At 40.3% G+C, this 118,838-nt stretch overlaps 4 protein-coding genes, 3 non-coding genes and 1 pseudogene across 11 annotated transcripts; 5 read left to right on the forward strand and 3 right to left on the reverse strand.

The window, feature by feature from the left end:
• Window positions 1-161: 161 nt before the first annotated feature.
• On the reverse strand, window positions 162-26,673 carry TEX49 (testis expressed 49). Its single transcript, XM_044915204.1, has 3 exons — window positions 26,595-26,673; window positions 2,605-2,727; window positions 162-325 (listed from the first exon to the last, which is right to left on the reverse strand). The coding sequence occupies exons 1-3, from the start codon at window positions 26,671-26,673 to the stop codon at window positions 162-164; spliced, it is 366 nt and encodes a 121-aa protein (XP_044771139.1).
• A 6,557-nt stretch (window positions 26,674-33,230) lies between these two features.
• CCNT1 (cyclin T1) lies at window positions 33,231-65,700 on the forward strand. 3 transcript variants are annotated; one of them, XM_021704837.2, is made up of 9 exons: window positions 33,231-33,500; window positions 35,420-35,501; window positions 43,081-43,209; window positions 46,326-46,386; window positions 47,882-47,944; window positions 49,147-49,192; window positions 50,836-50,999; window positions 51,162-51,232; window positions 63,799-65,495. In XM_021704837.2, the coding sequence occupies exons 1-9, from the start codon at window positions 33,340-33,342 to the stop codon at window positions 65,200-65,202; spliced, it is 2,181 nt and encodes a 726-aa protein (XP_021560512.1). In that variant the 5' UTR covers window positions 33,231-33,339; the 3' UTR covers window positions 65,203-65,495. The 3 variants fall into 3 exon arrangements, with proteins under 3 accessions (XP_021560512.1, XP_044770799.1, XP_044770798.1); XM_044914863.1 differs by lacking the exon at window positions 33,231-33,500 and adding an exon at window positions 35,104-35,156 and having other exon boundaries at window positions 35,360-35,501; window positions 63,799-65,700; XM_044914864.1 differs by lacking the exon at window positions 51,162-51,232 and having other exon boundaries at window positions 33,270-33,500; window positions 50,836-50,887; window positions 63,799-65,202.
• An 8,520-nt stretch (window positions 65,701-74,220) lies between these two features.
• Window positions 74,221-92,609, forward strand: KANSL2 (KAT8 regulatory NSL complex subunit 2). 3 transcript variants are annotated; one of them, XM_021704766.2, is made up of 10 exons: window positions 74,221-74,276; window positions 74,819-75,077; window positions 75,866-76,044; window positions 76,570-76,684; window positions 80,335-80,498; window positions 80,720-80,886; window positions 81,597-81,693; window positions 85,198-85,451; window positions 91,076-91,195; window positions 91,859-92,609. In XM_021704766.2, the coding sequence occupies exons 2-10, from the start codon at window positions 74,827-74,829 to the stop codon at window positions 91,988-91,990; spliced, it is 1,479 nt and encodes a 492-aa protein (XP_021560441.1). In that variant the 5' UTR covers window positions 74,221-74,276; window positions 74,819-74,826; the 3' UTR covers window positions 91,991-92,609. The 3 variants fall into 3 exon arrangements, with proteins under 3 accessions (XP_021560441.1, XP_044770800.1, XP_021560442.1); XM_044914865.1 differs by lacking the exon at window positions 74,221-74,276 and having other exon boundaries at window positions 74,795-75,077; window positions 80,335-80,502; window positions 80,724-80,886; XM_021704767.2 differs by lacking the exon at window positions 74,221-74,276 and having other exon boundaries at window positions 74,795-75,077; window positions 85,198-85,349.
• Window positions 81,785-81,921, forward strand: LOC123325017. The gene has a single exon (XR_006540185.1). It is a non-coding gene; the product is annotated as a small nucleolar RNA SNORA2/SNORA34 family (small nucleolar RNA).
• LOC123325019 lies at window positions 89,408-89,522 on the forward strand. Its single transcript, XR_006540187.1, has one exon. It is a non-coding gene; the product is annotated as a small nucleolar RNA SNORA2/SNORA34 family (small nucleolar RNA).
• LOC123325018 lies at window positions 91,523-91,655 on the forward strand. The gene has a single exon (XR_006540186.1). It is a non-coding gene; the product is annotated as a small nucleolar RNA SNORA2/SNORA34 family (small nucleolar RNA).
• Window positions 92,610-108,025: 15,416 nt separating the features above from the next.
• Window positions 108,026-110,541, reverse strand: LOC110593521 (lysozyme C, milk isozyme-like). Its single transcript, XM_021704796.1, has 4 exons — window positions 110,366-110,541; window positions 109,160-109,321; window positions 108,568-108,646; window positions 108,026-108,213 (listed from the first exon to the last, which is right to left on the reverse strand). Exons 2-4 carry the CDS (start codon window positions 109,311-109,313, stop codon window positions 108,147-108,149), a joined length of 300 nt encoding a protein of 99 aa, XP_021560471.1. The 5' UTR covers window positions 109,314-109,321; window positions 110,366-110,541; the 3' UTR covers window positions 108,026-108,146.
• A 6,656-nt stretch (window positions 110,542-117,197) lies between these two features.
• Window positions 117,198-118,191, reverse strand: LOC110593566 (annotated as a pseudogene).
• Between the last annotated feature and the right edge of the window lie 647 nt (window positions 118,192-118,838).

Consider the following 118,838-nt stretch of genomic DNA (forward strand, 5'->3'; position numbering starts at 1 on the left):
AGTCTTCAGAGAGCATGACTACTCTAGACCCTTCAGCATCATGAGAACCAGTGTGTGTCTTCCCAGACTTGTTACTCTGACACCTGCCATTCATGAGGTCAAGACCCCTTTGGTGGTCTTTTCTGTACCCTAAGGGAGTTCTTCCCTTAGTCTCCTCACCCTCACCCATCCCAGCCTAACCTGGTCATTGGGCTTCTGATGAGGCAGTGGCGGGGGCTTCGGATCCATGGCATGGTTTCCTCTGGGCGCACTCCTGGATCACGGGACCGCCAGAAGCTGAAGTTCTGAGCATCAGTCAAGGGGACTCTGAAGACCTGATTGGGGACTTGAATGGTTGGGGAGGGCAGGTTATCCAGTATCTTCAAGTTCTTTCTCCCTTTTGTGCCTCACGGCAGCACAAGCCCAACCTAGCAACTGGGCCCGACCGTGTACTGAGAAGTCCTGGGAATCTGGCCACCACACCCAGCTTCACTTCCGGATTCCAGCATCTCACACCCTTCATGGTCAGTTGAATCAGTCATGGTTCTTCCTGCTGCTACTAAGCCCATTTCCAAGAGAGCTTTCCCCAAGTGCTAAGATGGTGGAAAAACAGGTGGTCAACCCACTCGGGAAATGTGCAAGCCCCCATCCCCCAGGCTTAATCATCCTCTTTCCCTTCCCCCTTCTCTGAAAAAATTCCTTCTTTTTCTCATTCCAGGTAATTCTCTGAAACTAAGCAATGATACCACCTCATATTTAGATACTGCTAATAGATTCATTTATCAAGTGCCTATCACGTTCTAAATGTATTAGGTGTTCTTAAGATTTTGAAATAGTATCAGACTTACCTAGTTTTTTTGGTGTTTTTATTCTTGATGTGGATAAATCTAATTAAACCATTGTATAAAATTTGTATATTCTTTAAACTTAGATTTATAGCCTAATATTCTGGCTATATAGTCTTTATAATCATTATTTTTAAAAATCTGTAATATACCATTGAGTAGATGGTACATTTTTGACTTAGTTGTTTCCCTATTGATTGATTATAAGCTCTTAAAAAGAATTTGCTATTAGGAATAACTCTTAGATACTCTACCCATGTCTTTTTAAATTTCTGAAAGTACCTTAGTTTTTTTTTTTTTTTTTAAAGATTTTATTTATTTATTTGAGAGAGAGAATGAGAGAGAGAGAGCATGAGAGGGGGGAGGGTCAGAGGGAGAAGCAGACTCCCTGCCGAGCAGGAAGCCTGATGCGGGACTCGATCCCGGGACTCCAGGATCATGACCTGAGCCGAAGGCAGTCGCTTAACCAACTGAGCCACCGAGGCGCCCTACCTTAGTTTTTTAAATTAAACTTTAATTTTGAGATAATTATGGATTCACACATAGTTGTAAGAAATGATTCACATAGATCCTGTGTACGCTTTACCCAATTTCCCCCAATAGGGAAAGGGAGCTGCCCCCCCCCATTTTTAAAAGATTTTATTTATTTATTTGACAGAGCACAAGTAAGGGGAGCGGCAGGCAGGGGGAGAGGGAGAAGCAAGGCTTCCCACTGATTGGGGAGCCCGATGCGGGACTCCATCCCAGGACTCCGGGATAGGGACCTGAGCAGAAGGCAGACTGCTTAACGCACTGAGCCCCCCAGGCGCCCCAGGAGTTGCCCTTTTATAGCCATGCCCTCCTAGCCCCTCATGGTGTTCATTTCTATAATTTTGTCATTTAAGAATGTTATATAAATGGCATCATACAGTATGTGATCTTTTGGGGACTGGCTTTCTTTGCATAGCATAACTCCCTGAAGATTCCTAGAAGTTCTCGCATGTATCAGTAGTGATGCTTTTTTAAATGTACATTTTCTCTAACTTGCACAACAATGTTAGAGTATGATTCCCATTTTCAGGTGGTTCAGAGAGGTTGAGTGGTTAAAGGAACTTGCCCAAGGTCACACAATTTGTTTGGAGTTTAAACTCAGTTCAAATTCCAAAGCCAGTGTTTGGTCTACCACTCCTCACAGGCATAGCACCTAATATACAAAGTACTGTCCTAAATTGTCTCATTTTGTTGTGATCCTCACAATTCTGTAAGGTTGGTAGAGCAGGCATTTTCTTTTCTTTTTCTTAATGAGAAAGCAGATTAATAGAAGATATGTGGCTACCCAAAGTAAGACACTTAAAAGAGGCAGAACTAGGACTCCAATATGGAGCTTCTGCTTCCAAGTCTGATTCAATTTGTTTTATCTTGCTCACTCCACCATTCAAGTCTACTTTCACCCTCCTTTTCTCAGTTTCCCTTCTTGGCTGTTTTTTTCCCCCTGCCCTATAACCATGCCCCATCACAGCCCAACCATTCTTTACAAACTCAGGCATATCTATTCTGTCTCTAGCATGGTGCCCACCCCAGGATACTTTCATGTCTTTTTTTTTTTTTTTTTAAAGATTTTATTTATTTGAGAGAGACCGAGAGAGAGAGCACAAGCAGGGGGAATAGCAGAGGGAGAGGGAGAAGCAGGCTTCCCACTGAGCTGGGAGCCATACCGGGGCTTGATCCCAGGAGCCCCAGATCATGACCTGAGCCAAAGGCAGAAGCTTAACTGACTGAGCCACCCAGACTCAATACTTACATGTCTTTAACAACACCTTCTTTACAGCTTCGTGGTACCTTTTGTGGCTATTCTGGTGCACAGAATAATTCCCATCTTCTGGGATAATAGGGGGAAGCCTAGTGGGCACCAGTTCCTTCTGGTCTGAAACAAGAGCAGACTTGTTATGAGTACTTAGCAAATAGGGCTATTTGACTTTCTGAGTCTCTAGTCTCCATGCCAACCAGGCACACGGCAGGGATCTCTCCTTGCCACTCAAATCTGATCTTAGGATCTCAGATGTCAAATTACAATGCCTGTGTCAGGAGGGAGGGAGGGAGAACCCAGTGATCATGAGACCTCCCTCACCATTCTCTTGCTCCTCTCTGACTCCTGGGTTTTGAGTGGTCTCCTACTGGAATCAGGATATTGACAGATACTTAGGGTTAGTGCAGGTGAAAAAGGTCCTTTATCTGGATGGACACTCATTTCCTGGAATTGGCATATTTGCAGAACTTTAATTGGTCTAATAGGGAAGTTACGTTTGAGCTAAGTCTTGGAGGATAAGGAGGAGTCCATGGGACATAGTGGTATCAGGAAGAGCATTTCAGGCAGCAGGATAGCAAGTGTGTAGAAGATAGCAGCAGTAGAGAGGTTTCAGCTTGCTATTGATTTGGAGCCTGATTAGTGCAAGATAAAGTAGAGAGGGGCAGGGAAGGGGCTGGAAAAGTAGTGTAGAGTAAGGTAAGGTTAGGTAGGGTAGAGTAGGTCAGTGTAGACCTAGCATTCTTTTTTCTTTTTTTTTTTTTTTTAAGATTTTATTTATTTGAGAGAGAGAGAATGGATGGGGCAAGGGGCAGAGGGAAAGGAAGAAGCAGACTCTCCACCCAGTAGGGAGCCCAGTGTGGGGCTCGATCCCAGGACCGAGGGATCATGACCTGAGCTGAAGGCAGACGCTTAACTGACTGAGTCACCCAGGTGCCCCTAGACCTAGCATTCTTATGGGGGTTTGGGAATCCCCTCCAAAGCAAAACTGGAATCTCACTATGGAGGCTCAAAAGACCAGAGCTTCCTTACCCAGGTCTGAATGTTTGTGTTCCCTCTAAATTCGTATGTTGAAAACCCAGTTCCCAAGGTGATAGTATTTGGAGGTGGGGCCTTTAGGGGGTGATTAGGTCATAAGGGTAGAGCCCTTATGAATGGAATTCGTGTCCTAAGAGGCCTCGGAGAGCTCCCTCGCCCCTTCCACCACATGAGGGCACAATGAGAAGTCTGCAACCTTTGGGCCCTCACCGGACCACGCTGACTCACTGATGTCAGACTTCCAGCCTCCAGAACTGTGAGAAGTAAATTTCTGTTGTTTATAAGCCCCCCAGTCTATGGCATTCTGTGACAGCCGTCCAAATGGACCAAGATGCCAGGCTCTCTTGCAGCTAGGGCATGGGCAAAGAGTTTTGGCTATGCCAGACACCTGCTTCAGATTCTGAACCAAAGAGGAAGGTTGCAGCGAAGCAGGGGCTATGTAGTCTTCTTCTAATGGGAAGTGGCAGCAGCAAAGCTGCATCTTACTTCTAGCAGCACATTCGGAGCCTGGGGTCCTTGGTGGCAACAGCACCTGCCACAGTACTGAACACAGCATCTGTGCCCAACCAGGCCTGCAGCGTGATTCAGTTACTGTCCACCAAACTTGCTTCTCTGTTCCTTTTACAGCTTTTATGTACTTCCCAGTATTTTTTTTTTTGTAAAAACGACTTTATTGTAAAATTGGCATACAAGTAGTTGTACGTATTTAATATGTACAACTTAGTGAGTTTGGAGGTAAGTATACACCTGTGAAACCATCACCACAATCTAGGTCATAAACATCCATCCCCTCCAAAAATTTCCTCCCACCCTCTTTATTGTTACTATTTATTTTGTGGTAAGAACATTTAACAGAAGATCCATGCTCTTAGGAAAATTTTAAGTATATAATACAGTATTAACTATAGGTTCTATAATGTACAGTAGATCTCTAGGATTTATTCATCTTATATAACTGTGACTTTGTACTCTTTGACTACTGCCCCTCCATTTCTTCCCGCGCCCCGCCCCCCGCCCCCGAGCCTCTGGCGACCACCAGTCTACTGCTTCTACAAGTTTGATTACTTTAGATTCTTCATATAAATGGTGATACAGTATTTGTCTTTCTTTGTCTGGCTTATTTCACCTAGCATGTCTTCCAGGTTCACCATGTTGTTGCAAATGGCAGGACTTCCTTCTTAATTTTAAGGCTGAATAATATTCCATTGTGTGTGTGTATATATACGACACTTCTTTATCCATTTATGCATTGATGGACATTTATGTTGCTTCCATGTCTTGGCTACCGTGAATTATGCTGCAATGAACATGGAAGTGCAGATATCTCTTTGAGATCATAATTTCAATTCCTTTGGATACATACCCAGAAATAGGATTTACTTTTACTTTTTTTTTTTTTTTTGAAGATTTTATTATTTATTTGACAGAGAGAGACACAGTGAGAGAGGGAACACAAGCAGGGGGAGTGGGAGAGGGAGAAGCAGGCTTCCTGCTGAGCAGGGAGCCCGATGCGGGGCTCGATCCCAGGGACCCTGGGATCATGACCTGAGCCAAAGGCAGACGCTTAACGACTGAGCCACCCAGGCACCCCTATTTTTACTTTTTTGAGGAACTGCCATACTGTTTTCCATAATGGCTGCACCAGTGTATGTTCCTATCAATGGTACACAAAGGTTCCCCCTTTTCACCACATTCTTACCAACATGTTGTCTTTTCTTTTTTTTTTTTTTTGATAGCAGCCATTTTTTGCAGGTGTGAGGTGGTATCTCATTGTGGTTTTAATTTCCCTGAAGATTAGTGATGTTGAGCATCTTTTAATATACCTGTTGGCCATACGTGTGTCTTCTTTGGAGAAATGTCTACTCAGACCTTATGCCAATTTTTAATCATTTTTTTTCTTTTGAATTATAGGAGTTTCTCATGTATTTTGGATATTAGTCCTTTATCAAATATGTGGTTTGCAAGTATTTTCTCCCATTCTGTAGACTGCCTTTTCATTTTGTTGATTGTTTCCTTTGCTGTGCAGAGTTATTTAGTTTGATGTTAACCCACCAATATTCTTTTTATAAATTCATGTTCTGCTTAAATAGGCTAGATTTGGGGCGCCTGGGTGGCTCAGATGGTTAAGCGTCTGCCTTCGGCTCAGGTCATGATCCCAGGGTCCTGGGATCGAGTCCCGCATCGGGCTCTCTGCTTCTTGGGAGCCTGCTTCTCCCTCTGCCTCTCTCTCTCTGTCTCTCATGAATAAATAAATAAAATCTTTAAAAAACAAATATAGGCTAGATTTGACTTGCATCTCAGAATCCTGAGCTTGTCAGGAACTGGATCAAAGTCTGCCATTCTCCGGAAATTGTTGTGATCACAGACTCACCTCTAGTGGAGAACGGGGATGCCACTTCTCTTCTGGAGTATTTCCCCAGCTCCTGCTTTTCCCCTTCATTCTGGCTTGACCCCACTCATTCATTTCTGTCCCTCCTTCCCCACTTTTGCACTCCAGTGGAAATCTCCTTTCACATTCTTTGAGAATGATCCTGCCAGAGAGGAGCACTGTTTGAAACCCTTCCTTTGATAGTTGAAGATTTGGACAGGTGACAGAATATAGAGTTCTGGAAACCTGAACTGAATCAGGGGGCTGATTTGTACTTCATCACAGGTTATAGCAATGAGGGGCCAGTTCCTGGAAGCAGTGTCATTTGACTTTGGGCAAGGTGGGGGTGCCAGAATGTCTGTGGCCAAGTAGATACGTTCTGGGGAGAAAGTAAGAGCACATTCCTAAGTGGGCAATGGGACCTTGACTGCAAGTAATTACTGGTCTGGGTGCAGGTAATTGCACGAGCTTTTTGTCTGGTTCTGAGGCCTCAGACTGATTGTCTGTAAGGGTACATCCAGGTGATGTTCTCTGTTATCTCAGTTTCTAAGTAGTAGGCTCCCAGCTTCCCATATAAATGGTTACTGTGTACTTGGAGATGTGCTGGACAGTATCACCCATTTGGATGCCTTCCTCCTGAATCAAGCACCAGTTGGCATACTGTTTGGATTGATTTTTGGCAAGCTAGAAGATACTTTTGGTAACCCATAATTTCCCCCAGCTGCCAAGTTTTAGAAGCCACTTGGAGTGAAGAGTGGTGAGCTATAGGTAAAAATCATGCCACAGCTACTGTGAATGGGCATGTCCCGGGTAGAGGGAGGCAATGAGCTCTTTATAAGCAAACTACACTGTGGCGAGGTAGATAAACTCACCATTTTGTGGGTAGACAGTGTAACAGAGGTTCTTCATCCACCCAGTTAATACTATGCTCCCTATAGTTTTTGGTAGTAAATAGATACAAAGGGCCCTGACCATTTCTTCTAGAACTGGGCCATAAATTGGGAGTTGCCATAAGACCACATCTAATACTTGGAATGTTCTATGAAGGACATTGGAGTGGTGCAAAAGTACTTGGGTGGATCTTCCACTTACTCAAATTAATGTTGCAGATTTTTCAATACTACGGCTTCCTAGGACCACTGGAGTAGTCACAAAGTCTTCCTTATCCACTACTGTGCCTATTGCCTCTGGTTAGTTGTAAGTGGGACTGACAGGCCACAATGTTTTCAGGTTGAAGAATTTTTAGAATGGGTCTACTTCAATGGCTCCCAGAATTCTGACTTCTAGGTTAGGATACTTGCCTGACTGTTCCAAATGCTTAGTACATAATGGTGATAATATCTAACACACATTACTTGCAAGTTGGTGTTGCTGCAAGCAGAGTAATACCACCCTGACTAGAAATTCACACAAGATCAGTTTGAGAGAAAATGGGGTATTGTACATAAAAAATGACTCCTATCTAGGATTTCCTATTAGATGCTGGGCATTAATCCCTTGAAGTTGGCTGGAGCAATAACATAGAGTGAAATTAGCTGAAGTGTGTTTGGAAGGCTATCTTGCATTTATTGTCTTCTCTGGCACAAGGAAATTGTCAGTGCATTGGGAAGAAGTGGACAGGAGCATGAGCCCAGGGAACTAGGGCACATTTTACATATGGGGGCAGTTCCTTTGCCTCTGTGTCCAAAAATATCTTCCTTAAAGTGGTGCACTTGTTCAGTATTCTGAACACATGGGAAGTAGATGGGGCATGGGATAACAGAGAACTTAGTGTTGGCTGCAGACTGCTGATGTAAAAGGGGCTACATGGATCTTCTAGAGATGATAACGATAAACCAAGCTAATACTTAGTGAATGCACTCAGCACAACTATAAAAGGTAGGCACTATTATTATCGTGTTTTACAAATAGGGAAACAGAGTCCTGGAGAAGTTTATAATTTGCCCAAGTTCACTAAACTAGCATATGACAGAGGCATGAATTTAACTCAGGCAGTTTGGCTCCAGAGCCCATGGTCTTAACTACCACACTAACCTGTTCTTGAAATCATCTAATCATGGCTTCCAGGCAAGACAAAGGACTATGGGAAAACATAAACTGATAGAACTAGCCTCTTGCTGGAATCCCTTGTGTGCAGCTCAATGGGAGTCCTGTCAAAGGTGTCTGCTCACCCTGGAAGCAGCCTGGAGTTCGGTGGGGCATATGATATCCATTACCTTGTTCCAAGGCAGATCCCTGCCTCCTTGAACTCCACTGAAATGTGGAGTATCATTTCCTATGTCCAGCACTGGGGCAACAGAAAGGACTGAACCCGGTGGGCCACTCTGCTGTAGATTGGACCACTCCCAGTGGGGAAAACTAGTGGGGAGAGGCTAAGACTCCATAGAAAAAGTGGCCTATTTGCTGCTCTACAGACGTAGGCACTCATCTTGCAGGTGCCTACTCCTTAGACTTTGGCAGACTGAAGCTACAAGTAGCTTGAGTATCTTTTCTCCTCTAATTTCAGGTGGATAGGGGATGATGGTCTGTAGCAGCTAAAGACATATGGGTTGTTTCCAAGATACATTTCCTTTCCTTTTTTTTTTTTTTTTTTTAAGATGTATTTATTTGACAGAGAGAGAGCACAAGCAGGGGGAGCAGGAGAGGGAGAAGCAGGGAGCCTGGTGCGGGGCTCCATCCCAGGACCCCGGGATCATGACCTGAGCCAAAGGCAGACGCTTAACCGACTAAGCTACCCAGGCGCCCCAAGATACATTTCTATAACTTCAGTAGGTTTATCCATTTGGAAAGGCGGAGGGGCTTAAAGGCTTTGGCCAGTTCATTCTTGGCTGAATTGTGCCATTCATGCTCCTGTTTGAAAAGCCAGAACTATAGTGCCCTCTGCTGGAGCCTAAGAATGGTATCCGCAGCTGTTTCCTAACAGGTGGGTCACCAAACAGGCAGTTCAGAGAGATCAGAAGACCTAGAAGATTGAGCAAAGAACATTCCAGCAGGGTGGGGAAAACCATCTATTATATCTTCTGACAGGATCCAGAAAATGAGAACGCAAGTGAGACATGCTCAACTTTTACCACACTACCATATACTTGAGATTTAGTCTTTCTTTGAAGAGATTCATTTAGAACTGGAAGAACAACTCTGAGGACTCTGAATTTCTCTTGGGAAGAGGAATGATAAAAGCAGCAGTGGAGGAAGATGTGTGGAGCTTGGACGTCATTGTGTCTGTGGCTAGAGGGCAGTTGCTAAAGAGTCTGGCAGGGAAACGTCATTTGTCTCAAGACAAAAACAAGCATAATCTTTTCCTACCACCACCCCCATCAACTTGCCTCTGAGACTCTTATCAGTGGGAAATGTCCTGAGTGTATATTTGTGTTCCGACGAGGTTTAGCCTCACCTAGGGTTTTCATATAACAGGGCAAGGGAATTGTCTCAGCAAAGGGCCAAATAAGAGTTAATTGGGTCTGAAATCAAGACCACGACAATCTGGACTAAGAGGACTGTTTAGGTACGAAGCTTAGACAGGAAAGCAGAGTTCAAAGCAGGTGGTGAGATAGAGTCTGCAAAGGAAAGGACAGATATAGGGCCAAGTTCCCCAGGAGAGGACAGAGAAGAGAAAGCTTAGACATTCAAGAGACCAGGGCATAAGGTGAAAAAACTCTGGAAACTGGACTGAACCTGCAGGGGCCATCAGTATTACAAACAGGAAAGGTGAGTCTGGGAGGGCAGGACTCTATGATTGGTGGACATGTAAGTTCTGGTCACTGGTGAGGGGTGCTCTTCTGTGGATAGCTGTAACTGGATGAAAAATCCTTTGAAGTCAGCCAGTATTTTCTGCTTCTCAAGGAAACTTAATAGTTAAAAATATTGCTTTCCAGGTATCCTATCCTGGCAAGTATGTCTTGAGAAGTGAATAACGATATTTCAGTCGTAGGAAAGGTATATATTCCACATGTATATAGTAACTTATATATTATGATTTATAACTTTTCCTGCAATTATCTTTTGTACAATTTTATGTGCTAGGTCTTAGGTGCATTACATACGTAATTTCATTTAATCTCCACAACAAATCTATAAGGCATTATTATCTCTATTTACAGGCAAGGAAACTGAGGCACTCTGAATTTGCTTAGTGTGAATTAGCCCCCTGAATCTGAACAACTTTGGGTACCTGAGAAGACTGAGTTTATGAAGTCAAGGACAGACCAAAGTCTGCTCTCCACACCCTGTTTTCCTCTTTGGTTTTTCTATTTTGGTTCTTTATCAGAAGGAAAAGAAAGGAAGGAGGCAGAGACTTGCAGAATATTTGGTTACATGTGTTGACTCACCTCTATGACTTTTCATTATGATGATAAGGAAAGCTTGAGTGGGCCCCTTTGAGTAGAATGTTAATATACTCACATCTACTAGGAGGGAAAAAAACCCTATCTTTCTTCAAAGAAAAATTGTGAGTGATTTAAAAATATCATTATAGTAAGAGTGTTAAGAATGAAAAAGTGTTAATATTAATAGGTTCATTTTTATGGTTGCTGTTAAAGCCCTTGCTGAAGGGCAAGGTTAAGATTGTGGCTAATTTGAGCATGGAAAACAGGCTGAAGTGCCTTGAAGCCACCTGAGTGAATGTGTTGAAAGGTGAAATCAGCCAGAGAATCATTCTAAAGACAAGTGTGGATTACAAGTCAGAGTCCTGCAAGATCATTTGGATTATGCAACTAAGGGTGAGCAGAGTCATGAACTGTGGGTTCCTTGAATTAATGGATGTAGCAACTGGGATTAGGAAGACAAGCAAAGTGGATGTGGGCTTGCTAGGAGCCAAATAGAATGCTGTATTTTACTCATACTCTTCCTGGCCCCTCCTTGTTAATTTCCCAAACCAGTTCTACACTTGATCTTAGCCAAAAGGCCAAGAAGCGATTCCCAAACCAGTTCTAAAATAGAAATGTATGAGGCAAGTTCCCCATTATGGTGGTTCACAAGCCCAAACCTCTCCTAGCTAATCATACATTGCAAGCAACCTCAGCAGTAGCAGGAGTCAGAACAATCTGAGCTCTGTTGTACTTTTCTGTTGATCTGCTGAAAAGATGAGAGCTAAGAGCTTAGCGACATGGTAAGTGGATATGAGCATTGGTGACTAGATATAAGTAGTTTCAGTGGAGTGATTGGGGCAAGAGCCTGACTGGCATGAGTTCTGGCAAGAGACTGGGAGGAGAAGAAATGGAGACAACAACCTTGTCTTTTGAAGAATTTTTCTGTATAGGGGGCAGGGAAATAGGAAATGTAGGGCTTTAAGATGAAAGAAATTGTAGCATGCATGTATGCAAATAGGAATGGTCAGAGATGGAAAAATTGATGCAACAGAGTATAAATAATATTGGAGTAGTAGTGTCCTTGAATAGGCAAAAAGATGGGAGCTGATGCACAGGTGTATGTGTTGGTCTTAATAGGTTGTGGACCATTCATTCATTTAATAAGACACGTGGGCACTGATACAGATAGATGGATAGACGTGGTTTGTGAGAGGTTATAGAAATAATCTTTTAGGGCGCCTGGGTGGCTCAGTTGGTTAAGCGACTGCCTTCGGCTCAGGTCGTGATCCTGGAGTCCCTGGATCGAGTCCCGCATCGGGCTCTCTGCTCGGCAGGGAGCCTGCTTCTCCCTCTGACCCTCCCCCCTCTCATGTGCTCTCTCTCTCATTCTCTGTCTCAAATAAATGAATAAAATCTTAAAAAAAAAAAAAGAAATAATCTTTTAAATACTTTTGTTTTCACAGTGAAAACTATGAAGTAGAAAGCAAGTTGGGGCGCCTGGGTGGCTCAGTTGGTTAAGTGTCTGCTTTGGGCTCAAGTCATGATCCCAGAGTCCGGGGATGGAGCCCTGTGTGGCCTGGGGCTCCCTGCTCAGCGAAGAGTGTGCTTCTCCCACTCCCTTTGCCCCTCCCGGTGGTGCTCTCTCTCTGGCTCACTCTCAAATAAAATCTTTAAAAAAATCTTAATAAAATCTTAAAAAAAAAAACCCAAAAAAGCAAGTCATTACCTGGAAGTGAGGATTGAGGACGTTGGAGGTCTAAGGAAAGAGAAGGTATGATGAGGCCTCCAGGAGAGTGAAAGAGTGCATGGAACAAGGAAATGTCTGACTTCTGGGCAGCCATAAGGCCCACCTGAGTTTAATGATCATTAGTGAGGCCTATCAGCCTGGTTGTTTTTCTCTACTTGATGAGTGCAAACTCCTTCTAGAAGTTGTGGTATAATTGGGGTGGGAAGGGGGAGAGAATGGAGAAAGAAATGGGAACAATAGTTTGAAGGTCAAGGGGGTGGGCCTTCCTTCCTTCCTTTTTCCCCCCAGATAGAAAAGGTTGCAGCACATTTGTATAGTGATGGAAGTGATTTAGGAGGAGGAAAAACTGAGGGAGAAGGGTATAATTTCAGGAGCAGAATCCTCGAGTAGGTGAGAAGGGGGCAGCTCCAGCGCACAAATGGTCATTTGACTCACTGTGCCAGAGGGAAGTTATACATGCAGTGGAATGTTAGATGTGATGATGGGAAGCCTCTTCTGATTGCTTCTATTTTCTTAGTGAAATAAGGAGCAAGGAAGTTATTAGCTCAGAGTGAGGACGGGAGAGAGGTTTTAGAGAATCAAGGAGAGATGAGAAATAATTGTGAGGAGTAGGAGAGTGACCAGAGAAACAGAATAGGCTTGTCAGGCAGTCCTGAGTGCCCACCTGAGATTTGTGGTGATGGTACTGATTATTCTCAGAAGACTAAATGTCCTAGGTGGAGAGCCAAATATATGCATCTTTGTCTTGATAGGTTTCTCTGGAGCTCAACACTCCCAACTTCCTGCTCCTAGAGTCAGTCTATGTGCCCCAGACCTTGGCCATGTGGGCCTAGACTTCAGCTCTGGGGCAGCTCAAAAGGCTTCAAGGAAATACTAGAAATAGAATATAATTACTATTGAATGGACTTTGAGGTAGAAGTCTGAATGACATGGTTGAAGCAAACTTGGCAGAGGGCAACCACATTGTCCAAATGTCTTTGTGGAAAGGGTAGTAGTACCAGAAATATTGTTCTAAGTTCCTTTTGTTATGAGGTCATGAACAATGAGCAGAGTGCATAGATACTTCAGGGTGTACATGATTAAAATGGCTTTTCAGAAGTGGAAGATGGCTTGCAGGCTTCTGGCTGGGATGGAGTGAAAGCAGTCTCTGATCAAAGTGGGGGTTGCAGGTGCTTTGCTAGTTTTGGCCTTGAATTGCATCTCAATTTTAAAATTTGCTATGAAGATAAAGCTCTAGCCTCAGCTCTATGCATGGCTGGGTCATTCTCATTCTTTAGGGTGTAGCTCAAACATTACCTCCTGGATTACTCTGTTTTAAGTGGGCCTTTCCTAGTTACTCTCTATTTTGGGATCTGCAAACTCAGTTGCCTGTAAGAGCCAGGCAGATAATGTTTATGAGTAAAGCAAACAGTAAGAAACCTGTCCCATCTAAAGGGGCAGCTGCTGTTTTGCTGTTTGTGATTATGTGGGAATTTAGGGCCAGTGTAACCAGTTCTAACTTTTTTAAGAGGTCAGGCATGTGGGTTTTACATAAAATCTCCTAATTTTTAAATATTGGTCCAAATTTTTAAGAAAAGAACACTGCAGGCTGAGTCTGGCCCTTTGGTCAACAGTTTACAACTTCTGATCTATTGCATTACCCTCCCCTTATTTCCTTCCCAGCACTTGTTATAATCTGTGAATCTTATTTACTTATTTATTGTCTGTTAGTCACTGTTGTATTTCCAGTGCTTAACACAGTACTTGGCACAGTCAGTTCCTTTATTTTTTTTTTTAAGATTTTATTATTTATTTGACAGAGAGAGAGATAGCGAGAGCAGGAACACAAGGAGGGGGAGTGGGAGAGGGAGAAGCAGGCTTCCCGCTGATCAGGGAGCCCTATGCGGGGCTCAATCCCAGGACCCTGGGATCATGACCTGAGCCGAAGGCAGACACTTAATGACTGAGCCACCCAGGCGCCGCTTTCTAGTTTCTAGTGAGATAGTTATACATTATCTTTTAATTTGACGTAGGTATTATGTTTTTTTTTTTTTTTAAGATTTTATTTATTTATTTGAGAGAGAGAGAATGAGAGACAGAGAGCATGAGAGGCAGGAGGGTCAGAGGGAGAAGCAGACTCCCTGCCAAGCAGGGAGCCCGATGCAGGACTCGATCCTGGGACTCCAGGATCATGACCCGAGCCGAAGGCAGTCGCTTAACCAACTGAGCCACCCAGGCGCCCCTTGACGTAGGTATTATGTATTAATCCCTTCCAATATTAAGTCATTGTATTCCTAGAATAAGTCCTACTTGATGGTAGATGATTATCTTTAATATATTCTTGGATTTGATCTGATAGTGGGATTTGTCCATTTATACTTACATTGGTCTATGGGTTCCTCTTTTGTACTGTATTCTATAGTATGTTTTATGTTATTTTATCAGTTTTGTGTTAGTATTACAGAATTATTTTCACTGTTTTTTGTGCTTTTAAAAATGGAATTATGTCTTAACATTATGTCTCAAAATTTTGAAAAAATTCCCTATGAAAATTGCACACACTGGGCAGCTGGGTGGCTCAGTTGGTTGAGCGACTGCCTTCAGCTCAGGTCATGATCCTGGAGTCCTGGGATCAAGTCCCGTATCGGGCTCTCTGGTCAGCAGGGAGTCTGCTTCTCCCTCTGACCCTCCTCCCTCTCATGCTCTCTATCATTCCCTCAATAAATAAATAAAAATCCTTTAAAAATTATTTAAAAAAATGCACACACAGGGGTGCCTGGGTGGCTCAGTCGTTAAGTGTCTGCCTTTGGCTCAGGTCATGATCCCAGGGTCCTGGGATTGAGCCCTGCATCAGGCTCTCTGCTCGGCAGGTGGCCTGCTTCTCCCTCTCCCATTCCCCCTGCTTGTATTCCCTCTTTCGCTCTGTCAAATAAATAAATAAAATCTTAAAAAAAAAAAAAAGAAAGAAACTGCACACACAGCCTTTTTTCCAAGCAACTATTTAGTAAGTTTTTCTCTTGTGATCAGTGATTTAACATGGGCTTATACTTTATTTTTTTTAAAGGTTTATTTTAGAGAGTGGGAGAGGAGAGAGAGAATCTCAAACAGACTCCCTGCTGAGTGCAGAGCCCAATGTGGGGCTTGAGGTGGGGCTTGATCTCATGACTCTGAGATCATGACCTGAGACAAAATTAATAGTCAGGAGCTTAACTGACTGAGCCACCTAGGCACCCCATACTTATTTATTTTAAATGTCTTGTAATCCAAACATTTACCAAAAAAAAAAAAAAAAAACCAAAACCCCAAAACAAAACCCCACAAACTTTTCACTTTCTTGACAGTGTCCTTTGAAGCACAAAGTTTGTAATTTTGATGAAATCCAATTTATCTTTCTGTCACTTAGGCTTTTGGTGTCATATCTTAGAAACCACTGCCTAATCTAAGATTTTTCTTGTAACAGTTTTAAAGTTTTAGCTCTTACATTTATGTCTATGATCCATTTTAAGTTAACTTTTATACATGGTGTGACGTGGGGTCCAATTTCATTCTTTTGCCTGTGAATTTCCAGTTTTTGTAGCACCATTTGTTGAAAAAACAATTCTTTTTCTATTAAATTGTCTTGGCATTCTTTTTTTTTTTTTAATTTATTTATTTGTCGGAGAGAGAGCACAAGCAGGGGGAACGGCAGGAAGAGGGAGAGGGAGAAGCAGGCTCCCCACCGAGCAGGGAGCACAATGCAGGACTCCATCCCAGGACCCTGGGATCATGATCTGAGCCGAAGGCAGATGCTTAACTGACTGAGCCCCCTCCCGGCGTTCCTGTCTTGGCATTCTTGTTGAAAGTCTATTGACCATAAGTGTAAGGGTTTATTTCTAGACTCTCAGTTCTATTCCATTGATCTATCTATATATGTCAATTCTTATGCTAGTACCACACTGTCTTGATTACTGTAGCTTTGTAGAAGATTTGAAATTGGGAAGTGTGTCCTCCAACACTGTTATTTTTCAAGATTGCTTTGATTATTCCAGGTCCTGTGCATTTCCTGAAATTCAGGAAATCTTGTCAATTTTTGCCAGGAACCATTACCTTTGGATGATATGTCAGCACAAAGAATTCTAAGAATCTAAATTGCATCCGGAAAGGGATCTCAAATTTATTCCTTTCCTACATCCTAACTCACATATTGAATTTGGCAAACATTTAGGCATCTCTAACTTGGTCCAGGACAAGGTTATCTAAGTTTCTATTAGTAAGTAATTCTTTAAGATGCTTTAATTTCTTGATGTATTTTAGAACATTAAATGTGAATAGCTCACTATTATAAATAGTAGAAGCTCCACTGAATAGGCTTGCTAGGTTAGTTAATGTTCTTCATTTCCTCTGAAAAACATTAAAAGATGCCTGCAACATTCCAGTTGCAGCTGAGAGCTACTCTTCAGCACATCTGCATACTTCTGCTCTCACAAATTAAACTGCATGGTTACCAAGAGTTGGTAGTGTCGTGTTTTTTTTTCCCCAAACGATTTATGCTAGGTTACTTTGTGATTACAATTTTGCAATTTAAATATTAAACTATTAGATTATGTGTTAAAAGCAGTGATGTGTATAAAAACTAAAGTTGAATGTTTTAGAAAAACTCAAAATGTAACAAATTACTGTAAACCTTGAGTTAAAATAGATTTGAGTTAGAAAATTACCATTTTGCAGCTCTCACAGAAATAATATTACTCAGAACCATCAACAGATACTAAAACTAGTGGGTAAAAATTTGATGAAGAATAGGGTATTTACATTTTTTCAAGTATCTTCCTGGAAGTGATTACAAATTACAAAACAAAAATAATAACTTGACAGTGGAGAAAACTCGCAAACCTACCACCTTAATCAAAAGGCCAATGTCAACATCACCAGTAATGGGACAAGATGACATTATGAGCCTCCTGATGTGACCTACTGAAGATATACTGCTGCTTATTCCTGCCAAAAATATTTATCCCCAAACTAATTATGAGACACATCAGACAAACCCATATTAAAAAAAATTCTATAAAATGTCTTGTATGTACTATTAAAAAAATGTCCATGTCATAAAACACAAAGGAACAGCGTTATTTTTCCAGATTAAAGGAGACTAAAGAGGCATGACAACTAAATGCAATGCTCATCCTTAATCAGATCCTGGAAGGAAAAGTTTTGCTCTAAAGGACATTAATGGGACAACTGGCAAAATTGTAATGTAGACTATAGAGAATTAGATAATAGTATTATTTCACTATTAAAATTTGCTGAGTTTAATACCTATATTGTGGGTTGTTTTCTAAGAAAATGTTCTTATTCTAAAGAAATACAAATTTAAATATTTGGGGGTATAGGGATATAATATGAGCAATTTATTGTCAACTAGCTGAGAAATATATCTATATCTGTTCATATATATACATATATATATACGTATAAATAATATATTTGGAGAGAGAATGAGAGGGAGAGGGAAAGAAAATGTGGCCAAATACAATTGGCTAATTTAGGTAAAACAGTGTAGGGAGTTTCTCTGTACTAATCTTACAACTTTTCTATAACTTTGAAATTATATCACCAAATAAAGTTTTTTTTTTTAAAGATTTATTTATTTATTTATTTGACAGAGAGAGACACAGTGAGAGAGGGAACACAAGCAGGGGGAGTGGGAGAGGGAGAAGCAGGCTTCCTGCGGAGCAGGGAGCCCGATGTGGGGCTCCATCCCAGGACCCTGGGATCATGACCTGAGCTGAAGGCAGACGCTTAACGACTGAGCCACCCAGGCGCCCCACCAAATAAAGTTTTTAAAAAATAATTGACCATATAAATTTCCTTCCTCTCCCAAATTTGCCAAATGCCAAAATAACAACAATGGCATTAACCTTCAAGGGCAAAGAGAGACAGAGAAAGGATACAAGAGCAGATGATACATTTCAGGAGAAATATCTTTTAGAAAATAGAAAGTGGACAGAGGGGTAGTAACTAACCTTTCAGAATGCAAAAAATTCTAACTTAAGTTTCTACAGTAGAGGATAGAACTAGAATTGGGCTAATTCATCTGAGAGGTAAAAACCTTAGAATGTAACAGGTACCATAGAAGGCAGGAGTAAAGAATATGTCTGAGAACAGGAAGGTGGATACTGAAACTGTGTCTACAGAACATGTAGCACAAGCAGATAAACCACTGCCCCAACAAAGATATAAAAGATTTCTCTGTCCAGCAATCCCGCTTCTGGGTATATATCCAAAGGAAATGAAAACAGGATCTTGAAGAGTTATCTTCACTCTCATTTTCATTCCAGCATTATTCACAATAGCCAAGATGTAGAAACTTAAGTGTCTGCCAATGGATTAATGAATAAAGAAGATGTGGTATATACACAGTGAAATATTACTTAGCCACAAGAAAGAAGGAAATCCTGCCATTTGCAACAACACAGATGGATCCTGAAGGTATTACGCTGTCAGGTAAGTTGGACAAAGAAAGACAAATACTGTATGATCTCATATGTGGAATCTAAAAAAGCTGAACTCCTAGGAACAGAGAGTAGAATGGTGGTTACCAAGGACTGTGGGGTGAGGGAAATGAAGAAATGTTGGTCAAAAAGTACAAATTTCCAGTTTAAGATGAATAAGTTCTGGGGATATGTACAGCATAGTGATTATAGTTAATAATACTGTTTTATATATTTGAAAGGTGTTAAGAGAGTAGATCTTAAATGTTCTTACCACAAAAAAGAAAAGGTAATTATGTGATGAGTTGGAGGTGTTAGCTAGCACTATGGTGATAATCATTTTGCAATACATAAGTATATCAAATCAACATGTTGTACACCTTAAATTTACGTTATATGTCAATTACATCTCAATAAAACTGGAAAAAAGTATTTCTTTGGAGAAACTGAATCTAACAGGCACTGCACTCCTAGCAAGGATTCACTGTGAGGGATGGCATATGGTGCAGGACTAAAAATCTGATGATTAAGTGAAAATCGAGATCCTCAAAAGTGTGACTCTCAATACCCCCTTCTCCTGTCCTGGTCCTACTATGCTAGCAGACAAGCATCTAACCAATCCCCAGGGAAACAATGACAGGATCCTTCCCTGGAAAAATTGTAGATATCCAGAGGAAAGCTCCCACTGAAGCCCACAACGGACTTCTGCACATAGGCTTTTAGTTCCTCACTCTTATAGTGGAGAGCCAAGGATCACCAGTTGTTTGACAACAGTCATCGTGAGAAAGAGACCAAAATAAACTCATAGGAAAAAGAGCACAGAGGAGACAGAACTAATGCAAGGAACAGAACTTCAAATAAAGTATAATATCCATGAAGAAAAGAGAGAAGATATGGACAAGAAAAGCCAGAGGACCAAAAATAGCCCTTGGAACTTAAAGTAACCAAAATAAAATGTTCTGATACAAAGGTGTGGTGTTTTTCATATATATCTACAACTTCTTAGATATTTCTTGAAGAAGTAGAGCTTACTTCCCCTTCCCCTTGAATGTGGGCTGCATTTAGTGACTCTCTTAACATACAGATAAGGTGGAAGTGACAGTCACTTCTGAGACTAGGTCATAAAAAGGCATTGCGGCTTCCTTCTCTCTTGGACCATCTGCTCTTAAGTTAGCTGACATGTGAGAACACTGAAGCAGCTTATGGAGAGGCCCATGTGATGTGAAACTGAGGTGTCTTGTCAACAGCCAGAGAGGCCTCCAGCCATCAGATGACTGAAGCTGCTGCTAACATCCGGTTTTCAACCACATGAGAAACCCTGAGCCAGAACTACCTAGCTAAGTTGTTCCTTGGATTCCTGATTCACAGAAACTGTGAGGTAATAAATGTTTATTAAGCCTTTGTGTTAGGATACTTTGTTACACAGCAATAGATAATTAACACAGAAAATATGAAGATAAAGTTGGGCAATCTCCCAAAGAATGCATTTTTAAAAACCCAAAGAAAATAAAGAGAAATATTAGTAAGTTAGAGGATCATCTCAGGTTTTATAGCTGACAAAACAGAAGTTTTTGGGTTTTTTTAAAAAGACTTTATTATTTGCCAGAGAGAGATAGCAACAGAGAGCTCACAAGCAGGGGGAGCGGCAGGCAGAGGGAGAAGCAGGCTACCTGCTGAGGAAGGAGCCTGATGTGGGACTTGATCCCAGGACCCTGGAATCGTGACCTGAGCAGAAGGCAGAGGCTTAACTGACTGAGCCACCCAGGTATCCCTAAAACAGAAGCTCCAAAAAGAGAGGAGAGAAAATAGAGAATAAATTAATACATATTAAAGGAAATTTCTCAGAAATGAAGGGCACAAATTTCCAGATTGAAAAAGTTCATGCAGTATCTACTGCAATGAATGAAAAAAGACCTACAGCAAATTCCATCATTATGAAATTTCAGAACACCAAGGAACAATAACAAAAAATTAGAAGCTTCCAGAGAGAAATAAGTCACATACAAAAAAATCTAACTGGAAGCTAGAGGACAATAAAGACATACCTTCAAAATTCTCAGAAAATGAGAATTTTCAACCTAGAATTTCACATCTGGAAAAACTGACAATCAAGTGTGAACGTAGAATAAAACCATTTTGGCTTCAAAAATATACTTCCTACACATTTTTAGAAAGCTATTCAAGGATATATTCCAGGAAAGGGAGGGAGTAAACCAAGAAAGAAACATGGGACCCAGGAAATAGGGAATAAAACCTTGGAAAGAGGCAAAAGCAAATTCTATAGACAAGAGCTATGCACCAGGCTTAGACAGTGAACAGTCCAGACGGAGTAGGAGAGAGGCAGTTAGGAAAAAAATAGAATGGATTTATTGTTTTGGGTGATTGAAAAAAAATATATTGGGCATTTGACAGAGCTGTTGAAATATTTGAGGAAAAAAGTAATAATAGTTAGCAATTCTTAACTCTAGGGCTAAGGAAAGGTTGAACAAAAGTTATCATTGTAACATTATTTGGCCTAGCAGTGAAGAATTTTTTTGAAGATTTTATTTATTTTAGAGAGAGAGGCAGAGAATCTCAAGCAGACTCCACACTGAATGTAGAGCCTGATGCAGGGCTTGATCTCATGACCCTGAGATCATGACCTGAGCTGAAACCAAGAGTCAGAAACTTTCCTGACTGAGCTACCCAGGTGCCCCATCAGGTAACAATTTTTACATATTTTTAAGACTACAACACTTGACTTAAACTTTTATGTTTTATTGCTGCATCACAAACTTAGTGGCTTAAAACATCATTCTTTTATTACCTCACACTTCTGTAAGTCAGAATTCTGGGCAGGCTTGACTGGGTCTTCTGCTTAATCTCATATGGCTGAAACTAAGGTGTTGTCTGGGTTGGGGTCTTATGTGGAGGCTCTAAAGAAGAATCCATTTTCAGGCTTATTCAGGTTGTTGGCAGAATTCAGTTTCCTGCAGTCATAGGGCTGAGCCCTTGCTGGCTGTCAGCCAGGCCACTCTCAGCTCCTAAATGCCACCCACATTCTTTGGCATGTGGCCCCCTCCATCTTCAAAGCCAGCAATGATGTGTCAAATTCCACTCATGCTTCCAATCTCTGAATTCCTCTTTTGCTGCTGGCTGGAGAAAACACTCTGCTTTTAAAGGGCTTGTGAGATTAGATTAGGCCCACTCAGATAATCTCCCTTTCTCCATATAAAGTAACAATCAAGGAGTGTTATCCATAATATTCAGAGGTTCCACCCACACTCAATAGGGAGGGGATTATACAGAGGCAAAGTTCATTGTGGGTCATTCTTAGAATTTTGCCTACCACAAACCTAAAACTGTGATATAACTATACTGGAAAAATCAGGGTGGGAGAGGAGCAGCACAGGGTGTGGCACAGGAACGCTAAATTCTCAACTGTCAAAAGAGGAAGGCAATATATAATAGCCAAAAATGGATAAATGGATAAATCAATACATATCATATGAGCATTTCTTTAGAAGACTCGTTTTTCATTATAAGCTTTTTAGCACTATTACATTTAATATTATTTTGAAAAAGAATTGCAAAGATTACTCTTTATTAAAGATTTTATTTGTTTATTTTAGAGAGAGAGAAAAAGCATGTGCACATGTCCGGGGAAGAGGCAGAGGGGGAGCGAAAGGGACAAGCAGATTCTGGGCTGAGCGCAAAGCCCAATGTGGGGCTTGATCCCATGACCCTGAGATGACCACCTCAGCCAAAACCAAGAGTCAGACACTTAACCAACTGACCCACCCAGGTGCCCCAAGAATTATAAATAACTTTTAAATACTTCTGATTAGACATGAAGAAGATAACTGAAAGTTTTGAAAAATACAAAAATCATAAAAAAATAAGTTTGCTTTGCAAATGCTTGACTCCACTTTAAATAGACACAAACGGAAATGATACATGATGCACTGTGGGGGCAAAGAGGCCATGGTACTCATCAATAGACACATTTTCAAAGAAATGGAATTGGCACCATATAAAAAAAAACTGGTGAATCTACAGTTACACATATTAAGTGAAACTAAAATGTATAAGGTATGTATCTTTTCTTGATTTCCCAATTTACAATGTAATCTTTGACCAACTATCTAAGAGTCTACTGTACAACAGTCTACTGTACAACAGAGAGATAGAGAGAGAGAGGGAGAAGCAGGCTCCCTGCTGAGTAAGGAGCCCAATGCGGGACTCGATCCCAGGACCCTGGGATCATGACCTGAGCTGAAGGCAGACACTTAACTGACTGAGCCCCCCAGACGTCCCTACATGGAGTTTTTTGATAAATACACTACAACAAAAGAAAATTAAATATTGTAAATGTAATTTCTCTTATGATTTTTTTTAAAAGATTTTATTTGAGAGAGAGAGAGAGAAAGAGAGAGAGAGAGCTTGAATGGGGGGAGGGGCAGAGGGAGAAGGAGAAGCAGGCTCCCCGTTGAGTGGAGAGCCCAACACAGGGCTCAATCCCAGGACCCTGAGATCATGACCTGAGCTGAAGTCAGATGCTTAACTGACTGAGCCACCCAGGTGCCCCCTCTTAATGATTTTCTTAGTAACATGTTCTTTTCTCTACCTTTACTGTAAGAACATATAAAAAATATACAAAATATGTGTTAACTGGACAATTTATGTTCTCGGTAAAACTTCTGGTCAACAGTAGGTTATTAGTAGTTAAGTTTTGGGGAGTCAAAAGTTATATGCAGATTTTTGACTAGGTGGGGGGTCAGTGCCCCTAACCCCTGTGTTGTTCAAGTGTCAACTGTAATTATATTCAATTTGCATGATATAGTACTTATTAACTGATCTGAACTTGCTAGCTTGATATCTATTAGCAGGTTTATACCAGGGATCCATAGTTGGTGGTCAGCAGTTTATGGGTGTTGATTAGGTTAGCCACACTCCAGGGTCAGATGCCTCCTGGAAAGATGGAATCAGTGTAGTAATTGCCTTGTCAAATGGTGGTTTCACTAAATTCTTGTCCCAGAAGTGAAACTTCCTAGTTTTCTATGGAGCAGTAAGATGTGGATAAACTTCTAGCACTGGGTTTCACCAGTAACTCCAGCAAAGTTTGAGTTTTAAGCACAGAAAACATCAAACTATTGTTTTGATATCTGCATATAATAGACCACATAATGACGACTCTGTGATGTGTGTGCATGAGAGAGACAAAAAGAGAGGAGGAACCCACCCAGTTACTTTTTCCCATGCTTGCAGAACACCACTCTGAGGCTGGAAAATTTTAACTTTCTTGGGAAGTTGTCCAGGGGCTATGAGAGAAGGTTACAAGACACTGACTCCATGGAAGAGTTCCCAAGTCAACAATTCTCCCCATTATCTAAGCAAAAAGTTACCATTCAGTTTCAGTGAATGGTGGGCTCTTGGGAATCTTGAGAACCTCCTGTTAGGGAATAGTGAACCCACCTGACATTCAAATTCAGGGTTTAGGCGTTAACAGATTTTCCTAGAAAGGCTGATCATCAATCACTTGTATAGTGGTCTGCTCACAGCAAAAGACCTGTGTCATTTGTCCCCATTACTGTTTGTTTTTTTTTTTTAAGATTTTATTTATTTGACAGAGAGAGAGATAGCGAGAGCAGGAATACAAGCAGGGGGAGTGGGAGAAGGAGAAGCGGGCTTCCCGCCAAGCAGGGAGCCGATGTGGGGCTAGATCCCAGGACCCTGGGATCATGACCTGAGCTGAAGGCAGACGCTTAACAACTGAGCCACCCGGGCGCCCCCCATTACTGTTTAAATGTGAGCACAGGCAGTAATGTGGAGTCAAATTCTGGCTCTATCACTGACCTTGTGTTAACCTGTTTGAGCCTTTTATTGGTAAAAAGGGACTAGTAATACCTACCTCACAGGCATGTTGAGAGGATTAAATGGAATCATGCATGTGGAATGCTCAGCACAATGCCTGGCATATAGTACATACTAAATAGATAGCTTCATATTATTAAGTGCTTGAACCAACAAAATTAGGGATTTTAAATAGAAGTCAGCAAGTAGACCTCCTCTGTCCAAATCTTGAAGTAAGCAGAGGGTATAATTGAGGGGGTAGGGGGAACAGTTTGTAGGGGTGACAAATTTGATGTCCAGTCTTCCTTCTAACCTTACATTTTAGGCCAACAGTTTGGCCAAACCTCCAGCCTCTGATAGTCTGCCACTGGAATGAAAAAAACTGGGCAAGCAGATGATATCAGGATACTTCCCTATTACCCCCATAGTTTTATTATTTTTTTATTTTTTATTAAAGATTTTATTTATTTTGAAGAGAGAGAACAGAGAGAGGGAGCATGCACAAGTGAGCGTAAGGGGCAGAGGGAGAGGCAGAGAATCTCAACCAGACTCTTTGCTGAGCACAGAGCCCGATATGAGGCTTGATCTCACGACCCTGAGATCATGACCTGAGCCGAAATCAAGAGTTGGGCACTCAACTTACTAAGCCACCCAAGTGCCCCTACCCCATACTTTAATAAAGTGAAGTCTTTCTTTCTGCCTAGCCTACAATGAAATTAATTAGAAATGAGACTCAGACCTCTTTGGATTGGTACCAAGTCTTGTTTACTAGAGTTTAAGTAGCTAACTGGGTACGAAAACCCCAGGCTTGGTGCTCAGTTCTCTCATAGTGAGAAGTCCCATCTAGTAGGGGCAGGCAGGGTCAGAGCAGCCAGGAGAGGCCTATTCTTGAAACAAGGAAAATTTATGGAGTAGGTCAAGTGTGTTTCTCTGAGAGGGTGAAGAGCTTCTTATTTGGAGACAATAGCAGCCCCATGGCATAATGCTGGGACAGGTGGGGGCCAACGGGGGAGGTCTGGTGTGGGGCTATTAAGGGATTTCTAGGGTCCACCAGTGGGACCCTTTATACAAACCTTACCTGAAAGCTGGGTATGTAAAACAGAGCTTCTTTGTTGTCATTAGAAAAAGGATAGAAAGTGCCTAATAGAGTCCTATACAATATTAGTCTCTCTCAATCTTAACTTTGTGTTTTATACTTACCAGTTACCCCCTACCTTCACCCCAATAAAACTTTGCTTTAGTACCTGCCTACACTTTATTTCCTTCACATATGTTCTCCATTCTGTCTGAAATACCCTTTCTCCTCTATTTCTGTGCTTTCAAACAATTTATCTTTTAAGACCTTAACCAACTGTCACATCTCCTCCAAAGTCTCCTCTAACTTCCTGTTTTAGTCATTCAAATATCATTTATTAATTTTTTACCTACAAGTATTTATTAAATCTCTATGTATTAGAGCATTAGAGCATTATGTATTAGGCACTGCTAGGCATTGTGGGTATAATACAATCAGATATTTACTCACTGCCTATTAAAAATCCTTCAGTGGCTCCCTATAAAATTAAAATGCTTAGCATGGCTAACAGCATCCTCAATTTTCTGGCCCCTGCCAAGTTTACAAGGCTTACTTCCCAGCACCTGTCTTCTTTACACTTTATCTGTACCCAAGGACTTAAGAGTTCAATGAATATGGCCCTCTCTCAACTCTCTGTTCCTTAGTCTGTGCAATATTCCCTTTTTCTCTACTTGGTGAACTCCCATCATCCTGGCAGCATTGTGTGAAGTCTTTTCTAAAGGATTCTCCTGTGCTCATTCAAATCCAATAGTATCAGGTACTTCCTCTTTTGTGGTCCCACAGTATTCCATATTTAACTTATTCATAGACTATATTGCAAATTTTTTGTTTGTGTATTTATCTTTATCCAATAGCCACTTTATGGCAGAGATCTTATCCCATCCATCCCCAGTCACCAAGAGAAAGCCTGGCACAAAACTGTACTTAGTAAATGTTAACTAAATGAGCAAATGAGTAATAATGAACATTTATTCAGTTGAACAGATTGAATGTCTTAATAAGGATATTGAATGACAGAAGAGGGAAACCTAATGGATAATCTCCCTACTCCATAATTTTTACTGGTGACCGGTGTAATTGTTAATTATGGGCGATAAAGCTCTAACTCAAGGTAGAAAAGGAAATGGCCAAGAAGCTCTTCTAATCCTCTACCCTATATTCCCCTTACTTGTTTCTTCAGTTGTGTCCCTTTTCTTGTTCCGAAAGGAATTCTGATAACCCAACAGGTATAAGTTGAAGAAGGCCATCTCAGCTTCTCCCTGTCCTCTTCTGGAACATTCAGGCTGGAGCACTGGACTCTGTGTTTGGTAACCATGGTAATGCCCTGAAGAATTACTATGACTAACACTCCCTTTGTCTAAGGAGACACAGGATTTATGGGTTCACAGTAGAGCTAGAGTGTGAGTGGGCTAAATAACTTCAGAAAAATGGAGGCATCAAGTACCAGTTACCCTTTTTCTTGCCCCAGTCTTTTTTATACTGTAAGTTTCAGAAGGCAGTGAATAGAAAAAGCACTGACCTGGGCTCAAATATTAGTTTTGCCATATTCTCAGTATCTGAGTTTGAATAGGTTAAGCCTGTTTATTTTTAAAAATGGCAATGGTATCTATTTCAGAGTTATAAGAATTAAATGAGATAACGTACGCAAATTTCCTTAGCATAGTGTTCAGCATATAATGGAAACATAAACAGTATTTAAATGTGAATATGGTACTTCCAATGGGTCTTTATTTCAAGCAGTGGTGTGCTGAATCAGTTCACACTGATTTTTGAGCTGCCTCTTAAATTTTCAGGAATTTTGCAAGCTGGTTGTTAAGCCATTATTTAAAATTATCTAAACTTACAATTGAATAAATATGAAAAGTAAAAGTAGTAAATACTAAAAACTCATCTCTTCCTAATTATTTTACTACATTTTACTATTATCTACGCTCATGAAGTTATATCTATTGTATGTGTATATTCTGCTGTTTTTATTCTTTTTTTTTTTTTTTTTTTTTAAGATTTTATTTATTTATTTGAGAGAGAGAGAATGAGAGACAGAGAGCATGAGAGGGAGGAGGGTCAGAGGGAGAAGCAGACTCCCCGCTGAGCAGGGAGCCCGATGCGGGACTCGATCCCGGGACTCCAGGATCATGACCCGAGCCGAAGGCAGTCGCCTAACCAACTGAGCCACCCAGGCGCCCCTGCTGTTTTTATTCTTTTTTCTCTTTGCTTTTCAGTTTGGGAAGTTTCTATTGATGTATCTTCAAACTCACTGATTCTTTCCTTGGTTGTGTCCAGTGTATTGATAAGCCCATCAAAGGCATTCATTTCCTTCAAAGTGGGTTTTTGTTTTTTTTTTTTTAAAGTAAGCTCTAGGCCCAACCCGGGGCTTGAACTCACGACTCCAAGATCGAGTCGCGTGTTCTACTGACTGAGGCAGCCAGGCACCCGTTACAGGTTTTTTATTTCTAACATTTCCTTTTGATTCTTAGTTTTCATCTCCCTGCTTCATTACTCATCTATTCTTGCATGTTACCCACTTTTTCCATTAGAGTCCTTAGCATATTAATCAGTTAAATTCCCAGTTTGACAATTCAAAAATTTCTGCCATATTATGACTCTGGTTCTGATACTTGCTTTGTCTCCTGAGACTGTATTTTTTGCCTTTTAGCATGCCTTATAATTTTTTTTTGCAGGAAGCTAGACATGATATATTGGGTAAAAGGAATGGATGTTTTACGTTTATCTGTTTGGGAGTTTGGTTGCTGTTTCCTGTTTGCTATGGCTGTAGGTATCAGAGGCTAAAATCTCCTCTGACGTCTTTGTCTCCCCTGTTGTCTTTGGGTTTCCTTACACACTCCTTCTTAAATGGGTCTGGGTTTGTAGTTCTTTCTGTTGTAATCCCCTGTTATTATATAGGAGATCTACTGATGTGTTGGTAAGGGGGGCAGGTGAGGAAAGTGCTTTATAATCATATCAGGTCTCAGTTTTTTTAGTGAGCTTGTGTCCCCTCCAGACTGTGGCCCTCACAAATGCTGGAGTTGGTTATTTTCCTTTTCCTACATTGGTTAGGCTCTGTTAAGTAGCTTCCATTGAGGACAGGCTTTTTTTTTTTTTTAAAAATTTTTTTTTTTTTTTTTTAAAGATTTTTTTTTTTAATTTATTTATTTGACAGAGAGAGACACAGCGAGAGAGGGAACACAAGCAGGGGGAGTGAGAGAGGGAGAAGCAGGCTTCCCGCAGAGCAGGGAGCCCGATGCGGGACTCGATCCCAGGACCCCGGGATCATGACCTGAGCCGAAGGCAGTCGCTTAACCAACTGAGCCACCCAGGCGCCCGAGGACAGGCTTTTGTTAAGGACAACTGAATGCTCTGGGTCTAAGTAGCTCTTTTTTCCCTTTCCCTCCCAGAAGGACAAGGGGATTTTTCTCCAATCTTTATAGTTAAGACCTATGGGGCTCCTGGAAGTAAAACTCATGAAAGTGTGGAGGCCCTCAAAAGGTTTGTTTGTTTTTAGTCTCTCAATCTAGGCCAAGTTCAGTCTCCAGCAATTAGTCAATTGCCCTTTATGTATTCCTATTAGTTGCTGGTTTCAATAGTAGTTTTTGCTCTCAGTAAGCCACGGGTCTCTGTTCTGCCTCTTCTGATTCTGCCTGTCTCTCCAGTTTTTGTGGTAGAGGTTTGCCCTGTCCCCTTAATTCTCTGCTCGATCTAACAAGGGTTGATGATTTTCAGTTTATTCAGGGTTTTTGTTGTTGTTGTTGTTGTTATAAGAACAGGAGCAATGACTTCCAAGCTCTTTACATATCAGACTGGAAACCAGAAGTCCCTGTCTATTGTATCTATATGGAGGAAATACTATGTGATGGTGTGTTCATCTCTTCCCAAGTCCATGCTAGGTGATGTCACGTTGGTAGCTTGAAACTGGCCATAATGGGAGAATTTAGACTACAGAAATGGTAAATGCTGCAAACAAAAGCTTGATTTATTTATTTTGTTGACTAGACTTAAGAAAGTGGTAGTATGTAAATAATGTAGATTAAGTTTAAAAGTATGCCATGTCTATGCCCATTACATTGTCAAGAGCACAAAAAATTGAAAGGTTCTTTCGGTTTTCAAAAACTATTATCCCATCCCAGCAAAGATGTTGCTCAAGTCACTGACAAATAAGTGAAGTTCCAACATAAGTCTCATTGTTTCACTTTTTTTTGGAGGGGGGAGGGGCAGAGGGGGAGGGAGAGACAGAATCTTAAGCAGGCTCCATGCTTGGCCCCTTATTGTTTCACTTTTATCTTACTGATTAATGCAAATGAAAATGTCAACCAACAGTCAAAACTATTCTCATTTGCTGGGGTGCCTGGGTAGCTCAGTCTGTTAAGCATCTGACTCTTGATTTTGGCTCAGGTCATGTATGATCTCAGGGTCTTGAGATCGAGCTCTGCATGGGGCTCCGTGCTCAGTAGGGAGTCTGCTTGGGATTCTCTCCCTCTTTCTCTCCCTCTGCTCCTCTTTTGTATGCTCCTCCTTTGTACGTTCTCCCTCTCTCAAATAAATAAATAAATCTTTGAAAAAAAAAAACTATTCTCATTTGTCAAATGCAATCACAGGTTGGTTATTGAATCAAGAAGTTAGCAAAACTGAGCAAAAGCATTCTATGAGAATCAACTGGCTATAAGAAATTTATAATAAATATTGTATATTTTTTATAAATATGTGCTACACATCCTTTATATCAATAAGTTCATGTTTGAAATTATGTATGTATAAATACACATACAATGATTTTCTGGATAGCTGGTTGTTAATAATTTACCAGTACACCCATACCATGGCCAATTTCAAGCTATCAGTATGACATCAACTGAATGTGGAATTGGGAATAGTTACAAACGGCACACCATCTTTTCAGGCTTTAATTTGGAGACTATATAAATATTGGAAAGAAATTATTTTAACAGTAGTAGATGGTAATGTTCGACATGGCTGAAATATGACATTCATAAGCACAATGCAAAATAAGATCAAATCATGAAATATGGTATAATCCTGTATCCAGAACAAGATTAGTCCAGTGAATAGGAAAAGTAGCCTGATAGGTTTCTTTTATAGGAAACAGAGTCCTATTTAAATTAAAAAAAAGAAGAGAAAAAAAGGAAAATTCCTCTAGTTTAAGATTTTGTCAATTGTTCTTTAAGGGCAATTTATCTGAAGGTTAACATTATTTTGACAATAAACATGTACTGAACACCTACTGTGTGCCAGATGGTTTCCCATCAGGATCCAGAGATGACATTTAAGATCACACAGCTAAGGGCAGCTGGGTGGCTCAGTCAGTTAAGCGTCTGCCTTCAGCTTGGGTCGTGATCTTGGGGGTCCTAAAATCGAGCCCCACGTCTGGCTTCCTGCTCAGCGGAGCGTCTGCTTCTGCCGTTCCCTCTCTACCTGAAGGTGCTCTCTCTCTCTCAAATAAATAAATAAATAAATAAATAAAATATTAAAAAAAAATCACACAGCTAGTTAAAAGAAGAGCTGGGAATTTTAAGGACATTATACTAAGTGAAATAAGGCAGTCACAAACACTGTATGATTCTACTTACATAAGATATCTAAAGCAGTCAAACTCATAGCAACACAAAGTAGATTGGGAGGTGTCAGGGCTGGGAGAGGGGGAAATGAAGCATATGGACATAAAGTTTCAGATCTGCAAAATGAAAAAGTTGTGGAGACCTGTTACATAACAATGTGAATATAGCTGACACTATGGAACTGTACACATAAGGATCGTTGAGGGTTTAAAAAAATAAAAAAGAAGAGCTGGGATGAGTCCAGGCCTGATCCAAAACTCTTGTTTAGCAATTGTTATTACTGCCTCCTACTTTCAAATATTTATCCACTCAGTCAAAGAATATTTCCTTTCTCTGAGTTACACAGGTCCCGGTCTTCTGTATGGCAGGACAGCAAGCCATTGATTACCACCTGCATTGCCTAGAGCTGAACAGATACCAGAATTTTTTCTTGGAAAATTGGTATACTCAGCCAGGAGAGCAAATTCAAAATGGAGCCATCAATCCAAGAGTTTAAGTGGAGGACCAGGGGCGTCTGGGCGGCTTAGTTGGTTAGGCATCTGTCTTTGGCTCAGGTCATGATCCCAGGGTCCTGGGATTGAGCCCCCAGGTCAGGCTCCCCGCTCAGCAGGGAGTCTGCTTCTCCCCCTCCCCCCAGCTCGTTCTCTCTTTCAAACAAATAAATAAATCTTTTTAAAAAATATAATGACTACATAATTGGAAAAAAAATGCTTATTCTATTAAAAGAAACAAGTCTGTGATGTTAGAAGTTTGAAATCATAAATTTTTTACATGTTATAACCTGAAATAAGTCATTTAAATCTTCCTGAACCTCAATTTTTCTGGAGTAAAATGTAGCTAATGCTAATTATAGGTAGCATATGGCAAAGGAGGGCCTGAAATGGAAGGAAATACTTCTGAGAATTAGAATCAAACTGAGTGGGAGCAGCCACGTCTAAAATGAAAAAACTCAAAATATTATAAAAGACAAAGGATTTTAATACTACCCCAATTAGTCAAGGTAAATTGTTTCTGGAAAGCAGGAATACAGTTTGCTAGAATGGAAAGAACAATGGAATTAGACTTGATTTAAAAATCAACACTTAACAGTGTAGTGTAGAGCAAACTACTTAACTTCCCCAAGCCCTGGTTTCTTTATTGTAAGGTGTTGTGAGCATTTATTTGACATTTATCGACTACTAGGGCCAGGACTGTATTAGGTAGGTGCTATGCATACAACTCAAATTTTAATATAACAGAATAAATACTATGATAACATCTACTGAATGTTTTCTATGTTCCTATGTGCTAGGTACTATTATAAAGGCTTTTAATTAATTATATCTTATTTAATCCTCACAATCTAAAACGTAGGTACTGTTGTTATCATTTACATTTATACAAGAGGCACAGAGAGGTTAGGTATCTTGCCCAGGCTCAAACAGGCATCAGGCGTTCAGCTGGGGTACTTCTTGGTGGAGGACAGCAACTTACAAATTCTTATGTGTGCAAGGTGGAGGTGGAAGCTTTCCACAATGAATGAGCAGTTTTAGTTCGCTCGTCCACAGAACGGGAATTGAAACGTTATTACCTCTTGGGGTTCTGCTTTTTAAATGAAATAGTGTATTTAAGAGTCAACAATGTGCCTGGAACATGGTAATCACTAAATTAACACTATTAATTAAATTTCATTCCCTTACGTTGAATCACTGTGGCGAAGCCTAAGAATTCTTTCAAGGCTTTAGATAAACGTTGTGAAGCGGCTTTGCAAAAGGGTAGTTTACACCGCTACCAACAACGGAAGAGCTTTCTAGTTGCTTTATATTACGATATACGATAGGGCCACTCTCTTTGATTACTTTTTTCAGTTTTTGACAGTCTCACCTGGTCTGTCAAGTTCGCTATCTCCCCCATTTTATATCGCCACCTCCGCCACAAAGTTCTCCGAGAAACCGCCGAGGGGCGCGTGGGCGGGCGCCCTACCCCGCCACAACAGTTGCCTCGCCACCTCGTCCACCACGCGAAAGCTAAACCCAGCTCTCGCGGGAGGAAGGAAGCGTGGTTTCGAACGAGAACTTCTACCCCCTCCCAAGGGTCACATGACTGGCGCCTGCGTCCTAGACTCAAGGTCTTTCCTGGTCGCCTACTGGCTGTTAACTCGGCTACAGGTTGTTGCGAGGTCCATTCCGGAAGTAGACTCTTTAACTATCCCTTCTTTGCGGAAGCCTGTCACAATCTAGCCCTCCACCTTTTAGCGGAAGTTCGTCACGTCGCAGTTGCCCCCGCGTAGCGGATGTGTGTCGCCGTTTAGGTGACGCTGGGAAGTGCTTGCAGCCTCCGCCGCTGCCTTCTGGTTGAAGCACTATGGAGGGAGAGAGGAAGAACAACAACAAACGGTGGTATTTTACTCGAGAACAGCTGGAAAATAGCCCATCCCGTCGTTTTGGCCTGGACCCAGATAAAGAACTTTCTCATCGCCAGCAGGCGGCCAATCTGCTCCAGGACATGGGACAACGTCTTAACGTGTATCCTTGCGGCCTAGGCCTCCGGCCTTGGAGTCAGACCCGCCATGCTCGGGCTTCCAGGCCTCAGGCTCTGTCAGGGACGGAAGAGGGAAGCGGGTGGGCAGGGGCTGAATGTCTAGGTGGGAGAGACTCCGATGGGGCGGGCTGAAATTCAGTGTTTGCGCCGCGGAAGCGAGGCGGAGTTAATTTCCCGCTCGCCTGCCAGTGCCACCAGCTTTGCTGGGAATTCGTATCCTTCGCAGCTTGTGTTTTAACCAGCCCTTCCCAGTCCCCTTTCGTTGTGTTCTGGTCTCCAGATCCGGTGACTTAGAAATTCTACTTTTCCGCTATTCCCTGGGGGTTTGGTGGAGGTTTCACTGTTGATGGCTGTCTCTTGAACTTAGCGTGTAAAGAGTTTTGAGAAATTCAAGACCTGTAGGTCTTACTTATGAAGAGAGGGTGGCCTAGAATTAATGCCCCAGCTAAGGTTCAAAATCCGTTCCTTCAACTTACTAGCTGTTTAAGAAATCTGTCAAATTCTTGGTTTTCTAGTCTGTAAAATGGAGTGATAAGCCATGCACGTAACTTCTATGCCTAAGAAAATGCCTGGCACTCATGTTCAAATGGTAGCTGCTGTTAAAACTTTATAGAATTTCAGAGGAAGGAAGGATGTCAGTTTCTGTTGGTAAGGATATAGACCCAGGGATCTAAAGTTTTAAAAAACCATTTACAAACTGTTGATTTTTTAATTTACTCAGAGTTCTAATGTGTATTTGTTTTCTTTACATTTCAAAGATCAGATAATTTAGTGATTTTTTTTTTCCCTTCAAGTATTTTTGTCAGAAAATATACTCATTCATGTTGCAGCAGAGAAAGCTTATATAGTTTTAAAGTTCTTTCCACTCTGGCAGTGAAAAATTATTTCTGGGTGCAGCTCCTATTTAAGTGTGTGGCTGGCTGTAATGTTTGTTGTATCTTAAAGTTGTGCTCACCTCAAAAGAGGTGTCCTCTTTATTGCGGATATCCAATTTGTTTCCTAAGCATTGGGTCAGTACTAAATTAAGCTTTTTGTTTGAAATTCTGTTTTAGTACATGTAGCCCTTTTTAATGTGTGTATTGTTATTAAGGTTGTTGACATCTTGGGACCACAACCTCTTCCCTGAATAACCCACATTGTCTTCTGAGGGCTTTAGAAGTAAGGCATTTAAAATTTTGTCAGTGAGTGACTGTCACATCATTCCACAATGTTTCTGCTCCCAGGGATCACCATATGAGAAGGCTTAGTTGCCACAGACGAGTGGGACTGAAAAGTTAATTTCTGGAGCTTAGAAAGTGAGGAGATAGTAGAGTCATACCTGGGGGCCAGATCAGGAAGGGTGTTGTAAGTCGTGTGAAGAGATATCCTGAGCTACTGGATCTCCACTGCAGGATTTTCAAGAGGCAAGTGACAGGTTTAGGTTCCTCTATCCACACATGCTAAGAAGCTTGTTTATCAGTTCAGCAAATTTACACATTGAATAGCAGTTGTGTGTAAGGCATTATGTTAAGTGTCAATTGGTGGTTAATAATTTGGTGAAAGAAAACAGATTTGCTCTTTAATTTGGAAAATTAAGTATGATTTTCATTTAGAAGCATGTACTGTGCTTGGCTGCATGGTCCTTTTGGGAGGATATACAGGTTGTATTTTTTTTTTTTTAAGATTTTATTTATTTATTTGAGAGAGAATGAGAGAGCGAGCATGAGAGGGGGGAGGGTCAGAGGGAGAAGCAGACTCCCTGCTCAGCAGGGAGCCCAGTGCGGGACTCGATCCCGGGACTCAGGATCATGACCTGAGCCGAAGGCAGTCGCTTAACCAACTGAGCCACCCAGGCACCCTACAGGTTGTATTTTTGGGAATTGTTCTGCCTGCCTGTTTTGGGGCCTTAACTTTAACATTTTAGTTCACAATTGACTATCAACACTGCTATAGTATACATGCATCGATTCTACATGATTCAGTCCTTTACACAGTTCCATCGAAGCGTAAGTATATATATATATATATATATATATATATATCTTTGGTATGGTATATTCATTTGGTGATCAGTTCCAACAACTTCCTGTGTGTGTGTGTGTGGGGTGAGGAGGTTGATCTTTGTTGCTGAACTGGGATTTGAAGTTTAGAAAATAGGATTGATCACTTTCATTATGTGTCACACTGAATCCAGTCTTCCAGTTTTCTGGTAAACTGGGTAGTTATTTGGTAGGTTTAGTGCATCCTTAGAATAGGTGGATTCTCTAATAAAGAAATAGATTATTGAACACTTAAATTTTTGGGTTGGGAGAGGAGCATTAAAGGGAGATGATGCTTAATTTAAGTGTAATTTTTGAAGCGGTAATAATGTAGCCACAGGAAAACAAGTGAATGTAAGTGATGTAGATTTTCTAAAAGGCTTTGATATAATTGCAATCACTGACTGGTTGGAGAGGGAAGGCACGTTATGTGATGATGGGGGTGACTTTTAAGACAGGAAAAATAAAATAATAGTAATAAAGGGATTTTTTTTTCTGGACAGAATTGTAAATAGTGCTATTTTCAGTTTTGATACCTGAAATGGTCCTATTTAACATTATTATAAATGACTTGGAAGCGAGTGCGTAGTGATATCCCAGTTGCAGGTAAGACTGTATTTGTTTAATAAAATCACAAAAATAATAGGGCTAAACCTGATGAATACTTCATATGGGTTTGTGAGTCAAATATTTCTTTTTCTTTGTCTTTTTTTTTTTTTTTTTAAGAAAGGTTATGTTTTGAAGAAAAGTGTTTAAGACTTACCCTTAGGATGATAGGCTCTGAGCTCTTTTTTTTTTAATGCCATGGAATGAGAAGCTAGGGAGCTAGACACTGCTCTTGTAATGTAAGATATTGGCATACTCAGTATTGGCAGTAACTACACTGGAAACCCTTTGGATCTGTGGATTTTTTTTTTTTAAGATTTTATTTATTTGAGAGAGCGAGAGAGCACATGAGAGGGGGGAGGGTCAGAGGGAGAAGCAGACTCCTTGCTGAGCAAGGAGCCCGATGCCGGACTCGATCCCGGGACTCCAGGATCATGACCTGAGCTGAAGGCAGTCGCTTAACCAACTGAGCCACCCAGGTGCCCGGGATCTGTGGATTAAGTATTCCCAATTTTTACTGATTATCCAGTCAGCTTGGCTTTCTCCTACCAGTAGACCTCTTACCTCCAGCCATGCCCTACCTTTGATTGCAAGAAGCAATTTTATTAAGACAGAGAAAAAGCATTTAATGAGGATATCTGTCTGATAGCTCTAGAATAGAAGGTAGTGGATAAAGAATGAAATTTGAAGAGGAAGTCCATAGCTGTCTTGCCAATTCTGAACGTTTTCTTCATGTCTTCCCTTTTATTATGGTAAAGATTTGAAATCCAGGATAAAATACATCTCAAATCAATTTGTCCACTTTATGCACGTATATATTATATACTTCTCCTACTTATATCTTTTAAATTATATTTTTCTTTATTTGCTGTGTATTAAGCTTAGCAAGGACAGAGACTCACTTTTCTGTGTATCCTCCAAAGCACCTTCGGTAAACTTGAATGGATGAATTATCTGGTACTTATCCAATAAATATAGAGAGATTCCAGTGGATGATATGACCTTTTCCAAAATCCAGGGACTTTTAAAGTTTGGGATTGTTGATCCTCTCTACAGAATTGATTTTAGGCACATTCTGGAATTAACAGATCAAAAATACCACCCTTTAATATCTTAGTTTTAAGACTTGTGATAAATCCAAGTTCAGATTTGAGAGGACTTAATACATTGTTGTGGCATTGATATTGGTCCTGTCAAGCTCCTCTGCATTTTTCATGTTATTTTTTTCTCATAAAGGTAACGCATGTTTACGGTAAAAATTAATACGGAAACGTGTAATCTAGAAAGCTTCACTCCTCTGTAATCCCACCCTCTAGAGGTAACCATTGATAATGTTTTGTCATATAGTGTCTTGGACATTTTTGTGTACACATACCTAGTAAATATGTATTTCTATTAAAAAATAACTTCTTACTATACTACTCTTATGTGAGTTGCCTCTATCAGTTAACAATATATATTGGATATCTTTTCATAGTGGTTTTTCATTACAGTTGACCTTTGAACAGTGTGGGGGTTAGGGGTACCTACCTCTACACAGTTGAAAATCTACATATAACTCTTGACTCCCCAGAAAGTTAACTACCAGAAGCCTTACCAATAATATAATTAACACATATTTTGTATGTTATATGTATCATATACTGTATCCTTTCAAAAAAGTATGCTGGAGAAAAGAAAATATTAGGAAAATCATAAGAGAAAATGCAGTTACAGTACTGTACTGTATTTATAGAAAAAAAATCTGCATATAGGTGGACCAACACAGTTCAAACCAGTGTTGTTCAAGGGTCAGCTGTATTTTAAATGGCCACATAGTATTTCTTTGTGTAGTTACCATAATTTATTTCACCTCCCTATTGGTGGATATTTGGGTTGTTTCTAGTTTAGTAATTATAAATAGTGTTATATAAAATTGGTACATATAGTATATGACTCACATGACTGTTCTTATATAAATTCCTATAAGTAAAATTACTGTGTCCACAGGGCTGCATTTAAAAAATTTTTGTTGTGTCAGTTTGCCCTACTCAAAGATTATATCAGTATACATTGTTTTTTTGTGTCAGTTTGCCCTACTTAAATATTTTATCAGTATACGTTGTGTCAATTTGCCTTACTGAAAGATTATATCAGTATACATTGTTTCCAGCACTGTAAGAGAAGGTCCTTTTCTCTGCATCCTCACAAATATTTATTACATCAGGAAATACTAAGGTTTTTTTTTTTTTTAGGTTTTATTTATTTATTTGACAGAGACAGAGATAGCGAGAGCAGGAACACAAGCAGGGGGAGTGGGAGAGGGAGAAGCAGGCTCCCAGCTGAGCAGGAGCCCGATGAGGGGGCTTGATCCCAGGACCCTGGGATCATGACCCGAGCCGAAGGCAGACGCTTAACAACTGACCCACCCAGGCGCCCCAGGAAATACTAAGTTTTAACTACTTGTTGAGCACTTGGGATACAATGGTGAACAAGATAGAGGGCATCCTAAATTATTTTCTTAATTTACATTTTTTTCAGTTAATGAAGTTGAGCTTCTTATACCTACCTATTAGGTCATTGTTCTCATGAAATTGAAGAATTGACTTAAAAATTGACTCTTGATTCTCTTTGCTCCTCTTTTATTCTGATTTTCTTATTTATACGAGCTCTCATGTATTAGAGCTGTATTTCATGTATTGTGAATACTTTTCTCATTTTGTTCTATTTCTTTGTTCATAGTGTTTTGGAGCTAGAACTCTTGCCTTTAAAAAAAAATTTTTTTTTTTAATTTTTATTGAGGTTTAACAGTAAAGCACAAAAATCTGAAGTGTGCAACTTGATTACTTTTTGCATTATTATTATTATTGTATGTATATGTAACCACCACTCAGATCAAGATAAAGTATATTTCCAACACCCTGGAAGATAGAGAACTTGTTTTTCAATGGAAATTTTATTTCTTTAGTGGACATGATTAAATGATTAATTTTCATTTAATTTTTGGCATTGTATTACTCTTTTTGAGAAGAAATTTAACCTAATGAATTGCATTTCTAAATATTCTGTCTTAAATATTTTCAAATGAGGAAGTGTAAAATTAATGGTGAGCAATTTGGTGTGTTTATGTAATATTTCATATATTACAAAATTGGGTGTTATATTGTAGTACCTAACAGATTTGTTTTGGGTGTATTCTGGTTAGCTTATCCTTAAGGGGTCAAGCTTAGTGGTTAAGAGAATGGGCTTTGGAGTCAGATATGTCTAGGTTTGGATTTTTTGCACTTACTAGTTATATAGCTTCGGGTAAGTTACCATAGGCGTCAGTTTTCTCATCTCTTTGGAGTCAGTAATAGTGCCTATCTCCTAGAGTAGTTAATAAGATTTATTTATTTATTTATTTATTTATTAGAGTATGAGCAGGGGAGGGGCAGAGGGAGAGGGAGAGAGAATCTCAAGCAGATTCCCAATTGAGTGCGGAGCCCAGGAGCCCAACTCAGGGCTTGATTCCATGATCCTGAGATGACCTGAGCTGAAATCAAGAGTTGGACACTTAATCAACTGAGCCACCCAGGCGCCCCGGTAGTTAATATTTAAATTAATTAATTTACAAAGTGCCTGTACATAACAAATAAATACTGGGTGGCATTTTTATTCATTCATTCATTTCTTTTTAAGGATTTATTTATTTATTTATTTGACAGAGAGACAGAGAGAGTGGGAGCAGGAACACAAGCAGGGGGAGTGGGAGAGGGAGAAGCAGGCTTCCTGCCGAGCAGGGAGCCTGATGCGGGGCTCGATCCCAGGATCCCAGGATCCCAGGATCATGACCCGAGCTGAAGGCAGACGCCTAACGACTGAGCCACCCAGGCGCCCCATTTTTATTCTTTTAAAATGGAGAAAATCTTATATTATCTGGTGTAAGAATTCCTCTTAGAAATTGCCTTTGATAGGAAAATGCTTTGGTAAACTGGTTTGGTAAGTGATTCCATGAGGAGCAATGAGTATTTACATGGTTGACTGTGCAAAAATGAGACTGAAATTTATCTCTTCCAGTCTTTCACTTAATGAGTTATTATCTTGCCTTCTTAGCCATTGTTTGTATACATATTTTAGTTTGTGCCTTTTTTTTTTTTTTTTTTAAGATTTTGTTTACCTATTTGAGAGAGAGAGACAGATAGTGACCGAGCTAGCGAGAGAGAAAAGCCGGGAGGAGAGGGAGAAGCAGGTTCCCGCTGAGCAGGGAGCCTGACACAGGGCCCGACCCCAGGACCCCGGGACCGCCGCCCGAGCTGAAGGCAGATGCCCAACCGACTGAGCCACCCAGGTGTCCCTTAGTTTGTGCCTTTTGAATATATTTTTAGCTCCTTGAAGGCAAAGTTGTAGGCTAAAAATCTTAGTTGTGTCTTTAAGTAGTTCTTTTCCTTCCTGCTTTTTCCAATCAGTTATGAAGTCCTGTTAATTTTTAGTGTTAACTGTTTTTTCTGTATGTAGTCATCATAAAATTAAAAGAAGACAGAGAGGGGCGCCTGGATGGCCTCAGTTGGTTAAGCATCTGCCTTCGGCTCAGGTCATGATCTCAGGGTGCTGGGATCGAGCCCCGTGTCGGGCTCCCTGCTTAGTGGGAAGCCTGCTTCTCCCTCTCCCACTCCCCCTACTTGTGTTCCTGCTCTTGCTATCTCTTTCTCTGTCAAATAAATAAATAAAATCTTTTTTTTTAAATAAACAGAATAAAGGAGGAAATGATGATATTCGTGTAGCTAACTGCTCAGCGATAATCCTGTTGACATTTTAGAATTGTTTTTCTCTGTACGCAAATACATACACATAGATTTAGTGAAGCCCTATTAATTTTCTAAAATCATGCCTGTGGTTTTCCCCGTTTTTCTACTGCTAATGCCTACTCTTATCTTTATTTCTTAATGCCTGGATTGCGAATTTTTTTTCTTTTTTAAAATTAACTTCTAATGCGTTTCATTCTTTCTCCTTTTAGTCCTTCCTAGGACCAGATATATCTTGTCTGTCCTTCCTTCCTTCCGTCCTTCTTTCCTTCCTTCAAGATTTTATTTTTTTGAGAGAGAGAGCGAGCGAGCGTGCGTGCGAGAGCAGAGTGGGGGGAGGGGCAGAGGGAAAAGCAGACTCCCCGCAAGAGGAGAGTCCCATGGGGCTTGATGGGGACTCCAGGACAATGCTCAACCGACTGAGCCACCCAGGCGCCCCCGGATATGTCTTTCTAAATGTTTCTTAAATTACGTACTTTTCTCTAAAATCTTTAGTGTCAATCTCTTGCTAAAGATCTTTTGTGTTCCATATCCCATTCTCTATGTCACCTACTCAATTTAGTGTGCTTCTTACTCTGATTCCTCACATCTTGTTCATACCCATCTTCCTCTGGTTCTGCTTTGCTTATCCTAAGGTCTAGGCATATATATGGAGTTTACTGCATACAGCTGCAACAAATACGAAGGAAGAGAATTGTTACTGTGAATTGGATTTGTGGATAAAAATCTCTTCCAGCAAAATAGCGTATAGCAGCAGGGATATAAATAAGTATTAGAATGCTTGTTTGTTCTACTCAGTAAAGTGAAATAGATATTTCAATTATATAAAATTATTTATTATATTTCTTTGACTTCTGGTTCTTGCCATTGCCATGTTTGATTCATTGAAATATTCTTAAGATTCAATAGAAGTTCTTCCTGGGATTTCCCAGATCATTACCAGGCTACATTTATGTCATATTGCTCTAATCTCTTATATTGTTTAGTGACTGAATTTGTTGTGTACTTGTGTGTTGGCTTGAGTTTTTTTTCCCCTGGGTGCCTTTGTATAACGTCTTGAATATAATACTATTTTTTGAATTCCCTTTTCTAAGATTTGTGCTCCCCCCATATATAAGTATATTTGAGATAATTCACATACAATAAAATTTATCCTTTTAAAGTGTGCAGTACACTGGGTTTTTGTTGTTTTTAGAGATTTTATTTATTTATTTTAGAGAGAGAGAGTGTGCACTTGAGCAGGGGGGAGGAGCAGAGGAGAGAGAGGCAGGGGGAAAGAATATCAAGCCAACTCCCTGCTGAGCATGGAGGCGGACATGGGGCTCGATCCCATGACCCTGAGATCATGACCTGAGCCAAAACCAAGAGTCGGACTCTTAACTGACTGAGCCATCTAGGTGCCCCAGTTCACTGGTTTTTAATATATTCATAAAGTTGTGCAACCATCACCATGATCTGATTCCACAAAATTTATATTGCCCTAGAAAGAAACTTCTAATACATTAGTGGTCACTCCCATTTTCCTCTTCTAGCCCCTGGCAACCACTAATCTACTTTCAATTTGCTCCTTTAAAAAAAAGTATATAGAGGGGCGCCTGGGTGGCTCAGTCGTTAAGTGTCTGCTTTCGGCTCAGGTCATGATCCCAGCGTCTTGGGATTTAAAAAAAAAAAAGTATACAGAGGGTTATGATATAAACTTAAGAAAGAACCTCATTTTATTTTTTTATTTTAAAGATTTTATTTATTTGACAGAGATGCAGTAAGAGAGGGAACACAAGCAGGGGGAGTGGGAGAGGGAGAAGCAGTTCCCACTGAGCAGAGAGCCCGTTGCAGGACTCCATCCCAGGATGCTGGGATCATGACCTGAGCCGGCAGACGCTTAACGACTGAGCCACCCAGGCGCTCCAAGAACCTCATTTTAAATAGAAAGCCAACTATTTACATCTAGTAGTTTCTCACACAGATAGCTTTTAATGAGAGTTTTTAAGGGATTGGTTTTTGGGAGCGGATGTAGATTAACGGATAGGAGAGGGGAAGACACTTTAAGGAGAAGAAAAGGCATTAACGAGAAGTGATGAAGTTGAGGCAAGCAGGGAATTTGGTTTGAGACTTAGTTCTTTTTTAGATCTACCTTGATCTAGGAATAAATAATAAATGTGATTTATTTTCTCTCCATCCAGTCTGTGGCTCCAGCGGCGTTATTTCTAGCGGCTAAAGTAGAGGAGCAACCAAAAAAATTGGAACACGTCATCAAGGTAGCACACGCTTGCCTCCATCCGCAGGAATCACTTCCTGATACTAGGAGTGAGGTAGGGGATTAATTACATATATCTGTTTTTATTTATTTTGATGATAGCTTAGTTTTGTAATTATGATTTACTGAAGTCTGAATGGGGGCTGTTAAATTTTTAGTTTTTGTTTTTCCTTTACAAAAACATTAGAAACTTTATGGCAAAACTTAACTGTATTCACTATAGTAAAATTGGAAAATACAGAAAAACTAAGAAGAAAATGTATTACCTAGATATAATTTGGACCACGGGTATGTAAGTGAATCATTATTTCTAGCTTCTTTTCTATGAATAGCTACACATGTATGTATTTTGTATGACTTTTCTACTTATTATATTGCAAATACATTCCCGTTTTATTCTCCATTTTCTTTTTTTTAAGATTTTATTTATTTGAAAAAGAGAGCCCACAAGCTGGGGTGGGGCAGAGGAACAAGCAGACTCACCTCCATCCCAGGACCCTGAGATCATGACCTGAGCTGAAGTTAGATGCTTAACTGACTGAGCCACTCAGGCGCTCCATGAATAATATTCTTACCAATAAAGTTTTGTTATGGACTCTTTAAAAAAAAATGAGTCCTGTCGTTTTTTTTTTTTTAACTTTTAAAGAAATTGCAAAAGTTACATATGCTTGCTATAGAAGAACCCAAACATTTAAGAATCATTTGAAGTAAAAGTTAAAGCTCATCTCCCCTTCCTTCTAGCAGGATACTGCTGATTATAATTCCAGTATATGTTCTGTCAGACCTCTATCTTATGCATGTACATACAGCTTTTTTTCCTTCCATCCTTCCTTGACTTTCTTAAAGAAGGGAAGCTCTGTCCTGGCTTTAGAAGTCGGTTGTTGGGGAGTGATGAGTTGTGAGAAATTTTGAAGTCTGACATTTTTGAGTGTTTAAACTCTGGATTTCTGTTACTAGATTATTTAAGTCTCTTACGATGGATGCATGAGTCATCCTTTATCAGATAGGTAAATAAATTTGCATGTTTTCATTATATTGGAGAAAGTGTTTCTTTTAGGGGGTTGTTTTTATTTTATTTATTTGTTTGCTTGTTTGTTTATAGATTTATTTATTTGAGAGGAGAGAGGGTGCAGGGAGGGGCAGGAGAGAAACTCAAGCAGACTCCCTGTGAAATGTGGATTCCCACAGCCCTGAGATCATGACCTGAGCTGATACCACAAGTCAGACACTTAACTGACTGAGCCACCCAGGCTCAGTTTATTTTGATAATAGTTCTAATTATGTGAGTTGTTTCACATAATAGTGTCTTGACTTCCCTTTGTTTTCTCTTAGAGCAGTAGCTCTTGTTGAAAGAGTTATTATTGCCCTGGATTTTTATTTAGGTTTTAGACTAGTAAATGCCATTGGTCTGTAGAACTGACCAAATGAAACAAAATTTTGTTTTAACAAAGTAAAACAAAAAATAATTCTCACTTTTTTTCTCTAAAGTATATTTATATAATTTCTTACCCGAGTTTCTATCCCTCATGAGATGAGGAATCTTAGAGGAAAATATTTTATTCACTATATGGAAAGGAGTACTAGTATAGTTTAAGTCCTTATTGGACTTAGTTCAAGATCGTAAAGTTAGGTGGAAAGTTCACTACAATATAGCTCTAACTCCTGCCCCAAGTCTCATTCTCCTAAAGTTCTAGACCAGTGCTGTCCAATAGAAATATAGAGGGAGTCATGTATAAATAAAACACTTTTAACTTTTCATTGAACTTCATTTAAAATCTTCATTAGAAATAAAATCTTCATTTAAAAGAAGGTGAAACTGGGGCCCCTGGGTGGCTCAGTCCATTAAGTGTCTGCCTTCAGCTCAGGTCATGATCCTGGGGTCCTGGTCCTGGAATGGAGCCCCACATCGGGCTCCCTGCTCAGTGGGGAGCCTGCTTCTCCCTCTCTCTTTGCCCCTCCCCCCTCTCGTGCTCACTCTCTTGTGCTCTCTGTGTCTCTCAAATAAATAAGTAAAATCTTTAAAAAAACAAAAAAAAAGGTGAAATTAATTGTAATATTTTATATTATTGTTAGTATCTTTTATTTAATCCCAAATATTGTCATTTCAATGTAAAATCAATATTAAAACATTATTAATGAGGTCATTTACATTATTATTTTTAAATTAAGTCTTCAAAATTTGGCATATATTCTTTTTTTTTTTTTTTAAGATTTTATTTATGGGGCGCCTGGGTGGCTCAGTCATTAAGCATCTGTCTTCGGCTCAGGTCATGGTCACGGGGTCCTGGGATCGAGCCCCATGTCGGGTTCCCTGCTCTATGGGAGGCCTGCTTCTCCCTCTTCCACTCCCCCTGCTTGTGTTCCCTCTCTCACTATGTCTCTGTCAGATAAATAAATAAAATCTTAAAAAAAAAAAAATAAAGATTTTATTAGAGAGAGCGCATGTGCGCGTGTGAGTACGAGTGGGGGAAGGGCAAAGGGAGAGGGAGAAGCAGACTCCACTGATAAGGGGCTTGATCCTAGGACTCTGGGATCACGACCTGAGCCAAAGGCAGACGCTTAACCAACTGAGCCACCCAGGCCCCCCAATTTGGCGTGTATTCTATTGCACATCTCAGTTTAGTCTAGCTACATTTCAGGTGCTCAGTAGCCATGTAGGGGTAGTGGCTACAGTATTGGCTGGTACAAATCTGAGAGAAATTTTTGTTGTTTATTCCCTTTTCCTTTGAACTCTTCTAATTCTTAGACATCTAGCATTACCTCAGATGGGACGGTTGTCAGGAGTCAGATGTTTGAGATTGCCTGCAGTACTGTAGGGTCTACAAATGTATTTTGATGATGTTGAAAAAAGATGTATGTATTTTTAATTATTTTGTGTCTACATCACATTTTAAAACCTAAAATGTTAGTCTTGAAAATGAACCAAATCCCTGGTTCCTTTTTGGTAGCTAATTATGAATAAAGTATGATTTCTCAATATGTCACTTTTTTTCTTCTTTTAAGAGGAAAATTTATGCTTAATAGAGAAGGATTATATTTCAGTTCCTAGGCTACCTCTTAACTTCATCCCTGCCTTTTGTTGCTTTGGTTTTCTTGGAAGGAGTTAGAATTGTTTACACTTTATATATTGTGCCTTTTTGGGGAATAATTTATCTGTCTTCTCACCTGCAGGCTTACCTGCAACAAGTTCAAGATCTGGTGATATTAGAAAGCATAATTCTGCAGACTTTAGGTAAATTTATTTTTCTTTAAAATATTAAGAAATGTATGCAATATAAAATTTTAAAATTTGCAAAATAGGAAGGCAGAAGAAAATCTCTAGTGAAGGTTTTTGCTAATTATAGAAGTTGTGGAATGCGGTTTAACCCTGACCTACACCATAGAGAGAAGTCAGGTATAGCCGTCCTTTGGAATAGTAGTTAGCAGGGTTTTTTTAATTCTACGTTCATGATTTGCTTTGGAAGTTTGTCAGTTATTAACTTCATGATAAATAATGGCAGAAACTAAAGAACTTTTTTCCTTTCATGGATTTTTATGATCTGTTTGTCTGTCATTATATTTATATAACAGGATCAATTTTTAACAATTTAACAATTTGGTAATAGTTTATTTTTTTTTAAAGAAGTCATGTAGTTTTTTTTTAGATTTATTGAAAAGATTTTGTTTGAGAAAGAGAGCGAAAAAGAGAGCACGAGCCGGGTGAGAGGCAGAGGTGGGAGCAGACTCCCCGCTGAGCAGGCAGCCAGATGTGGGACTCCAGGATCCATAACCTGAGCTGAAGGCATACGTCTAATGGACTGAGCCACTCAGACGCCCCTAGATTTATTTATTTGAGAGAGAGAACAAGCGCGCACGTGTGTGCAGCTGTGTGGAGGGAGGCGCAGAGGGAGCGAATCTTCAAACACACTCCCTACCCCGGGGCTCCGTTGGGCTCTATCTCACAACCTGTGAGATCATGACCTGAACCGAAACCAAGAACTGGATGCTCAATGGACTGAGCACCCAGGCACACCTCTAATCAGTGTTTAGAACAGCAGAGTTTTGGTGGAGAAATTTCAGCCCTAGCGGTTGATGGGCAACCCTGATGATGATGATTATTTTTATCAGAGATACTACCTTCTAAAAGCTTAGCAAATTTGGAAAATAAAGATTTTTTTCTTGGGCTGTTTTTCTCTTCTCTGGGTATGAGTTGTGTTGGTACACCTGTATTTTATTTCATGTCTGTACACACAATTCTTCAAGGCTTATCTTTTTTTTTTTTTTTTTTAGCATATGTGCTGCCAAAGTGAGCACTCAAAGCTTATCTCTGAAGTTAATTTCTGTTAATTAGCTTTTTACTTTAAATTATCTTCAGAGTAACTGTATTTTAGGGGAAAATGATATCTTTCTGGTGGAATAAATTTTAATATTTTAATGTGGAAGCCAGTAAGATCTAATTTGCATGAATCATTTGTCCATTGAGAATAATTTTCTGTTTAGAGATTATTGGTTCCTCAGGGGTCTTGAGACTGCATTAGCTTTATCATTTAGTGCAAAATATGATTGTCTTTGAAGATAATACGTCTTAGAGAAGAGTGTGCTATATGTGTTGTGTGACCCTCTTAGCCTCTGAACAGTAATTTTGGGAGAGGAAAATGAGGGAGGCCTTTAATGATGACTCAGATAAAAGAAGTATAAAATGACTCCAGTATCTTTAGCTTTTTAACTAAAGTACTTTTTTTTTTTAGGCTTTGAACTAACAATTGATCACCCACATACACATGTGGTAAAGTGCACTCAACTGGTTCGAGGTAAGGAATTCCAACTTGAAATGGCTGTCTTAAATTGTTTTACCATTTAATGGCTATGCTTTATTTATGGTGGACAAATATATAACATAGCTGCTTTGGCTAGAAGTTAAATTGAAAGGATTACCTGGCTTAAATCAAAATGAGTGTTTCTAACTTGGGATTTTTCTGCTGGGTTCTTAAAGTTTTTAGGTGATCTTCAGTTAGAGAGAATTAGCCTCTTGACAATGTTTGTCAGAGCCTGGAGCAGATTTCATAAAGTCAAGTGACAAATATCTAATAGCAGTTTAAGGATATAGTTAGAAAGCATTAGAAGGTTTACATTGAGCAAGGATAAGGTTAAACAAAGGTGGATATATGCTGGTATTGAAAAGACTGAGTTTTTTTTTTTAAATATTTTATTTATTTATTTGAGACAGAGAGAATGAGAGAGAGAGAGCACATGAGAGGGGGGAGGGTCAGAGGGAGAAGCAGGCTCCCTGCCGAGCAGGGAGCCCGATGCGGGACTCGATCCCGGGACTCCAGGATCATGACCCGAGCCGAAAGCAGTCGCCTAACCAACTGAGCCACCCAGGCGCCCTGAAAAGACTGAGTTTTAAGGAAAATTAAAATTTACTTTATTACCCAGAGCAGTTTTGGGGGGAAGGGAAGATTTTTTTTTTTTTCCCTTCATTGTGGTATATCAAGTAATTTATGTTATTTGATGATTTGGGGTCTGAATCACAGGCTACTCCATTAAAAAAAATTTTTTTAAGCACAGATCACTTTTCCCAAATATACAAAGGTATTCTGGGTTCTGATCTTGCCTCCAAATTAGTTCATCTTCTAGTTCAGTATTTTTCAGTGAACCCTTGCATCAGAATTTCTAGGTTACCTGTTAAAAATGCATGTGTCCTTCTCCAAACATACTGAGTCACACTCTAGGAAGGATGTCCAGGAATTGCATTTTAAACAAGTATTTCAAATACTTGGTGTGCAATGTAAAGCTTGAGTTCCTTGGTCTGGAAGCAGCATAATTATTATAATTAAAAGTTGCTGATTTGTCTTCTTTTGTAGAATGTTAAACATCAGGTGGTCAGGGACCAAGTCTGCCTTATTTGTTATTATGTTCTCTACTTGGAAATATTAAATGCTCACTAAATAATGGAGAATGAATGGAACTAATAACTTTTTTCCGTCTCCCTCCCCTCCCTTTTCTTTTTTAGCAAGCAAGGACTTAGCACAGACTTCTTACTTCATGGCAACCAACAGGTTTATATTTTAATATTTTTCTCTTCTATTTTTGGGATAGGGCTTTACTTGGGTTGGAATTGTCACTTTTTGGGGGGTATATGGAAAGATATCAGGTCTAGCACTTAGTAAACTAGAACCCAAAGACCCAGGTTGGATTGTTGATACAGTGTATTACAGACAATTCTCTGGAACTGTTGATTTTTCTGTACAGTTTTCATATTTTACCTTAAATTTCCATGGTGCTTTTTAATTTGCTAAGATGATGTAATTATGTAGTACTGATGGTTTGAAAGCATACTTGATTCTGCATGTCTTCCTTTGCTTTAAAATATCCAAGAGCAGGGGTGCCTGGCTGCTCAGTTGGGAGAGCATGTAACTCTTGATCTCAGGGTGCTGAGTTCAAGCCCCACGTTGGGTGTAGAGATTACTTAAAGATAAAATCTAAAAAAAATAATTAAAAAAATAATCCAAGAGCATAGTTCTGTAAGTTTAGGTAAACTTCAGGTTGATAGTGACTAAGAATCTAATTGGAGGATTCTGCAATAATTACGGTATTTATTTATTTATTTTAAAGATTTTATTTATTAGAGAGAGAGTGTGCATGTGTGTGACTGAGCGCGCATGAGCCGGGGGAGGGGCGGAGGGAGAGGGACAAACAGATTCCCTGCTGAGTGGGGAAGCCTGACACCCGGCTCCATCCTGGGACTCTGAGATCATGACCTGAGCCGAAGTCAGATGCTTAATCAACCAAGCCACCCAGGTGTCCCAATAATTATGGTATTTAAAAGACTTATTTTTCTTCCCCCATTGCCAGATAAATGTGCATGTATATGTGTAAAGAGGTATAATGTTTTTGTCTTTCTTCTTCTCTTTTTAAAACAAAAATTAATACATAATTTGTATTACCAAATTACTTGATCAGTCTCATCTCCAATTGATTGTTCATGGAAATCAAAGATACTCCTATTGACTGTCGTTTCATTTTTATAGCCTGATAGGAGAAATTTTTGAAGTAAACCATCAGTTAAGCATATTCACAATTGAGAGAGTGATTGTCTATTCATTAGTTTAGTATATTTTTATTTTTTTAATTTAAATTTAACTTAGTTAACATATACTATAATATTAGTTTCAGGGGTAGAGTTTGGTGCTTATCAGTTGCATACAACACCCAGTGCTCATTACATCAAGTGCCCTCCTAAATGTCCATCACCCAGTTACCCCTCTATTCATTATTTTAAATAGACCAGACCTGTGATTGGCAAGAGATAAGATAATTTTAAGGGGGTTTTAAGTATTTGATTTAGGGATTACACATAACTAAAAATCTTATAATTTTCCTTGAGTTCTAAGCTGCTCTCAGGATAATAGATCCTTATTTTAAAAAACTGAGTACCCTATCTCTTTGGTTTTGGTCCTGGTCTTTTGTCAGTGTGTGGGATTGAATGATGTATAGCCAAAAAATTCAGAAATGTTACCTGAGCAGGTGGGTTAATGGAAAATCATGTTGAGTGCTGGATCAGAGCACTGGATATTTCTTACCCTTCTTACTCTCCAGTGTTTTTAAATTTTTTTTTCTTTTTAAATAATGGAGAGTTTTAACTTTGGGTTCAGAATTGAGAGCTCATGACACTCTCTTGTTTCCTTCCCTCTGATGTCAGCTTGCATTTGACCACATTTAGCCTGCAGTACACACCTCCTGTGGTGGCCTGTGTCTGCATTCATCTGGCTTGCAAGTGGTCCAACTGGGAGATCCCAGTCTCAACTGATGGGAAGCACTGGTGGGAGTATGTTGACGCCACTGTGACCTTGGAACTTTTAGATGGTAAGTTTTAGAGTAAGGGACCTTGAAAAGCACTTGCTCTTGATCTGTCACATATCTGGCCCAAAGTGACTTGATTCAGATGAAAATAGTTAGTTGAGGTTATTCTTGTTTTTTTACTTCTGCTTCTCTGAGTTTTTCTTAAATGTTCTATTTCATTTGTAGAACTGACACATGAATTTCTACAGATTCTGGAGAAAACCCCTAACAGGCTCAAACGAATTCGGAATTGGAGGGTAAGAATTATTGCTGTCAGCTTGTGGTACAAAACCAGTTTTTTTTCTTTTGACTGCACAGTGAATATACCAGAATTGGTTATGTACCCCAGGTTTGGAATTACCCTTTTCTTGTTACGTAATAATCATGACTTCAACTTCATAACTTAGATACTGGCCCAGAAGTCAGTGGTGATAGGTGATAGCAGGATTTGTTTTGTGTTGTGCAACTCTTGTGATATAGTCAGTCGGCAACATTGATTGAGTGTTTTCTGTGTGGAGACTGTTAGGGAAAAAATGTGGCTACTCTGAGTCATAAAGTGTTGGGTTCTGGTAGAGGAAAGATAGAGTTACAAGGTTAGAGCTGGTATTATTCTGCTTTGACATTATTTGCTTTTTAAATGGATTTTAAATTTTGTTTTTATGTAGATGCAGGCTAAAGTTGTATTTCTTTTTTTTTTTTAGATTTTATTTATTTGACAGAGAGACTCAGCGAGAGAAGGAACACAAGCAGGGGGAGTAGGAGGGGGAGAAGCAGGCTTCCCGTGGAGCAGGGAGCCCAATGCAGGGCTCGATCCCAGGAGCCTGGGATCATGACCTGAGCCGAAGGCAGATGCTTAATGACTAAGCCACCCAGGCGCCCCCTAAAGTTGTATTTCAGATATTTTTCAAAGTCTTATTTATATAATGGAATCATTCTTTTTTCCCTTGGCATTAGATAGAAAGTTCATTTAAACACGTTCCTTGCAGGGGTGCCTGGGTGGCTCAGTCGGTTAAGCATCTGCCTTTGGCTCAGGTCATGATCCCAGGGTCCTGGTATCGAGCTCCCTGCTCAGCGGGGAGCCTACTTCTCCCTCTTCCTTGTGCTCTCTCTCACTCTCTCTCTTTCTCTCAAATAAATTTTTTTTTTTTAAGATTTTTATTTATTTGACAGAGAGAGACACAGCGAGAGAGGGAACACAAGCAGGGGGAGTGGGAGAGGGAGAAGCAGGCTTTCCTGCCGAGCAGGGAGACCGATGAGGGACTCGATCCCAGGACCCTGAGATCATGACCTGAGCTGAAGGCAGACGCTTAAGGACTGAGCCACCCAGGTGCCCCTAAATAAATAAAATCTTAAAAAAAAATAAATAAAAATGTTCCCTGCATTCTCAGAAATCCAGATTGATAAAATTAATTTCATTCTCCTGAGTTTAGTGAATTGTAGAAAATGAGTTTGCCTAGGATTCACAGGAGGCTTGAGAGCACATGGGTCATCACTGTGATCATATGACACCTCACCAAAATTTCTGGAATTTGCTTTTGGAGTAACTGCTGTCATAAGCAGTCATAAGGCATAGACGTTAATGAATGAATTTTAGATATGCACAAATTAATTTTTTTAATTGGCTTGTAGCATTGGTATAGATTGCTGTAACTTTTTGGGGGATGTGATAGAACACTTAATGTAAGATTACCCTTTTAGCAAATTTTTGAGTATACGGTTACTTACAGGTATTATGTTGTACAGTAGGTTTCTAGGACTTGTATAACTGACTTTGTACCTTTTGACTAATACATCCTTGTTTCCCCCCTACCCCCAGGCCACTATTTTACTCTGTCTATATGAGTTTAAATCTTAGATTCCTCACATAAGTGAGATCATATTTTGTCTTTCTGTGTCTGGCTTATTTCACAGCAAAAGGCCTTCCAGGTTCATTCATGTGGCAAATGGCAGGATTTCTTTTTTTTTTTTTTTTTAATTGTGGTAAAATGCGTATAGCATAAAAGTTACCATCTTAACCATTTTTAAATGTACGGTTCAGGAGTATTAAGTATATTCAGATTGTTGTGCAACCATCATTACCATTTGTCTCCATAATTCATTTCATTTTTTGAAACTGAAACTTTATACTCATTAAATAATTCCCCCTTCCCCCTTCCCCCCCGCCCCCGGCAATCACAATTATGCTTTCTGTCTTTGTGATGTGGCTACTCTTAAGTACTTTATATAAATGGAATAATACAGTATTTGTCTTTTTGTGGTTTATTTCACTTAGCATAATGTTCTCAAGGTTCATCCATGTTGTAGCATATTGTAGAATTTTTTAAAGGTTGAGTAATATTCCCTTGTATGTATCCACCGCAGTTTGCTTATCCATTCATCTGTTGATGGATGCTTAAGTTGCTTCCATATTTTAGCTACTGTGAATAATGCCATGAACATGGGTGTACAAGTATGTCTTCAAGATCTTGATTTTTATTCTTTTGGTTATATACCCAGAATTGGAATTGCTGGATTATATGGTAATTCTGTTTTTAATTTTAATTTTTTTGAAGTTGTTTTTAAATTTTTTAATTAGAAAAATAAAAAAATTTTGAAGTCCAGATTGTTCCTTTTTTTGTTGTTGTTACCTGTGCCATTGATGGCATATCCAGGAAATTGCCAAATCCACTGTTGTGAAGCCTTTGTCCTGTTTTCTTCTAAGAGTTTTATTGCTTTGAGTCCTTTATCCAATTTTGAGCTAATTTTGTATGTGGTATTAGGTAAGGGTCCAACTTCATTCTTTTGAATGTGGATATCCAGTTTTCCCAGCACCATTTATTTTTATTTTTATTTTTTAATTTTTTAAGATTTTATTTATTTATTTGACAGAGAGAGAGACAGCGAGAGAGGGAACACAAGCAGGAGGAGTGGGAGAGGGAGAAGCAGGCTTCCCGCCGAGCAGGGAGCCCGATGTGGGGCTTGATCCCAGGACTCTGGGATCATGACCTGAGCCGAAGGCAGACGTTTAACTGACTGAGCCACCCACGCGCCCCTCCCAGCACCATTTATTAAAAAGACTATCCTTTCCCCGTCTTGGTCTTGGCATCTTTGGCAAAAATCATTTGACCATATATGCAAGGGTTTGTTTTTGGGCTTTCTCTTCTGTTTCATTCATCTGTATGTCTCTTAATGCCAGTATCACACTATATTACTGTATAGTGATTACTGTAGCTTTATAGTAAGTTTTGAAATCAGGAGGTGTGAATTCTCCAGTTTTGTTCTTCATTTCCAGATTGTTTTAGCTATTTGGGGGTCACTTGAGATCTCATATAAGTTTTAGGGTGGCCTTTTCTATTTCTGCAAAAAATAATGGGATTTTGATAGGGATTGCATTGAATTTTCAGGTTGCTTAGGGTCATAATGTTCACATTTTAACAATATGAAGCCTTTGAATCCAGAACATGGAATGAGTTTTCCATTTAGTCTTAATTTCTTTTAGCAGTGTTTTCCAGTTTTAATCATACAAGTCTTTCACCTCCCTGGTTAAGTTAATTCATAAGGTTTTTGTTTTGTTTTGTTTTGATACTATTGTAAATAGGATTGTTTTCATAATTTCCTTTACAGATTGTTCATGTATAGAAATGCAACTGAAATTTATGTGTTGACTTTGTATCCTGCTACTTTGCTGAATTTATTAATAATAATTTTTATGGGGCGCCTGGGTGGCTCAGTCGGTTAAGCGACTGCCTTCGGCTCAGGTCATGATCCTGGAGTCCCGGGATCGAGTCCCGCATCGGGCTCCCTGCTCGGCGGGGAGTCTGCTTCTCCCTCTGCCCCTCCCCCCTCTCGTGCTCTCTGTCTCTCATTCTCTCTCTCTCAAATAAATAAATAAAATCTTTTAAAAAAAAATAATAATAATAATAATTTTTATGTATGTGGAGTTTTCTATGTAAGATTATATCATCTGCCTTAGGGTTAAATGTCTGCCTTCGGCTCAGGTGTCATGATCCCAGGGTCCTGGGATCGAGTCCCTCATCGGTCTCCCTGCTTGGTAGGGAGTCTGCTTCTCCTTCTACCTGACCCTCCCCCTGCTCGTGCTATCTCTCTTTCTGTCAAATCAATAAAGTCTTTTTAAAAAAAATTATATCCTCTGCAAACAGGTAATTTTACTTTTTTGCCAATTTGAATGCTCTTTTTTTTTGAGAGAGAGAGAACGTCAGTGGGGAGGGGCAGAGGGAGAGAGAGAATCTTAGGCAGACTCCATGCTCAGCACTGAGCCTGACATGGGGCTCCATTTCACAACCTGAGATCATAACCTGAGCCAAAATCAAGAGTCAGACGCTTAACTGACTGAGCCACCCAGGTGTCTCTGAATGCTTTCTTTTGCCTACTTGTTCTGATGAGAACTTCTAATACTTTGTTGAATAAAATTGAAAGGGGCATCCTTGCCTTGTTCTAGATCATAGCAGAGCGCTTTCAGTTTTTCACTGTTGAATGTGATGTTTGCTTTGAGTGTTTCATATATGGCTTTTATTATGTTGAGGTAGTTTCCTTCTATTAGTTTGTTGGGTGTTTTTATCATGAGAGGGTGTTGAATTTTGTCAAATGCTTTTTCTGTATCTGGAAGATCATGTGTTTTTTTTCCTTTATTGTGTTTACGTGGCATGTCACATGGATGACTTTTGTATGTTGAACCATTCTTGCGTTCTAGGAGTAAGTCTTACTTGGTCATAGTGTGTAATTCTTTTAATATGCTGCTAAATTCAGTTTGTTAGTATCTTTTTTTTTAAGATTTTATTTATTTATTTGTCAGAGAGAGAGCGAGCACAGGGAGGGGGAGAGGTAGGCAGAAGGAGAAGCAGACTCAAGTCCGTCCCCCGCCCCCCTGCCCCGATGTGGGACTCTATCCCAGGACCCTGGGATCATGACCTGAGCCAAAGCAGACAGATGCTTAACCGACTGAGCTACCCGGGCGTCCCAGTTTGTTTAGTATTTTGTTGAGAATTTTTACATGAGTGTCTTTGTCTGGCTTTGATATCAGGGGAATGCTGGCCTCATAGAATGAGTTGAGAGGTGTTGCCTCCTCTTCAAATTTCTGGAAAAGTTTTAAAAAGATTCACCAGTGAAGCCATCAGGTCCAGGGCTGTTCTTTGTTGGGAAATTATTTTATTACTGATTCAGTCTCCTTCCTAGTTACTGTTCAGATTTTCTATTTCTTTATGGTTTATTCTCGGTAGGTTTTGTGTTTCTAGGAATTAGTCCATTTCATCTAGATTATCTAATTTATTGGCATACAGTTGTTCAGAGTACTCTTTTTAAAAATTTTTTTAAAGTCAGGTTTATTAAGGTACAATTTACATAGAGTAAAATTCACTTTTTCCCCCCTCTTTAATGTCCATCACCCAGTTCCTCCATCCCTCCAACCCTTTCCCCTCCAGCAACCCTGAGTTTTTTTCCTATGATTAAGAGTCTCTTATGGTTTGTCTCCCTTTCTGATTTTGTCTTGTTTTATTTTTCCTCTCTTCCCCTATGATCCTCTGTTTTATTTTTTAAATTCCACGTAAGAGTGAGATCATATGGTAATTGTCTTTCTCTGATTGACTTATTTCACTTAGCATAATACCCTCTAGTTCCATCCATGTCATTGCAAATGGCAAGACTTCGGATTTTTTGATGGCTGAGCAGTATTCCATTGTGTGTGCATGTGTGTGTTTGTGTGTGTGTATTATATATATATAATATGTCATCACATCTTCTTTATTCATCTGTCAGTGGATATCTGGGCTCTTTCCATAATAGGGCTATTGTGGACATTGCTACTATAAACATTGGGGTGCAGGTGCCCCTTCGGATCACTACATTTCTATCTTTGGAGTAAATACCTAGTAGTATAATTGCTGGGTCGTACAGTAGCTCTATTTTCAACTTTCTGAGGAACCTCCAGCTGTTTTCCAGAGTGGCTGCACCAGCTTGCATTCCCACCAACAGTGTAAGAGGGTTCCCCTTTCTCTGCATCCTCATCAACATCTGTCGTTTCCTGACTTGTTAATTTTAGCCATTCTGACCAGTGTGAGGTCGTATCTTATTATGGCTTTGATTTGTATTTCCCTGATGCCGAGTGATGTGGAGAATTTTTTCATGTGTCTGTTGGCCATTTGGATGTCTTCTTTGGAGGAATGTCTGTTCATGTTTCTGCCCATTTCTTGATTGGATTATTTGCTTTTTGGGGGTGTTGAGTTTGATAAGTTCTTTTTTTTTTTTTTTTTTTTTTAAAGATTTTATTTATTTATTTGAGACAGAGAGAATGAGAGAGAGAGAGAGCACATGAGAGGGGGGAGGGTCAGAGGGAGAAGCAGGCTCCCCGCCGAGCAGAGAGCCCGATGCGGGACTCGATCCAGGGACTCCAGGATCATGACCTGAGCCGAAGGCAGTCGCTTAACCAACTGAGCCAGCCAGGCGCCCCTTAATAAGTTCTTTATAGATTTTGGATACTAGCTCTTTATCTGATAAGACATTTGCAAATACCTTCTCCCACTCTGTCAGTTGTCTTTTGGTTTTATTGACTGTTTTCTTTGCTGTGCAAAAGCTTTTTATCTTGTTGAAGCCCCAGTAGTTCATTTTTGCCTTTGTTTCCCTTGCCCTTGAAGATGTGTCTAGCAAGAAGTTGCTGCAACCGAGGTTGTAGAGTTTTCTGCCTGTATTTTCCTCTAGAGTTTTGATGGACTCCTGTCTCACATTTAGGTCTTTCATCCATTTTGAGTCTATTTTTGTGTGTGGTGTAAGGAAATGGTCCAATTTCATTCTTCTGTATGTGGCTATCCAATTTTCCTAACACCACTTGTTGAAGAGACTGTCTTTTTCCATTGGATATTCTTTCCTGCTTTGTCGAATATTAGTTGACCATACAGTTGAGGGTCTATTTCTGGGTTCTGTGTTCTGCTGTGTGTCTGTTTTTGTGCCAGTACCGTACTGTCTTGATGATTATATTGTAATAGAGCTTGAAGTCTGGGATTCTGATGGCACCAGCTTTGGTTTTCTTTTTCAACCTTCCTCTGGCTGTTCAGGGTCTTTTCTGGTTCCAAAGAAATTTTAGGATTGTTTGTTCCAGCTTGGTGAGAAAAGTTGGTTTTTTTTATAGGGATTGCATTGAATCTGTAGATTGCTCTAGGTAGCATAGACATTGTAACATATTTGTTCTTCCAATCCATGAGTATGGAAGGTTTTTCCATTTCTTTGTGTCTTCCTCAATTTCTTTCATGAGTGTTCTATAATTTTCTGAGTATGGATCCTTTGTCGTTTGTTTAGGTTTATTCCTAGGTATCTTGTGGTTTTGGGGAGCAGTTGTAAATGGGATTGACTCCTTAATTTTTCTTTCTTCTGTCTCATTGTTAGTGTATAGAAATACAACTGATTTCTGTGCATTGATTTTATATCCTGCCACTTTGCTGAATTCTTGTATGAGTTCTAGCAATTTTGGGGTACAGTCTTTTGGGTTCTCCACATAGAGTATCATGTCATCTGCAAAGAGTGAGAGTTTGACTTCTTTTTTGGTTATTTGAATGCCTTTTATTTCTTTTTGTTGTCTGCTGAGGCTAGGACTTCTAGTACCATGTTGAACAATAGTGATGATAGTGGACATCCCTGCCATGTTCCTGACCTAAAAAGCTCTCAGTTTTTCCCCATTGAAGAATGATATTTCCTGTGGGCTTTTCATGTATGGCTTTTATGATATTGAAGTATGTTCCCTCTATCCCTACACTCTGAAGAGTTTTAATCAAGAAAGGATGCTGTACTTTGTCAAATGCTTTCTCTACATCTATTGAGAGGATCATATGGTTTTTGTCCTTTCTTTTATTAATGTAGTGTATTGATTGATTTGTGGATGTTGAATCACCCTTGCAGCCCAGGAATAAATCCCATTTGGTTGTGGTGAATAATTCTTTTAATATACTGTTGGATCCTGTTGGCTAGTATCTTGGTGAGAATTTTGGCATCCATGTTCATCAGGGATATTGGTCTGTAATTCTTTTTAGTGGGGTGTTTGGTTTTAGGATCAAAGTAATACTGGCCTCATAGAGTTTGGAAAATTTCCTTCCATTTCTATTTTTTGAAACAGCTTCAGGAGAATAAGTATTAGTTCTTCTTTAAATGTTTGGTAGAATTCCCCTGGGAAGCCATCCGGCTCTGGACTCTTGTTTGTTGGGAGATTTTTGATTACTGCTTCAATTTCCTTGCTGGTTATGGGTCTGTTCAGGTTTTCTGTTTCTTCTTGTTTTAGTTTTGGTAGTTTATTCGTCTCTAGGAATGCATCCATTTCTTCCAGATTGCCTTAAGGTCAGAGTACCCTTAAAATCCTTTTTATTTCTGTAGAATTGATAGCAATGTCTCCTTTTTCATTTCAGATTTTAGTGGTTTGAATCTTTTGTTTTTTTTCCTAGACCATCTAGTTAAAGGTTTAATTTTTTTGATCTTCTCAAAGAACCACCTGCTAGTTTTATTAATTTTTCTCTATTCTGTTTTCTATTTTGTTTATCTGTGCTGTAATCTTTGTTATATTCCTTCCGTTTGCTTTGGCTTTAGTTTGTTCTTCTTCTAGTTCCTCACATTATAACTTTAGTTTGTTAAGTTGAGCTCCTTATTTTTTTTTTTTTTTTAAGATTTTATTTATTTATTTGAGAGAGAGAGAATGAGAGAGAGAGAGCACACGAGAGGGGGGAGGGTCAGAGGGAGAAGCAGACTCCCCACTGAGCAGGGAGCCCGATGCGGGACTCGATCCCGGGACTCCAGGATCATGACCCGAGCCGAAGGCAGTCGCTCAACCAACTGAGCCACCCAGGCGCCCGAGCTCCTTATTTTTAATGTGAGTGTTCATAGCTATAAATTTCTCCCTTAGTGCTGCTTTTGCTGCATCCCATAAGTTTTGATATGTTGTGTTTTTGTTTTCATTCATCCCTACGTATTTTCCAGTTTCCCTTTTGATTTCTTCTTTGATCCATTAGTTGTTTAAAAGTGTTATTTAGTTTCCACAATTTTGTGAATTTAAGTTCTCTGTTTCCTTATCTTTTGTGGTGGTTCTGTCCCTTTTGCGTGGATATTAAAGTCTCCAAGTGAAGTCTTCTGTCAGTTTTGATTGATTAGGAGTGCAAATGTTTATAATTGTTAAAATTGCTAAATTGAACCTTTTATTAATATATAATGTCCTTTCGTGTCTCTTGAAGCCTTTTCTGTTTTAAAATGTATGTTGTCTCATATTAGTGTAGCCACCCTTGCTCTCTCTTGGTTACTGTTTGCATGATACATGTTTTTCCCTCCTTCCATTTTCAACCTTTTTGGGTCTTAGGATCTTAGTTGCTTGTAGACAGCATATAGCTGGATCATGTATTTTTATGCATTTTGACAATATCTGTCTTTATTGGAGAGTTTAATCTGTTTTCATGTAAAGTAATTATAGATAATGTCACTATGCTTATGCTGTTTGTTTTCTACCTGCCTTGTAGTTTTTTGTCCCTTGTTTCCTGCATTACTGTCTTTTAGTTGATTTTTCCATAGTGAAAATTTTAACTTCCTTTCTCATTTCCTTTGTGTATATTCTATGTCTGTTTTCTTTGTGGTTACCATGAGGATTATGTTTAACATCATAAAGTTACAATAATTTGAATTTATACTGATTTAACTTCAGTAACATAAAACTTCTCTTCTTTATAGCTGGGTCCCCATATCTTTTAGTTGTTGATGTCACAGAGTTGTCTCTTTATACATTGCATGCCCCAGAACATAAACTAATAATCCTTTTTTTTAAAAATTTTTTTAAAAGATTGTATTTGTCAGAGAGAGAGAGACAGAGCACGTGAGCACAAGCAGGAGGAGTGGCAGGCAGAGGGAGAAGTAGGCTCCCCACTGCGCAAGGAGCCAGATGTGGGACTCAACCCTAGGACCCCAGGATCATGACCCGAGCCGAAGGCAGATAACCAACTAAGCTACCTAGGCATCCCTAATAATCCTTTTAAATGTGTTAGGGTCCTAAATTAAATAGAAAATAAGACTTGAGTTACAAACCAAAGTTACAGTAATACTGGCTTTTACACTAATAATTGTTTTTTTTCCTTAAAATTTATTAGTCTCTTAAATCATGTAGAAAACAGGAAGCACAGTTATAGACCATTGTTAAAGCAATAATCGCTTTTGGGGCATGTGGCTGGCTCAGTTGGTAGAGCATGGGACTCTTGTTCTCAGAGTTGTGGATTCTAGCCTCATGTTTGGGGGTAGAGATTACTTAAAAAAAAAAAAAGTAGCTTTTGTAATTGTCCATGTATTTACTGAAGATCTTTATTTCTCCATATGGCTTTGATTTACTGTATAGTCTCCTTTCATTTCACCTTGCAGGACTTCTTTGAGCACTTCTTGGACGACTGACTGGTCTGGTAGTCATGAACTTCCTCAGCTTTTATTGGAAATGTCTTAAATTTCTTGCTCACTTTTGAAGGACATTTTTGCTGGATATGGGTTTCTTGGTTGACAGGTTTTTTTCTTTTAGCACTTGGAATGTATTGGTTCACTGTCTTCTGGCCTCCAGTGTTTTGGATGAGATAACCTGCTCGTGATCTTATCGAGGATCCCTTGTACCTGTTGACTCACTTCTCTTGTTGCTTTCAAGATTCTCTGTCTTTGGCTTTTGAAATTTGATATGTCTCGTGTGAGTCTCATTGAGTTCATCTTACTTTGAATTTGTTGAGCTTTTGTTTCTATTCTTGTCTTTATCAAAGTTGGGAAGTTTGCAGCCATTATTTTTTCATATATTCTCTCTGCCCCTTTCTTTTCTTCTTCTGGAATTTTCATGTTGCATGTGTTGGTCCAGTTGTTGGTGTCCGATAGGTCTCTGTTCACTTGCTTCAATCTTTTTTCATTATGTTCCTTAGACTCAATGATTTTCATTGTCCTATCTTAAAGTTTGCTGATTGATTCTTCTACTTGTTCAAATCTGTGTTTGAATCCCTTTGGTGGATTTTTCATTGCAGTTACTGTACTTCTCAGCTCCAGAATTTCTTTTTGGTTTCCTTTTAGATTTTTTATCTCTTTATTGATATTTATTGATATTTCCATTTTGTTCATATATTGTTTTCTTTTTTTTTTTTTAAGATTTTATTTATTTATTTGACAGAGACATAGCGAGAGAGGGAACACAAGCAGGGGGAGTGGGAGAGGGAGAAGCAGGCTTCCTGTGGAGCAGGGAGCCCGATGCGGGGCTCAATCCCAGGACCCCGGGATCATGACCTGAGCCAAAGGCAGACACTTAACGACTGAGCCACCCAGGCGCCCCCATATATTGTTTTCTTAACCTTCTCCATAACTTCCTTTAAGTTATTTGAGTATCTTTAAGGGAGTTATTTTAAAATCTTCGTGTGGGGGCGCCTGGGTGGCTCAGATGGTTAAGCGTCTGCCTTCGGCTCAGGTCATGATCCCGGGGTCCTGGGATCGAGTCCCGCATTGGGCTCCTGGCTGGGCCGGGAGCTTGCTTCTCCCTCTGCCTCTGCCTCTCCCCCTGCCCATGCTATCTCTGTGTCTCAACTGAATAAATAGAATCTTTAAAAAAATTTAAAAAAAAATAATAAAATAAAATCTTCGTGTGGTAGTTCTGCCATCAGGTCCTTTTCAGGGGAAGTTTCTGTTGATTTATTTTTTTCCTTTGAATGGGCCATACTTTCCTGTTTCTTAAAATGCTTTGTGATTTTTGGTTGAACACTGGACATTTGAATCTAAATCAGATTCCCAGGCTTTTCTGGGTTTTGTTATTATTTTTGGATGGGGGGGCTGGATTTGATTTTGGATGGTGTCTCTGCTGAGGATCAGCCTGAGGTATAAACCTAAGGTGTTCTCACTTCTTTTCTGATTCTTTCCCTGGGAATGTGTGGTCAAAATATTCTAATTTTCTCTATATGCAGTTTTTGTTTGTTTGTTTTGTTTTGTTTTGTTTTGTTTAAATATCCTGCTCTTTAATGTCTGGCTCCCAAAAGGGGCAAAAAGCAAAAAATGAAGGGGAGAAAGGATGCCGGTCCTTTAAGTCCCCTGGAAGTCACGTTAGCCAGAGGGTGAGGAGCTTGCAATAGTAGAGGGAGGTGCAGTAACAATGGCTGCCTGCCTCTTAGTCTGTACCTCTTTGGTCAGAAACTACAATCAGGGATCAGAGCACAGAGCCTGATATTTGCAGGAGAGAGTCCTTTTCGCTGGTACTGGCTCCCCCAGAGTGTGTAAGCTACTCCAGCAACAGGTGCACAGCCGCCTCCATTGTGTCTGGGGTAGGAGATGGGTAGTTGCTAATGTGCTGAGAGGTGAAATTGATGTAAATTAACCCCAATTTACTGTCCAAGGTTTACCCCAAAAGTTATAAGCCTTTAACAGACTCTAGAGTTCCAAAACAGTTACATCAGACAAATTCTGCCAGCTCAGTTGTCTGAGGGGGAGAGATTCCTGGTGCTTCCTACTTTGACATTTTCCCAGAATCCTCCTCTTCCTTTTTTAAGGCTAAGTGTAATTTCATTGTACTTATATACCGCATTTTGCTTATCCATTATCCATTAATGGACATTTGAGTTTCTTCCACATCTTGGCCATTGTGAATAATGCTGCAGTGAATGTGGGAGTGCAGAGATCTCCTTGAGATCTTGTTTGTATGACTTTTGACTGAAGGTTTTTAAAATCTTAACTTTTAGTGGTTATAATTAATGATCTTAGAGTAGCCTGCCGATGGGCTATCCAGAACTTCCAGTGTTGCAGTGTCCCCTCATTCCAGTTTTTTTTTTCCTTTTTATATAAATTACCTGAAGTGATGTCATTTGTTTCATTCTAGGCATGCCAGGCTGCCAAGAAAACAAAAGCAGATGATCGAGGAACAGATGAAAACACTTCGGAGCAGACAATTCTCAATATGATTTCCCAGAGCTCTTCAGACACAACTATTGCAGGTTTAATGAGCATGTCAACTTCTTCTGCAAGTGCAGTGCCTTCCCTTCCAGCCACTGAAGAGTCATCCAGCAACGTAAGCAATGTGGAGATGTTGCAGGGCGAGCGTTGGCTGTCCTCCCAACCTCCTTTTAAACTGGAACCTGCTCAGGGTCATCGGACTAGTGAGAATTTAGCACTTATGGGAGTTGATCATCCTTTGCAACAGGATGGTTCGAATGCATTTATTTCCCAGAAGCAGAATAGTAAGAGTGTGCCATCAGCTAAAGTGTCACTGAAAGAATACCGTGCAAAACATGCAGAAGAGTTGGCTGCCCAGAAGAGGCAATTGGAGAACATGGAGGCCAATGTGAAGTCACAGTATGCATATGCGGCCCAGAATCTCCTGTCTCACCATGATAGCCATTCTTCGGTCATTCTGAAAATGCCCATAGAGAGCTCAGAAAACCCTGAGCGGCCTTTTCTGGAAAAGGCTGACAAAGCAGCTCTCAAAATGAGGATCCCAGTGGCCAGTGGAGATAAAGCTGCCTCTTCAAAACCAGAGGAGATAAAAATGCGCATTAAAGTCCATGCTGCAGCTGACAAGCACAATTCTGTAGAGGACAGTGTCACAAAGAGCCGAGAGCACAAAGAAAAGCACAAGACTCACCCATCTAATCATCATCATCATCATAATCACCACTCACACAAGCACTCTCACTCACAGCTTCCAGCTGGTACTGGGAACAAACGTCCAGGTGATCCAAAACATAGTAGCCAGACAAGCACCTTAGCACACAAAACCTATAGCTTGTCTAGTTCTTTCTCCTCGTCCAGTTCTACTCGTAAAAGGGGTCCCCCTGAAGAGACTGGAGGGGCAGTGTTTGATCATCCAGCCAAGATTGCCAAGAGTACTAAATCCTCTTCCATAAATTTCTCCTTCCCTCCTCTTCCTTCAATGGCCCAGTTGCCTGGGCATAGCTCAGACACAAGTGGCCTTCCTTTTTCACAGCCCAGCTGTAAAACTCGAGTTCCTCATATGAAACTGGATAAAGGGCCCACTGGGGCCAATGGTCACAATGCAACTCAGACAATAGACTATCAGGATACTGTGAATATGCTTCACTCCCTTCTCAGTGCCCAGGGTGTTCAGCCCACTCAGCCCCCTGCATTTGATTTTGTTCATTCTTATGGTGAATATCTGAATCCACGGGCTGGTGGAATGTCCTCCAGATCTGGCAATACAGACAAACCCCGGCTACCACCTCTACCATCAGAACCTCCTCCACCACTTCCACCCCTTCCTAAGTAAAAAAGAAAAAGAAGAGGAGAAAAAAAAACTTCCTTAAAAACAACTTTTTTTTTTTTAACTACTGATTGTGGACTAAGAGAATACTTCCCTTATGAACTATGTCACCCTTCTTGGACTAGGGAATAATTAATATTGACATGCAGGTGGGAGGGTGGTAGAGGGACTTGGTTATTATATCTACTGCCTCAGAAATTTAACTATTTTATTATAGTTTTTATTGGTATTAGAGAGGTGAGAATGTGTTGAAGCTGTGAAGGATTAAGAATACTTTCTCTGTTCTTGGCCTCTCCACCTCCTAATTAGGTTGATTAGAGTTGATGTCTTCCCTCTTCTTGCCAGGACTGAAATATGGAGGGTTTGTTTTATCAAACAATTGTGGATCCTTTTGGTGTTTAATATATCAGAAGAGAGGAAGTATTTAAACGTCAAAATCTTTTAAGAGACTTTTAAAAAATAATTTAAAGAAAGTAAGTTATCTGTTTAGTTTTTTTTATATCATCGGGGAGGGGATGGGGATTTTGCTGTGTGTATGAGATACATAGCAATGACTCCTGGGGGGTGGGATTGGAGGGTGGGAGGGTGTGTAGGGGGGATGGGAGGGTAGGCTTTTGGCCTTGAGTTCTGTCTGATAGGCTCTGGCCACTTGAAGTGTTGAGACCTTTAAGTGTGTACCTAAGTGTGGGTATGTGTGGTTTTAAGTGTGTGTTTAAAAATCATGTTTTATCTTTCCCTCCCTGTCCCTCACCATTTTCACTTCCCAACAGTCTACTAGAGAGAACACAGTGTGGCCTTTAGAACATAAAGGAAGGAAGAGGCATGTGTTAGCATGGTATTTTCCCATTTCTTTATGTTGTAATTGAGTGGTAGCCTTCTAAATTCTAGTTGGGGCAAGTGCAGCCAATGGCCTGATTCTGGACTCCATTATAAAAACTTCCGTTTTACCCCCTTTTCCCTTTTAATGCAGAATAAAGGTGGGGTTGAGGAAGAAGGATTGGAGAGCAAGGCTGGCTTCTGCCCTACAGAATTGGGTGTGTCTTTTTTTCAAGTTGGGCTTTGGGAAAGTGTTCAAGTGAGAGCAATCTCAGGGTCTCTGAGGGGAAGGGGGATGTGTGCTGTATATCCTGCCTCTGAAAGCCCAGACCATATATGAGAATAGTTCTGGGAGAAGCCATGGACCTAGAGGATACTGAAAACAATGAAATTGTGATTGGGTATTTTTAGGATATTGTATTTTAAATTGCATTATGAATGTAAGACTTGCTTTTTATCTGTATATCTGAAGGGAAACAGCTGCATCCTTAATTTTTGCAACCTATGTGACTTCAGAGATTGGAGCTTGTGAATTTAACAGTACTGGTGTCATGAGGGTGAGCAACCCTAGCCCACAGATGCAGATTGTCCCATCTTTGGTGGCTTTAGTTTCTAGGCAGAGGTTTTTCAGAAGATTTCTAAGAGTTCCTTAAAAAAAAAAAAAAGGATCAGGAATCCTATTACGGGTTTTTGATTATCCCAGATTTCAGGATAATTGGTGTTCAAGATCCTGACACTCAAAACTCAACACTTTAGTTGAGGAAAGAAATCTGTCAAGGGACTAGAAAGAATTCTAAGCCAGGTTGTCTAACTGAAAATGCCACTAAGCCACAGATCATTTGATGTGATATTCTTTGGTCTTCATGGTATTTTTTGCTATGGAAAAGATGATGCAATTTGAATGTCTTGTTGTTTTTAATGCAGCTTCCTTTACACCAAATATTCTGTATAGAAAAGTTGAATATTTTTCATTGGAAGTCATAGGGAGACAGGAGTTGTACATGTGCTGCTGCTTGCCAGGAACAGGTTGGGGAGAAAACTGAGGCAGTTGGAATTGTTGATGCACTGGCCTAATATAGGAAGGAATTTGTACAGTAAACCTTAAGGTGAATTAATGTCCTGCATCTCTGCATATTTGAACTGTCTAGAGTGCCTGCCATTGCTGTGTAAAATGAGCTCTCTGCTGACCTGTAAACCAGTAATACATAGAATGTTACTTCATTTTCACTGATGGCATTTTCCTCTAGCTCCCTGATATTTTCTCTGTTATGCTAGGTAATTGGTAGATGTGTGATGTGTTTACTAAATCTAGGCTTTCTATTTGTTTAGATTTTGTTTGGTGGCGTCTGCTTTCCTTCCTGACCTTCCCAAAAGTTTATTTAGTTTGGATCTGTATCTTTGTGGAATTGATCACTGATTTGATTATGAAAATGTCTTTTCCAGCGTTCAGTTTTTCTCATGAAATGTCACATATTTTCTAATCATATGCACTCCTTCACCACAGAGGCAGACATACCCACTTGGCCTCAGAGCTGTTCCCCATGGCATCTGTACTTAGTTGCTTGGACCTTTTGTCAGGAGTGAACTAGAAAAAGTGCTTACTAGAGCCTAAGAGCTGCTTTATGCTGTGCAGTCTGGCCTTTGTACCGGTTTCATTGCTGATGTAGGTCAATTTAAAGACTTCTATATTAATGCCTCCTGATGCTGTTTTAAGGTATCTACAGTGTCCACAGCTTTTGGATCTGTGTATATGTCATGAATGTCCTGTGTGCTCTGCATGAAGCTGCTGCATTTGGGTTCGCAGATATGCCTGTTGACTAGCATGCCTATTGTGCAAATTACATAAACTTAGGCTTCAAAGGGTTTTGTGGTGTCTAAACTCTGTGTTTTCTCTATGCTCACCTTCACAGGGTGAGAAATGGGATTTATCCATCCAAAGTTAGTCTAGTTAAACTTGGCTTTTTTTCTTTTAACCTAGACTATCGAGGATAAGTGGTGGTAAGCAGGCGTGGAGCCTCAAGTTCTTATAAATTCATTCCTAAAACCTTGCGTGACTCTTCTGTTGGCAAAAACAAACACCTGTGGAATGTCCTTACGGCTTTTAATCAGATACCTGTGTTGCTGTTGGCTGAACTCTAGTGAAGCATTAATTTAAAGCTAAATTGGTCTTCTGCAATATCGGTTATGCTTTTTGGGTTTAGAAAATATGTAGGAATTAGTCTAAGCTGCTCACTCATGAATCAGTGTGTTTCCATATCTGAGACTCTCAGCTTCCTCTTTTTCTTTTTTTTTTTTTTTAATGATTTTGTGTTTTGATTCACTGTATCGTTTTTCATAGTTCTGTATTATTGGCTTCACCGGTGTTGATAGAAAAAAAAAAATTAAATCTCCAGTTGGAAACAGCAATGGATTAGGATATAGAAATAAAATCATGGTAACATCAGTGCTGGATTTACTTAAGCTTCTACTACCTAATTCCCCATGTTAAACATGCATACCCCTCATACTTTGCTTCTGGACAAAGGCAATTAGAGGGGTCTTAGCCCAATATGGTAGGATTTTAAAGATCTTTGTTTCCCCACAGAAACACAGGAATTGTGGGAACTTGGGAACAGGTTAATTTTTTAAAAGGATTATTCTTTTGTAAAGGAGTTATTTTGATACTAATGCTAGGAAGAGGATATTCTAGAACATCTTGAAGTTGGAATACAAATATTCTCTTGGGTTTGGGAGAATTTAAGCAGTCTGTGCAACCCTTCACATGGCGAGAAATAAGCCCTTAGCAGTCCCAACTAAGCTTTCAGTGACTTTAGTACCTCCCCAGATTTCCCATGTTGCTGCTTGTTAACACCCAGCTTTTAACTGAGTGTTTGCTCCTGATGGTTTAAGAAGTGTTCGTGTTGTATCACACTATCAAGTTTTATTTTGTCTTTTTATCCCTCTGAGGGTGTGAGTTTGAAACAAGCATGGTACTGTAATCCTACCTGATAGAGTGGTCTGGAATGAGAATTATTTTCTAAGTGGGAGACCCTTCCATTTTAATGTTCCTCAAGTTTTTAATATGAACTTGGCATTGGAAAAGGGAGGGAAAGAAAATGTTTACTAAAAAGCAGTGTCTGCTCTTCCCCTTTTTGAGTGCATATTTATGGTTGAATGAAAAGAAGAGAAAGACTCTTGGGTTTTCCGTTGCCATGTTAAGCATGGAGAGGGATGCTTGACAGCATGCTAATTGAAGCCAGAGCAAGTATGTCTCCATCAGGTTATCAGGAACTCTTCAGTTGAACGCTGAGGACCTAACTGGTTAGTGGTAGATCACATTGGAATTGGTTACAAGATGGAAGTGCTGTCTGGGTTAAGCACCCAAAGAAAAGAATGCAGCAGCCTGACTTAGTGTTAACCTAGGTTTCTGGATTTGAAACCGACCTTTCCCTCACCCTACTCCACACTCCTGAAACTGTCCGTTTTCTTATCAGACCAAAGAGCAAAGAAGAAAAAAAAAGTAAAATACTTTACCAATCTATGTCACTCAGGTACAATTTTGTGGTAATATTTTTGTCTGTTTTCTTTGTATTGCTCTTAAGAGTCCTTTCTCAGCATACTATTCTGCTGTTGCCTCTGTCCTACTTGGGGCACCTCAGTTCTGGATGCTACCCCTGGGATCTCTACTGCTGTTAATGTGATTGATAGGATGTAAGTGACCATTACAGTAAAGGGCTCTTTGTAAAAAATTCAAAAACATTTTTAAAAAATTTTAAAAAGGATGTTGTATACATTTTATAGTCTGGCTATCAGTTTGATATCTTGCTGTCAAGTATGTTTCTCAATCTGTATTTATCCATCCCATCAATAAATGTTAATGATAAAACACTCATCATGATTGTTGTTTATGTGTCCTAAGTCTTCAAATTAGTCTTTAACTGTCATTTTACTGTTATGATTACAGTTTTTAGTTTTGGTAGTAGTATGTACTTTCTGACTACACAAGATCCTGTGGGAATTGAGTCCATTGGAAAGACCTAAGATTTGGTTGTCATAGTGAACCTGGTAGTATAAAGTATGATGTAGTCAGAGGGGAGAAGAAACCCCTCACTCAATATAGCATTCTTGGTGGTGCCTGGAAAAATTGAGAGTGAATACTCAACTCTTTTCCTGGAACATACAAAACCACACACACCAGGTAAATCAAGGGAAAGAATTCTTATGCTAAAATACTCCAAACTTACAAAGTTAGCAGAAGCTATAGTTTAAAAGGAAAAAAAGGTCAGTTCGACAGAATGATGAATGATGTACACTTCTGAAAAAAAAAAAAACACTTGAGTTTTGGTCATCCTTCCATTTTCTAAAATAAGACAACTTAAGATTTTTGATTGCTGTACTTCTGAAACTTTTGTGGAAGTTGCTAACATTTCAGGAATTCTGGTCTGGTTTGAATGGAAGAGAAGTAAATGAAGAATGGAGGAATGGATGATATTACAAAATCCTAAGTTTAGTGTTTTGCCTTTGTTAAGAGAGTTACTATCAACTGTGTCATCCTTGGCAATAGATGAGGTATAAATCAATATAAAGGTGGTGTGCAACTGGATTCCCATGAATAGGGCTTGTTAAACTAATTGATACAGAGTTAGGTTTCATCTTATGGTCAATGCTTACATGATCCTGGTCTCTGGCACTTGATAGTGGATTAAGATAGGCTTGATCTCTATCATTCAGTGATCTGAGGAAAGTTTGAAGCCCTTTCTATGTCTTCTGTGGATTGTATTTACTGTATAAGAGGCATGTGTTTACTGTAATCTGTAGCTCTGGGGCCTATTTCTGAACTGATTTGGTTTATGTCACATGTCCTACTTGTGCTGCCTTTTTTTGTACTGTGGTATATCAGCTTCTTCATTTCACACAACAAACAGGTAGCCGAAAAACCACAGTGATAAAAACAAGTTACAATTGAATACTAGGTAAGACCTTTTCTGAAGAGTTGTTTCAGGTACTTTTCCTGCCTTAAATCTATTCATTCATTAGAAAATAGTACCTATCAAGTGCTATGTACTGTTTACGGATGGGAATATACGGATGGGAATATGGCAGTAAACATGTCAAACATAGAACATGCCCTCATAGAATTTACACATTCTAGTTGTAGGGAAGACAAGTAAGTAAAACTTAGTATGTTAGATAATAAGTACTTTGGAGAATGTAAAGCGGAGAAGGGGGGGGTAGAGATGTTTTGTGTGTGTGTAGCTAAGTAGGGCTCTTGAAATTGGAAATAAGATGGCTAGGAAGGAAGGCCTCATGAAATTACAGTTCAGCAAAAATCTGGAAGAGGTGAGAGAGCAAGCCATGAGAATAGCTGGGGTAAGAACATTACGAGCTCATTCCAGGAAACAAGCGCAAGGTTCTGAGGTGAAAACATGCTGGTATGTTTGAGAAATTGCAAGGACGGCAGTGTAGCTAATATGGACATGAGGAGAGAATAATAGGGTATGTGGTTAGAGAGGCAATGGAAGGCTAGATACTGTGGGGCCTTGTAAGCCACTATGAAGATAGTGAAATGCACCATTGAAAAGCTTTGAGCAGAAAAGTGACGTGATCTGGCTTAGGTTTTAAAGTGTTCATTTGGCCTGCTGTGTTTGTTTATTTTCTTTTAAAGATTGAGAGAGAGTGAGCAAGCAAGAGAACACAAGCGGGGGGTGGGGGTGTGGGGGGGATGGAGGGAGAGGGAGAAGCAGGCTCCCCATCGAGCAGGGAGCCCGATGCGGAGCTGGATCCCAGGACTCCAGGATCATGACCTGAGCTGAAGGCTTCTTATCAGACCAAAGCCAGGCGCCCTGGCTTGCTGTTTAAGATGGTTTTCACGGTAATTAAGGTAAGAGATGAAAGTGGCTTGGACCAGGTAATGAGAAGTTACATATCTTGAAGTTGGAGCCAGTAGGATATGCTGTAAGGTTGGAAGAGAAGTCACGGATGATTTCCAGTGTTTGGCCTAACCAACTGGAAAGATGGAGTTTTCATACTGAGATGAGGATGACTTACAGAAAGCAGGAGTTTGGCCTTCATTCATATTTATTCTCTCTCTCTCTCTGTCATGTGTGCAGACACACAAACCCCTTTCTCTAGGCTTGGCCCCCCAAACCCCAAATTCTCAAAAATTCTCTTTCCTTCAAGAATTCATCTTTGTCAAATTCTATTTACAAACAGCCTCAGGTACACTTTAACCCATTCAGTAGCTAACAGAGTGTTCAGGGGATTAAAAACAACCATCTACTTTTGTTAAACAGCACAAAGAATTTGCCAACATCTTAACCGTTTAATAATATTTTCCCCACTTAGAAAGAAGTGGTTCTAAACAGCAATTTTTTGCCTGTCTTGGGCTTATCAGGATGTTTTTTTTCAGCTAAGACTTACAGTAGACACTCTAATTAAACAATGAAAGTCTGTTGCATCCCTATCTAATTCCTAATGCCTCTTTTCATTGTTCACTATAGTAGAGTTTTAGTATTCCTTTTTGATAGTACCACATTTGGTTGCAGATTCCTTTTTTAAAAGATTTTATTTTATTTATTTTTTATTTTTGAAAGATTTTATTTGACAGAGACAGACAGCAGGAGAGGGAACACAAGCAAGGGGAGTGGGAGAGGGAGAAGCGGGCTTCCTGCCAAGCAGGGAGCCCAATGCGGGGCTTGATCCCAGGACCCGGGGATCATGACCTGTGCTGAAGGCAGACGCTTAATGACTGAGCGCCCCTTCTAAGATTTTATTTTTAAGTAATCTCTACACTCATCATGGGGCTCGAATTTAGGACGCCAAGATCAAGAGTTGTATGCTCTAGCAACTGAGCCAGCTAGGTGCCCCTGGTTGCAAATTCTGATTCCCATATTTTCTGTAATGTGATTGCCTCCAGCTAGTTTTGAGTTGTAGAGAGTTTATAACAAATGTCTTCTTTGTACCCCTTCTGAGGGTTGGAGTCTTTGCTTATGAGTATAAATCACAGTTGCTATTGATACTATGTTTGTATTGCATCCACAATCCCAAACTGCTCTAGAATGTTTACTCCAAAAGAGCAGGGTTATCTTTCTTGTTCTCTCTGTATCCGCAGTGCCTGGCACTTAGGTGCTCAACAAATATTTGTTAAATGAATGAATTTCAGCAAAGGGCCTTCTAGGGATGCCCTAATCTGGAAGTGGCGTCCCTTCCAACTGACCCCCCCCATTTTTGTTTTAATCACTTCTTAGGTCTGAACTGCTGTTGTTGAGCATTGTAGATTTCTGTGTACACCTGCAGTGTGAATCATACCTGCTCACTGGTGCTGGAGAAACCTAAACTGACACTAGATAAAGAAGCGTTGGAAGGATGGGATGCAGAAAAGATCCAGAAGGGTTAGAGGGAGAAATTGTTGGTTCCTTTCTATAAGAGGTGTAGTGGAGATGAAAAAAGATGCTTTTAACTAAAAATCGTTAAAGTATGATAAAATTGGGATTGTGACTGCCATTTCTATATACCCGCATTATTTATAATGGAATTGTAGAGGATTTTAGAGAAACCGGGCCTAAACCAGAACTCCTATTTCCCCATTCTCAGTCTAATGGTCTATACTATATGAGAGGCAATAAGGGATAAAGAATGAGGGCTGGGTTCAAATTCACCTCTTTCTCCCATTTACTAGATATAGGCCCATTCTGTTCCTCGGTTATCTTAGCTGTAAAAATGGAGATAATAGCCTCTATTATTTCAGGGTTACTCTGAAAAATCAAGTGTTTATATATGTAATTCCCCAGGCTCTGTAAATACTCAATGTTTCAATAATGAACTCACAAAAGAAAACTACAGCCTTTTCCTGCATAAACAGTAAGAGTCTACAGTGATCTTCTGGCCTCTGTATGTCTGGTTTTTTACCCGCTGTGTCGGGTTGGTGAGGTAGTCGCAGCCAGGACTACACAGCGGCCAAGAGCAGCCCGAAAAACAGCCATGCAGTGAACTGGAAAAACAGCCCTGCCGCGTGAGCGAGTCCGGGAGCCAGCGTACCGTCAACCTCCCTCTTCCCGGGGCGTAGTTGCTGACTGACGGACAGGTTGTCTTAGCCACCCAAGCCGCCCTTTTTCTCAGCGCCCCGCCCCCCAGACATGATAGGTAGCTGGCCTCAGCCAATGGTGACACAGAGCCGTGGGCACAGTAGCCAATCATGGATTGGGAGCCTGGAAAGGAGCGGGGCCGAGTTAGAAGCGGGTGGCGCGGCCAGAGGGCTAGCGGCGCGGCGCGGCGCGGCGGCAGAGGTAAGATGGCGCCGGTGGTTAACCTCGCTTCCGCAGTTAGGCTGCTGCTTCGCTCCTCCTGCCCTCTCCGAGCTGCTTCTTTGTTTCGGTCAGCGTCGAGGTTGCTCTCCTCCTGTAGGCTTCCAGAAGCCAGATTCTCCGGTGCCCGGAGCCGGAGGACAAAATGGCGCTTGTACGGGCGGCCGAAGACAGGCAGGGCCCAGCCGTAGGCTCTGAGGCGGGCCGGGACAAAGGCGGCGTGCAGGGAGGCGGAGGCTGGGCGCGGCGCTGCGGCCTTGCTGCCGCCGCGTGGGCCGTGCGCTCCCTCTTCGTGCGTGGCCATGCGAACCTGAGATTCTTACGACGTGCTGGTGGTCCGGGTGGGGGCGGGCATGGGGGACAAGTTGAAGTGAGACGAATTGACTAATGGCCTGGGGAGACGTGGGCGGAGGGGAGTTACGGAGCGTGACTTGTGCCAGTCTTTTACCCGCGGTCGGCCCGGATGTGGAGCAGGAATTTTCGGGAAGGGTAAGGGCTTTTTGATCTTTTGTGTGAGCCTGCAGGTTTTGGTATGAACAGGATTCGGATCCACGTCTTGCCGACCAATCGGGGGAGGATCACCCCAGTGCCCAGGTCCCAGGAACCCCTGTCCTGTTCGTTCACTCATCGCCCATGCTCGCAACCTCGTCTGGAGGGGCAGGAGTTTTGCATTAAGCATATCCTTGAAGACAAGAATGCACCCTTCAAGCAGTGTAGTTATATATCGACGAAGAATGGAAAAAGATGTCCCAGTGCTGCTCCAAAGCCTGAGAAGAAAGATGGGTATATATGTATAGATAATCTGTATCGTTTGTACTTTTAGTTCTAAAACGAGAGGGGGATGTGGTATATGTGGGCTTGTGAATAGCTGGAGTTTTTGTTAAAATTGGGGTGATGGGTATATTCTTGAGAAAAAAATAAAAACCGTTGAAAACTGCAAAGAGGCAGGCCACTTCCAGTTGGACCACTCACTTAATTTCTTTAGATCTTCTCCCTTGTCTATAAAATAAGGAGATATTCTAGATTATTCTTAACCCTGGGGTTCCTGGCCCTTTGGGTCATCCCTGAACTTTGTTAAGTTGTGTATATGTGTATTCTTCTGGGAAAGGCTTCATAGCTTTCGTCATATAAGCAAAAGTATTCATGCAGAAACATAACTTGGCTAGTTAATTCTGCATGTATATTTTGGTTTTAAAATTGTGCCCAACATCTTATTACCTACAGTGGATTGGTACTGGAGTAAAATGTGAAGTTGCCAGAACCAGTTTTGAGAGATGAAAGTGGATCTCTTTGATTTGTTCTAAGATGATGTCAGCATTTTTATAATTGGGATGTTTTGTTTGATGAATGAAGCACCAGATTATGCTACCTGCATTTCCCCTTAGTAATACCAAATGAGTTGACCTTGGGCCAGTTAAATTACTTTGTCTTACTGGCCTTTTTTATTTATAAATGAGGGTAATAGTTATTTTAATTTCCTAAAAATGATCTAAAGACTGGTGACTATGAAAATGGTTGAACTCTTTCAAGAAGGGACCTGAGTATAAAATGTTAATATTTTGTCTCCTTAGGGTATCTTTCTGTGCTGAACATGCCCGTAGGAATGCCCTGGCACTTCATGCTCAAATGAAGAAGACCAATCCAGGGCCTATGGGTGAAACACTCTTGTGCCAGCTGAGCTCTTATGCTAAGACAGAGCTGGGGTCGCAGACTCCAGAAAGTAGCCGCAGTGAAGCCAGCCGAATTCTGGGTAAGGATCTTCTCTCCTAGAATGAAAAAGGAAAAAGTAAGAACTTATTTTGGTTTAGCACAGTGCCTTGGACATACATGGCACGTGATAATACAGTAATATTGTAATTCATTGACAATTTGGTGAGAATTCCAGGATTGCTATGTTCACCAGTTCTTTTCGGTTTGAAGTAGTGTGTGCTTGGGTTTACTTTCTTGAGTTTATGACTGTTTCCATCATTGCTGTTTTTATGCTTGTCTTTGTTAGGCAGGGTAATTTCAGGAAGCAAGAATAATTTTGAGTTGACCTTTCTCTCCTTTTGAGGGCACGGTTATCTTATTTATGTTTTAAGTAACCTTACTTGGGTTGTATTTTTTCAAGCCGATTTTATTTGCCAGTGCCTTTGTACTAAGTTGTTGGGGTTTTTTGTTTGTTTTGTTTTCTTAAATGTTATGGTTTGGGTTGATGTGTTAAGTAATCTAGTTTTGTGTGGTGGAGTTACAGAGGTGGGAAGTCTTAATGGCTGCTCTCCCTTCCTTGCCTCAGATGAAGACAGCTGGAGTGATGGGGAGCAGGAACCCATTACTGTGGATCAGACATGGAGAGGTGACCCTGACAGTGAAGCTGATAGCATAGACAGTGATCAAGAAGATCCCCTAAAGTAAGTTGTAACTCCACATAAGGCTTTAAAATTTTTTTTGTAGTTAGAATGTGGACTATAGTAATGCATGCTATTAATAGATAAATAACCTAGGTGGGGTGAAGAGACTTTAGCTATTTGTGAGCAGTAATAGCTTCTCTATTTTAAAGTGTCCTGGTTCATCACTATCTTGCTACAGGGCAAGATTTTATTCTTTTTTGGAAGCTGTGTAATTTGGAAAAATTCTGGATATCAAATTCTACACATGAAAAAGTATAGGGGAGGAAAATAGGAAATTTCTTGGACATAATGGGAGGTTGGTTGAGAAATGCTTAGATAGAGAAGAGGAAATTGATGTAAATGGATTCCTGGTTTAAACCTCAGGAACAATAATGTGATTGTATTTGAATAACTACCTTTTTTTTTTTGCAAAGTTACATTTTATGAGTTTTTTTTTTTTTTTCCTAGTGGAAAAATAAAATGATGTTCAAGAGTTTCCTTTGGTTTCATGCCTAAGAAAGAGAAACTGATTTAGAAACCTAGAAGTGAGTAATCAGTCTAGTTATATCTAAGTAAGGTTCTACTCTTCACTTAGCCCATGATCACCTTAGGAGTTGTAGAAACAAAAACATTGCCACTCACAGTCTCATATTTCTGTCTCATGGTTTGGGTTTAGTTTAATCTTTTTTTGTTCTCTTCATCTTTTCTGACTACTGTCTCTTAACACTTCCATTTTGCATAGAAGTATTGTAAATAGTATGAGGGATAATGAATTTCTACTCCAAAAGTCATTTAGGTTTACATTTTCTGAGTACAATAATTTCATCTATTTTTCTTGAGTAATGTCAGTATAGTCAGCTCTTCAGGAAGTACTTGTTTGGAAAGTCTCATCTAAGTATTTTGAAAAGGAATGTTCATTATCTGGCAGGATTCTCTTATAGTAGTAACTTTGTACCATACATTTTTTTTTTTTTTTTCCCATTGTGCTTCTGGAAATGCCAGACTTGATGCTTTGAAGAGGTATATTCTCTGTAGGGTCACAAAGTGACTGTCCTTTGGCGCGGTAAATACTCAGCTTCGAAGGTCCAGAAACTTGATTTTGTCAGTAGTAATCTAGAGTGGATCAGTCTCTAGGGGACATGTTTATGCTAGTGTAACTTAAAATATGAGATGTATAAATGTTAAAAGGACTAGGTACTTGATGTTATTTCTCCTAAAAGGAACATTCAAAGGGGAAAATGAAGTAGGCAACTAAATATAAGGCTTCCCTTAATTCCCCTATGAGATTATCCAAAAAAAATTTCGGCCTCCTAAAATATTTCCATTTTTGGGGATGTCAGTAGAGTTGTTAAATGTCTTATACTAAGTTTGTTAATATGGTTATATATTGCTATCCTAAATTTAACAAGTCTTTTTATTTAATGAAATTATTTTAGTTTCATCTCTGGTGTCAGTGTTTTGTTGTCACTAGGACCATTTTTTGATCATTAACAACTTAACAGCAAATATCTTCTTCACTTTTTCAGAACGGTACTTTTTGTATTGCTTACGATGATGTCATTAGAGATTTTATCCTACATAGAATTAATATTGGTATAGTTTCTTTCCCCTCTTGTAGGTATTTCTATGTGATTGTCCTCAAAGTAACCATTTACTTAATTGCTTTGTAAAAAGGATCTGAAGAGTTCATTTACAACAACATCCTGCACTGGTGAAGTTTTAGCTTAAGACTAATTGTTAAATCTTTCCTTTTTAAAAAGTAATTTTTACCATATGACATCTACTGGCATTCAGAACTAGTATAAAGGTTATTTCAGGTTATGGAGTCTTCATCATTGTTATTAAAATAAATTTGGGGGAATACTCTTTCGTAAGAGACATTATTTAATGGAATATAAGGTGGCTCCCTCTTTTTTGAAGATGAATTCAGATAATAAAACCCTGACTTAAATTTGTGAATATCAGAGTAAGGGAAGTTGGTACATGATTTTAGTTAAACTAGCTGTGAATGTCTGGAACATCCATCTTTAAATAAATGACTCACTCCTCCACCCCCCCCCAATGATTTGTAGTAAATTCTAATTGTAGTGGCTTTCCATTTATACATTCTAGTCCCTAGACTATTGGTTAAATTCTCTTCTGACGGGGTACAATGAAATTAATTTCATTTTAACAAAATTGATATTAGGTTAAGGCCTCAGTATCTTAAGTTTGCAGACATACTAATGCAGCAAACCCATTTCCCTAAAGATGCACACTAGTCATCTTATTTAGACTTCAGATATTTTTAAAACCTTTTCACAATTTTTTGATAGTCTTAGATTTTATTCATCATGATTTGGTTCTTAATTTGTTATTTTTACTTCAGAGTACTTTGTAATTGTACTTATGCACAGGTAGTATTGATTTCCATTTGTATTCGAGAAAAATTTTGGGCAGAGATTACTTACTTTCAGCCCTGAAGTTAATAATTGTATTTATTCTGTGTGTTTTAATGGCTTAACAGCTAATTTTTTAAAAAGGTGTAATTTTTGGATTTAAAATTAGTTTGAGTATGTAATTTGTATGTATTTTTTTTTTTTTTTTTTTTTTTTTTTTATTTATTTATTTGAGAGAGAGAATGAGATAGAGACAGAGAGAGCATGAGAGGGGGGAGCGTCAGAGGGAGAAGCAGACTCCCTGCCGAGCTGGGAGCCCGATGTGGGACTCGATCCCGGGACTCCAGGATCATGACCTGAGCCGAAGGCAGTGGCTTAACCAACTGAGCCACTCAGGCGCCCCTATGTATTGTTTTTTTAAATGAAATAATTTTGACTCGTCAAATATGAAAATAGGAAGTCAGGTATATATCTGATTTCCTCTTCCTGGTTGGTTATATAATGATCATACAAGGCTAATGGAACCAAAAACTTTAATTTGCAGCTAATCTTTTCATTTAGACTTAAGTCAGAATAAGGAAAGTCTCCAATTAAATTGCTATTTAACTCAGTTGCTTATGTGACCTCATCATAATCACTAGAATAACTTTTTAAAAAATTCTATTAATTTATAATTGGTGGCAAAGCTTAGTAAAGTTGATGTGGATCTAGATCTTTGGCAATTAAGGGCTAACCCAGGGAACTGTATTTTGAGAAATTTGTCAAGAAAATGAGCTGGGGACCGTGAATAACCACTGTGGACCAGTGTTTTGAGGCCTCATGTAAGTTCCAATATAGGAATGTATTTTAAATTAGAAATTGAAATTATTATTTTTAATACTTCAATTAAAGTTTTTAAGATATTAATGCTACTAAATTGAATATTTTTAAGCTGTCCTGACTGGTAAGTGACTAAATTATGAAATGGAATAAGATTGTAGATTAATAAAAATTGTGAATGTTCCATATCTTCACTTCTTAACTGCAGATAACTGGGAAAAATAATGAAACCTCTCCCCTTCCTCATATTGTGAAATCATACATTAGTATCCATGCTTGGGGATTTTCTTTATTTTTGTTTTTTAATAACTTGAATGCTGTCTGTGAAAACATTCATATTTAATAAGGTGATGGTCTCAGTGCTGACTTCCTGTTAAGTAACGAACTTAAGTCTCCTCTCTACCCTTTTCTCCTTTTAAGCTTGGATTTAATATTGTATTTTCTTATTCTTTGCTGAATTCTCTTTTATTCCAGACATGCTGGTGTGTACACAGCAGAAGAAGTTGCCCTGATAATGCGTGAGAAGCTAATTCGTTTGCAGTCTTTGTACATTGATCAGTTTAAACGACTTCAGCATCTGCTCAAAGAGAAGAAGCGACGTTATTTACATAATCGCAAAGTGGAACATGAAGCTCTAGGCAAGTTTTATGCTAGTCCTAACCAGCTGTTTGTGGGTTCAAAATGTGAATTTGGTAGTAGTTAGATTTATTTCTGTCTTGGTACCTGGAGGAGGAGAATTTGCTTTTCATAGTGGCTATCTTATGGCCAAAGTTTACCCTGTTTATTTCTTGTTAATTTGGAGCAGCCATCCTTTATTGGTTGCTTAGCACATAAGATCTTGACTTTTGTGACTTACCAGGTAGTAGTCTCCTGACTGGCCCAGAGGGACTTTTGGCCAAAGAACGAGAGAACTTAAAGCGTCTAAAATGTCTTCGGCGGTATCGTCAGCGCTATGGAGTGGAAGCCTTATTACATAGGCAGCTGAAGGAACGCAGAATGCTGGCCACAGATGGTGCTGCCCAACAGGTAATTTGTGTTTATACCTCTAAAGGGGTATGTGTTTGCTTTGTTTACAAAGTTAGGGTAATAGTCAAAACATTGTACAGTCTTGGCTCTGAAATCTAACTTAATTGGATGTGGGGTAAATTGAAAAGAGCACTTTGAGTCCAGAGACTCTTGATCTTGAAGTTGTCAAAGGTTGAGTTTTTTAGCCTTTAAGGATGTACCTTTCTTAAATGTTATAAGTATTCTCATAGATAATTGGTTGTATTTTTCTTTCCCTTTTTTTTTTTTGTAGTATTTATTTATTTATTTTAGACAGAGTGCTTGTGAATGGGGTGGGGGCAGAGGGAGAAGAATCTTTTTTTTTTAAAAGATTTTATTTATTTGTCAGAGACAGCGAGGGAACACAAGTAGAGGGAGAGGGAGAAGCAGGCCTCCCGCTGAGCATGGAGCCCGATGCGGGGCTCAATCCGAGGACCCTGGGACCGTGATCTGAGCCAAAGGCAGACGCTTAACGACTGAGCCACCTAGGCGCCCCAGGAGAAGAATCTTTAAGCAGACTGCCCTCTGAGCAGGGAGCCCAACACGGGCTTGATCTTTCAACCCATGAAATCATGACCAGAGCTGAAACAAAGAGTCGGATGCTTAACCAACTGAGCCACCCAGATGCCCCAGTTGGTTGTATTTTCTTTTGATGGTTTGTTTGTGTGATTTATCTATTTTCTCCATTTTAGGCTCATACGACTCGGTCCAGTCAGAGGTGCTTGGCCTTTGTGGATGATGTTCGTTGTTCCAATCAGTCTCTTCCAATGACCAGACACTGCCTTACCCGTATCTTTTTTATTTGGTTCAGTTTGCTAGCTAGACTAAAGGCTGGTGGGAATCTCTCATAGTTTGCTTGATTAAAAGTCTTTGTTTTCCTTTGGCCCTGAATCAAGACCAGCAGTTTGCTGAAACTGTTGGTTTCAAGCAGGAGCCTAAAGAAATGTCTTTCTATGGTCTGTTGGCCATTTCAGAACTTTGGAAATGTAATGGTCAATTCATTAGAAAGAAATACCTAAGTCATTGGAGATAGGGATGGGCTAATATTTATTTGTAATAGATTAATACTGGGATTCCAAAATACAGAGATCCCTGATAGAACTTTTTCATTGGAAATATAATAGTGTTAAATCCAGTTATCACACACACAAAAAATTACTATGGGTTTTCCACCAAAAGCAGTGGGTTCTGAACTATGACCTTTCTTTGAGAATTATCCTTTTGTATGGTCAGGGCCCTAATTTGTATATTTTAGATTTCATTCAAATTGGAAACTTGCTATTTCCAAAAATAGAATGATTCCACTCCCCACCTTCCCAGTTAGTTTTCCTTTGGACCGTCATAACATCTCTTGATTTGCTATGAGACCATATTTACTATCAGGTTGTAAGACTTTTTGAGTTTATTGGATTGTGAAAGTGCATCTTTATTATGGATATCAAGAAAGTTACTTTCACAGTAAAAGCACTTGTTAGTATGATGATCTTTATTATCTGAAAGGCTTAAATCTTGCTGGATTTCATTTGCCTGGCAAGAGATATAAAGTATTTGGAAATGAAGTGTATCTTCTTTAATAGGAAAAGAAGGAGAACCTTCTCTTGGTCTTCTGAGAGGAAAAATTTTTTCTGTTTATTGAGTATTTTACCAGTTTATTAATGATAATAAATATCTGATAAAGGATTGCTGTCCTTGATATACAAAATACTTGTGCAAGGGAATTAAAAACTAAAGATATATGCTCAAAACATAATTGGGCAAAGGTGGACAGATTTAAAAGTAGAAGTGGCTCAATGTTGAAAAGTGTTTATCTTTCACATAAGTGAAGTAGGTAATAAGGAAATTTTTATCTATGAATTTGATACTTGTATATATATATTTAATGAATTAGTGAATTTCAAGTTGGTGAGGTTGTGGTGAATGAATTCTAAATATTGCCAGTGGGAAGATCAAGTGGTACAAGCTTTTTAGAAAGCAGCTTGGCAATATTCGTATTTGATATGATACTGTTACCTTGAAATTTATTTTAAGGAGATAATCAAATGCAGACTGATATTTTTACATAAAATTCCTTCAACTGGAGATGGCCTTAAAATATTCAGAAATGGGGTATAGAGAAGAAAATTATGATACAACATATGGAATATGTTTAGGCAATAAACGTTAGATTTAACAAAATTTATGAATGACAGGAAAATGATTGTGACAAAAATAGGATATGGAATTACATATAATCAAATACTGGGAGGGGAATTAACAGAAATTGACTTTTCGATGGTGGGGTTATGAATGCCCATTATTCCTCTGCCTTGTACTTCTCAGGTTTTCTTCATTGAGCTTCAATTTATAAGTCAGAAAAACTCAATTTATAGATATTAAGGAATATTTTAGAATTACAGTATTATACTCAAATAGTTTGTTAGGATATTAATATTTTAAAAAGCAAAGTTGAAAATGAAATGTATTTGAAAAGAGGAGGGAAGTATGATTTCTTTTGTTTTATGTTTTTTTCCTTTCCGCTCCATAGTTGCTTAAGTCGCTTACCCTTCCTTAAGTCCTTATCCCAGAGAAAGATGCGACTGCCATTGGTGACCTGTTAACTCTTTACTCTGGTCTAATGGAGACAGCACTGGACTGAAAGTGAAGGACCCAGACTCTAGTTGTAGGTCAACCATTCCCTTCTTTCTCTCTCTTGTCCCCATTGGAAAGGAAAGGGGGTGGAGGAGGATGGGGGGAGGGTTTTTCCAGGATATTGTATTAAATAAGAGACTTGCGAAAGTTCTTTGAATTCCATCAAAAAAGTTCTGATTAAACATTTTTAATGGATTGATTTTAAGTATTAATTTAGTAAGATTGGACTTTTTAAGCACATCATAGACTTTAGATTTTCTTAAGCACATAGAGAATGCAAATCTGGTTCCTATTAGAGTCATGTGTTTGTTTGTTCATTTGATTGTTCATATAAATACTGTTTACTTTGTACTATTTACTGTTCCTTTAGAGTGGTAGTTCTCAACTGGGGACCATTTTATCCCCATTTGGCAATGTGTGGAGACAGTTTTGCTTGTTATAATTTAGGGATGAGAGTGCTACTGACTTCTAGTGGGTGGAGGCCAGGAGTGCTGCTAAGCATCCTACAATGCACAGGATTGGCAGGGTTTTACAGTTGTGAAACCCTGCCTTAAGAGTTTAGCAGTTTCCAAGAATTGATTGAAACAAATGGCTTTATTCAAGAAGTTTTATTTGGTTTAAAAATAAAATGTATGCTAGACTTTTTAATTTTTAGAAATACCTTAAAATTTGGAGGAAAGTTTACCCATAATTCTGTAATCCCGGGTACAATTAGTTTATAGAAAGTTGTACTCTCTGGTTTAAAAATAAGCCCACATTTGAAATAACAGTTGTCTGTTAATCTAGGGGGAAAACCATGTAGTTAAGATTTCAAGAAATGGTTATCACTTGCATAAAACATTTCAACTAAATTTTGTTGTTTTATCTAATCAATTTAATTTTAATTCATCCTACAGAGCTGTTTTGCCAACTTGGAAACTGGCCCTTTTCTGTTTTACCCTTAATAGAAGTTATTAGTGCTCCTGGAGTGTTCCTGGAGTACTTCCTTTCCATGGGACCTCATAAGCAAAATTACCTTCTTTCTTTTCTCTTTGGGACCATGACAGAACTCCCCTGCACTAGCACCCCCATCCCCCAAAAAAGCAAGGGGGCATGGAAATTTATTTTTATTTTTTGTCTATTCCTAGAGCTTCTATTTTCCTCCGTTCTCTGCTGCTTTAAATATACCATGTAAACATTTTGGAAACAAGATTCAAAAAGTTTTTGCAATTTTTTTGCCAGTGTGCTTAACAGCGGAAACACTATATCTCTTGACTCTAGGGAGGGCTTGGTAGTGCTTCTGCAAACTGCCTTTGCCATAGCATGTTTCTTCTGAATAGGTACAAGATTCCTAGGATTGTTATTGCTGTTTGCTTCGCAGTGTTTTCAGATGTTTTGTGTTTGACTCTCCTAAGTGAGAACAAGATTAGTGTCTCTAGTTTAAATGACTGGGATCCTGATATGTAGGTTGGGGACTAGATTTAAATTACTGGTAGAGCTAGAACTAGATGTTAGTGAATGACACTTATTTTGAGAACTTTAAAAATTGCTAACTGTGTTTGGTTCTGTTTCAAGTGTAACCATTTGTCTTCTGTAGTGCAGACCTTGAATTTTACATGGCAGACAACACTTGTATTTTGTGCCTCCAATAGATCCATTTTATTTCCCTTGACCATTTTTCTACAGATATTTGTCAGGACACGAATCAGGTTCTCTTCAAATGCTGCCAGGGGTCTGAAGAGGTACCCTGCAACAAACCAGTTCCTGTAAGCCTCTCTGAGGATCCCTGCTGCCCACTGCATTTCCAGTTGCCTCCTCAGATGTATAAGCCCGAGCAGGTACTGTCTGTGCCAGACGATCTGGAAGCCGGCCCCATGGATCTGTACTTGAGTGCTGCCGAGCTTCAGCCCACTGAGAGTTTACCTCTGGAGTTCAGTGATGTAAGTTAGAGAAGCTCTGCTCTGGTTGGTCCTTGAGGCAAGGCCTTATTTATTAATGGTGAGACTAGGTTAGTCTTTTGTGGCCAGGAGACTTGATAAAGTTTTTGAAATGATACATGTATGGTTGTATTTGTATGTTAGTATATTGATTTAGAGACAGTTAAATTGGCAGGAGTTTTTCTGAGGGAATAAGGGAATTGTAAACTATGGGAAGTTGGAAAGTCAAGATTATGGTTGGATTTGGTATAGCCAGGAAACTTGGTACCCATCACAGGTGAGTGATTCACTAGAATCTTAATAATACAAATGAATTCTCATATCTACTCTTTTTTTTTTTTTTTAAGTTTTTATTTATTTATTTGACAGAGAGAGACACAGCGAGAGAGGGAATACAAGCAGGGGGAATGGGAGAGGGAGAAGCAGGCTTCCCGCGGAGCAGGGAGCCTGATGCGGGGCTCGATCCCAGGACTCTGGGATCATGACCTGAGCCGAAGGCAGACGCTTAACGACTGAGCCACCCAGGCGCCCCCTCATATCTACTCTTGACAGTTGTAAGCTTGTGTTTTTGCTCTGTAGTCGTAAAGGTTTCATTTTCAGGTTAATTTGCGCCCCCAAGAAATGACTCTAAACTTAGCTCTGGCTGCTGGCTTTTATTTTTGTTATGTTATTGTAGATTCCGTTGTGAATGGACTAGAACAACAGTGATACCTTTTTAAGTATTTACAGCCTTCGAAGTATGTACACTACTTTTTTAATTGGTCCCAGCCCATAAACCCATCTCTGATTTTATTTGTTCCCCTAGTTAGCACTACCCTACTATCTGACTCAGGGATCAGTTGTCATACCATCTCTGTCTTAGCACTTTACTTAATATTTAGCGTTCTGGATAAAGGTCTTCATTATTTATTCTGAAGATAAATTTGAGTTTCGTAATAAAGATGTGTTGTATATAACCATGACATGTTTAATGTAACAGATCTAAATGGAAAATTGAATGTAGGTTATAGGATTATTTGCTGAGGGTAGAAGCAAAGTTTGGGTGGCTTCAAGGGTATTGCTTGCTAAAAAGGATATACCAGGATAGGGTAATATCTGAAAAAGAAAAGTGGTATTTTCAAGAATAAACTGATTCTAATTTTTTTTTCATAAACCCCTCCCCTTGGTTACATATGATCTACAGGCTTATTTAACTTTTTCATTATTTCATTTATAATAAAATTATAATTTTTATTATAATCCTGATTATAATTACTTTTTTAAAAATTTCTTTCACACAGATTTCATAGAATATGAAAACTAGAAAGGGACCTTATTGTATACTTCAGTGCTTCCCAAGTTTTTCCAATGAGATTGTGTTGAAGAGGGTAAATGAACAGATAGCCCTTTGTTGATAAGGACAGAGTTTTGTCCACTTCCCTTCATTTCAAATGTGAAGAAAATGCAGAGAGGTGCTATCTTCTTTTTTTTTTTTTTTTTAACTTAGTAAAATGAGCAACTCTGTAAGGTCTGAAAATTAACCTAATAAGCACTATCATCACATTCCTTTCAGATAATAATGTACATATGTAGAAACTAGCACATGTATTTTATGTAGATGTATTAGGTTAGTAACTTTTATTTCACCTGATAATTTCTTAGAGCCATTTCTGTTTTGACCTTTTTGCTTTTCCCCTTTCACCTGTTTTTGCCATATTAGTATTGCTCTTTGGAGAATTTTTACACAAAATATTAGAGATTATAAGATTCGTGATTATATGTGAAACTGACATTTAAGGAATCTCAATTTTAAAAATACTTAGGGGTGCCTGGTGGCTCACTCAGTTAAGGGTACGACTCTTAATTTCGGCTCAGGTCATGATCTCAGGGTCCTGGGATCCAGCCCGGCATCAGGGGAATCTGTGCTCAGCGGGGAGTCTCTTTGGCCCTCCTCTCTCTGCCTCTCCTGCTTGTACGCTCTCTCTCAAATAAATAAATAAAATTTTTAAAAATACTTAAAAACATACTGTCAAATCTGTTAATTTTTATTGCTTGGGTTTTTTTTTTTTCTTCTCTTCAAAAAAATGTGTGAGAAGTAACCTTATTTTTGGGATTCCAGTGGGTTTTTAAGATGGACCTTTGATGTTAGAGTTTTAAAAATGATAAACAATCATTTGTGCTTGATCATCTCTTATGTTCATAATAATATGCTTTTGATAAATCATATTGGGGGCATCTGGGTGGCTCAGTCGCTAAGCGTCTGCCTTCGGCTCAGGTCATGATCCCGGGGTCCTGGGATCGAGCCCTGCATTGGGCTCCCTGCTCAGCGGGAAGCCTGCTTCTCCCTCTCCCACTCCCCCTGCTTGTGTTCCCTCTCTCGCTGTCTCTCTCTCTGTCAAATAAATAAAATCTTTAAAAAAAAAGATAAATCATACTGCTCATTGTAAGTATAGTTTTAATCTTTGGAGATAAAAATTCTTCAGAAGATGTTGAAACAAAATCCAGTTTTAGAAAAGAAATTTTGTCCTCCTATAAATTCTGGATATATTTATTACTGTACAGTTTTGCTGGGGAAAAAATGATTTCTTAATTGTGTGAATTTCACCAAGCAAACTTAGCTTGTAACCTACATTCTGCCTTAGATATCATTTCTATAACTTGTTAATAATATCTGATAATTTTACCCATGGGAGGACCAGGTGTTAGATATTAATCTCAGTTAAAATTCAGTGTTTCATTCTGGATATTACACTTGCCTGTTTTCTCTGCTTTGATCCAAGGATGTTTGGCAAGTAACAACCTAATACCATAATCCTATTACTTTTTTGAGATCAGAACAAAATGTCGATTCTGTCTTTATGTCCTGATGGACTTATGTTTCTAAATATTCCTGTTGTGATAGGCATTTCTGCTGATCCTCTCTTCTTGTTTTAGGTTCCTTTCCCCAATTTTAGTTTTTGTAACAGACAACACAAATACGTGAGAAAAGCCTTTTCATTATCTATTTTTTTAGAAAATATTTCCGTACCATTGTCATCTTGAGACTTGAAAATTTTATGCCTCACCACTTAAATGGGTTCTTTTATTTTCATTTATTTATTTATTTATTTTAAAGGTTTTACTATTTATTTGTCAGAGAGAGCGAGAGCGCATGCACAAGCAGGGGGAGCGGCAGGCAGAGAGAGAAGCAGGCTCCCTGCTGAGCAAGGAGTCTGATGCAGGACTGGATCCCAGGACCCTGGGATCATGACCTGAGCCGAAGGCAGACGCTTAACCGACTGAGCCACCCAGGTGTCCCTAAATGGGTTCTTTTAAGTTCCAAGTTAATTATTTGTACAGTAATTGTGCATAGTAAAAGAATTGGAGAAAACCGTTCACAGGCTTAACCATGTAGGAATACTGGTTTCTGTGGATAATACAGAAGTTTCTAAGGGCACCTGGGTGGCTCAGTCAGTTTAGTGTGGGACTCTTGGTTTTGGCTCAGGTCAAGATCTCATGGGTTGTGAGGTCCAACCCTATGTCCAGCTATGTGCTCAGTGGGGAGTCTGCTTGAAGATTCTCTCAACCCCACTCGCACACTCTCTAAAATAAATAAATTAATTAATTGTTTCTAACACATGTGAAATCGATGTTAGGTAGCTGACCATATCCTTTTCTGAATTTCTGCTTAAATTGAGCAGGTATAATGTCGTACATTTCTTTAATTAATATTCTTTAATTATTGTGAAGTGTGATACTTAATTAGATGATTAGCACACCAGAGAAGTGGAATGGGTTTTAAACTCTTAGACTTAATTTAAAAGCATAGAATTAAATCTGTTGTAAAGCTAGATTACTGGAAACAGAGCCTCTATAAAGTAGACTGGGCATAGGGGAGTAGAAGCCCTTTGTAGTTTTCACTCTTGGGAAGGGAGTTTTGCCGTAGACTCTTGGTACCCTGAAAGTCAGTTTGACACATTGTCTGTGGCTTTGCAATGCTTTTGGCCCTGAAATCAAGACCAGTGGTTTGCTGTAGCTGTTGGTTTCAAACAGGAGCCAAGAGTAATGTTGTTTTTTTTTTTTAAGATTTTATTTATTTATTTGACAGAAACACAGCGAGAGAGGGAACACAAGCAGAGGGAGTGAGAGAGAGAGAAAAGCAGGCTCCCTGCTGAGCAGGGAGCCCAGTGTGGGGCTAGATCCCAGGACCCTGGGATCATGACCTGAGCTGAAGGCAGACACTTAACAACTGAGCCACCCAGGCTCCCTGAGTAATGTGTTTCTGTGGTCTATTAGCCATTCAGCATCCCAGTGGGAATGGCTCGTTCAGTTGGAAGAACATAGTTTTTTTGAAATATGACTTTCTTTTTTTTTTGAAAGGTTTTATTTATTCATTTTATAGAGAGGGAACACAAGCAGGGGGAGTGGGAGAGGGAGAAGCAGGCTTCCTGCTGAGCAGGGAACCCGACGCGGGGCTCAATCCCAGGACACTGGGATCATGACCTGAGCCAAAGGCAGACGTTTAACGACTGAGCCATCTAGGTGCCCCTCTTTCTTTTTTTTAAATTTTCTTTTAATTTTTTAAAAAGGTTTTATTTGAGAGACTGGAAGGGAGAGGGGAGAGCAGGAGTGCGGGGGGAGGGGCAGAGGCAGAGGGAGAAGCAGACTGCCCACTGAACAGAGAGCCCGACATGGGGCTCCATCCCAGGACCGTGAGATCATGACCTGAGCCGAAGGCAGACGGTTAACCAACTGAGCCACCCAGGTGCCCCCCCCACCCCCCCGCCTTTTTAAAGAGCAATTGAAGTATGTTTTGTTTAAGAATTAGGGATTTCTGGGTGGGGATAGGGACTTAATCAGAATAGTATTTCCTAGCTCACTGTGACTGTTAAGACATTAATCAAGCAATCTCATATTGTCCAGTCTTTTTTTTTTTTTTTTTTTTTTTTAGTAAGCTCTTTGCTCATCATGGGGCTTGAACTTAGAACCCTGAGATCCAAGAGTCGCATGCTCTACCGACTGAGCCAGCCAGGCACCCCGCATATTGTCCAATCTTTTAAAGTAATATTTTATTTTAGTTTGTGATTATTCTGATTGTCCATATTAGATTCACCACTGGTGAACTTAGATGGTGACTACAGTTAGTCTTAGAAGGAATACACTTTTTTTAAATAAAATTTTTTGGTAAAATATTCGTAAAACATGAAATTTACTGTTTTAACCATTTTTACGTGTACAATTCAGTGGTATTAAGTACAATCACAGTATCGCACAGCTGTCACCATTGTCCATCTCTAGAACTTTCTGTCAGTCCTGAAACTGTGTGTGCCCATTGAACTATAATTCCTGCTTCCTCTCTCCCTCCAGCCCCTGGTAGCTACTATTCTACTTTTTGTCTCTGAATTTTTCTCTTTGAAAATACTTTTTTTTTTTAATTAAAGCTAGTATAGTGGTCTGTGCTTTATACTCAGCAGCGAGCAAAAGTTCTTAGTGCTTTTGGATCTTATCCCATTTGTTGGACATTCTGGGAAAATCTTTTTTTGATTAAAGGTAGGAAGGGGGTGAGGGAAATACGGGAAAATTGCTTTGAGGTTTGTTGAAAAATATGCCAGCTTCAGTTTATTGGTTCCCTTGATTTTGCTGATGGGCTTTTCTCTTTCTTTTCCTAGGACTTGGATGTTGTGGGTGATGGTATGCAGTGCCCTCCTTCACCCTTACTTTTTGATCCTTCACTCACCCTTGAAGATCATTCAGTCAAAGAAATTGCTGAAGGCTCAGTGGATATTCTGGCAAGTGAAGGACAACCCCATCCAGGCACAGGTCTCCCTGCTGGCTATGGCTAGCATGTACTCCCAGTGAGTGGGTTGTCATCATGAGTAGACTGTAGGGGTGCTCCAGATGGCAGTTCTCCAGTTGGGCCCTTAGAGAGAACACCACTAGGCTCAGAATCCCAGAGAGCAGGACACATGTTTCTTTAGTTAACTAGAAGAGGTTAAGACAAGGAATCTACATAAATGGTTCATTTTAAAGGGAGAGTTCAGCATGGGAATTGTTTTCATCATAGAGTAAGGACAAGTAATGTGATTTGGCTTCTTTGAGCCTTGGGTGGGGTACTGGTGGCCCTGACTGAAGACTAGCAGTTGTACTGTAGCTGTTGGTTTCAAGCAGAGGCCCAAATGACTGTCTTCCTGTGATCTGGCTGTTCTGGAACCTCAGCAGAGAATGGCTGTTTCATCGGAAGAAACAACCCACAGTTCTCCCTCTTGTTGGGAGGGCCTTAAGAATGCTACATGTCATGACTGCTGACTCCAAGGGTGAGGGGTAGTTAAGTATGGGGAAGAGTAACGTCTCAGAGTTAACTGTATTTCTCCTGTCTTGATCTTGGTAAGTCAGATTCATGTTTCAGACCATAATGAATGGATTTGTAACCAAAGTGACTTCTCTTTTAACAGGGCCAGATGCAGATGGCTGGAGATGGGTACAGATCACAGGGGTCTCGAAATTCTGAGAAAGCTTCTGCACCACTGCCTCAGAGCGGAGTGGCTACTGCAAATGGGAAGCCAGAATCCTCTTCTATCAGTTGATAATTTGTTTGGGGAACCATTTGACTTTGGCGGATTTGAATTTTCCATTCTTTAAACAAGTATTTATGACTGTCTCTCACTGAAGGACAACTCAGACTACGACGTTTTTCCTCTGGGTTGAGTGCTCTAGTCAAACATAAACCAAATTTATGGGGGAGGGACCAATAGTGTCTTCCCACTCTGCGCAAGGAAGAGAGAGAGGTGATTCCTGTCAGAGCTGCTGGGATTGAGAGAGTATTTGGGATTGCACCTAAGGGGAGAGAGATCTTTGTAATGGGAATTCCCAAGTCCAGGCACAAATACACATATGTGTTTAGGTAGGAGATGTGTTCCCTTGGGATATTAATGGAACCCAGTGTCTGATTATCTCTTTCTAATGGCCTGTGTTTTAGCCTTTCTTCACCTCTCACCTGATTGGTAATCTGAACCCCTTCTTCCACTAAACTCTGACCTATAACCTCTGAGAATAGCCCACAGGACTGGGCCCTCCTTAACCATCCATCTTGCTTCTAACCTATGTAAATTTCTGTAGTGGCTATCTTATGTAAGATACAATAAAAAATTGTATATAGTTTCTATTAAATGTTAAAATGTTATGAAAATGTAAAACAATCACTTGAATGCATGTTTTCTTTATATTTGAATGTGTATATATATTTTTTGGGTTCCTGGGAGTTGTCTCTGATGGGGAAGGGGAAAACAGGAGAGGTAAATTTCCATCCCAAATATTAAATACATTTTCAGTAACTTGGTTTGGTTTGGAGGATAAGATAAAAACCTGTAAGAAGTAAGTGGAAAGGGGTGGAACTTCCTTATTAAAGCCTACCAGTTCCAAAAATCTTCCTTCTATTCATCCTGCTCTCTGTGCCCTCGTACTCCCACTTGGATTTCTTTCTCCCAGTTGATGTCTGATTATCATCTCAAAATTCTCTAGAGCTAGGAATGTATGTATGTAAAACTTCCATTGAAGTTGAGCCTGATGCTAGATCACAGAGATAGGCATAAACTGTCAAGATAATTTTGATGATGAATCTAAAGATAGGGTTAAAATAGAAGTTCACTTAGGATTGAGTTACCTATGCTAGAAGTTGTCTGTTATAGGCATACCTTGGAGATATTGTAGGTTAGGTTCCAGACCACTATAGTAAAAACAAATACCTTGATAAGGCAAGTCAGGTGAATTTTCTGGTTTCCCAGTGCATATAAAAGTTGTTTATACTGTACAATAATCTATTAAGTGTGTAATAACATGTCTTTAAAAAGTGCATAACTTAGTTAAAAAATACTTTATTGCCAAAAAAATGCTAACCATCATCTAAGCTTTCAGCAAGTCATAATCACTGATCATAGATTACCATAACATATATAATAATGAAATCTTGGAAGATGTACAAATGTGATAGAGACACAAAGTGAGCAAATGCTTTTGGGAAAATGGTGCCAATACATTTGCTCGATGCAGGGTTGCCACAAACCTTCAATTTGTAAAAAATGCAATATCTGCGAGGCGCAATAAAGTGAAGCACAGTAAAATGAGGTATGCCTGTAATTGTCCCTTGACCTTTGTTACAAGTGCTGCCCACCTGACTTACATTATTTAGTAGCCCTATGATCTTCGTGGCTATTACCATGTTCAGTCCTGGCCTGCAGAGAGGCACTGGCATATTCTCCCTGTACCTTTTGATTCCTTTGCCAGGGCAACTCCAGCATTTTCACTTTGCTGAGTGTTTGCCATTTTCCCCCCCTGGTTTCTGAAAGGCACTCCTGCAGCTAGTTTACCCCCATTCCCTAGGCTCCTGGCCAAGGTGTTAAATCCTGAGTACTGAGAACATGCTTCTAAGTCAATGACTTCTTAACCCAATTTTATGTTCTGATCCCCTTGATTAAGCACTCTCAAGATCCAATTCCAGGGGTATTCCCCTGCCTTCTACCAACACCTGCTAGCTAGTTCTTAGAGTTCTTTGAGGTACAATTTTCTTTACTCCATTATTAGGCCCAGTGCATTTCCAGCTGGGTTATACTGGGATTGAACCCTAGTTACTGGCCTGGCAGAAAAGAAATGAGGTGGAGGTATCTCTGTACCAGGAAGAGGACACGTTTTGTGAGGATGGCCCTCTTTAAGAGAGTCTTCTGCATGGGGGAAGTGCTAGCTCTTGATAGGGAGTGATGGGCCACCTCTGTAAACAGGGTTCATGGATGTCTGCAGGGCCAGTATCCTTGGGAGCTTCCACCCAGATGTCTTAATACCATACTTCAGGGTTCCAAGTTTTTCTAATCAGGCTCCTGACCTTAGCATAACAGTACCACTTTGAGCATTTAAGCTTCTCTGGAATTCAACTCATTAAATCCTCAGCCTGCTACTCAGCTGTGAGTGCTTCTGTGCTGCAGGTGAAGAAGGCCTCCTTTTAAGAAACCCCTTTGGCTCTCTTACTTCCCATTTAGGTTAACTTTTTTTAGAGCCTGTAATTACTTTTCCAGAATGTATTCATCATGTAACTGGAAGTTTTTACCTTTGACCGCCATCACCCATTTCCCCTACCCCCACCCCCTGTCTATGGCAGTCACCAATCTGCTCTCTCTTTCTTTGGTTTTTTTAGATTCCATGTGTAGGTGGATTATACAGTATTTGTCTTTGGCTTATTTTACTTACCATAATGTCTTCAAGGTACATGTATATTGTCCCAAATGGCAGAATTTCCTTTCTCCAGGAAGTCTTGTGACCAGTATGTGGTTGGGATAAAGATAAGTTAATGCCTTCAGATTCCAGCAACCACAGATGGTGTGTAATGGGTAAGAGGTCATAGTCTCAATCTTTGAAATCTAGCTTCCTCTAAGTGGAGAGGGTATTTTCTGGATTCCCTGTTACTTCATTTTCCTAACACTTTGAGGTCCCCAACTGGCTCAGCTGCCCAGATCTTACAGCCTGCAATGATTGGTCACTTCGGTTGTAACCCTAGGTCACCAGGACTGTTCCCATCCTGGCATCATCAGATAATACCACCGACCTCACTCTTAGCCCCCTGTGGATGGTTCCATTTGATGGGTATATCTACCCAACTTTTCTCAGACTTAGTCTGCTTAGTTCCAGATGTCACTTTGATTTTTCCTGTTTTCATCACTTGCCCAGGTATCACTGACGCAGCTGAGCTGAAGATGTAGCAGTGGGAGTGTTGGTGGGTAAAGAACCCAGGCAAACGGCTTGAAAATGACTTCTGTCTTCCCAGTCTTAACATTCCTTCTGCTGATGAGCTATAGCTATCTACCTGTGTTTCACGGTTTAGTGAATGGCGTACCATCCACCCAGTGACCAAACTGGAAATCTGGAAGTCATCCATTGTTACCTGTCTCTTCTGCCCACACCCAACTGATCACTATCACAATTCTTCCTTCATAATATCCTTTGAGGTTTTTTTTTTTTTAAGATTTTATTTATCTATTTGACAGACACAGCGAGAGAGGGAACACAAGCAGGGGGAGAGGGAGAAGCAGGCTTCCCCGCTGAGCAGGGAGCCCAGTGCGGGCCTCAATCCCAGGACTCTGGGATCATGACCTGAGCTGAAGGCAGATGCTTAACGACTGAGCCACCCAGGCACCCCTTTGAGTTTGTTTTCTTTCTTCATCTCTACTGACATTACCTTATTTTGAGCCACAGGTTGCAAGCTGATGACTTTTGTACCAGATTTGGCCCATATTTGGTTTGTGTGTGTGTGTGGTTTTTTTTTGTTTTTGCACAATTTTGATGATGAGAAAGTTACATTAAAATTTTCTTGACTGTTTGGAAGGTCTAGCAATACTGGGCAATATTCTTGCATGAAAACAATTGACTGGAGCTGAATAGTGGTTTTTTTTTAGTGACGTGCTTTTCATTTTCTACAGTTCTCACCTCTCCCTGTTGTCTTGGAACTGGCCCACTTCATTCATGTTATGTCTGGCTCCTACAGGCACTGGAACTTGCGACCCCTTGTTCTCTCTCTTGAAAACTTATCTCCCAGCTTGAAGTCTTACCCTTTTTAAATCTATACTGCAGCCAGAATGATTCTCTGAAAGAAGCGTTATTTGATCATTCTACTGTTTATGCCAACCTCTTACCTTCAGTGGCACCTCACTGTTTTCAGGAAAACAACCAACCTCTTTAGCATGGCATTTAAGACCCTTCATGATCTGACCTTAATTATCTAATGACTGTTGTCTCAAAGAATGTTCTTTCTCTCATGTGCTACTTTCCAGCCATATTCAACTTCTTGGGTTTATTTGAAAATGAAGCATTAAAATGTGGCCAAATGAATGGGGTTTGTTTGGATTCAGAAGGAACTGGATTTTAAAAATTTGGGGCACCTGGCTGGCTCAGTTGGTAGAGTGTGCAACTCTCCATCTTGGGGTTGTGAATTCCAGCCCCATGGTGGGTGTAGAGATTACTTAAAAAATAATCTTAAAAAAAAAATAAAAAATTTGTGGAACATTTATTTTGTAGCTAGTACCAGATTAATGAATTTCCTTTCTATGTCTGGTTTGCTAAGTGAAAAAAAAAAAATCACATTGATACTGAGTTTTATTAGAAAAATTCTCCCATCTATTGAGATGATTATGACTTTTCTTTAATATGTTGAAACACATAGATTTATTTCTAATTTTAAACACATTGTATTCCTTGTATAAACCTAAATGGTCATAATTTATTACTTTTCTAGATTCCTAGATTTAATTTTCATATGTATTGGGATTTTTGCATCTGGGTTTGTAAGTGAAATTGGCCAGTAATTTTCGTTTCTTATTTTACTGTCATGGTTTTATTGCCGTCATAAAATGAGTTGGGCTTCTATTACCTCTTTCCATTCTTTGGAATAATTTGTGTAAGTTTAGAATTATTTCTTTCTTGAATATTTAGCAGATCCTGGCTATGGAGACATGGGGCTGCAGGGATTTTTTTCATTGTTGTTGCTGTTGCTTTTTGTGGAAGATACTTATTTTCTGATTCAATTTATTTAATGGTAAATGTTAAATTTACTGTTTTTTCTTGTGTCAGTTTTGGTAAGTTACACTTTTTTTTAAGTATTTGCCCATTTCATAAAATCTTCAAATTTATTACAAAGTTGTTTGTAATATAATCTTATCTATTTGAAGACAATCATATTTAGTGATTCTCTTTTTTCTGTTCCTGTTATTTATCAGTGCATTCTTCATTTTTGTCTTAGTCTCCCCAGATGTTTATCAATTTCCTTTGTCTTTCTTAAGAACCAACTTTGGGTTAAGTTGTTATTTATTTTTTTTTGGATTTTTTTTCTATTTTATTAATTGTGATTTTATGTTGATTATTTCTTCCTTTCTTTCTACCTCAAAAATCTATTATTTTTATGTCTAATAATGCTTTGCCTTAAAGTATATTTTACCTGAATATTAATATATATATGGTGACTTCTTTCAATTAATGTTTGCATGTATCTTTTTGTCATTTTATTTTTAATTGCAGTATAACTGACATACAATATCCTATTAATTTCAGATGTACATCATAGTGACTTGATATTTTTATATATTATGAAATGATCCCCATGATAAGCTTAGGGTCCATACCATCATTTTAGATTAAACTTTTCTGTATTTTCATTTTCAGTGTTAGTATTATAAACAGCATATAGTTGGGTTTTATTTTTTTAACTATTAATAATTATCTTTTTCTTAAATAGTTGTCTTTTTTTTTTTTTAAAGACTTTATTTATTTATTTGACAGAGAGAGAGACAGCGAGAGAGGGAACACAAGTAGGGGGAGTGGGAGAGGGAGAAGCAGGCTTCCCGGCAAGCAGGGAGCCCGATGTGGGGCTTGATCCCAGGACCCTGGGATCATGACCCGAGGTGAAGGCAGACGCTTAACGACTGAGCCACCCAGGTGCCCTTTTAAATAGTTGTCTTTTAACTGAAACATTTAGACCATTTCCATCTTGGGGTGAATTTTTCTTTATTTTGACTTTATTCTTGAAGGAAATTTTGTATAGGATTCTAGTCTTGCTAATTGTTTTGTTTCCAGACTATCTTCTGGCTTCTATTGCTGTTATTCCTTCAGAGGTTATCAGTTTATCTCCACACATCCCCACTGGGGCTGCTTATAAGGTTTAAGATGTCTGTCCTCTGAGATTCTCTGGGCTCTGTGTGTGTGTGTGTGTTTATAGGGTGATTATTTAAATCAGAATCCATATAAAGTGTATGTGTTATGATTAGTTGATATGTCTTATAAACTTCTTTTACTCCATAGGTTACTCCTTTTTTTCTTCTCCCAATTTTATTGTTGTTGTGAAAGAAAATAGGTTTTCTCTCTTGTAGAGATTTCACAGTCTGGATTTAGTTGATTGCATCTCCATAGTGCAGTTTAACATGTTATTCTGTCATCTGTATTTCCTGCAAATTGGCAGTTGAGTCCAGAGGCTTAATCAGATTTCAGTTCATTATTTTGGGAAGTCTGCTTCAGAGACTGTGTTGAATTCTTCCACCAGGAGGCACATAATGTCTGGGTGTCTCTCTTTTTTGTGATTATAGTAGCCATTTTATGCTCAATGCCTAGATCTATTGATTCATTAGGAGTTATAAAATGACGATATTCTACCTTTGTTTCTCCTTCATATATTATCTGGGAAACTTCTACAAAGAGAAATTTCTCCTTATCTACTATTTGTTTAGCCAGTGGTACAGTTTGCTTAGGAAAGGCAGGATAAATGTTTACTTCTTTTTCTCCATTTACTATTTTTAAAAATAATGAGTTTGTTCATTAGCAGCCTCTAAAAGAAATCAAGTAGGGTTTTTAAAAATTTTTTAAAGATTTTATTTATTTATTTGACAGAGAGAGAGCAGGAGAGCACAAGTAGGGGGAGTGGCAGAGGGAGAGGGAGAAGCAGGCTCCCCGCTGAGCAGGGAGAGCCCCATGTGGGGCTCAATCCCAGGACCCTGGGATCATGACCTGAGCTGAAGACAGTTGCTTAACCAACTGAACCACCCAGGTGCCCCTCAAGTGGGGTTTTAAAAATTATTGTTACAAACTTAAGGATTTTCGATATGTTTTAGTCCATTGCAGTTAAAATCCTTATTAATAATACTAATGTCTTTGCCCAGAAGGATGTTCTTTAAATTGACTTCTGAGTCCTTTTGATGTGACCTCAGTAGTCTTTGATAGTTTCTTTGCTGTTTACATGCCAAGATGTTTTAGGCTTATCTCATTTATTTCCATCTCCAAACCTAGAATCACCCATTTCTGCCGGGAGCCCTGGTTCTTTTTTTAACAGGACGTGGTGTTTCACAATCTGAGCGCCAGGGATGCCCATTGATACTAGACTGGTCATTGTTTCTAGACAGAATTAGGAAATAATTCTTTTTCTCTGTTTTCAAAAAGTTACAATGCTCATGGTTTCATAATGACACTTCTAATTCAAATTCAGGATTAAACAGTTTTAACTTAACCTCTTCTATCTTACATTTGTACATGTTTTCCCTCATGTTGCCCATCTCTGTTCTCAAGGGCACCAAGGATGATAGAGTTAGAATAAGACCTAACTGCACATTTGCTTTATTATACCTTGTAAACATAAAAATTTCAGAATAACAATATCAACACTATGACTAGAATATGATCAATGAAAATAGTGAAGACATTTTTGCAGATCTTTTGCTCTTAGGGTAGGTCCTGCTAGGGATATTCAGTAAAATTACAGTATTTTAAAGTCACTTTGGAATAGTTCCTTCTTGGATGATTATTTTGCCAGGTGGATAAACACTTCAGTGCCTTTATATTTTTAGGGCTTGTTTAAAAATTAGTTATTTTATAATTATATAAAATGTTATATGATTCCATAGTCAAAATTATAAAACAGCATATATATTTTTAAAGATTTTATTTATTTATTTGTCAGAGAGAGAGAGAGCACAAGCAGGGGGAGCGGCAGAGAGCCCGATGTGGGACTCAATCCCAGGACACAGAGATCATGACCTGAGCCGAAGGCAGACGCAAAACATGTTTTTTAAAAAGCATATACCTTGGGGCGCCTGGGTGGCTCAGTCGGTTAAGCGGCTGCCTTCGGCTCAGGTCATGATCCCAGGGTCCTGGGATCGAGCCCCACATCGGGCTCCCTGCTCGGCAGGAAGCCTGCTTCTCCCTCTTCCACTCCCCCTGCTTGTGTTCCCTCTCTCGCTGTGTCTCTCCCTGTCAAATAAATAAATAAAATCTTTAAAAAAAAAAAAAAAAGCATATACCTTGCCTTTCTTGTCTATCTCCTCTTCACCTTATACGTAATCACTTATATAAATTTTATAGTTTATTATTCCATTTAAAAAATGTAAGTGTATGTATTTGCATTATCTCTTAAAGATTGGACCTAGTGACAGTCTGTATTTCTTTGTTTTAGAACACTCACCCCCTCACCTTTCCCTCATTCATGGCTTAGCTTTATGGTATTCTTTTGTTGATGATGGGCCTGGAGGGAATTTTGACGCCAAGACGTGGAGCAGAAGGTCTTCAGATGCCCAGAGATTGTAAGAAATAGGGAAGAACTTTGCCAAGAGACTCTGAATGAGGTGTGAAGGTTGCAGTGTCAGGCTTTCTCCCATGAATGTCGTGGTGACAGGACAAGGGTTGGAATGATGTAATGAGAATGGGATTTTATGCAACTAATGTGTGTTGAAAATGGGCACTTTATTTTTTTTAAAGATTTTATTTATTTGAGAGAGAGAATGAGATAGAGAGAGAGAGCATGAGAGGAGGGAGGGTCAGAGGGAGAAGCAGACTCCCTGCCGAGCAGGGAGCCCGATGCGGGACTCGATCCCGGGACCCCAGGATCATGACCTGAGCCGAAGGCAGTCGCTTAACCAACTGAGCCACCCAGGTACCCGAAAATGGGCACTTTAGACCATGTACTATTTTCCATGGTGTCCAGCAGCAATATAATATCCTAATATTTTTGCATGCTATATGGTCTCTTATCTGCATTACCCCTGGACTCCAAAGGTCATGCTAAGGCTGTCAAAAACAAACAAAATGTTAATATCTTCAATAAATGTTTGTCAACCTTGCCTGGGCCATTCTGTATTTTTATGGTACCTTTACATGTGTCTTCTGTGGTCCATTATGGATCCGTTATTTATTTATTTATTTTTGGTTAAATTCTTTAGGGTCAGTCATACCCCCATGTATAGGTCTTGGTGGGAGTACCTCATTTTGCTTCCAGTACTACCTAAAGCCTCTATATGTCCTATTCATGACTTTATTTTCTTCCCTTCATACTTTTACTCTACCACCTGCTTCTCACTTGCTTTGTATCTGAGCATTAATTGATAAGTAAATGGACCTAGAACCTAGGACCTTTACTGAGCACCTACTAATGGTGCGGGTATTGTGCTAGGCTCTTGGGATACTCAGCTAGCTAGGTAGTTCCTGCTCTTTCTGTGCTCGTCCTGTAGTATGAGAGGGAATTGGTTCCCATCTCATCTCACACCCTCATTCCAGAGCACTGAGTCTTAAAACTCCAAGCAATCCTTTTTTCCATCGGTTCCCCTTGATGGCAGCTTCTCCTCACCTGAGATCTGCTACTCGGTGTCAGGGATCCCCTTAAGGGCAAGTGCTAAAATCACCAGCACAAATTCTGTAGTTTAGTGCTCTCAGCTACGCCTTTCTCCTCCCTGCCACAACACCATGTTCACACCAAGTCAGGATTCGCACAGCTTGCTCCTGCCAGTGGCTGAGCGTGGCAGAGGTACAGAGGCAGGCCTATCTCTGTGAGGTGAAGATGGAGATAACAACCGCGCCTGGCACATAGAGGCGCTAAGGAGTGTAGGCCGGGGGAAGCGGGACCAACGGCAGCAGCAGTAATTCTGACCGTAGTGTATAACCAATCCCAATGAACACTGACAAAGGAGGGATATCCTGTAATTTAGGGGCGAGGACAGAGTAAGGAGTGGAACAAGCAGAAAGACGTCCTAAACAGCTGTGGCAAAGGGTCAGATGCAGGCAGAAGGGCATTCTTAAAGCAATAGGTTCTCTCACCTCCCCCGCTAATGCAGGGGCAGAAATTTATTCTCTCAGTTCTGGAAGCCAGAAGTCTGAAATCAAGGTGTTGGCAGGACCACGCTCCCTCTGAAACCTGTCAGGAAAAACTTTCCTTGCCTCTTCCTAGCTTCCGGTGGTTTGCCAGCGATTTTTGACATTCTTTGGCTTGCAGCTTCATAACTCCAATCTGTCTTCATCACAAGTCATTTCCCCTGTATTTCTCTGTCTTCACATGGCTGTCATCTTATAAGGACACCAGTCATATTGGGTTAGGGACCTGCCCTACTCTGGTATGACTGGGTCTTAACTAATTACAACTGCAATGACCCTGTTTCCATTAAGTTCACATTCCAAGGTACTGGCAGTTAGGACTTTTATGTATCTTTCTTGGAGGCCACAATTCAACCCATAACACCAAGTAATTAGTGTCAGAGTTGGTGTAAGAATCTAGAGAGACTCATGAGTAAGATCGCTTCACATGGTGCCCTATACAAGTCTGTATTCTTGTAATGAATTATCCCAGTTGTGTAGGATATTAACTCTGAAGTTTTAGTTCAACCTCTTTCCTTTTAGGTAGAGTGCAGTTTTGAGATTTATATCTTATTGTCTTGCCTCTGGTTGACCCTTTCCAGTTTTATTTTTTTAAACAGCTTTATTTTATTCTTTTTTAAAGATTTTATTTATTTATTTGAGAGAGAGAGAGCACAAGCAGGGGAGGGGGAGAGGGAGAAGCAGACTCCCCGCTGAGCAGGGAGCCCGAGGTGGGGATCAATCCCAGGACCCTGAGATCATGATGTGAGCCAAAGGCAGACACTTAACTGACTGAACTACCCAGGTGCCCCTAAACAGCTTAATTGAGGCATAATTGATATAGAATAAACTGCACATATTCGAAGTATACAGTTTGCTAGATTTTGACATATGTATGAAACTATCACAATAAAGATAGAAAACATATCCATTCCTCTGAAAACTTTTCTGTGTCTTTGTGTAGTGTCTCCCTCCAATTCCTTCTATCCCTGTTCCAAAGCAACCACTGATCTGCTTTCTGTCACTATAGATTGGTTTTTGCATTTTCTAGAGTTTTATATAAATGGAATTATATACTCTTTTTTGGTCTGGCTTCTTTCATTTAGCATAATTATTTTGAGCTTCAATTATATTGTGTGTATCGTTTCTTTTTATTGCTGGGTGGCATCCCCTTACATGGATATATTACAATTTGTTTATCCACTTATATGTTGATGGACATTTGGCTTATTTCCAGGTTTTGCTTCTACAAATCAAACTTTTGTGAACACTTGCGTACATGCATTTGTATGCACACATATATCCTTTATTCTTGGATGAACACATAAGTGGAATGTCTGGATCAAACTAGAATGTTGTTTGCCAAAATGGTTTTACTGCTTCACATTCTCACTAGCAGTGTATGAGAGTTCATTTTTCCACATCCTTGTCAACACTGTCAACACTTCAGATGGTCAGTCTTTTTAATTTTAGCAATTCTAATAGGGATGTAGTGGTATCTTACTGTCATTTTAATCAGATTTTCCCTAGTGATTAATGATGTTGGTCATCTTTTCATCAGAGGCTTATTTGCCGTCAGTATATCTTCTTTGGTAAAGCGTCTGTTCAAAAGTTCCTCTACTCTTGGCCATACTTGTCAGAGAGGGGTTTGTAACCCTGATGTCCGAAATTTCTTTCCCTCCCTTTGAGCTGAAGGTCAATATTGGTCAAACAAGGATTTCTAAAAATGCGAACAACAAACCCAGTCTCCTTTTTCTAGAGAAAAGGAAGCTTATTGGTTTTGAATAAAATAATACAGTACAAGATCAAAGCATTAATTGTGTGTGGCATGAGTTTTTCCCATCCAGAGAAGAACTCTGCTGGCTGTTCTCTACCCTGGGGTCTCCTCTGCTGTGGGGCGAAATGATTGCTTGCCTTTCTTTGTAGTGCGGCTTCCTTTGGTGTAGCAAAGAAAAAAAAAAAAGATGGGTTTTTAGGACAGATGTTTTGTTTGATTCTGCCGCTCTGAGGCAAACTACTTCAAAGTCCCGTTTATATCTGGATTTTGGGATGATGAAAAAAGTCTACTATTACCTCTTCTGTTGCTTTCTGTTACACGTTTATTTATTAAATGAGCGGAAAAGTTCACAGCTGGTTAGAATCATAGATGTGCATCTGTTCCTGTTCTTCTAATGCTACAGAGAGCTCTGAGATGAGTGAAAGATAACAAGACCAGCAGTGGATTGAGCACCATTTATTAGAAATGTTATCCTTTCGGGCGCCTGGGTGGCTCAGTTGGTTAAGCGACTGCCTTCGGCTCAGGTCATGATCCTGGAGTCCCGGGATCGAGTCCCACATCGGGCTCCCTGCTCAGCGGGGGGCCTGCTTCTCCCTCTGACCCTCTTCCCTCTTGTGCTGTCTCTCATTCTCTCTCTCAAATAAATAAATAAAATCTTAAAAAAAAAAAAGAAATGTTATCCTTTCTCCACTGCAATACGGTGCTACCTTTGTCTTATCAGTTGTCCAGGTTTATGAGAGTCACCCTTCTGTTCCACCCTATTTGCCTATCTTTGCCCCAATACCAAGCTATCATAATTACTATAGTTTTGTAATAGTTCTTGATATATCTGGTAGTGTGAGTCTTCTGGTTTTGTTTTTCCTTTTTTTTTTTTTTTTAAGACTTTATTTATTTATTTGAGGGAGAGCACAAGCAGGGGGAGCAGCAGAGGGAGAGGGACAAGCAGACTCTGAGCAGGGAGCCCAACACCGGGCTCGATCCCAGGACCCTGAGATCATGACCTGATGCTTAACTGACTGAGCCACCCAGGTGCCTCTCTGGTTTTGTTTTTCTTTACATTGCCTCAACTGTTCTTTGGTTGATTTTTATAGAATTAAAAAGAATAATGTTGCATTTTCAGGGGTGAATAAAAATATCCTGCACCCAAAGCTCTAAGAAGTGCTGCCCCCCAAATCTTTTGTTTCATAAATACCTAAACAACATTTATGAAAACTATGTATACATCCCCTTCATTGGTTTATGTAGGGAGAGGAAAGGAGCTATATTAGATTTTGATTAAGGGCCCATTTATATTAGTTACTGGTTGGATTATTCCAGGGACTTTAGAGTCTCTCCCTGGGTTTGTAATATGAGAAAGGGCAAGGCCCTCATATAAATCCCTTTTCAGAGCAATTAACCACTAAGTAAAGGCTCAGTAAACACATTTAAACTAAATGTAATGCAAATCCATCAAAGGAGGTACAGAATCTGCATCCTCACAGTGAAGAGTCCTGCCAGTGGGGATAGGAATCCAAGTGGGGATAGGATTTGCGGTGGTCATGTAAGGGGGACAACTCTGAGAAGACACAGGGATGGGGAAGAGTATTAGTTTTTTTTCTTTTTCTTTTTTAAAATATTTTATTGATTTATTTGAGAGAGAGTGAGAGCGAGAGAGATCACAGAGGGAGAGGGAGAAGCAGACTCCCCGCTGAGCGGGGAGCCCAACGCGGGGATCCCCAAGATCACGATCAGAGCCGAAGGCAGATGCTTAAAGGACCAAGCCACCCAGGCTTCCCAGTTTTTTTTTCTTGTGTCATAAACCACCCCAAAACTCAGTGGCTTTTAACAGTATTTTCTTTCCTGCTCCTGGGTCTGGTGGGTTTTTGGTCGAGTGGAGGGGGGAAGGAACTCTACTTTAGGAGCCAGGATTCGGACTGGGTTCAAGTGTGTTCCACATGTTTCATTCTGAGGCCCAGGTTGGGGGGAGGGGGTTGGGGACGGTGAGTACCTGAGGCGTGCTCTTGCCTGGCAATCATGGGAGCACAGGAGGCCAAATGAAACCATGCAGTCACATTTTTAATTTCCTATTTGTGTCACATCTGTTGGCAAAGCAAACCACACGTCCAAGTTCAACAACCATGTGTAGTGCTCAACATTCGTTTCGTTGTAGTGCTCTGAAGATCACGTGACAGAGGGAGGGGTAAGGAGTAGGGAATAATAACTCACTCTAGCATGGGAAGGGACAGGGTTTTTAGATGGTTGTGAGAACCCACCTTGCTGCCTCCTGGAATGTGGAGATACAGGGAACTCCCTCCAGAAAAGCTGGGGGAGAATTAGCCCTGATAAAGAGCTGTGTGATCCTCGTACCAGAATACAAGCTGGCCTCTCTTTATTTCCTTGTCACTTTACCCACCTGTCCCTCCACTGCTTTCTTCTCCTACCTGGGAACCTTCAGCTGGAGCTAAGCCATGGGGACGGCAACCAGCCAAGGAGAGGGATCCGGGCAGCTGCCAGAACAGCAAGACAGGATTGTGGCTATCAGCGTCCTTCTATAACACACAGAGTGTGCTCAGAGCAGATCTGGTCTCCGAAGGGACGCTGTCAACTGTTCAAAGGTACTGTATCAGGAGGTTAAGGGGGAAGCTTTTTTGGTTTAGGTTCAGCTGAGGCTTCAAAACAACAGAGATCACATTTCAAAATGAAATGTAAGACCACAAGTATTAGGAAAGGAAATTGTGGGGAATATGTGTTGCATCTTTAGTTGATCTTTCGCCCTCAGTCTATAAAAGATGTTGGAGATGCCAAGAAAAGAGCTGGAGAGAGAGGGGAGAATTCCCAGGACAGAGTTGGTGTGCTCTCTTTACCTGAGGGTGACCAGAAAAGTCATGGTACTCGCCTGAGTTTTTAATACAGAGGCAGGAGAAGAACCTACCCCACAGAATAAGTTTAAAGGGATGGTGGGGCACAAAAATACTGTTATCTGGAAACATTTACACCATAGGAATGTGATTATGATTTAATTTACTAAATGAAGTATTCATTACTGTGGCAGAAACTACTAGTTGTCCATCCAAATCCATTTGCCCCTTTTCCCGTAATACTACCATTGTACCAGGACCCAGGGTGCCCAGCTGGTACCGTATCTCCCAGGCCCCCTTGCAGCTGGGAATGGCTTGTGATTAAATTCTGTCTCTGGAGTAGAAATGGAAGTGGTATGTGCCTCTTCCAGGCCTGGACCTTAAAACATTGCATGTGTGTTTCTCCAAACTTGCTCCCCTTCCTGCAATTAATTAATTAATTAATTTTTAAAGATTTTATTTATTTACTTGAGAGAGAGAGAGAAATCACGAGCAGAGGGAGGGGCAGAGGGAGAAGCAGGCTCCCTGCTGAGCAGGGAACCCGACGCGGGGCTCGACCCCAGGACCCTGGGATCGTGACCTGAGCCAAAGGCGGACACTTAACCGACTGAGCCACCCAGGCGCCTTCCATTCCTGCAATTTAGAGCAGGGAGTGCCTCCAATCTAGCATTGTCCATGTAGGACAATACCCTAGGGCAGTGCTTCTCTATTTCTTTTTCAATGCATGAGAATCACCTGGAGAGTCCATTAAAACAGAGATTAAAACAAGGATTCAGTAGGTCTGCAGTGGGCCCAAGAATTTGCATTTCTAACAAGTATCCAGATGTTGCTGGTGCTGCCTGTCTGTGGACCACACTCTGAGTAGCACTGCTTTGGAGGATGGTGGAGATGCACGATGGAAAGAATCTGAATTTCTGAATGTCTGTGTGGGACAAAGGAGCCTGTCTACCCACCATGGACTGCTTTGTGAGAACACCATATTTTGGGGACTCTGTTATAGCAGCTTAGTCATTTACCCCAGCCAACATAATCATCCTGATATTCGGCCAGTCCTTCTCTACGTCTAAACCAAAACTCTCCCACAATTTTCTTCTTCTTTTTCATCTTGAACTCTCCTTCCTGGTGATGGAGAATAATATTAGTCACCTCTATAAATGAATTTCATAAGAGCTCACATCTAGAATGCTGTATTCAACTGTCAATTTTAGCCTCAAGCAGTTCTCAGTAAAGGATTTTCCTTAACTATCTTTCCAGAGGAGATAGGGGGAACTTCAGCCATGAGCTTGGAGAGAACAGGACCTCCAGCTGTCTACAGCGGGTATCAAGTCTCCGTTATAACCCAGCCATTAAACATGATACTTGAGACAGTTGAAAGTGAGTAACTTTTATTTTGGAGGCAGTGAGCAGGGGAATTTCAGAACTTCCAAGAACCTTGAAGAATTACCCTGCCTTCTGGGCCACCTTCTCCAGGAGCCATACTCAATGACCGTCTCACAGGTTACAGTCAGCCAGGTATTTGGACAAATCCCTGCCCTTGCAGTGTTTTATCCAGGCCCGCCTATGAATAGAGAAACACAGCATAAATCAGAGGCAGAGGCAGGAGTCTATAGGGGCTCAGCTGAGAGGGAATGCAGGGTCTGCAGGCTGGAGTCAGTTTATGCTGTGGGAGAGTCTCAGATAGGGACGGTTTGCCCGTCTGAGAACCCGTGAGACGGTGCTGCAGGCATGCCCCGGGTGAGTGCATTACAGTATTACTTTGCCTCTGTTCATGTCGGGAGAACAGTCTCCACTCCGTACAAAGCCCAGGGAGAATCCTACAGCAGAGTTGCTGCTGATTCTATCAGCATCCCAAATACTGTCAGGGTCCATGCCCGGCAGAATGGCTGGTCTCTGCCCTTCATGCTCTGCTTACCAGGCGAACATCCTCTTAGGATCTCTCACAACCCTCTTGGCACACCTGATGTCATCATCGATGTTATCATCCAGAAACTCTGAAAGGAAAAGGGGAGGGAAAAATCCCTTTTCCTGTTTCATTGATCAATACTTTTTTGAGGGGAATTTCCAGAGGAAACTAAGCCTGAATCAGAAACCCTCTCTCTCTGGAGCCCTTTTGTGGGTTTGCCTTCCATTTGCCTGGATTTTCCTGCCTTGCTTTGAATCCGCCTCTGAGCATTGTTCTCCCCGGAGGGCATCCAGGACCGGAGGGACCAGGGAGAGCCTTTGTCTTCAGGAGACGTGCTGCGTGGGGGTGTGTGGGCTGGTGATGCGGCTGCGCGTGGATGAGGAGAGGGATAACATGGCTTGAGGGATGGGGACCCATGAAGGCAAGGCTTAGTCAGGGGTCGGTGTATCTTGCTTCCTCCGATTTTGGATGTGAGGACTGTCTGGGGTCCCTTGATCCCCCGTCCTGGGCTTCGCCAGCACAGGCCGAGGGCCAGGTGTCAGGGAGTGCCTGTTTTATGTGCCCCACCTGCCCCAGCCCGCAGAGGGGACCGAGTCCTTACTGCTGCACGTTGGGCTGCAGGCGTTTGCTGAGGGCTGGCTGCTGTTTGTGCACCACCACTGGCTGTTCAGCTGGAAGAGCCCATAGGCAATATTGCCATCAGCGTTTTTCCTATTAATGGCCTGGGTGTTGAAGTGACTCTCATACTGAGCCATGCAGACCCCTGTGTCAGAGAGAGCAAAAGGTGTGGGTCAAAAAGGGGGATTGTTTCACGACGAGACCAAACTCCTGCTATACCAGAACCGCCAGAAAGTCCCTTGAGACTGAAACGAGAAGACTATGAGATCCTCAGTGTTAGGTTTGTATTTATAATCCATTGTGTGTTCCTAGTCCCAAGCAATAATCAGCCCATGGTAAGTATGTAATCACAATTTGTTAAATAAATGCGTTTGGAAAGGCCAATAATCCATCAATTGCCGTCTGTCTCCCAGTCTACCTTCCCAGCCTCATCTCCCAGCCGAATAGCCAACTCTTGCCTTGTATATTCACGTTGGCTTATATCCCAAAGTATATGGAAGAGAAGAGGTGGAGAAATAATCGAGGAGGATCTTAGAAAGGAAGCCCTACAAAGCCATCCTTGGTGGGGGACGAGAAAGAGTATATTTGGCGTGAAGAAAAATGAAGATATTCAAGGGAAATTGAAATAGCTTCATGTATTCTTACTAATGAGGCAGGTGACAGATTCTCAGTCCTTCTTGCACCTTGTCACTCACTGCCTCCCCTTCTGTTCTCACAGTCCCCATCCAACTCCCTTGTGACATGGATAGAACAAACTTTAGACAAATGCAGCAGATGTAGGTTGTTTTTTGGTGGACAGAAGGGCAGGGGAGAGGGTGGGAGGCAACACCAACTGTGCTGCAGAGACTAAAAAGGATGCAGATGAAAGCAAAGGTGATGGGAGCAAGATGGAGAGATGTTGGGTGAGTCTCGGGGTGTTTCCGAGGAAATATTCCAGGCCACTGGGTGGGAAGGTGATTTGGGGGAACAGCAGGAGAAAATTTATTATAGATAAAATATTCCCTGGTGGAAAGAGAGAAAAGGAGATCCTGATAGGAATATAAGGCAGTGGAGGCAGAGATAAGAAGAGCAGTCGGGGAGTGGAAGAGAACCCTGACAAATGAGTAAATCAGCAAGTGAAAAGGGAGAGATTGCTTGGCTGGGGAAGAAGGTCTGTTTGGGCAGAGACAGAAAGAACGTTCACGCTCACAGTTTGCCAGGCTGTAGCCATGCTAGCCGTCCAGTCCCTTGGTCTTCAGTTTGTGGGCCAGCTCACACTTGGAGAAGATTTTGGCCTCATATGCTGCACAGAAGCGGCTGAGGAGGGTGATGATCAGAATAGACCTCATTTCTGTAGCTGGTGGGACCTGAGTCTGCTATGTCCAGATGCTGTTTTCTCTTATACCCTCCGGCACAAAGGTATCTCTGATTGGGCAATCATGCTGGCATCTATGCCAGGAAGGACATGGCTGTCCAAGGCTAGTTCCCCAAACTGGTCCAGTCAGTTCCCCTTCAGGGAAGGGAATGTAACCAAGAATAATACCAGGAATAAAGTCTCATTTTGGTGGGGGTGGGTCCTGGATTTGGGCAAATGCACGGAGGAGGGGAATGGGGGAGAGAAGGGAGTTGGTAAGAGAGAGAAGCATGATTTTCAAACTTGGTACTTTTGTTGGAATGTCTCCAGCGGGGTTTGTCCCTGTGTGCTTTGCTGAACTTTGGCTTATTATCTGTGCTTGGCTGAAGGTATTTTACTACTCGATCTAGTGGGGGACCCATGATGAGCATCACTGAGTTTGGAGAAATTGAGGATCTTCGGCATCTGCAATCAGTAAACCATTGGTTGAATAGGAGACCATAGAGCCTAAGTTCATAATATCTCCGTGTCTGCAAGAAGTCATCAGATCTAAAACCCCAATTATACTGAATTCTCTCTAATATCTGTGTGATCAGTGATCATCAAGCATCTTGTATTAGTCAGGGTTCTCCAGAGAAACAGAACTAACAGGGGATATATATGGTTAGAAAAAGTTGGTAATTATTAGAGCACAAGGTCTTGATTTCAGTTTGGTGGATAGGCACTGTGAAGGAAGAGTTATCACTAGATCAATACTTTCTAAGAAGACACACAAGAGTAATAATAGAGGTAGTGCTAGAAGGGGGTTTCTGTAGGTCTTAAAGTAACCGGCAAGCCTTTGCTGTTAAAGGGCATTATATGATGTTGACTTGGAGACATAAAGGAATGGATACTAGGCATAACTTATTTATAATATTCACTCAGGGTAGCTAATTGGTCTGGCTATCCATCTACTCAGGCTTTCACTGATTAGATTAATTCCATGTCTATGTTCAGAGGCATTCAGGAGCCAAGTCATGTTAAGGGGGTTGATCTTTAAAGACACCTATGAGAATATGCATTCGGGTTAGTTTTGTTTTTTGGTTTTTTTTCCAGGCAAGTGGACAGAAAGATAATAAGGTAAGATAATGGAAGATTTTGGCAAAAGTGGTGTAGATTTTGGACTATGGAGTCTTATCTGGGTAAGGAAGGAAAGGAAGATAGAAGGAGATTATTACATAGAGATACAGTAGAAGTGGCTGTCAGTGGACTGAATGTTTCATTGGAATCCAAATAGGAGAACTGGGAGCAAGTGAACAAGTGATCTGAAAGAATAAGAGGCTGGTGAGAGAAGTGCATACCTGAGTTTGTGGTTTTAGAGGTGAAGCAGTTCTGAGTGATGGCAAGATCCAGGATGGGCCCGTAAGGATGGGTAACTGATGGGGGATCAGAGGAGATGCTTCTTGGGTTGGGGAGGCGAGGCATTGGACAGGACACTCATATGGATGTCTGAATCACTCAGAATAGGAGTAGATCTTGAGATGGAGAGAAATTCTATGAAATGTCAGTGTTCTCAAGGAATGGGGGAGAATAACCCAAGGGAGGTGGTAGGTGTATGGCCAGAATACATAAGCCTCAAAGAAATAGGAGACTTTAAAGAAGGAGGGGTTCGTGATGGTCTCAAAGTGCCAGGAGTGAGATTGGTTACTTCTAGATTCAGATATACCTGGGTTGGGGAGAATAAATAGCCTCTACTTAAAGCGATTATTAGAGAGGTGGTGAGGATTCTGAATTTGTGGGTATTATTTCTATTTGGTTTTCATCTATGTAGGTTTTCATGTCTTCATTACACATGTATGCACCAACAAACAATAGATGTATTGTTTTGTGTGGTTTTAAACTTCAAACAAATGGCTTAATAATGTGCATATTTTTCTGCACCTTGCATTTTTCATTCAACTTGTTTTCGAGGTTTATTCATGCTGATACTTGCTGTCGTTGTTATTCACATTAGCTACTCTACAGTATTTCATTGTATTGCCACTCTTTTGTAGTGATTCTTCTGTTGATGAATATTTAGACTGTTTCCAATTTTTGTTATTCGAAAATGCTGAATGTAATTGTATGCACCTTCTTCTTTATCTATAATATCCTGCAGTTTCACTTTGGTGTGTCCAAGTGTGGATTTGTATTTTCTTTATTTTGTTTGGTATTTTAAATATATTCTAATGAGAATTTATATCTCTTTTCAATTCTGGAAAATTCTCACCATCTGTTCAAGTTACTCTTCCCCTCAGTTTCTCCATTCTGTTTTTCCTGGAACTCCTATCAGCAAATGTTGGAGCTTCTCCATTTAAACTCTAGACCTTCGTACTATCTTTGGTATTTTTATCTCTTTGCCTCTCTGTGCTATACTCTGGGTGAAATATTCAACATTATCTTGCAGTTCACGAATTCTCTCTTCACCTCTGTTAAGTCTAGAGTTTATTCCATTTATTGAGTCTTCAAATATTTCAATGACTATATTTTTCATTTCCAATTTTCCAATTTATTCTTTTACATATCTATCTGTGCTTTTTTTTTTTTTAAGATTTTATTTATTTGTGAGAGAGAGCGAGTGAGCATGAGCAGGGGGAGGGGCAGAGGGAGAGAGAGAAGCAGACTCCCCACTGAGCAGGGTGCCTGATATGGGGCTCAATATGGGGCTTCATCCCAGGACTCTAGGATCATGACCTAAGCTGAAGGCAGATGCTTAACTGACTGAGCCCCTGGTGCCCCTATCTGTGCTTGTTTTAATTCTGCCCAGATGTTTCATGATTTTCTCTTCTGTATTAAATATTAATATATTTTTTAAAGCTTGAACTACAGCTGACACACATTGTTACATTAGTTTCAGGTGTACAACATAGTGATTCTACAAGTCCGTACATTATGCGGTTCTCACCCCAAGTGTGGCTTCCATCTGTCACTAGGCAACATTATTACAACACCATTGACTGTATTCACTCATATGTGGAATTTAAGAAGCAAAGCAGATGAACATAGGGGGGCAAAAAGAGAGACAAACCAAAAATCAGACTCTTAACTATTACGAACAAACAGGGTTGCTGGAGGGGAGGTGGGGGGGGGTTGTTCAATGTATGATGGGGGATTAAGGAGGGCACTTGTGATGAGCACCGGTTGTCATATGTAAGTGATGAATCACTAAATTCTACTCCTAAAACCAATATTACACTGTATGTTAACTTACTGGAATTTAAATAAAAACTTGGAGAAAAAACAAAAGCAAGAGGAAAAACAAAACCCCACAGCATTGACTATATTCCTTATGCTGTGCCTTTCATCCCCCTGAAGTAGTCATTCCATAACTGGAAGCCTGTATCTCCCCCTCCCCTTCATCCACGTTGCCCATCCCCCCATTCCTCTCCCCTCTGGTAACCATCAGTTTGTTCTCTGTATTTATGGCTTGGTTTTGGCTTTTTTTGTTTGCTCATTTGCTTTGTTTTTTAGATTCCACATATAAGTGAAATCATATGGTGTTTGTCTTTCTCTCAGACTCTTGATATTTTAATATTCTCTAGTGTAAATTTATCTTCCAACTGGTGATTTTTTGGGCTACCTTTTGTAGAGTTAGTTTTTTCCCAAGTATTTTATAATGTTGGATCTCAGCCTCATTTTGAGTGGGAGGCCACACGTATGCCCTCTCAATTCCTGGTCACGAAGCTCTGTGCTCTCCTGCCTCCTTACATGTGCTCTGGATAAGCTTTTCTCAGATGGTAGCAGGCAGCAGTTTTTTTTTTTTTTCATTTCTCTTTAATGAAAAGAGACCCTGTTCTCAGCCCTTCCCTTCTAGAGTGCCTTTGGCTCTAGTTCCTGCTTCAGGTGGAGAACTTCTAGTCTCTGTGACCCTGCAGCAGCTGAGCTCAGAACTGCCTCTCCTTTTGCTTCAGCCTGGAATCGAGCAGGCCTTTGGCTTCAGACCTATTCACAGCTTTTATGATTCGTTTCCTTACATTTGTGGCCCATGGAGATATTTATATTGTTTTTGAGCTATTCTATGCCTTTTACATTTTTCCCTTTTGCATTTTTTTCAATTATTCCTGTGTGCTTGTTGTAGGTAGGGTATCTCAAAGCATGGACTTACTGTGCAATATTGAGCTGAAGTCCGATTAATAACTGAAACTTTTTTTTTTAAAGATGGTATTTATTTATTTGAGAGAGAGAGAAAGAGAGAGCATGAGCAGGGGGAGGAGCAGAGGAAGGAGGAGCAGAGGGGGAGGGCGAGAGAGAAAATCTCCAGCAGACTCCACACTGAGCAGAGCCCGCTGCTGGGCTTGATCCCACAACCTTGAGATCATGGCCTGAGCCGAAACCAAGAATCGGATGCTCAACCATCTGAGCCATCCAGGCACCCTTAACTGACACATTTTAATACAATCCATTAAAAAACCAATCTGCTTCCTTTTATTAGGAACATAAACATGTGGTCCCAGTGGAGGAATCTGGGAAAGGTTTCTGGAACCCTTCCTTTCTCCTTTGCTTCTCCTACTTCTTTCCTTTTTTTTTTTTAAGATTTTATTTATTCATTTGAGAGAGACAGAGAGAGAGAGAGAGAGAGAGCACCAGTTTGGGGGAGGGACAAGCAGACTCCCCGCTGAGCAAGGATTATGACTCTGGGATCATGACCTGAGTGGAAGGCAGCCGCTTAACCGACTGAGCCACCCAGGTGCCCCTTTCTTCCCTGTCTTACCTCTTCCACTTGCAGCTTTTACTTTCCCTTTCATTATCCCTCTGCTTCCCCTGTCTTATCATTTCCCTGTTCCCTGTCCCCCTCCCCCTTCCCTCCTCTTCTTCTTTTCTACTTTCCTTCTCTGACTCTCTCCCCTGGCGTTTCTCCTCTATTTAGGTCCAGTTTTCCTATGACCTGGCATCCTCCCAGTGTTGTCTCAGTCCTTTCATGCCAGGGGTTGAGAAGGAGAAGCTGTGGCTCATGTTTATATGCAGCGAGTTTCCACTCAGGGGAAGGGCTGGCCCTCAGCGATAGGACTGAAGGGAGAGGGTGTCTCCTGACTTTCTTGAGGAAAAGGAGGGTGAGGGAGGATGTTAATGTTTGTTAAAATGTGTCATAGACCAATCAAAGCACAGAGATAGAGGACTTTATTATATATACTTCATTTAATTTTCTTAAGATTTATTTATTTATCTATTTATTTATTTGAGAGAGAGAGAGAGAGAGAATGAGCAGGGGAAGGGGCGGAGGGAGAGGGAGACAGTAAACCAAGCAGACTTCTGCTGAGTGCGGAGCCCCACAGGCGGCTTGATCTCACGACTGAGATCATGACCTGAGCTGAAACCAAGCCACTGAGGCACTCCCAGACAGGGAAGTTTTCTATTTGTTTTTTCTTGCTCTGTATTACTACCCTACCCAGACAGGGCCAGCTAACCCAGGTTTTCCACTTTCCTTCAGATCTTCTCTGGCCCTTTCTGTATATCTATCTGTCTATCTGATTTCCATCACTCAGGGTTACATCTCTTTACATCCACGAGGAACTGTGTCTCCCCCCAACCTTTTTTGGGTCAATTTTCCTATTATCTTTGTCACTCCATGGTAGCCGTGCCCTCTCGCTACACTGAGAATCATCTGTGACATTGTTACATGTAGATCCCTGGGCCCCATTTCTAGAGGTTCTGATTTTGTAGGTCTGATGAAGAGCCTAGAAATCCTCATTTGTAAACAGTTACTCTAGATCTTTCTGGTACAGGCACCCTTGAGACATGTTGACATATTCCCAGTAAAAAAATTAGAAATGTTTTTGTGTCATTTTTAAAAGACTTCAGGGGTGCCTAGGTGGCTCAGTCAGTTGGGCATCGACTCTTGGTTTTGGCTCAGGTCATGATCTCAGGGTCCTGAGATCAAGCTCCTGGTTGGGCTCCGTGCTCAGGGCAGAGTCTTCTTGGGATTCTCTCCCTCACCCCTCTGCCCCTCCCCCTGCTTGTGCTCTCTCTCAAATAAATAAATAAAATCTTACAAAAAAGAAGAAGATTTAAAAGATTTTCTGTTAGAGGCAAAATTTCAGAATTCTCTCATTGGGTTTAATTTATTTCCTTCTCATTTAATCTCTTACCTTTCCCCTACTTCCTACTTGTCTGACATCAACAACAGAAGGACTAATGGAAACTCCCAGAGCAGTGGTCCAACTGGCCTCCTGGGCTACAGGCATGAATGGCTGACCCTTCCTCTCCCAAGTGGCTCTTGTGCCATCACCACCTACATCATGACTCTACATACTTTATGTCCAAGTCTGTCTCTGTGTTTCTGAGATTTCATTTGAAGCATGTCATGAGATCTTATCTTAATTCTGGTCCTTATTACCATCTCCCTACCCCTCCTTTCTCTATCTGCCAACCTTAATCTTGTCATCTTAGATTAATAATCTGCAAATGTTCCCCCCTTGAGTTGTGCTCTCCTTCCTCTGGCATTCTTTTCTGTATTCATTCATTCATTCATTCATCCACCCATTTTTTTCAACTAATATTTGTGGAGTGTCTATAATATTTAGGCCCTGTACCAGGCATAAGATTTTGAACCCTACCCCATTCCAGCTGGAAAAATGAAGTTGCCTCATTTTGTCAGACAGCTGTTTTCAATCCCACAGTATTTATCTTTTCATCACAGCGGTCTCTAGTCCTCTAGACTTTGAGGAAGGGGTTAAGCTGGAATCCAGGAACAAGTCAATAGCTGCCCTATCCCTCTCAGTGGAGTATGTCTTGGGATAAGCTGTCCCCAGAGCCTATGAAGGGCCCCCTTTACCTCTTGGTTCTTGAGGCTGTAGATGATGGGGTTGGCCAGAGGGGTGAATACAGTGGAGAGGACAGAGAAGGCCTTTCGGAGCAAGGGGGCCATGTGGTCTGTTGGGGCTACATAGACCACAATGAGGGTGCCATAAAACATCCCGACCACACTAGGTGGGAGGAACAGGTGGAGAAGGCTTTCTGCCGACCATGGCTTGAAGGTATTTGCAGCACAGTCCGCAAGAGGGAGGCATAGGATGCCACAATCAACAGGAAGGGGGCCAGCATCAGAAAGCCTGAGATGCTCGCTCTGGCTCCCCACATGACCCCCACATCTCCACAGAACAGTCCTACAACTGGAGCAAATTCGCGGAAGTAGTGGTCTATCTCCCTGCGGCCAGGGCAGAGGGGCAGAGGGGCTGCCAGGGCCAGAGTGAAGGCAGAGAAGGAAAAGCCGCTGATCCAGGCTCCAGCAGCCAGGCAGCCACACAACCAGGTGCTCATCAGGGCAGGGTAGTGAAGGGGGTGGCAGATGGCCAGATAAGGGTCATAGGACATAGCAGATAGTAGGAGGCAGCTAGTGAGGCAAACGTGTAGAACTGGACCAGACAGCTGACCAGTGCGATGGTTCCCCTCCCTTCCAGGAAGCTCCACAGCAGCTGAGGCATGATGTTGGAGGTATAGCCAATCTCCAGCAAGGAGAGGTGGCAGAGGAAGAAATACATGGGTGTGTGGAGTGCCCGACTGGCGGCCACAGCCAGCATGATGAGGGTGTTGCCCCCACCTGTTACCATATAAATGGCCAAAAAGAAGGTGAAGGGGAGAAAGCCCAGGTGTTGCAACTGCCCAAAGCTGACCAGGATCAGCCAGGTGGTCTGGTTTTCGCTGTTACCACTGGACTGCTTCCTCATCTAGATCAGGGCCCAAGAGAAGAGAGGAAGGTAACTTTAACCAAGATCCTATTAGGACTGCACACTATGCTTGGCTTATTCACTTATTCATCACAGCAAGCATTAAAGTTAGGCCTTACTGTCTCCTGTATACAGAGGAAAAACAGACCCGGTGAGATTAAGTCAGTTATTCAAGGCGATTATGATGGAGTCATGCTGTGAACCCACATTTGCTGGACTCCAAAGCTCCTGCAATAGTCTACTCTCTTACAGTGCTTTCCCAAATCCTTCCTGAGTGATAGAGATATCGGTGTCAGAGAGCAGCATAGGACTCTTCCAATCATCAGTGAGCAATTTACTGACAATCTTGGCTGAATATCAACAGCAGAACCACACCTGGTGAGCTCCTCTGGGGGGTGGTGGGAGGACTGCCCATCCCCACCCCTTAGCGGGCGGTGGTCCGACTCTGAGGTCATGCACATTCCTGAAGCAGCCCCTCATCTCACACTATTTTCTCTTTCTTTTTTTTTTTTTTAAAGATTTTATTTATTTGTTTGAGAGAGAGAGAATGAGAGAGAGCAAGCACATGAGAGGGGGGAGGGTCAGAGGGAGAAGCAGACCCCCCGCCGAGCAGGGAGCCCGATGCGGGACTCGATCCCGGGACTCCA

Source organism: Neomonachus schauinslandi, chromosome 5 (assembly GCF_002201575.2).
Source record: "Neomonachus schauinslandi chromosome 5, ASM220157v2, whole genome shotgun sequence".
In the NCBI taxonomy this organism is placed as follows: domain Eukaryota; kingdom Metazoa; phylum Chordata; class Mammalia; order Carnivora; family Phocidae; genus Neomonachus; species Neomonachus schauinslandi.

What these genes read in the sequence shown, in the direction of transcription:
- TEX49 (XM_044915204.1), bottom strand. Translation starts at nt 26,673, where the DNA reads ATGGCCTTCTTCAACTTATACCTGTTGGGTTATCAGAATTCCTTTCGG. An exon ending in GGACACAACTGAAGAAACAA is followed by an intron (nt 2,728 to 26,594) that starts GTAAGGGGAATA and finishes CTCTTGTTTCAG; the next exon opens with ACCAGAAGGAACTGGTGCCC. An exon ending in GAAGGTGTTGTTAAAGACAT is followed by an intron (nt 326 to 2,604) that starts GTAAGTATTGAG and finishes CAACCATTCAAG; the next exon opens with TCCCCAATCAGGTCTTCAGA.
- LOC110593521 (XM_021704796.1), bottom strand. Translation starts at nt 109,313, where the DNA reads ATGGCTCAGTATGAGAGTCACTTCAACACCCAGGCCATTAATAGGAAA. An exon ending in CTGCAGCCCAACGTGCAGCA is followed by an intron (nt 108,647 to 109,159) that starts GTAAGGACTCGG and finishes TTTTCCTTTCAG; the next exon opens with AGTTTCTGGATGATAACATC. An exon ending in CCTAAGAGGATGTTCGCCTG is followed by an intron (nt 108,214 to 108,567) that starts GTAAGCAGAGCA and finishes CTCTATTCATAG; the next exon opens with GCGGGCCTGGATAAAACACT.
- CCNT1 (XM_021704837.2), top strand. Translation starts at nt 33,340, where the DNA reads ATGGAGGGAGAGAGGAAGAACAACAACAAACGGTGGTATTTTACTCGA. An exon ending in ATGGGACAACGTCTTAACGT is followed by an intron (nt 33,501 to 35,419) that starts GTATCCTTGCGG and finishes TTAACATTTTAG; the next exon opens with TTCACAATTGACTATCAACA. An exon ending in TTCCTGATACTAGGAGTGAG is followed by an intron (nt 43,210 to 46,325) that starts GTAGGGGATTAA and finishes TCTCACCTGCAG; the next exon opens with GCTTACCTGCAACAAGTTCA.
- KANSL2 (XM_021704766.2), top strand. Translation starts at nt 74,827, where the DNA reads ATGAACAGGATTCGGATCCACGTCTTGCCGACCAATCGGGGGAGGATC. An exon ending in GACCAGACACTGCCTTACCC is followed by an intron (nt 81,694 to 85,197) that starts GTATCTTTTTTA and finishes ATTTTTCTACAG; the next exon opens with ATATTTGTCAGGACACGAAT. An exon ending in TACCTCTGGAGTTCAGTGAT is followed by an intron (nt 85,452 to 91,075) that starts GTAAGTTAGAGA and finishes TTCTTTTCCTAG; the next exon opens with GACTTGGATGTTGTGGGTGA.